Here is a 144,179-nt window from a genome sequence, read left to right as displayed (position 1 = left end):
CTTCCAATCTTATATTCTATTGTATTCTAAACTATTTTTTCTATATATTCTATTCTCCATTCACTATCCTGTCCCTGGCGCACTGAATAGGCCTGGTTTTCAAAAGCGCAAAGCGCTAAATTTGTTACAAAAACATGCAATAATATAAAATCATAGATAAAAAGTTGAATCATACACAATCAATAAAACCACAAGTAAAGCGTTAGCCTTCCCAATGGCCAAGGGCAGCATCTGGTATTCTGGCCTCATAATAAGCATTGAGGCGGGTGGTCAGAAAGTCAAATAACCGCAACACCACCAACAACTACAGCGAGGCTGCAATGAGGATATTGAAAGACAAAATCCTACATCGCACCAAAGCATAAATGTACCGCGGTTATTTGGCTTTCTGACCACCCGCCTCAGATGGTGCTGTGCCAGTGCTGGAGAACGTAATGCAGTAACTTGAAGTTACTTGGCTTAGTAACCGTAATATAATTACTTTTTGAAAATTGTAATCCCTTACATTAGTAGTTACTGGTAAAAGTAATAGGCCTACATTACAGTAACTAAGTTACTGTAACTAAGTTACTGCCCAACACTGTTAATGAATAGGTTTGATGGTCACAGATGTCTACAAGTTATTTTGTCCTACCTCAGCTCCTGACTTTTGCAGCTCCTCCACAATCTGGGAGGAAAGGAAGAGGAGAGCTCATTCACAGACTAGCAACAAGTGGAATACATCAAAAGCACAGGGACAAAGAAGACATGCCTGTGCCTCCTTGGTAATGTACCACAGTGCTTTAGGAACCAAACCCTTCAAATAACCTTACACTTAGGCCTACATTAATACTTAGGCCTACATTAGTTCACCCTTACACTTAGGCCTACATTACACTTAAGCCTATATTACATTTACGCCTACATTAGTTCACCCACCTCAAACAATGATTGATTACCTGAGGGGGCCATCATGTAGTTCTTCCTGCAGCCCTCCCTGCACTGCGGGCACCTGTACATTAGCTGCTCCTGCTGCTCCCAGCAACCTTCTATACAGCTTCTGCAGAAAGTGTGTCCACATGGGAGAGTGACCGGGTCCTTCAGAAGGTCCAGACAGATGGGACAAGGGAACAGATCTCCATGCTGCTGCTGCTGCTGCTGCTGTTCAGCGGCAGCCATTCTACTCACAACCGCTTTGACACAGGCGGAGAAGGGTTTGGGTTGGATGCGTCACTTGAGTGATGCTTGCCTTTTGCCTTCTGCCTTCTGCTGCATCTGCACACCTGTTTGCCATCAACCTATTAGTCCTGTAATCTGCCTTCACCTGCCTGCCATCAGCCAATCAGCTCCCAGACTCATCCCAGCCAGCCAGCTGTTCCCTGTTTCTCATTAGTCTCTCTTTCTCGCTCTCTCGCTCTGTCTCTCTCTCTCTCTCTCTCTCTCTCTCTCTCTCTCTCTCTCTCTCTCTCTCTCTCTCTCTCTCTCTCTCTGTGTAGGCTTTCAAAATGTTTATTCACTTGACAGTGATGCCGATTGCTGCCAAATTGAAGGGAATTCCAATGCAAAGTGTGTATGTGTGCGTGTGTGTGTGTGTGTGTGTGTGTGTGTGTGTGTGTGTGTGTGTGTGTGTGTGTGTGTGTGTGTGTGTGTGAGTGTGGGAATGAGAGTGGGTGGGTGGGTTTATGGGTGCTCAAGCACCTGCCCCTTTGCGCCTTGATGTCCAAGTCCCCTTATTGTCCGTAGCTCCACTGTGATATCACTGCCGTTCAGAGGCTGTAGCGGGCTCATTTTTAAAACTAGAATAACTCAGGCATCCATTGTTACCAAGCATGACAAGCTAAATAACGCTCCAAAGTGAAGCAACATGTTGGCGAGGGAAAAACGGGCGCATGGCCATTTTCAAAAGGGGTCCGTTGACCTCTCACCTCAAGATATCTGAATGAGAATGGGTTCTATGGGTAACCACAAGTCTCCCTTTACAGGCAAGCCCACTCTATGTTTGATATATACAATTTAAGCAGAGATGGGAAGTAATGAAGTACAAATACTTCGTTACTGTACTTAAGTAGATTTTTCGAGTATCTGTACTTTACTTGAGTATTTAATTTTCTGACGACTTTTTACTTTTACTCGTTACATTTTAACACAAGTATCTGTACTTTTACTTGTGTACATTTTCAAAACAGGTTCGTTACTTTTGTTTAAATGCACAAGAATGTAATTTAAAAACGAGTAGAAACGGGAGAACGGAGCAGAAGTAATAGACGAGTTTCCCAGCACTGCTGATAAAAGCTCATTCCAGCTCCGCCAATAGTATGACTTGGCACTCCTCCAGGGCGTGGACAAAGAAGAGAAACACGGATTTTCTCTGAGGGGAGACACACGCAGACATTAGGAGCCGTGCAGACAGCCAGCACTTATTAGCGCTCCTCTTTTTGCAATTAATTCTCTATAAGTACGCGCTTAGCGCGCATCTCTTTCAAGAAGCATTTCATCGCGTTTAAAAGCTGGTGGTGTTTTTTTTTAGCGCAGCGCTCTGGGCGCTGAAAGCTGAGGAAAGATTAACAGGAAAAGCGCCCTGCTCCTCTTCACTCCTCCCACCTCGAGTCTTCTCCCAGGAGAGGAGGATTTTCATCTCGCTGCTTCCAGAGTTGCCAATAATCTGGCTTTTCCAAGCGTTCTTTTTTAAATAACCGCATGGCCCCGTGCGCGAAGAGTATGCCAGAAGCTTTATGGTGTTGTTCTAACACATACATTCAGTTTGTGCACTGTCAACATTCAGCTAATATGGAATATGGTGGTGTTCTAACACCAGAGACAGTTCTGTCTTAATAATAAACCTTGAATTTGTGAATGTGATCAACCTGTGGACATTCAGTTCCTTATCCATTAGGTATCAGTATCATATCAGTCTCGAGTATTGTGATTCTGCACTTTGTAAGGGACACCTTGTATCCAGCAGTTAAACTTGTCTAACTATTTGCACATTCATATATCATGGAAATATTAATGAGGGAGGACTAGATATGATTTTAATGGGGGTTTTTTGTGTGGAAAAACCATAGCACACTATTTAAAGTAGAGTTTTAAGATGTGTAAAACATTTGTAGGGGATCTTTTATCCTCAAATTATATTCTATGATGTGAGGTTCAGTCATTCAGAAAGATACGGTAAAAATACTTTTACTTTTACTCGTTGGGTACATTTCAGAGCCTGTACTTTTTTACTTTTACTTGAGTAAAATAATTGAATCAGTACTTCTACTTTTACCGGAGTAGTTTTTTACACAAGTAACTGTACTTCTACTCAAGTACAGAATGTCAGTACTTTTCCCATCTCTGAATTTAAGTCATATCATAATAATCAATACGCTATAATTGCATACACATAATTATTGGTATGAGTTATTAGCTATAATTGCATATCACACATGGGCAGACTATCCACAGACAGCTTATCTGTTGTCTCAGGTCACTGTGTTCTGCCACACACACACGGCTCCACCCCTCCCCTCGCTCTCTCCTCTCTGCCTACTGTATAAAGACCTATGACAACTGTTAAATCTTTACTGCATCTGTAGCTCTCTGTACTCTATATCATGTATACTGTACGTTTCTTTGTAAGCATCATTGTTTGGCCTGAGACACTGTCTTGTTTATGTGGGAGGAGAATGATGATTATTGATATAAATTCCATTCTATAACAATGTTAATCCCAGTGTGTGTGTGTGCGTGTGCATGTGTGTGTGTGTGTGTGTGTGTGTGTGTGTGTGTGTGTGTGTGTGTGTGTGTGTGTGTGTGTAATGTGTGTGTGTGTGTGTGTGTGTGCGTGTGTGTGTGTGTGTGTGTGTGTGTGTGTGTGTGTGTGTGTGTGTGTGTGTGTGTGTGTGTGTGTGTGTGTGTGTGTGTGTGTGTGTGTGTGTGTGTGTGTGTGCAAAAACAATGTTTATTACAGATCTAAGACTAGAAAACCTTGACACCTGGTACCTCTTAGCCTTCACAAGTGCATCAATTTTAGGTGTCAAATTCTGAGCTTGAAAAAAATGGATAGAAGGATTTCTCAGTGCAATTGTCACACTTTGCAAAGTCATCCTGCGGGCCGGATTGGACCCTTTGGCGGGCCGGTTCTGGCCCCCGGGCCGTATGTTTGACACAAAGCAGACTTAACATTAACAGAAATCCATTCATTTAAATCAAGCACAGAAACTTGACTCCCAATCTGTTCTTTGGATTGGCCACATTGGCATGCAAGCACAGTGATGTGCTCTAATATCAAACGGCCACAAGAGGGCGCAATCCAACTACCGGTATTCAAGCATTTCCACAGTCCAGTGAAAAAGGTTTGAAATGCCTGTAATAAAAGTATAACATGAATAGGCTATTTGTCTATGCCACTTTCCTGTCAAATCAATGACAACGATTTAGTTTAATCTTTCAAGTGATTTTTTTTTACCTATAGATTAATATTAGACCATTGCATTTGTTTAAACTACCTTTTCTACTTTCACACAAGGACTGAATGTGAATGTTAACAATCGACTGAAATACAAAATAAATACATGAAATGCCTCATATCACTTTTCTTCGTAGTAATTTGAAGAGAGGACGAGACTGCAGGTTACTGTGGCCAGGGGTCAACACAGTACGACCATTTATTGCAGCAGATACGTACGTACCTGTAGCGCATGATATGACATCATCAGTAGTTATGACATCATCCTTAACGTGGCTCAGTGTTTTCCAGTTGACCCTTGCTCTGCTGCCCGCTGACCTAATCTCTGTCAGGGATTGGCTGTTTAGAGCGCAGCCCTCCTCCTCCTGGTCATACCACGCCCTCAGTCGCAAGGCCAACAGAGGCTAGTCTGGGCACCTTTCACCCCGCTTTTTGTCCTGGGGGCGTAAACCAAGGAACTGGAAGCAACACCGGAAATAAGTGCGCCAAAAAACGTCTTTGTTGCCGTTAGCTTGACGCGGCGAGGTTACGTTAGCTAGAGCCTGAAAATAACAACAACACAAGTTGTATAGTAGCGTTAGCACATTTCTGGTAACTGCCGAGGAAGGTTTCTGGAGAGCCAATGGAGTACTCGCCATGTGAAATTTTATGATTAATGTCCATGTCTTTCCCAGCACAGGCAGCAGAGATGCTTCAACTGTTGTACTCGATCCTCCATTATCGATAACAGCGGACAGACAACTAGCGTTATAACTATTCCATCAACTGGCCATTTGTTTGAGAAGTAAAGCTTCTGTATTGGCTTAAAATATGTGAGATTGTGAATCCGCAATGTTTCTACAGGAACTTCTTCAAAAACTTTGTTCGGTACGTCCATCTTCTGTTTTGTTGTTTGCCGTTTTATTTTCTGATTCGTTGTGTCTAATTGACAAGTTAACGAGCTATTTCCGCTGTTGCTTCCTGTCTAGGGCGGGCTCTAGGCCGGAAGCAGGCAGGGTGACAAAATCACTTGTGAACGGAGGCCAGGCTCTTTCTCGCCGAGAAGAGCCTGGTGACTCGAGGTTACCTTTCGCCCCGCTTTTTGTCATGGGGGCGTAAACCAAGGAACTGGAAACAACACCGGAAATAAATGCGCCAAAAAACGCCTTTGTTGCCGACAAGGTTCTGCGCAGCCTCGACTTGGAGCCTTGCCGCCGCCGAGCAGCGACAGCGAGACTGTGCATACTCGAACGTACCTCGGCGTGTTGGCTGCGGTACACGTCCAAAACACTAGGTGGCTTGTGGTACACTTATGTCCGTTACATATGACGTTATCGTGTCGTTTACCAAGAACTTGCAATCATGTCGGTGGGGGGACATTTTATTGTCCCTCTATTTCCAAACTCATTTCGGTGAGCCTGCAGAAGGCTTTGCTAGATGAGGGACGAGCACTGTTAAATGAGGAAATTGCATTTCCTCATTCCTCACAACAAGTACGTCCAATCACAGTTCTCGTGCTGGTCACGTCATGTCCGCGTTGACGCCGCAGAGTACATTTTCGAGGAGCTGCACGGCCCCTCCGCCGAGCTGCGCCGATAGGACGGCCAGCTGCGGCGACCGCCTCGGCGCAGTCAGCGCGGCATTGGCGTTAATATATTACAGTAATTTATTTTCAATGTCCGCTATCAAGAGCAATTTGGTTAATAAAATCGCTGGGCTGGGCGCAGTGTTTGTGGTGTGGGAAGTGTGTTAAAAGCTTGTATTATGTTTTCATTAGCGTTAATACACTAAGGAAGGTAGCCTATGTGACCATAATTCATTTCAATGTCCGCTATCAAGAGCAATTCAGTTGGTTCATGAAATCGCTGGGCTGCGTGCTGTGCAGTGTTTGTGGTGTGGGAGATTCGAGCTGTCAAAAGAAGACAAAAGACTTGCTCCTGGCCAATCCCGGCGCTTGACTGCTGCGTAGGCGGGCACAGGGCGTGGTTTTGGCTTAACCTATGTGGGTTTTGAAATAACGCCCCTGGAGGGTATCAGGGCCCACTCCACGCGAGGTGTCACAACGCCATGGGCGTTATTGCGCGGTGTGTCGGTGGAGGACATGTGTGCCATACTCACCACACCTTTGTCAGGTACTATAGCCTTGATGTGGCCGACACGCCCTTCATGCACACTGTCTTTTCAGCTGCCAGGTGGTAGTGCCTTTGGACCATAAGTTATGGTCACTCATTTTATGCTGTCCCGGGTTGCCATGGGCAAACGCCATGTGCCCCGTGTTGCCATCCGTAGGTCTCAGGGTCGCACGAGGTGCTTCCTTGCAGCAAGATTGGTTGTACGTAAGCATATCCGAGAAACTGAGATTCGAAACAAAGTAAAATGTTAGGGTTGTGCGACAACCCAGGTTTTACAAGTGAGAACGAGGATTCTCACAATTCCAGCCTTGCTGCCCTTGCTTTGCTCGGGGCAGGCTGGATGCGTTCGAGTGACGTCACTTGGCTGATTCGGCGCAGACGTTGTCTTGGACACGTGGGGGGATGTTGGTGGCTACGCCAATCACAGCCAACTTGTGCCAGGATGCCTTCAGGGGCGTCCCGGTTGGTTTTAAAGTAAGGTATTTTTCAAAGGAAGAAGGACAGGCATCCAGTAGCGCTGCTGTCGCAGCTATAAGCATACAGTATGTGAGAATCCTCACTCTCACTCGTAAAACCTGGGTTGTAGCACAACCCTAACGTTAGTGTAGGGGTCCTTGACGTGAGAAACTTTGAGCATTGAAAGTCCCTGCATGTTATTACCGGTAATAGACTGCGGTTGTGTTCATTCTTCAGAACCTGATATGGGGAAAAAAAAGACATTTTAAGACACTCACAGGTGCACTCACACAGAGAGGTGTTAGCCACAACCAAACTGCAGCATGCATCAGCAAACTATGAGACAAAAGACCCCTCGGCCAGGTACAAAGCCACCCCCCACCCCCTGACCACAACAGGAAATGTTTGCAACAAGTGCAGACTCGTATACTAGGAGGCAATCACCATACATCACCTGAATCTCAAATCTGCATTTACAGCTCAGTTCAGCTCAGTTAGAAAAACACTTGTCATTATTATCATCAAGTCTGTAATTTACTGTGAAGCGGGGCTCATTAAAGAAAGATACAGAAGGTATCTGACAATAATTTTTGGACTATAATGCTTAAGTCAGTAACAGCTGAATTACCTCATATATGCCTATTGTGTTTTTATTTTATTTTTTGCATGTATGGGAGAGAGAACAATTGCAAAGTTACAATTACAAGTTGCAAACACATTATTCTAGGCCTAAAAAACACATTATAGAGTGCAAAAATGCCTTTGATTGTCTGCAATGTCCCAAAATCTAGGCTAATGTCTGGCCACGGGAGCTGCATGGTATGCGTCAGTGGTTCAGGAGTGGAAAACAACATGTCTGAGTCTTGGTAAACCAGGGCCCGTATTCACAAAACATCTTAAGGCTAAAAGTAGCTCCTAACTTGCTGATTTAGGAGAAATGCTTAGAAATAATGGGCATGTCACTCCTAACTTTAGGACTCCTAAATCTGTGACAAGTTAGTAGTACTGTACTCAAGAGGACTCCCAAGTCACTAAGAGCAAAACACAAACAATCCTAAAATGGATGCTGCCGGCAATCCACCTCGGAAACGATTCACCATTTTAGAAAGATTTTACATATTTATGATACCGAGCTTTTAAAAAGGTATCATCTTAATCGTGGGGGTATTATCGTAGAGCTAGTCAAGGATGCAATCAATGACCTCACCAACCAACAGAAACAACCCAATAACACAGGAGATCAAGGTTGTGAATGGGTAAGGGGAAGGGGGCAAGAGCCAGGGTGTTAGGAGGGGGGGGGGGGGGCAGGAGCCAGGGGGTAGGAGGGAGGTGGGCAAGAGCCAGGGTGGTAGGAGGGAGGGGGGAGGTGCAGGAGCCAGGGGGTAGGAGGGACGTGGGCAAGAGCCAGGGTGGTAGGAGGGAGGGGGGGGGGGGGGCAGGAGCCAGGGGGTAGGAGGGAGGTGGGCAAGAGCCAGGGTGGTAGGAGGGGGGGGGGGGGCAGGAGCCAGGGGGTAGGAGGGAGGTGGGCAAGAGCCAGGGTGGTAGGAGGGAGGGGGGGGGGGGGCAGGAGCCAGGGGGTAGGAGGGAGGTGGGCAAGAGCCAGGGTGGTAGGAGGGGGGGGGGGGGGGGCAGGAGCCAGGGGGTAGGAGGGAGGTGGGCAAGAGCCAGGGTAGTAGGAGGGTGGGGGGCAGGAGCATTGCCATGATTGGCAACTGAATTGTTGGCCCTTGAGCCCGAGGACTCTTTCACAATAGATGGTTTCAAGTTAGCTTGTGTTTCAGTTTGAAAGGTTACCATGCGGGCAACACCCCAATCAGTAGGTACCACTAGCGGAGGGTACACCGGGGCAGAGGGTGCGCCCGCCTCGGGCCCACTCCATAAAAAAAAAAAAAAAAAGCCGGCCATGCCACCGGGCATCGGCCCGACGTGCCCGATTATGCAGTCCGCGCCTGTCTGTGTGTGAGAGAGAGAGAGAGACATCTGCGGTGGTGCTGAACCGAGGGCTGTGCCTCGGTGCTGAAACATCTGAAGAGGCCTGGCTGGCAACCTGTGTTTTTCTTTTTCTTCTTCAGAACAAGCTTGTTTGTAAAGTGGCTTCACTGTAGGCTTTCTTGGACATAATATTACTTGGCTCAATGAGTGACAAATTGTGTTTTCGGATATAGGGGCTATCAGCTATTTTACAGTTGTGACTTAAAATGACTTTATTTAATAAAGTCAGTGGTGTGAGTGTGAGAGGAATTCAATCAATAGACAATAACATTGGTGTGTTTAAAATGAGATATTCCACTAAATATGGCTAAAACACATTCAAACATGCAAAAAAAGGCAAATTTGGGATAGGGTCACTCCGCCCCTGGTAGGCATGTTTACATCATGGAGCATGATAATGTGCTTGAAATTGGTTTAAAAGCCCAAACCGATTAAAAATGCTCCATATAAACACCTCAATCAGCTTAAACAGGCCCAAATCGATTGAAATTCCAATCAGTTGCAGGGGGGTAGTTTTACCTTTTCATAAACCGATCAAAAGAAAACTTATCATGTAAACGGTGGAACGGTTTACTCTCTGGCTGTGTTCTTTCTGCACATGCTGCCCTCTGTCTGGATGTAAAGGGGCCTACTGGCTGTGTGCGGCAGGAGAGGAGAGGAGCTGCTGTCAGAAGAGCTATTTTCTAACCATGCATGCAGACAAAGTGGAGATTTTCAACACTCTCCAAAGCTCCAAACATTTTCTCGTCAGGATTCCGTGTCTCTCATTTCCGTGTGACAGTCCATATGTCTGGCATCATTCACGCTTTAGGCTCCTGGTATGATTACAGTATGAATTTATTCTTCCCTGCGAGAAAATGAACATGACGAAATGTGTGACAAGTGTCAATTGCTTGAGTTGCGACTCAATGCGAGAGTTGGCAGACCTGTCAAGTTGTATTCATCAATTTTGCGCAAGTCACACAGCTGTTCAATTATAGCGATGCATGATCTGGGTGCAGATCATATTAAGTCACATACCATGTAAACAGTAAACAGACCAGAAATCTTCAAAGCGATTGATTTCAATCAGATTGAGGAATAGGTGTGCATGTAATGCAGCTACTGATGAGGCACGGAAAGTCTTACAGGAACTGCGCACCGGACGGTTCCGGCCCACTTTCACCAGTGGACGTCACTGAAAGACATCATCATGACCTAATTTTGCTTGCTGGGTCATCATCCCTTTCTTAACCCTGGAGCATATGGTGCAAACTTTAGGTTCAAGCTCCACTTTAATAGCCACATTTGATTTAGAAGTATGCAGTGCAGTGGTCACATTAATAGTAGAAGACAGAGCAATACAGAAAAACAATCTCAAATTATAAAGTGCAGAGTAAAAAATCGCTTAAAGGTGAAGCCCATGCCTCTCTGGGGCCCCTGAGATGAGATCAGTGTCAGGCCCTGTGAGGTACTCAAGACCATCTTCAGCAGAAGGTCCTGGCCTCTGTTGCTGGGCAGAAAACTGTACTGTACTTTCAGAGGTTGTAGCGGGCTCAGTTTTAAAGGTGAAGTGAAGTTTCTGGCATAATGAAACTAGAAGACCGGTCCTAAGGCGATTGGTAGTAGCCATGTCATGCTAGCTTGTCAGGTTGGTAAATAACACTCCAAATTTAGTACTTTAGTACTTGGTCTGAGAAGTTTTGAAGCCCCTGATTTAAATTACTCGAGTAAGAGTAAAAGTATATGAAAAAATACTTTAAAAGTACAAATCCTCACAAAGAAATATGCAGGTACATACTTTTTGGGGGTTTTGCCCTTATGCTGAAAAAGGCAATATTCCAAGTAAACTGGTTACATGGCAGGAAAATGAATATTACACTAATATTCCCGTTTACATGCATCAGTGAATACTGCGAGAGAGATAGAGATAGAGAGAGAGAGAGAGAGAGAGAGAGAGAGAGTATGTCAGTAAATTTGAGTAAAACACAGACTTTGCTTATCCCGTGTGAATGTGCCGCACAATCATTTCTAAATCACATGAGGCCCCCAGATCAAACTTCCTGTGTGAAAACATCTTAATGAGACAAATTACATCTTAAGACTAAGAGCCTATTCCTGTCAACCTGACAGCCGATTGCTCTCCTCCTCCCATAAGGGCAACTTGTTTTTATTTGTTTCCTGTGGACTCATATTGTCAGAATCTTTGGGTCATTGAAAGGCGCTATAAATAATTATTATTAGTATTATTATTATGATTATGGTTATTATGATTATGATTATTATTATTACTATTATTAAACCGGCCAGAGGGGCGATTTGCTCTCTGCTGGCTTTCTGCCTGCAGTCTTCCACATTGAAAACACCGCAGAGCAGCACCGACTGCTACGCTTAACCCCTCCATACAGTTTACCTGAGTTTTCCCAGTGTTTCCTTGTGCCATGTAGGCTAGATTAATCCTGTTTCTTCTGTGTTGAAGATTCTTCTCCTCTCTGCTGCACCACTTGTCTGTCAGCCCGTCTGCCTGCTCGGCCTGGATCACAAACACCCCGTGGCTTCCAGCTTCCATCCATCTTATCATTCACATCCCCTTGACCACCATCGCTTTGCAAATAAACCTTTTCATCTCCACTCACCTCATGTCTGTGTCTGTGCGGTAAAAGTCTGTCGATGTTTAACAGATTATCTATAGACCAATTAGATATGCAAGTAGATATGGAACTTGATTCTTGCATAACCACTAAACATCTGTAGATTTTCATTTGGACTACCCAAGTAAAGTGAAAACTAGTTGATAGACTACAGGCAATTTATATCCATACTATTCATGAAAACATTGACTGTACAGATGAAGCAGAAGTACAAAGTTGTACAAATGTTTTATTTATGCATACACATAACTTATAAGGCACATTGGGCAAACTGCCAAAAAAGATGGACTGATGGATGAAAAAAAATGGTATGAGGGCAGCAAGACCTGCCTTCGGCTATTAACGCTCACACACCTGCTTAAACAGTGAGGGGACACATCCTAACGATTAGCCCAGTCCCAGGATATCACAATACTTTTTAGTTTTGGACGAACCAGGTAGTCCAGCAGAACTCCCACAATGGCTGAAAGCCAGGCCACAGCACAGTGCAACAATCAAGTAAACCGGCGGCGCGGTAGCGGGAAGGAAGGGGGCGGGGGATCATAGGCAGATTATGACATGACGGGCCCCTGGGATGGGATACATAAAGGGCCCCCCCTCACACCGCACATGCACACAATTAAGGCCAGAATAATAACTAAGGGCCCTATCTTCGGTAATTTGCGCTCGTTTAACGCTGCACGCAATGCAAATTTAGGGCAGGCACAAGCGCATGCCTGTTATAATTGTACTGGGCATAGGCGTGCCACATGATGGCGTTTCAGCTCTAAAATGTGGGGATAGATGGCATTATCCTATCGCAATTACTTTGCGCTTGATCGCACCATAATCTCCGCGATGCGTGGACGTGCCACGCCAGGACATCAAATTCTGCTGCTAAAATTGGATAACCAGTAGATTATTCGGTGAGGCAATCAACTATAATTCACTGAGAAACGTTTATCACATCGCAAGGAGGGGTTATGGTAAATGAATTGAGAAGACTTGTACATTGTAGCCTACTTGCAATAGGCTATTCACCTACTGCTATCCCATAACCCGGAGGGTCATTGGCACCACAGCCGATCTGTCACAAGCTCTCTCCATCTCTCTCTGTCCTCGGCACGAGTCGTTACGAGACTCCAATCTTTTCTTTTGATTCCGCCGTTTACCCGCTGCAAACACGTTTGTATTATCCCACCCAATTCAACAAAATAACCCAAATTGCATCAAAACACAGATGTTTTTAACAGGTATAGTGATGGTGTCATTATGAGAGAGGGATAATATATACAGTCAATAGGCCTACACCTATCCAAATTACGCATGGCGAGAATTACAGCATGCCTCACGCAAACTGTATTACAGGGACAGCAAGACGAGAATCTGGTTTAATTGATGTAACGCCCAGGCATTGCCAGGCCACACCTGTGAATAATTTTGGTGGTTAACACCGCCCAAATCCCGTTTGCGCCGTGCATAAATGATTTGGCACGCCTCTAATGTGCGTTTGCGCCCGTTGTTGTGACGAGTTGTGCTTCCCCGCGAGTAATTGCATCCGACCATATTTTGGGTCTGTTTTAACTTAAAAACAGGTAGGTCACGTCTACCCAAACAATTATATATTTTTTAAACAGTTATGTTTCTGTATAAATCATTACAATATGCTCCAGTAAGGTGGGGATGCATTTAGCTGCTGCCGGGCGAGGGTGCAAAACTCGGCATAACACCTGGACAGCAGACTGCAATCTTCCCTGCCTTAAGGCACGCGCAAACAAGCGCAAATAGGGGATATCGCCTGTACCAAGATAGGGCCCCCCGACTCTGGGCTAGGTTTATCCATATATCGGATTGGGCGAGTGCCCGGGGGCACCAGCCAATTTGCGTTGTTGGGGGGGGGGGCACCACACATTCAAATTAAATTCTTTATAAGCTTCGTCATATTTTCTTTATATATTAGGCCTACTCCATGGCCGAAATTAATCTTCAATACTAAACGAATTTACATAATGAGAAAGAATCGTGTTTGGTGTGTAGCTACCCCGCTAGCCGGGCGCTTCTCGCTCATACTGAGCATTAGCGCCCGGCGAACGTGAACGCATTTCCCATCAAACAATCTGCCGCTTTCACGTCTAGGTATAAAAGCCAACCCTTACCTGAGCCAAACACGTGAAGTGAAGACGCTATCCGATGACCAACATCCTCTTCTTTTAATAACATATACTGGCCTCTTCCAAATTGTTGCATAAAATCCACCTTTCCGTCTTAGAAAAACCGAAAATCATTCATCTGGAGCGACCCTTCTTCTTCTTCTATGATCTGGAGCAAGCCGGAACAACAACTCACTGTTTACTCACTGTTTACTCACTAATGCCCCCACACTTCCGAAATGGTATTGTCTTTCGTTGTTACTGCTTGGCACAAAATGCAGAAATGTAGGTGCAATACCATTTCGGAAGTGTGGGGGGTATTAGTGAGTATACAGTGAGTCGTTGTTCCGGGTTGCTCCAGATTTTTCAAAGACGGAAAAGTGGATTTTATGCAACAATTTGGAAGAGGCCAGTATACAGTTATTAAAAGAAGAGGATGTTGGTCATCGGATAGCGTCTTCACTTCACGGGTTTGGCTCAGGTAAGGGTTGGCTTTTATACCTAGACGCAGGCGCGGACTGCATAATCGGGCACGTCGGGCAAATGCCCGGTGGCCTGGCCTAGCCTGGCCTGCAAAAAAAATAATAATAATAAAATTGGTGCCCGCAGTCAGGCCACTCACTGAACAGCAGGCCAGGCGCCGCCTACTGGCTTACTAGTGGTTTTATTACTTCGTTCAGGGTTAAAGTGGGTGCATCTCATTGTAAAATTGGACTCGGCCCAAATTGGGCTTCAAACGGCCCAAATCTGGCTTCAAACGGCCCAAATTGGGCTTCAAACAGCCCAAATTGGGCTTCAAACGGCCCAAATCATGCTTCAAACGACCCAAATTGGGCTTCAAACGGCCCAAATCTGGCTTCAAACGGCCCAAATTGGGCTTCAAACGGCCCAAATTTTTCGCCGCCGCCCTTCGGACGCCGGCACGCACGTCGGCCCGTATCGGCCTGGCCTGCTTGGTATCTAATGCCCGGCCTGAATTATTTTCCCAGTCCGCCCCTGCCTAGACGTGAAAGCGGCAGATTGTTTGATGGGAAATGCGTTTACGTTCGCTAATGCTCAGTATGAGCGAGAAGCACCCGGCTAGCGGGGTAAAGGTGTGTAGGTGCCCCCCCACCCCCCTCCATCACATTTGAATGTATCTATCTAGTTCAAGCATTTTGTGTGATGAGAGAAAACATGTCCACCAGAGGAACTGCTAAGAAAAGCTAGGCTGAAAACTACTTCCCCAAGTGTGACATGTTCACCACAGTCAGGCTTTTCTTGGCCTGCCTGTTAACTGTGGATGAGAGATCTCTCACCCTGTCACTAACTGTAGACTAAGGGCTCTATCTTCCCGATTTGCATTAGCACCCGTTTTGCGCTGGAATAGCGTCGCGCAAACCCCGCGCAAAGCCCTAATTGTGGGCATTTCGGCCCGCTGCGACTCACGTCATCTCGGCGCACATCTCTGTATAGGCGTGTTTATGCCCAAAAGCATTGTGGAGGTGTGCTCATGCCCATAACACCACAGCGTCACCGTCACGTTAGCAGCTTCCTCCTCACTGAGAGTAGTTCAGTCTCTATCCGCTTCGGGACTGGAGTGAGAGAGAGAAAGACGGGGAGAGAAAATATAGCCTAGATGGGGAGAGGGAGAGAGTCAGAGAGAGAGAGAGAGAGAGAGGGGGAGGGGGGTGGAACGAGAGAGGGAAGAGATTTGGAGGATGAACCAATTCGGATTGTAACAAAAATGTATGCTTTTGTAATTAGTAGCCTTTTAATTAGCCGTTTTGCTCATATAGGCTATACACATTTAAAAATAGCCTATTCGTTTCTTTAATAGGGTAGGGATGTGTGAGATTTTATTTCAATAGCCTATACCAGAATTGTCCACTCGGGTTAACCTATTGTTGCATGGTGCAATTGTGCAGGGAGAGAGGTTACTGTATTATACTATCAATGGTTACTGTAGTTTATAAAACGGCTCTCTCAAATCAAGCAATCTGATTGGTTCACAGCCATTGTATAATTCCAGTAACCGAGTTCAATAACCCATGGCCATGGGTTATTGGTTGCCATGGCAACTCTCTTACTAAAAGGCAGCCCTGCGCTCGAGCTCCGTGTTGGGCTTTCCAGAAAGCTCTCAGCTTCTCAGCAAGCGCCAGGATTGGCCAATGTCAACTTCAGTCTCCAGAACGATCCAATCTAATCACCCGCACGTCTATCTTCTTGCTAGAGGTCCCGCCTTACAGTAGTGTCAAAACAAAAAGCTACTCGCTTGCAGCCAGACGCATGATGGCGCAACTCTCTTAGGCTTTGGTTACCTCAAAAACAAAATGGCGGAGACAGTTTTCAGATCCTTGTGAATCGATCTTCGCTTATAACTTTACTAATACTTCGCAGAAAATGATGTTTTGTACAAGAATAGACGCGGGCTAATGTCTTAACCCCTCTCTCGCGCGCCCTCACTCTTAACCCCGCATTTCTAAATAAGACGTAACGTTACTTGGTGTCGGCATACGGCTCTGGTGTCGGCCTTTGCAAAAAGCTCTCAGCAAGCGCCAGGATTGGCCAATGTCGACTTCAGTCTCTAGAACGATCCAATCAAATCACCCGCACGTCTATCTTCTTGCTAGAGGTCCCGCCTTACAGTAGTGTTTCAACTGACTCTATCAGAATAAAATGCCAGTCGGACTTATTATTATTATTATTATATTATTATACTTGGAAACCGTTTTATAAAAGCAATATAGCACTCGAGCAGCGTGTGTTGTGGAATATACCCCGCTGATAAGCTTATCAGCGGGATATATTCACCACAACACACTTGCTCTCGTGCTATATCTGCCGATCTGGGGAGAGCCGAGACTGGCTCCATGCTTCCTCCGAGACATGGGCAGTCAGCCAGCCGCTTCTTTTCACCTGACAGGGGAAGCTTCACTGGTAGGACATAGCACGTGGGAGGTTCACGCTATTCCAACCAGTTCCCCTCCCTCTGACCAGGCGCCCTTAACGACCAGAGGAGGAACCACATTAGCAACCAGGATATTGCATGTTTTTGTGAAGGAGGTTCCTATATGAAGGAAACCCCCGGGAGGCACGGGGAGAACATGCAAACTCCACACAGAAAGGCCCTTTTTGACGACCCCACCCGGGCGGTGGGCACTCGAGGACATGCGGACGGGCACGCATTCCTTCAGCGTTCACATCGTCCCAGGTGGGAATCGAACCCACGACCTTCGAGCTGTGAGGCGATAGTGCTTACCACTGCACCACCATACCTCCCTTGTGATTTTCTGACAGAAACTGATTTCGATCCGCGGGACCACGCACAGCACAGCACAGCGCTGCCTCGGCTAGCGGGGTAAGGTGTGTAGGTGCCTCCCCACCCCCCTCCATCACATTTGAATGTATCTATCTAGTTCAAGCATTTTGTGTGATGAGAGAAAACATGTCCACCAGAGGAACTGCTAAGAAAAGGTAGGCTGAAAACTACTTCCACAATTCTGACATGTTCACCACAGTCAGGCTTTTCTTTGCCTGCCTGTTAACTGTGGATGAGAGATCTCACCCTGTCACTAACTGTAGACTAAGGGTGAGAGATCGGTTTCACAACTTAAAAGAGTGAAGAACATCACAGTGAGTTTATGCTTGTTGAAAGGTTTTCACTTTGAAACTAATAACGGATAGCCTATGCATTGCAATATATTCAGTTGGCTGTGCTATCTGATGACGGTCTGAATTTTTTTTTACAGAGCAGTAAAAATTTGTTGGCTTAAACAACTGAGTTGGTTAGTTTTTACACGAATTTGCCGGCTGGCGGTGTTCGGACCATCGAGCCAATCACAGTGCTTAAAGACCCACCCAATGGGCAAGCCGGGCACAGTTTAGTCTGAGCCATGGAGCTGACCGATTGTGTTGTGAAATAATCAACCAGGATGGTTGGTGTCCGGCTGATGGTGGTGGGCTGGTCTGGACTAAACTCCAGGTTCAGCCCATTGTCTCAATGTGCTGCTGCTTTCACCTTCTGCAGGTCCCACTGTCACATCATCTCACCTGAAGTGACTTCTTGACATAAGTTTTTGAGCTTTGTCTTTGGTGGTATGGAGCCTTCCTTGTCTGTGGTGCTGAAGTTGCATTAGATCTCTGTGTAATGTTTGTTTTAAAGGTCCTATCCGTAAGTTTGGCTGGAAAATAAATGTTCACAATGTGTTTTCTATTACCAATGAGTGAATGTGCCGTTCCGTAACTTAAAAAACGAGCCCAGCCCCGTCTCTCTGCGTTCACCCATTGCAAAGATATTGCAGGATTTGTCACGCTGGTCATGGGCAAATTTGGCGGATCTGACGTTCTGCGCGTTCACGAGCATGCCTCTTGTTCTCATGGCTCCGGCGGAAATATCAACGAAGAAGACAGCTAACAGGAAGTGGCTAATGTTACGTTCGTCGCTAGCTGCCAGCAAAAGCAAACAACAACAACACAGACGCCAGAAAAAAGTCCACACAAAATAAATAAATATTTATCTAGTGAAGCCCGTCTGGCAATGTGACCGACATCGGGGGGAAACTAGAGTCGGGACTGTGTTTTCGGTTCATGGAGGGAGGGACCTTGCTGCTTGTAGCTGCTGTAATGTGGTTTTGACCAGATAACGTTAGCTGCTTGCTAATGGATTTGCCACCTCGTCAGAAACTCCACTAACATTATCGTCTTGTGTGAAGTAATGCAACAGTCGCAAATATGCCTAACGTTACTACCGTTATGCTTATGGTCATGGAACATTATTGTTTGACTGCAGTTAGCTTCGGTGGTGAGACTGCCTATTCTAATGTTAGCTTGATGCTATACGCGGCTAACTAATAGATTTAGCTATATTTATAGAAATTACCACCAGTCCCACTAATAACATTACCGTCTTGTGTTGATCATGAATGTAACAGTCGTAAATATGCCTAACATTACTGTCTGTTATGCTTATGGTACATTGTTTCACTGTTCAGTTTGGTCAACTATTAGACGTACCGGGGGAGAAGGCTCTGGCTGCAGTTACTGTAGCTGCAGTGGGACTGACTGCACATTAGTATAATGTTAGCTTGATGCTAATTGCGGCTAACTAATATTGATTTACATTTATAGAAATGACCACCGAGCTCCACTAATAACGTTACCGTCTTGTGTGGATAATGAATGTAACAGTCGTAAATATGCCTAACGTTACTTATGAAACATTGTTTGATTGTTCAGTTTGGTCAACTCCAGGCATTACTACAGGGGAAGCAGGGTAGTTCCTACCTCGTGAATATCCTATATATACGGCCACCGGTGTCAGTAATAGTTAGAACTTACGGATAGGACCTTTAAGTCATGCTCTAATGGGACCGAATTTCATTAATGAAGTTCCAGTCACGTCACCATATATGGCATCATATATCACCGCATCCTCAATAGCCAATCAGCCCATGTCATATGTCAAAACAACGGTGATGTAATCGGTGATGTCATACTTGCTGATGTCATCGGTGATGTCATACTTGATGATGCCATACATCTCCGTCTGCTGAGCCAATCACCGAACAGGACACGAGCAGTATAGCCATTGGTATCACGTCATCATCCTCTTCCAGATTGTTCACCTCAGTGGCTGGGCGTATCTCGGGCTGATCATCTTCTCTAGAGCTGTGTTTCGCCCGACCCACCTCCCCAGTCCACCAGCGTCTTGACTCCTGAAGAATTACCTACTTGGGGGGGATTCTCTATCCTAGTCTGAGCTGATGCCCTCCTCTCTCACCACAAGAGGAGCGACATGTTATCATGGAGTCATTACGCCAAAGTTAGTTGCCATGTCATTTGTGAATAAAACTTGCTTGTTTTACCCACTGGTCTCTCGTGATTGAAATAAGCTGTTGAAACTTTGTGGAACATTGGTATATATAATCTTGAACATTAGTTGATCATTAGAATGTTCGACAAATATTAATTAAATGGTTAACTAATTGTTGAATATTCGTATATAAGTTGTTGAACATTTGTAAAGCATAGGTTGAGTGCATAGGTCATGTTCAACTAATTTATTCTGAGCTGATCATTAGAATCGCTGATAATTAGAAGGTTCAACTAATATTAATTAGGTTACAAATTGTTGAATATTCGTGACATCTGTAAAGCATAGGTTGAGTGCATAGTTCAAGTTCAACTAATTTATTATGAAAATATGTAGATATGTTCATGAATTGTCAATACTCTATAGATCATCTGTTAAACATCTACAGATGAAGCTGAATTGATGACTTGTTGAATGTCAACTAATAAGCTGTTGTTGAAACATTACTAATACTCTGTAGACTATCTGTAGGCGGACTATCCAAGTAAAGTGTTACCAATTCGAGTGATACGGACTTTGCAGAAACACAGAAGTCCGGGGTGGGGGGCGGGGGCGGGGGGTGCCAATGGTCCCCAGGTAATACTAGTTGCGTGCGAATAGGCTTAAGAGTCACACACAAATGTCACATATTGAGCTTCATAAGCGTTGTGGTTAAGCTACCAGTATGTGTTTTTGCACACCTGCTCATTAGACTCGTTTTGCAGAGATAGGAGATGGTAACCACAAGTTATCCTCTCAGCGCATCAGCCTCGCGTTTGTCCGTGCGACCAAGGCATGCCTGTTTCTGGTGGGCGACAGCGGCTGTGATGTCACAGTGCACTTAGTTCAGTGTTTTTCCATTGCAACTTAAGATATTAAACACTAACAATAAATAGAAGTTAGTTCTGGAACATGTTACAACAGGTTACACAGTCCATGAGGTGAGGACTCAGGAGGCACTATCTGTAACTCTTTCACTCCATTTCTTATTATGCCCCCGCCGATGATAGCCAGGCCGGAGGCATTATGGATCCGGGTTGTCCGTCCGTCCGTACGTACGTACGTACGTACGTACGGACGATGTTTGTTAACGCGATATCTGAGGAACGCCTCGACGGAATTTCATCAAATTTGCCTCAAACATTGATTTAGACTCAAGGATGATCTGATTAGATTTTGGTGCTCAAAGGTCAAAGATCAAGGTCACTGTGACCTCTCGAACGCCATTTTCAAGCTTGTTAACGCGATATCTCAGGAATGCCTTGACGGAATTTAATCAAACTTGTCTAAAAACATCGACTTCGACTCAAGGATGAACTGATTAGATTTTGGTGGTCAAAGGTCAAAGGTCAAGGTCACTGTGACCTCTCGAACGCCATTTTCCAGCTTGTTAACGCGATATCTCATGAATGCCTTGACGGAATTTCATCAAATTTGCCTCAAACATCGACTTAGACTCAATGATGATCTGATTAGATTTTGGTGGTCAAAGGTCAAAGGCCAAGGTCACTGTGACCTCTCGAACGCCATTTTCCAGCTTGTTAACGCGATATCTCACGAATGCCTTGACGGAATTTCATCAAATTTGCCTCAAACATCGACTTGGACTCATGGATGAACTGATTAGATTTTGGTGGTCAAAGGTCAAAGGCCAAGGTCACTGTGACCTCTCCAATGCCATTCCCAAGTTCGTTAAAGCGATATCTCAAGAACGGCTTGACGGAATTTCTGCCAATTTCGCTCAAACGTCGACTTGGGCGCAAGGATGAAAGGATTACATTTTGGTTATCAAAGGTCAAGGTCACTGTGACCTCTCCAATGCTATTTTCAAGATTGTTAACGCCATTGTTAATCTCAGGAATGCCTTGACGGAATTTCATCAAATTTGCGTCAAACATTAACTTGGCCTCAAGGATGAACTGATTACATTTTGGTGGTCAAACTTCAAGGTCACTGTGACCTCACACACCCAATTTCCAAGCTCTGCAACGCAACATCACAGGAGCGCCTTGACAGAATTTCTTCCAATTTGCCTCAAATGGCGATTTGGACTCAAGAATGAAGTAATGGCATAAGTCCGCGTTGCGGTCGTTCTAGTTCAGTAATGTTATGTTCTTCAAAAGGTGGGTTATCATTCATCCATTGCATAGTTTTCTCTTGCGGTTTTCTAAGCAAAATGTTGTAGTCGGGTAAAGGGGGTACTTGGATTCAGAAATCAGGGAAAGGGGGTACTGAAGCCAAGATGAGACCCACTGTTCAGAGGTTCTCAAAGTGGGGACCAGGGACCCCCAGGGGTCCTTGAGGGGGTTCCAGGGCAAAAAGGGTAATTCATTTTCACAAGAATTCCAACGATAACTAACACAATCACACAATGCATGACTATTTTGGCACCCGATCTGATAATTGTCACCCCATTCAATCGTCGTTATCAGCGTCTCATCACCCCATTCATATCGGCCAGTAGGGCCCTACTGACCTGCTAGTATCAGGAGAGGTTTACGTTTTTGTATTTTAATGCATTTTGTTGTTTAATCCTAACCCTGACCCTAACCCTAAGTTGTTTTATTTGCCTAAACCTAAGGTTGTGTGATAACAGTCATTGAAACCTCCCAGCAGGTGTTATAAGCGATAGGAATGGGGCTGATGAGAACCTACTGAAATCTATGGGTGACAACCATCAGATAGGGTAGTTTCATACACTTTCTGTAATAAAACATTGAAAAGCTGAAATCTTATCAGTTGGGGGACCCTGGGACAAAATCTTATCAAATGGTGGTCCGTGGTCTAATTTGTGTCAGTTTAGGGGTCCTTGACGTGAAAACGTTTGAGAACCACTGTTCTATAGAAAACAAAACGTGACACACTGGACTAGTTCTTCACGTGGAAGAGACAGAGAGAGAGCGAGAGAGAGAGACAGAACAAGTGAAGAAAAAAAGAAGAGAAAGAGGAGAGAGTGAAATAGACAGAGCACTGCATGCGTGTGTCTGTGTGTGTGCGCGAGTGTGTGTGTGTGTGTGTGTGTGCGTGTGTGTGTGTGCGTGTGTGTGTGTGTGTGTGTGTGTGTGTGTGTGTGTGTGTGTGTGTGCATGCATGCGTGCGTGTAAGTGTGTCTGTGTGAGAGAGAGCGCTAGAGAGAGAGAGAGAGAGTGGTTTTCTCTTGTTTGTGAGAGAGAGACACTTTTAGAGACCACCTGTGAAATCTGAATCCCACCTCTCTTCCATCCTGGCTCGTCCTTCCTCCAGGGGGCATCTGCAGGGAAGCGGTCACAGACTGGCTTCTTTTATGAATGTCCTGCATATTTTTTGATTTTTAATCCTCAGTTTTCCCCGTTCATATTCTGCAATGGGATTTTGCATGTAGACTTAGCATGGGTCTTCCAGTGGTGAAACGTAGAAGCCACAAATCTGTAGGATATCATCCTTGTTTATTAAAAAAATAAAATAATGGAGAAGTACTACATTACCCACAATTCGAAAATGTAATATCGACGTCTTTGATTGGTGGAGCTCGCTGTACGGTCGTCTGTGGTTGGTGGAGCACACTGGGCCCTGCACTCATATCATTGCATTAGTGAAATATCTCAGTTTGCTCAGTAAAGGGCCAAAACCGCCACTGAGTGACTGAAAGTATGTTACGTAACGGTAGCCATTGAGATAATAGCTGGAATGGCGGCTGTGGCGCCATTCCAGACCGCTGGTGCCGCTCAGAAGTGCTGGCCGAAATGCTCTGTCGCTCAATCATCCGCTAAACTGATTGGCCGGAAATGCCGGAATGGATTATGGGAGGAGTAGTTTATTCACTCTTGTAGCCAGCACTCCCCCCATTTTTCAGTGTTTTTTCAACTCTGAATCAAATAGACCGGTTGGCTTTGTTCGAGGCTTAAAAACTCTTTAGATAAGGATTTTTCAAAACGTGAAAAATGAAAGGGCAAATACTATGTCACATGGCTGTTGAGCTCTATTGGTGTTATATCGAGGAAACCCCAGGAGCATGAGGAGAACATGCAAACTCTGCACAGAAAGGCCCCTTCAACCAGATAGCCCACCAGGGGCCGGCTGCACAAAGCACCTTAAGTTAAGATTTTGCTTAGAGTCCGAGTTACAATGTCCATAAAATAAAATCGGTTGCACAAAACACCCTTAAATCTTCTCCATAAGGTTAAAGACTTTAAGGAAAACGTAAGCACAAGATTTAAGGGTGTTTTGTGCAGCCGATTCTATTTTATGGACATCTTAACTCCGACTCTAAGGAAATTCTTAACCGAAGGTGCTTTGTGCAACCGGCCCCAGGCACTGAAGACATGGGGGAGAGCTACCCCCAGTGCCAACAGCAACCCAGGCAGGAATCAAAATCTCTCCTCTTTTCACCTCCTCTCCCATGTCGCACTCAACCATGTCTGAACCTGACACACATACACACACACACACACACACACACACACACACACACACACACACACACACACACACACCGCCTTTTTTGTTCTTTAGAGAGGGAAAGGAAACAGGAGGAGGAGGGAAAAGAGATCATTTTGAGAAATAGCAAAACTTCAGAGAAATCATTCAGGGCATGCTCTGGAGGCCAAGGGAAAATGGCAGACGAATCGGCCATTGCCAGCTTCAAATGCTTTAGTTACCACCCCCCTACAGACATGCCCCCTGTTCCTTCTTTCTGCAGCCTTCAAAAGGTTGTGTTGGGTTGTTCAAAACTGTAATAGGCTGCAGGCAGTCTGACTGAAAACCACTCTGACTTTACGCAATGGCTTCAGGTGCAGGTAAGATCTGTGTCATTTGATTTTATTAATTGATTTAGAGTCTATAATCATGTAGGCGCAACATATTTAGGCTATGTGTGTAGGCGGTAGCCAGCTATCATGCAGCTGATTGATCAACCTGCTATAGATATTTAAGTACGCCTCTATAGCCTATGTGCTGCGGTTTCGATGCACAACTTGCAACAACATTTCAAGAAACCTGCCTTGTGTCCAAGTGGATGTTTGAGCCAAATTTAAACAAATTCCGTCAAGGCGTTCCTTAGATATAGCGTTAACGAGGATGAAACGCGGTTGTGAGGTCCCAACGACCTTGAACTTTGAACTTAGACCAGCAAAATCTAATCAGTTCATCATTGAGTCCAAATGGATGTTTGAGCCAAATATGAAGAAATTCCCTGAAGGCGTTCCTGAGATATTTTGTTAACAAGCATGAAACGGGCAGTCGTGAGGTCACAGGGACCACCAAAATCTAGTCTGTTCATTGTGTCCAAGTAAGCCAAATTTGAAGACATTCCTTCAAGGCGTTCCTGGGATATTGCGTTAGTGAGCATCGGACGGACGTACAACCCGAAAACTTGAATGCGCTGGCGGAGGCATAAACACTGAATGTATTGTTCCTGGTTAGCTCTGAATAAGGTAGCCTACTAAATGTCAGACAATAACAAATTAATTACTTCCTTATTACCTGCATTTTAGTTACTTACTACATTTTGTGTTGTCTCAAACAACGTAGTGCATCATACTGAGTGGCTACTAATGCGTCATTATTTACTGATTAGATCACCAGCAACAGTCGATCGGACGAACGCTTCTCGAGATATGTGATAAACAGATAGTCTGGCCAGTATGAGCCAAAAATGTCTCTCTTCATTTACGAGATGTCTGAAGGATCAAAAGTCATCCTATGATGTACAATTGTTGATTGATAATCTGGTTGGATCTAATTTGTATCCCTCTTCTCCTTCTCTAGCATCAAAGCTTGTCAGCGTTCGTACAGAGTTTGTCGAAAAGATATCGCCCGAAAATCTCGAGGGTCTCCTGGATCGACTTTTAACGGATAACGTCTTGAATGAGATGGAGAAAGATGCAATCACGGAAAACCCTGCCAAAGCAAACAGGGCGCGCCGTCTCATCGACACAGTGAAGAAGAAGGGAGACAATGCCAGCTGGAAAATGATCGGTCACCTGAAGAAGGTAGACCCGACACTTCACAGCGAGCTGGGTCTGGGTGCTGGGATCGGAGTCAGCGTTAGTGACACCTCAGATTCCTGCGCTCCAAGGAAGCTCGCCTCCCACCCTGCGAAACACTGAGCCCATCTCTATGTCCTCAGTCCTACTATATATCAGCCTTAGATAGAGCTAAGAAAGCAGAAGAGCCTCCTTGTCACCAGCCCACCTCGTTAAAACAACATGGATCATCCTGTTCTTTGATTTCCGTGGCCGTACCCAACACATCAAATGAATCAACTAAATGTAGCTATTAGATTGCGAGAAGCCAAAGATAACAGCAAAAATATTTCTGATTCTCACCATTCCCTGCTCACTGATGATCAACAAAAGATAAACAATTCAGCAAGAACATTTTGAGCAACATTTGAGACAATGCTCTACCAAACCTGAACTGAATCCAGCAATTGAACTGCAACACAAGCTGGACCACATTTTCCGGGCAGACTTGTAATTCTAATTAGAATAAGCATTAGCTAAACCTGAAGTGTGCTCACACTGGAAAATAGCCAAGTACTAAAACACCATTCAGAATATTGACTCTCTACAGCAGTGGTTTTCAAATGGGGGTCCGGGGCCCAGGGGTCCGTGGCACTTTGCCAGGGATGAAAGGTTTTCAGGAAAATAAAAAAATACACTTTTTTTTTTGCCAAAGCTTCATAGTTCAATGAAAATAGTTTATGCTTTAAATCTAAAATGGTTCATGGATTACATTCTAACAAACCTATCAATTTAAACGTCAAGCACGTTACCGTGGAAACAATTAAGCTTAGCCCAAAATCACAAATCAGAATGAGGGGGTCCCCGGTATATTTTCTATCTTGTAAGGGGTCCTTGGCTGAAAAACATTTGAGAACCTCTGCTCTAGAGAGTTAGGACTCCAGGAACCACAACTCTTCAGCTCCATCTCTCTTTGATCTCAGTTAGTTCCACTTTGTTAATCTTCATGAGGCTTTATTTCCCCCGTTTGCTGTCTTGTTAGTTGTTTGACTAAAATGGCTTCACATATCATCCAATAGTCTAAGCTATCATTTAATTTGTTAAAGTAGCAGTTTGAATTTTTATGTTTTATACATTATGTTTTCATGCACTGCTATAGTACCCATTAAAATGCATTCATTAACAGTCATGTGAAGTTGAAGAGACAATGTTTGACATGATTCCATGTGTTATTATCAGGGTGCAACGGTAATGTTGCCAAGGTGTTTTTTAATATTGTTTTTTTTTATTTGTGATATTGAGCAGGCTACATTAAATGTTTGGGAAAAAAAAGTTAAAGAAACCAAAGTATAAAACCAAAGCCTCCAGGAGCCATGTGAGCTGTCTGTTTCTATTTCATAAAATCTCTTTCATAAAATTCACAACAATTTTGTCTGTGTTGTTTCTCTTCTCTGACTTATGGTGTATTTTAGGAAGGAAGTTGAATTGAGCCACCTACAATAGGTACAGTACCGCCACCTATTGGACTTCATGTTATTCTACACAGCCTGGTGTGTTTGTGAAGTTAGACCAAGAATAGATTTTACATTTTAAATTATTTGAATATTCTACAAATAACAATATTTCTCGGTCCTCTGGGAACCTATCACTATAATAGCCTACACAAATTGGATTGGATTGGATTACATATTACAAAATATTTTGTTTCACTATAAAAGGTTTTATAGTGATATTTCAAAGTTCAAAGTCAGACGGACAAACCCGTCTTTAGTGTCACACGACAACCCAACACACACATGCTGCCAGCCACACACACATACACATGCTGATGGTGGCCGGTGAAATATATAGTCTCTGCTTTTAACCCATCCAGGCTTGTCCTTCCTCCGGGGGGCAGGCCAGGAGCAGTGGGCAGCTTTCTTGTGTACAGCGCCCCAGGAACAACTTCAGATGTTGTCGTCACTGGCCAGGTGATGATCTTCTGCATGTTAGTAGGGGTCCATACCTACAGTATGTTGTATGGAGGGACCCAAGGGGAGCACGGGGAGAACATGCAAACTCCACACAGAAAGGCCCTTTTTGACAAGATAGCCCACCTGGGCCGTAGGCACTGAGGACATGGGGACACACCCTCAGCGCCCAGAGCGTCCCAGCTGGGAATCGAACCCAGGACCTTCTAGCTGTGAGGCAACAGCACTACCACTGCGCCACCGTGCTCCCGAAGTGATAGTGATATTTGTATAGTGTCCTGTTCAAATTTATTGTAGGATTACAGTCAGTCTGACATAGTGTTTCTAAAGTACAGTCACTGCATGTGTTGTATTGCTCAATGTGTTGTCATGCAGACATACAGCAGCTTAGTTTGTCTGTAGTGGATTCTCTGCACATTGCAGCAGAGTCTGTATGGCTGAAGAAAGACACCATCAATTCATAATCAACTCTAATAAACTGCATTTTAACAGCTTATTTGACTTAAACATGTTAAATGACTCGCTTCAACACCTCCTTAAGGAGTAATTATCATTAGGACAGTTCTTTCGACCCAGACTCCTGGCATGCTGCAGGCCTGCAAAGCGGTTTCTAATAACCATTTTGGCCAAATAGAGCGATGGTTATGATATTATTGTTCGGCCTGATTGTGAACACTTCATGAAGATTCAGTGGGAGTGGAGTTGAGTCTGGGCCGCCGGGGCGGGATGACAAATCAAAGGTAATGACACTTCTGTTTACACACAGAACACTGGGTGAAAAATTACCCATGAGCCTCTGGGGCCGTCTCAGGCGGTCGGTGTGTTGATGCTGTAACAAGCTGTTAGCCTGCAGCCTGCTGGTAGGAGGTGGCCATGACAGACTGAGAGCTGAATGAGGAACACTTTGCACTTTCACCTCATGATGAATGGCTGCCCCCTGTGGCTGAAAATGGAGGCCAGCTCTGTTGCCAGCTGTTCTCTGCCCGCCTGGTTATTTTCCAAGCTAGAAAAACCTGGGGCTTTACAAAATTTAAGTTTTGTTGTGAGAAACTCTGTCAGAATTCTAAACCAAGTCAGGAGTGTTTTGAGTCTTCCAGATGTTTCTGTCCACACATCAATTTGTCTTGGTCACCCTCTTTCACCTTCGTGGTCAGGAAAAACCTTTCATGTGTGGAGTGAGAAGGGACTGGTTTCCATCAAAGACCTATACATAGATGGTCATTTTGCATCCTTTGATCAACTAAAGAGGAGGTTTGAGTTGCCCGGCACGCACTGGTTCAAATACCTGCGAATCAGAAATCATGTTCGATCCAAGATTCATCATTTTGAGGCGCTCCCAAATAAACATGCCTCCTCACTCCAACCACCTAATTTCTAGACTTCTACAACTGTTTGATAACTGTACCATGGCCTCTACTGAGAGAATTAGAGAGGCGTGGCAGGGGGAACTTGGTGTTGATTTGTCTGATATTGTATGGGGTAGGAGTCTGTCTGTGATACAACTCTGCTCAGTTAATAGTAGGCACAAGCTGATCCAATTCAAAGTCGCTCATCGTCTTCACTATTCTAAGCATAAGTTGCATAAGATCTTCCGCGCTGTGTCACCACTGTGACAGGTGTCAGACGTCAGAGGGCACTCTGTCTCATGCCTTCTGGTTCTGCCCTTCACTGTCGGGATTTTGGGCAAAAGTATTTGACTGGTATAGGCCTACTCTAAGGCCTAGAAAATAACCTTTCAGCCGGAGACAGAACTTGCCATATTCGGCTGCTCTGAGACCTCTCTGGAGTTCCCTACGGCTAAGGCTGTGGAACAGTCTCTGACACTGGGGACAACTGTGGCCAAAAAACTCATTTTGATGGAATGGAAATCCCCCTCTTCACCCTCTTTCCAATTGTGGTTGACGGACATGATCTCTGTTATACGGATGGAGAGACTCAGGTCCGTAAGGACCAACTCAATTAAAACATTTCTAACTATTTGGGACCCATTTCTAGTCTACCTCAATGAGGCAGCAGGTGACTTGCCCGGCTAGTTCCTCATTGACCTCTTAGACAACATCTCCTAGAAGCACATAAGCATCCTATCCAGCTGGTAGCATGATATTATATTACGAAACTGTAGAATATTGAGTGTTGTTGCGGCAAAACTTGAAAATAAAATATTGAAAAAAGAACATAACACTCTTTTTAGCATTGTATTTGACATCAAAAAGGTGAAAAAGGAGACTTGATCCACCATTGATGGCAAACACAGGTTTATGAGTTGAGATGATTTTTTGGGTCTTTTTTCAAATTGCTGTAAAAAAAAAACTCTGCCAGTGGTAGCCTATTATGTTATGGCCTGGTGACGTATGAGTGTTCTATTGCTCTCTGACAATAGAATAGGGATTGCCTACGTACCGGTTCGAGACCCTGTGTTACCTAACTCCACATTGGTCGGGCGTCCACAGGCAAAATTGGCCGTTTCTGCGGGTGGGAAGCCAAATAAAGGGTATGTGTCCTGGTTGCTGCATTAGTGCCTCCTCTGGTCGGTTGGGGGTCCTGTTTGGGGGAGGGGAACTGGGGGGAATAGCGCGATCCTCCCACGGGATGGGAGTTGTGAGGAGGAAGTGTGGTGAGCCATGCTCATACGTGGTCGAGTCTGAAGGGGAAAAAAAGGAAACTTACAGACGCAACCGACGTCACATTCTACCAGTGTTGGAGCCACAGCCTCCAAAACCCGTCATACATGAAAATGGACCAGATGTGACACAACACTTGAACACACAACTGAACCACAGATGGACAAAACCAAATGACTGAAAAACCTGATAACATTGAACTAACCCCACCAGGACAATGTGGACAATGTAAAAAAAAAAAAAAAAGAAAGTGATGAAAAGACTCCCAGTAAAGTGTTACAGAAGTGTGTAGGTATACAGGACAAAAACCTACCGTAGTTCAGCCTAGCCTACTTCCATGTATCTCACTAGATCTGGTAGCCTCAACGCGAAACTCATCAGTCATTCTTCCTTGATGAGTCTCGCATTGAGGCTATAGATCTGGTAGAGTTTCTAAGCCGAATGCGAAGTAGGCCTACCTAAACTAAACTAGACAACACTCAGACTCAAAACTAATGTGAACCTGAGTGTATATATAAGAAGGTGTGAACTGTTTTATGCACCTATTAAACATGAGAAGTTGTGAATGTTTATTCATTGAGCTATATAGGCAGTGTTGCAGTGTGTAACTGTGTAATAATGCCCTTTGATTTCAAGTCACTTCACTTTTCAGTATAGGACGAATCAGGGTGACGTCACTTGCCACCCAGAAATGCGGAAACCCGCGGCAGTTATTAGTATGAGTTGTGCCAAGCAAACGTTAATATCTCAAAAACTATAGGCTACATCACATCGCTTATATTTTGACATTCTGAGTGAGAGCAGAAGTAGCTCAAGAGTTTGATGTATATTATATATACATGTCGTGTTAAAGTTGTGTGAACTGTCGCAGTTTTTAAAATGTCAGCAAAGTTAACTGGCTAGAGTCAGACACTAGGGGTGTCAAAATTAATCGCATAATCGATGCATCGCGATGCGGACGTGTGAATCGAATCGAATCGTTGACAGATGAATCGTTCAATCGTTTATGTTTAAATGTATATTTTTCTAAGTAAAAAAGGGAGTTGATATTTATCTGACTGCTTGTATTAATTGATGAAAAAGTAGCCATGTGCAGTAATAATACAGAAAATTGAGGATGTGATAGGCCTACGTGGAGCTGCAATACTTTGAGCTGTATCAAGTCGAATCGAATCATTGACAGATGAATCGTAATCGAATCGAATCGTGAGGCCAGTGAAGATTCACAGCCCTATCAGACACTCACTCCTAACGCCAGGGTTCCATTGCCGTTGCCACCCAGTGACGCGGTTTGTTTACCAAAATGCTGCTCGGCTGATCCCTCGTGTAGGCCTACGCTTCACCGGTGGAATTGTTATTTCATAGCATGTTGTTATGTTCAGACAGTAGAACCTAATGCTACTTTGAGGACCAAAGCTAAATAAGGGGGATGTAGACAGTTGCACTGTTATTTGAGTGTTGCCGTACCCGTCATAAGTCTCGTGAGAGTTGCAACGTGATCTTATGGGATATACATGTTCCCATGCTGTTATGAACATTATGTCCTGGCCTCCTGCCTGACGCCATTTGACAAGCACTTTCAGAAGTGAAATTGAATTTACAAACAGAAGACTCGTATGTGCGGGTGATATTATCACGACTATATCAAGTGGAACCGGGGCTCCGTTAACTCAGAGGAAGAAGAAGCTCCTCTCTTATGGACTCGGATGAATGGTTTAGCTGTGAAGCTATCGGAGCTTTGAAGGATAAAAGCTGAGAGCGGTGGTGAAGTAGCGCGTAACTTCGGCTGTTGATATTATCTGGGCTGTTAGAAAGAATGATAGAGTACGAGGAGGAAGCTACTCGTTCACAAGAGGAGGTCGACTTACAGCGAAAACTGCTGGACGCTGTGTGGTTACACAGAGAAGCCTTGCCTCCAGACCAGCAGCTCTTGGTCATTGGGGAGGGGGTTACCGCTGAGCGGCAGGAGTGGAGGCCCAGTCTGCACCAGGAGCCCCCACACATTACAGAGGAACAGGAGGAACTCTGGATCAGTCAGGAGGGAGAGCAGCTTCAGGAGGACCCAGAGCCCACACACATTAAAGAGGAACAGGAGGAACTCTGGACCAGTCAGGAGGGAGAGCAGCTTCAGGAGGACCCAGAGCCCCCACACTTTGAAGAACAGGAGGGACTCTGGATCAGTCAGGAGGGAGAGCAGCTTCAGGTGTTTAATGATGATGACAAGCTCTCCATATTCATCAGATGGAGGAGGTGAAGAAGCAGCAGAGGAGTTTGATCACATATCTGGAATGGCTAAACAGGAGGTAAAACAACACTGGATTTAGCATCTTCTCATCGTCTACCTGCCTAACTAACCACTTCAACATGCCTATACAGTAATATGCTGTTTGCAGGGTTCCCATGGGTCCTTGAAATCCTGGAAAGTTTGTGATTTTTCATTTATTTTCAATATTTTCTTTACCATTTTTTATGAAACGATACACGAGACAATACAAGACAGACAGGCTCAGACACAGAGGAGAAAAAAAAGCATACATACATCATTGACATTTAACATTGCAATGCGGTGCTACCAGCTGCTCAAGGCACTTATGTATGTAATGGGTAAAGTGCTTGGGATCTCACCCAAGGGGTCCACAAGACACCAGCCAGGCAAGCCAACCATCACCCCCAACCTCAGTCACCTGTCATTCTTAACCCAACCCGATCTCCAAAAAAATTGTAAAATAGCAACGTTTGTGGACAAACGTTGGTATTTTACAATGTCGGCTAAGAAATTGTAAAATGGGAACGTATGTGTCTACAGCGGTGGGCGTGGTTTGGGCGTGTTTTACGGAGATGTTCTGTTTCTAACCCCTCCCCCTACTCTAATCCTAACCCTAAAATCTCAGAACGTTACTATTTTACAATTTTCGAGCCGAAATTGTAAAATAGCAACGTTGGTCCATATCGTTGGTATTATACAATTTTCTGTGAGACTGTGTTGTCTTAACCTCGTCAAGTGGGCCAGAAACGGTTCCCAGATAGTTGAGAACCGCCCAAGCGAGTTGGTCCTCAGGGACCTGAGTCTCTCCATCTGTATAACAGAAATCATGTCCATCAGCCACGAAGGTTTGTGAATTTGAGAGGGAAAAATCAAGTCATAGAAGGTTTTGGAAAATAGACATGGATCAATGAAAGTGCTAGCCTGATATTCAGACTGAATTGTCAACTCGTACACTCATTTCCATCAACTCCGTGGAGTGGGTGGATTCAGGTCTGGACCCAGGCTATGAAAGCGCTTGAATTTATACATTTTGCGCAAGAATATAAATTGAAGTTGTTTTGATTTTTTTAACAGCACTGAGTAGTGTTCACACATTCAAGCCTCTCTCCTTTTGCCGGACCCACGAGGGCCACCCAGAGCCTCAGCGGCTTACTGACTCACTCACTGACTGACTGACTGACTGACTGACTGACTGACTCCCTCCCTGTACCAGAAGAGAAGAGGAAGCCTTAGACAACAACTGGATCCGCCTGCTGGAGTTTCTGGGGGACGGGCGTGTCTATGTGTGAGGCACCTACCCCTTCGACCCCCACTGTGCCTTTCTGGAGCTCTCCTTCACCCTGGAGACAGTGGATGACAGGGCAGTGAAGATCGGGACAGGGAAGGGCACGTGTCCCTTTGAGCCCAGTCAGCAAGCACTACACAGAATCCGCACCGAGCCATCCATCAACTGGCTGAGCGACAGAGTTTGTGAGCTTCATACAGCAGTCTGCATACAGCACCAACACAGGAGACAATGGCAAGATCTACTTCTTCACTGAGGTGGCCAAGGAGTACGACGATCTACATCAAAGTCCCCAGGGAGCAGGTGGCCCGTGTCTGTGGCAGGGATAAAGACCCTGCAATGGCAGTGGACCACCTTCCTCAAGGCCCAGTGGTCAACACTACAACAACCTGACCGACGTTGTATGGCAAGGGGTTGAAGCATAGGTATCTTGTCTTGGTTGTTGTTTTTTGTATTTTGTGTATAATGTGAGAGCGTCACAATTGCCCGAGTGCAGTGTACATTTATGATATCACTGGTGATGTTACAATAGTGATTTAAGACACTGATGATGTAATAGACCGTGCATGTATGACATCATCAGTGAAGTCATAAAGCTTTCCCTGCAGAGGCTATAAGTAGGAACGGGGGTCCACTAACATTACAGGTGCCTTACATGTGCCATACAGCCAAGACAAGGAGATAGATGCCTGCTAGTTACATAATCTGTAATACACTGTAATACACAATCTGTAATTGTGTTATTTCTACCATAAACTGCAAATCCCACCTTTTTATTTGTAAATTACTTCCCTGGAGAGGCATCTAACAACATACCAAAGGAACTTGGAGAATAAAGTCTTTAGAGACAGAAACACAACCTGCTAGAGATCTACAACAACGAATGGAGCAGCCTTCCTCTCTCCCCCATGTCAGAGATGAACCATATCCATTATGAGCTGGAGTACACAGTGTGGCTCACCCAGCAGATGCGTATCCCTGAGATGCTCGGAGTTGCCCCTCACGCCTCTGGTGGGGACCCTGATGCTGGACTGCAGGAAACCCTTCATAGAGTCATGATGCAAGTCCCAGAGAGAATTGTGGTGGCAGGAGAAAGTCGTGATCCCCGGCACACCAGACCCAGGGACCTGGACTTAATCCAGTCCACGCCACTAGAGGCCCTGTTGTCACTGAAGACTCCGCCCAGAGTCCTCACCCTCAACGAGCGGCCTCTGGACTTCCTGGAAGTGACACGGAGTGTGGCAGCGGCCCCGCCCACGGAGGAGTTGCAGACCCAAGGGCGATTGCGGCGGGAGCGCTCAGCTAGTGAGAACGCAACGATGCGACAGCTTCTCAAGTTGAACCGGAGACGGCAGCTCTCGAAAGAGGAGAAGACGCATGATGCGAGGCATGCTAGAAACGAGCGAGCGAAGTGCGAGATGTTTCTAGTCAAGTTAAACCGGAGACTGCAGCTCTTGGAAGATGAGAAGAAGGAGCGAGCAAAGCGCGAGATGATCCTGTACTCGGTCACTGTAGCTTTGGGTGTGGTGTATATATATATGGGGTGGTTCCGCCGTTAGAGCCTGACTGACAACCCTGGCTGACTGACAACCCTGAGCAAGTAAGTATCTGATGAAGGCTGACTGACTCAATCCCGAGTAGGCCTACAAAGAGCGACATCACTGAGGATTCAATGATGACATCACCCACTGATGACATCACAATTGTCCTTCTTACATCACTGATGATATCACTCAGGCGACAGCCGGCTGCCGGCCCAAATCTGGTTCTGTCTTAAGCTGACTGACTGACTCACAAGCCTGCAGACAAATGGTAAATGGCCTGCATTTATATAGCGTTCACACAGACATTCACACACCGATGGAGGCAAGCTACCACGCAGGGCACACCATCAGGAGCAATTTGGGGTTCAGTATCTTGCCGGACACTTCGACATGCAGACTGGAGGAGGCGGGCATCGAACCACCGACCTCTTTTATCCAAAGCGATTAGTGGACGGCCCGCTCTACCTCCTGAGCTATAGGCTGACATCATGAGGCAGCCAGATGACAGATGACATCATCAGTGATGTCATAAGTAACACACATTTCTAACAATCCTACCACTAAGTGGCGGTGTGTCTGTGTCTGGAGTTGCAATGCGGGGGCCCCCCGTTGCTCCAATCGCCTCCAAAATTTGCCGAAAGACTTCAGGGGTCTGGCATGATGGTATGGGATGAAAGGACTCGAGGAGCTAGCCACCTTATCTCCCATTAAGTCATCGGCACCACTGGCTATGTGTAAGGAGACTTCGATATGAACTTATACGATGTCATTGACTTTTTATTCTCTTTATATTGTTTTTATTTAAATTTTCATTTGTTTTTAACTGATGTGACATGAGTGTGAGAGAAACAAGTTTGTTTTGTTGAGATTAACTGATCAATATATGATGTTTGAATGATTTGTCTTGTTCTTTGTGGACCCCAGGAAGAATAGTTGTCACTGCGGTAATAATGACTAATGGGGATCCTAAATAAACAATTAAACAACTCACAGTATAAAAATGTGGGATAAATAAAGCATTGGTCGTGCCGTTTTGCAACTCCAAAATGAATTGAACTGAATGCTTACTAGGAGGGATCCCAAAACAGCTGCCTCAAAATGCCTTTGGATGGGAGCGAAATGAAGAGAAACTATTAAGAGAAATATAAGAAATATATGGCGTAATGCGAGAGAAAGACGACCGGAAGCTTGTATAAGTCGCTGCGACTGGAATGTATATGGAGAGGACCTACGAGAGACCTGAGACAATTACGACAGAAAACATTTTACAGTAATTAAATGATTGATATATCAGACTTTAGTAGGTTTGTTTGTCGTACCCATAGGTCATACCTGATATTTTACTTATTGCAAGTCACTCGGGATGAGAGCACATGCTAAACGAGTCAAATATAAATGTAAAATCAGAATCAGTTGTATTGGCCAAGTATGTAGAAATACAAGGAATTTCATTTTTTGTTGGAACACCTAAGAATCCACACTCATTCTGAACAAGGAAGAACCCATTAATTTTTGGAGCGCATCCGATTTGACTCAGAAAATGTCCATATCATAGCAGACTGGACTATTGGCCTTAGTGGAGTCTCCGAGTGCACTTCTAGTTACTTCTTTGAGATGTTCCTGAGTGAGAAGAACCCTCACTCAGATCCTAGCTGGTTGTCAGATGAGGTCAAACATTGCAGCGCTGTAATTCAAATGAGCTCTCTGATAGGGCTTTCACACCGGCAGGGCTCCATGCCGGTTCCGGTTCCAGAACCCTAATCTGAACTGGCCGGCGCGTTCAGACCGAACAAAATAATTGGTTCGGAACCTGAAAAGTTGGTTCTCAGCGGAACCAAAAAATAGTTGGTTTTCCTTGGGAACCGTGACATCATCAGTGGGCGTGTCTCATTCTAGGCTGTGAAAACAAGCAGGAAGGAGAAGAAGGCAGTGACAACATGGAGAAAAATAATTTGCAGTGGTCTCCTGAGGAAACCAAATGTTTAGTGGCGATTTGGGCATCTACCGAATCTCAAGAAAAGCTAGAAAGCAGTACAAGAAAGAGCAAGTCATATGCCGAACTTGCAGAAGAGAGGGCCAAGGCTGGGTTCACTCGAACGCCAGACCAAATAATTAATAAACTTAAAAAAATAAAAATAAATTGAAGGAGGACTACCGAATAATGTCCTCCCACTTTGGTTCCGCTTAAACTGGTGTGAACACGGGCTGGTTCGCCAGAAAGCACCAAGGTTCTGAGACTCCAGAACGGAGCCGGAGCCAGAACCAGAACCGTGTCTGTCTGAAAGCAGTATGTGTGCTGTGTAACAAGAAAGGCCTCGACGTCTTGTACTGCCTCCTCGCTCACCTTGCACTCTGCCCAGAACCAGCGACTTGATGGCGTTGAATTCTCCATCAGACGTTGAAGTCTTCTCTGGAATTCTGGTCGATCTGAAAGAGGTAGGTAGTAGGTTAGGTTATGGTAGGATAGGTTATGTCATTATCACCATAGTTATATGACCACCGTTGAAGCCCTCAAGGGCTCTCTAGCCTCAGCGAATGAAACGAATGAAAAAGGGATTGCCACACTGAACTTTGCATGCACCTCAGCCTTCAGCCAATAGGGTGACGTCTGCCCACATAAATACGTGGGCCATGCTCTGGAATCTCATACCGGTCAATTCAGCGACACAATAGAGAACACGATTTCAGACGGAAGCCCGTCTTTATTGTCACACGAACACACTACAACACATGCATGCGGCCACAACACACACTCATGCTGACGGTGGCCGGTGAAATATGTCCTCTGCATTTGACCCATCCAGGCTTGTCCTTTCCTCCAGGGGGCAGGCCAGGAGCAGTGGTCGCTTTTTCTTTCCAGCGCCCGGGGACCATCATTGGACCATCATTGGACCAACTTCAGATGTTGTCGTCACTGGTCGGATGACGATCTTCTGCATGTTTTTAGTGGGGGGTTATGTACGGAGGAACCCCCTGGGGGGTACGGTGAGAACATGCAAACTCCACACAGAAAGGCCCTTTCGACGAGATAGCCCACCTGGGCAGTAGGCACTGAAGATATGGGGGGTCACAACTCCAGCGCCCACAGCGTCCCAGGCGAGAATGGAACTCAGGACCTTCTAGCTGTGAGGCGACAGCGCTACCGACTGCGCCACCGTACCCCTAGGGCGGCGGGTGTGAGTCCAGACTGCTCCGATGGTGGTCATATAACTCTGGTTATAATGACAAAACCTACATTATATTTCCCCGCCATCTTCACCCTCTGGAAAGGGCTTTCTAGCCTTCAGAGGCGAAGCACCGACTGATATACCCCTGCTGCGATACCAGCATCCAACGACTGCCAGCGCGCAAACATATGACTGCTAGTGCAACAAGTGAACCATATCAGGAAATCACACACACCCTCACCTCTTGAGAGTGTGAGAACAAAATAACGTTACCCTCCCCTTGCCTACTGAGATGGGGTAGCGTCAACGCCGGCTGACCAGGGGGTCCGTCCAGCCCAGGTGACTAGGGCAGGGTCAAAAGGCCTCTTGAACATCTGACCAGAATGTAGCCAGGCACATTGACTGAAACAGGAAACCCTCACCGGTCCTGTGTCCCCCGTCCAGGGTGTGACCAAACTCATGCCAGACCCCTGAACAGTGTGGTTTGGCAAATCGTGGAGCTGATCAGAGTGACGGCATGCCTTAACTCGCAGACAGACACACTCCCAAATATATCACCGCCCGCCCAACACAGACCTCACACAACCCTTTCACACTGTGTGGGTGGAGCTAGCTCTTCCCCCACATCCATCACCTGCCAATCAAAGTGTGGGCGGAGCCTCTATGACATCAATATAGTAGTGACCTGGCCACCAGGCCGAGCCGTCTAGAACTGTATGACATCGTCAGTGATTTATGACTTCATCAGTGATGTCAAAGCAGCACGAGCTGTGATTGGTCTATGTAAAATATTGCTGTAGCACCCGCCATCTGTTACATACTCCAACTTGGTCACATCATCTGCAAATTCAAGTGAGACTTGTTACGCCAACGACATCCAGATCTACATCACCACCAAATCCATTCAGAACCCACCGCTCACCCACATCTGAACCTGCATTAGCTTCAATAAAAACCTGGATGACCCAAACCCCTCAAACTCAACAGTGTCAAGAATGAACGATTCTCATCGGAATAAAGTTCATCCTCAGCAAAACCGGACCCATCACAATCACCATCGACATCACAACTATCGCCCCCGTTCCCCTGGGCCACAACCTCGGTTTCACCCTCGACCCATCCTCTCATTCGATCACCATGTCAGCTCCATCAACAAGACTTCATACTTCCATCTCCACAACATAGCCAAAACCTCTCCCCACTGCCGCTGAATCCCTCATTCACGCCTTCATCTCTTCCCGCGTCGACTATTGTAACTCCCTCCTCACCGGAATCAGCACCCAATCCCTCCATAATCTCCAGATGGCCCAGAACTCAGCTGCCTATCTGCTAACAAACACCTGTCCTCCATTCTCCATTTGATGGCTCCCCATCAAATGCATCACCTTCAAATTACTCACCTTCAAAGATCTCCACAATCTGCCGCCCCTCTTCCTGACTGATCTCCTCTTACCTGATTCACCCACCCGTACTCCCTGATAATGTATCCCTTTGTGTTACATGAATCTACTTGTCGGTTAATTGTCTCATGTTTGCTTCTTGATGCTCTTATTGTCAGCGTCTTTGGGTTTTTGAAAAGTGCAATATAGAATTCTTGAATAATTATTATTATGGACAAACCCAATCTTTATTTGTCACAAAAACATTGTGGCGTGCATGTGTGGTAGCCAGTACACACACACACATGCTTTGCAGGTGCCATGAAATTTGTCCCCCATGGTTGACGCATCCTGCCTCGTGGTGCGCCTCGATGGTGTGGGTATTGTGCTGGGGTGGACTGGTGAGTTGGACGGTACTCCCTATCAGACGGATCAAACCCTCCATGTCCCATCGCAGGTGGGGGCCCACGGGACACTGGATGACAGCCCGACTTCGCTCGTGAGGGTTGACGTGCGCAATCTGGGGCCCTCGCCCGATGGAGCTCGGCCCTGGGTGAGCTGGTAGATGGTTGTGGGACTAGCTGCAGGCTGCTTACAGTCTCCACAAGCCGCATGATATTCGCTCTGACCTCCCGGAGCTCGGCACACAGGTCTTGCTGGGACCGCCATAGTCGCTCGTTCTGCTTTCTGATCTCTAGATGTTCATCCTGGAATCTCAGAGGTGGCTGCTTTCGCTCCTGGAGCCTATGGGTGTGGGTGTCCTCATGCTGTTTCCCTCTGTAAACACCGCAGGCTAGCTGGGGCTCGGGACTGTATGTCCTCCTACGGCTATGAGTTCCCTCATGGTGCAGGTCCAACTCATTTAGGGTATCATTCCGTTGGGACGGGTGGCTGTGGAGTGAAGCACATGGAGAGTTGTGGGGTGTAGTCTCGGCAGCTCCCTCCGTCTGAGACTCCCATACCACTTCTTCTTGCCCATACCTATAGTGCGCCATGCCGGTGGGTGATACGGCTCGGCGTGTCTGGCTGATATTCAAATGGCACAGAGGACGTGTCCCACGCTTTGGACGAAGCCCATATCCATTGTACTCCATGTCTGTCAGAGTACGCAACCTCCCACCACTTATATAGCCTCAGCCATGAAGGGTTATGACATCACTGATCACAATGTCTAACCCTAACCCATGTGTCACTGTGTCATCATTATGTCTATTCCATCATCAGTGCTTTATCAAAATAACTGATTAGGTCACAATGTATATGAACTCATTAGCTAATAATAGCATAGCTAGAACTGTATGACATCATCAGCGATTTATGACCTCTCACTGTCTGTGACATCATCAGTCATTTATGACATCATTGGTGATATATCACTATTAGTGGTGACCTGGCCACCAGCTGTCTAGAACGGTATTGGAATCTGCCGATCTGGGGAGAGCCGAGACTAGCACCATGCTTCCTCCAACACATACTGTATGCAGTTGCCAGCCACTTCTTTTCACCTGGGGGAGCTTCACCGGCAGGACGTAGCACGTGGGAGGATCACATTATTCCCACCAGTTCCCTTCCACCCCGATCAGGCACCCCGACCGACCAGAGGAGGCGCTAGTGCCCGCAGACACCGTGGGACCAGGGCCATAGCCAGGGATTTCGGGCCCCATGAAAGGACATCACATTGGGCCCACGGATGCTGGCGTCCGAAGGGCGGCGGCGGAAAATGTTGGCCATTTGAAGCCCAATTTAGAGTAATATCTCATTTTAAATCAGAGTTCCCCAAACTTTTGAGTAGCCAGTCAGATTGAAAAAGTAGCCGGATCATGTTCGCGGCGTTTGTTCCAATGGTGTGACAATCTGCAGGGCTTGACATTTGCTTTTTTGGCCACCTGCCAATATGGCTGCAAGAAGTTACCAGCCAATTAGAATTTCCACTAGCCAAAATGTTTTTCTTGAAATAAACCAGAATATGAGTGTTTTAATTTAAGCATAAGTATCAGTAAGTGGCCCGGGATTCTCAAAGCCTGTGTTGAGGGTCACATGAACAGAAATGCACTCTTGAAGCTAAATAAATCCAAAACCAACACGTTAATTATTTACATTTTTTACTTCAATGTAGAACACTAATTTCTTACACATGAGATTACTTTTAGCCTTTTAGTCATAAAGATTATTGAAAGATATTCCATATTCCAGACTGAAATGTTATAACAGAAGTAGAGTATTGGCCAGAATGACATGAACATTGGACACTTATTCAGTGGGTATCTTGTATGTTGTGTACAGGTGCACTGTAAAAAAAAAAAAAAAAATGGGGGAGGGGGCCCTGTCAGTCAAGGGCCCTTGGAATCGTCCACACTTTCCCCCGCCTGGCTACAGCCCTGGGTGGGACCAAGTCATTCATTTGCAAGTCACAAGTAAGTCTTTGCACGCAAGTCCCGAGTCAAGTCCCAAGTTAAGACAGCAAAGTCCCAAGTCATTCAAGTCCCAAGTCAAGACTCACAAGTCCCAAGTCAAGGCCAACTCCTAAACTGAGTTTCAAGTCCAATGCAATGCCATTTTAACAAGAGTAATTACATTTACACAAGTCATGAATGTCATTCAAATTGGACTCAAACACTAATGACAAGTCATTACAAATTTGTATTTGTTTTTAAAACAAGTTTGTTGACATTGCACTTCATTGCACTTTAATAGTTTCAAACTTCCAATCATTATGCGTTGTGTCTAAATGATAAAAGATCAATGTAAAAAGCATAATGGACAGTGTGGCAATCTGCCAGTGTGCCACAGCTAGGTTCAAGTACAGTACAGTAGCCTCCAGGCACCAGAGCTGGCTGTGTTAGCCGTCAGCCGTCAGAGAGGCAAACAGTGCTGCTTCCAGGAAAGCTGTCGTAGCTGTCGTAGGACTCCCCGATGGAAAAATGGCACCCTATCCACCTTATTTCTAGCTGCCATGATGCCTTACGTGAATATGGATCCTTCTTCCGGTGTAATCCCCCCAGCCCCCTCCCACCGTTACGTTGCTGACACGGACACAACATATAGCCCATCTATCGATGTTTCAAAGCTGCAGGCGAAGGGAGCAAATCACGTCCAGCTTGGCCGATAAATATCCAGAGTTGTTCAAAGAGCAGCAGGTTAGCGGATGTGATAGTTAACATTATCACATTCCCTCAAATAAGTCGTCAAACGAGTGTTATTTCTTTGTGACAAGCAACTTTTTTTCAGCGTCTGAGTTTGATGAGCAAATGCGCTGAGTACGAGCGCCGCAGCAGCAGACCCTCTGCCAACAAGTAACGTTAACCAGCTGCAACAATCAGTCATGTTCTAGACTGGACCTTGCACCCATAATCATTTTACAGCGGGGCATTCAAAAATAAGGTGGACATGTAGTACAAAGGTTGTCTTTGAAAGTAATGATGCTGATAAGGCATGGGATTCATTTAAAGGTATTTTCTTAGAGGTACTAAATATTGTTGCACCCATGAAAGAGGTCAGACTTAAACAGAGAAGTGCCAAATGGATGACAGCAGAAATAATAGACCTCATTAGACAGAGGGATGGCAACTTAGCAAAGTTCAAAAAGTCTAAACTTAATACTGACCACGAAAGATATCTTCAGTGTAGAAATCAGGCTCAATACAAAATACAGAAAGCTAAGTCTCAGTACTACACGGATGCAGTTGCAGAGAATGTGCATCAGCCCAAAAAACTGTGGAAAGTCCTCAAAGATATGGGCTCCACAGGAAAATGTAATACAAAATCTTGTAGTACTGGATTGAACAATGATGGCAAAATGTGTTTTGATAAGCATATCATTTCTAGGCAGTTTAATTCTTTTTTTACAACCATTGCTGCAAGCCTGGTCTCCAAACTACCAAATGGCTCAGGGAGGTTTGGTTTGCCTTTTGTGAACAGTTTTTACCAAGGTAAAAATGTTACTCCTAACACCTTTGAGTTGAAACCTGTCTCAGTGGAGAAAGTTAAGAAAATGTTGTCTTCATTGTGTCCTAGCAAAGCAACTGGGCTGGATCTGATCCCAGCTAGGTTCTTGAAAGATAGCGCAGGTGTTATTTGTGAGGTCATAGCTTACATTCTTAATTTATCATTAAAATCAGGAAAAGTTCCTGCTCAAATGAAAAAGGCAAGAGTCCTCCCCCTGTTTAAAAAGAATAGCAGGTCTGACGTAGGAAACTACAGACCCATATCGATTTTACCAACCATATCCAAGTTATTGGAGAGAGCTGTGTTTGATCAAATGGAAGAGTATATGATCCAGCACCACCTTCTGTATGATTTCCAGTCTGGCTTTAGAGCAGCCTATTCCACTGATACCTGCCTCATCCACCTCTGTGATTCCATCAGACAAGAAAGTGAAAATGGTAACTACACTGGCATGGTATTATTGGACCTACAGAAAGCGTTCGACACAGTAGATCACTCTATACTTTTATCCAAACTTCAGAGTATGGGATTTGGGTCTGCAGCTTTAAACTGGTTAAAATCTTATCTCACAGGGAGAACCCAGCTCTGTGATGTTGAGGGGACCCTGTCTGAACCCATGAGTGTCACCTGTGGTGTGCCGCAGGGTTCAATTTTAGGGCCTATTTTATTTCTCATTTATGTTAATGACATGCCAGCGGCAGTAAAATGTAAACTTATTTTGTATGCTGATGACTCTTCCCTACTAGTGTCTGGGAAAGATATCCATGATATTGAGATCACTCTTAGTAGGGAGTTAGAAAATGTAAGGGAGTGGCTCATTGACAACAAATTGTCACTGCACTTAGGCAAAACTGAGTCAATTCTGTTCGCCACTAAGCGTAGGCTGCAGAAGTCGAGCAAGATAAAGGTTACATGTGAAGGTACTGAAATCGTCTCACAGGCTTGTGTTACGTACCTTGGGATCACTCTGGATCAGTCTCTCTCAGGAGAGGCTACTGCTGAGAAAATATTATCAAAAAGTGCCAGTAAACTCAAGTTTCTGTATCGCAGAACAAGGCAGTTTGATATTACTATTAAAAAACTCCTTGTAACAGCACTGATACAGTGCCACTTTGATTTTGCCTGTTCAGCTTGGTACAGTGGTCTGAACATGAAATTACAGAAGAAGTTGCAGGTTATGCAAAATAATATAATTCGTTATTCACTGAATGTTCCTCCTAGGACACATGTAGGTCGAAACAAATTCAAAAAGGTGGGTATGTTGCCTGTTGAGTTTAGGATTGAACAGCTAAAGCTAAACCATATGTATAACATCATCAATGGTACTGCCCCCATGTATCTGGGCTCACAGATAACAATGGTCCATACCCAGCATGGTCACAACACCAGGGCTAGTGTGCGCTCATGCAAGGTACCACGAGTGAATAGTGTAGCAGCTCGAAGCTCCTTTTTTTATACTGGGTCCTTGCTGTGGAACAGCCTTCCCCTAGGTATCAAGCTGTCAGAGTCGAGAGGTGTCTTTAGAAGGCAGGTCCGGGATCATCTTTGGAGTAAAGTGGCTAGCTAGAGGACAGGTTTTGCCGCCAGCAAAACAGTGTTATTAATTCGTGATATTGTTGTTTTTGTTCTTGGATTTGGTTCTCTGAAATTGTTGCCGATTTTCATGTTTTTGTTTTGTTATTTGTTTTAATGATTTTAGGTGTCTGGTTACGGATAAGAAATGGTATATTGATTAGAAATTGTATATTGATATGACTGACTTTTTACATGTTATGTGTTGTGCGTTCTGTCCTACAACAGCAGGGACCATGTTGGAAATAAGTGTTCTCACTTTAACATGTTATCCTTTGGAATTTTCTTTTGTAAATTGTCTTCTCTATATCCATAAATAAAAATCAATCAATCAATCAATCAAATATAATTGCTCGAGTGACATCACTGGTGACATCATCACCGATGACATCGTGCTTGAGAGACTCATCAGTGATGTATGACAGACACTGATGATGCCATACTCATTGTGACATCATCAGTGATGATGTCATAGTCATTGTGACATCATCAGTGACATCATAAATCATTCCCTCCAGAGGCTATAAGTAGGACCCGGAGGTCAGGAGCAAACAAAAATCTACAGCTAAGATGGCAGAGAAGCAGCTGCAGGAATCAACAAAGGGAGAGATGGAGGGAGTGAACTGCCTTGCATATGACGAGGCCATTACAGCTCAACTGGACAGAATCCAGAAGGAGATCGCCACAAGTAACCCGATAGTGTCGGACAGACAAGACCTGACGGTGCTGCAGACGGAGTACGCTCAGGATGACACAATCTATCAGCTCAAGATCAAGGACCTACACAAAAAATATAAATACATTCGTAAGACGCGACCAGATGGGAACTGTTTCTACAGAGCCTTCAGCTTCTCACATCTCGGGTCCCTGCTAGATGACAGCAAAGAACTTCAGAGGTTCAAAGCAGTGGTAGCTCAAAGCAAACGGAACCTGGTTAATCAAGGCTTCACTGAGTTCACCATTGAAGACTTCCACAATACTTTGATGGAGCTGATCGAGCTGTGTGAGAAGCAGCCGAGCCTCCAGGAGCTGCTCAAATCCTTCAATGACCCGTACATGTCGGACTATGTGGTGGTGTACCTGCGCCTGCTCACCTCAGGCCACCTGCAGCGGGAGCACGACTTCTTCCAGAACTTCATAGAGGGAGACCGCACTGTCAAGGAGTTCTGTCAGTCAGAGGTAGAGCCGATGTATAAAGAGAGTGACCACATTCACATCATCGCCTTAGCCCAGGCCCTGGATGTGCCCATCCTCGTGGAGTACATGGACAGAGGAGAGGGGGGGACGGTCAATCACCACGTCTTCCCTGAAGGCAGCGAGCCATGCGTCTTCCTCCTCTACAGACACGACCATTACGACATCTTGTACAAATAGCAGCCTCCTCCTCCTCCGTCCTCGCCCAATGCCAGGTTTTTCCCCTACAAAATGGTTAAAAAAAATGTCTGATGAGACTATGCCTAACTCTTGTTCTGTCGTTTGTCGATTGTTTGTATTGTTGTGATGCGGCTGTGAGCATTTCCCCTCGGGGACAATAAAGTTGATCTCATCTCAGCTATGCCTTTTTATGTGCGATCGGGCTAAATTTTTCAGGAAGTGTAAAGAGCACCCCTGTGGGGGACCTAACAGAACCGGATTTTTTAATTAGGTAATTAAGGCAGTTTAATTGCCCTAACAACCTAATAATGATTGCCATAATTACCTAATGATGTGATGTCACTCGAGCAATGATGACATCATCACTGATGACATCACTCACTGATGACATCATCATTGAGTGCTCGAGTGACATCACTGCAATTCTATACATAAGTGATATCATCAGAGCTTTCAAACCCCTCCGTCGAGAAGCAATGAACCCTTCTGCTCTAGTAGGTGGCTCTGAAATTTTCTGTGACACTAAAATTATGTGCATATCGCTGATTTAGACAGCTTGAGAGCGAGAGTCGCAGGCAAGCCTATGTACGGATAAAGGACTGTAGGGTGGACGACGTCATACCCGGAAGAGTCCGAAAGGGGCTAGATTTGAAGGGCCCCCTGGAAATTCTGGCTTGGAGCCCCAACAAACGCTAGAATCGCCACTGATTTAGGGATATCATTCAGTTTCAGTTGTTCTAGTCTCATACTGTATCTAGTCTTGTGAGCGATTGAAGTTGATAGTTTACCAGACTTTTTTTAACGTGAGACAGCTGGCGCAGACATTTAGTTTAACCACCTCTTTGCACCAGAGCCCTGTTTTAGCTGAAATCTTCACTGTAGCCGTGAGCCGAGGCCCGAGCCTAACCCTTTGCACTTTCACCTCACAGCGACAATGAAGATTTCAGGGTGTGTGTGTGTGTGTGTGTGTGCGTGGAGGGCGTGGGGGGTGTTTATTTGTGTATGTGTATGTGTGTGTGTGTCTGTGTCTGTGTCTGTGTGTTTGTGTACACACACACACACACACACACTCACACACACACACACACACACACACACACACACACACACACACACACACACACACACACACACACACACACACACACACACACACACACACACACACACACACACACACACACACACACACACTTGTTTTGACAAAAGCATGATAAAGGATTGGAACACGTTTTAAAAGGACACATTTTACGGTAATACTGTATCACAGCAACAGCAGCAATAGCCTTTGTTCACCTGTAGAGGGCAGCCGATAGTCTCACAGGAAGACCATGGAACGGAACCATGAACGGAACAGCACATGACATGTGGCCGGAAGTAAATAAAGAGTGTTCCCCGGCTTCCCGCGCAGTTAAATTGTCGCAACAAAAGTCAACATAGCACCGTCCACCGACACGCACATTTAAACACTATGGACGAGCTTTATTTGGATAATATCGATGAATATGTCAACGATCACAACAAGATAGTAAGTGAAGTCTTGACTGTTGATGCTTCCTCTTGTTTGGCAGACAGCATTTCTGCCAGACATTATCCCTGGTGATAGCCAAGCTAACAACATTAGCCTTACTAGTGAGTGATATAATAATGTCTGTTTGCTAGAAAATGACTGAAGACATTTTACGAATCGTTAACGGTATGGTCTTTTGGTAACGCTCAAGTCCAATTGAACCTCAGCAGTTGATTCGCACTGCAAGCTAACGTTACCGCCAACAACTGTGCATTTTGGTGGACGACATCCCGAAAGTTAAATAATAAGTGATACGTGATGTTTTTGATGTGTGCCGAATTGAAGGGTGACTCCGCTACGGATTCGTTCAAGGTTCCAAGTCCTGCTCGAACAGACAGTACGTTTGCCAAATAGTGCCGGATTTTTTGAATGACGTTTGGCGTGAAGTTTTTCATACAGGGAATGGCACCCACCGGGCTAACAGTAGCGTTACTGGTTGGCTAACTACATGTTGTATCATCACAGGGGACCATACAGTCGTTAATGTCGCGACTGTATGGTCCCTTTAGCGGTCTTTAGATGTAATGTCTTTGTAGACTGAAATACTCAACCAACATGTCTTTCTTTCGCCAATGTCGTATTAATTTGGACAGCCAATGAACACGTTTTGTCTCAATTATGCAGGTGACCTATAAATGGCTGAGTCTCACTCTTGGGGTCCATGTCAACACAGCAAAACAGTGAGTGCACTGCTATTCCTATCTAGGCTAGCAACGTGGATGAGGAAAACACTGTGTGTGTGTGTGTGTGTGTGTGTGTGTGTGTGTGTGTGTGTGTGTGTGTGTGTGTGTGTGTGTGTGTGTGTGTGTGTGTGTGTGTGTGTGTGTGTGTGTGTGTGTGTGTGTGTGTGTGTGTGTGTGTGTGTACTGCAGTGACTATAGTAGCCTATGTATTGGCCCCTTACAGGGGTTGACAGTATGATGCAAATCAAATGACCTCACATACAGTGCAACATACATATAGTAATCAAGAGTTCAATGACGTTAGATTGCCCTGCACAGCTCAGATCTTCACATTGGTGCCGGTGGTGTCAGGAAGGAAGTCCATAGTAAAAAGGAAGAAGTTTCACCGCACACAATGTGGAACTTTTAAGTTGATTTATTCTCTAAAAAAGCAACGCGTTTCGCCACTCAGGCTTCATCAGGCTCATATCATTCAATCACATATCAGCACAATGTTTTTATAGGCTGCACCTGTAATCAGTGGAATGGGCAGCAGCTGACAGAGGGCTACCAGGAGCCAATGGTAATCAATTCCAATCTTCATACAAATTAGCAATGGTTACATCTCATTCATAATATCAAAAGGCTCAATCAATATCAATACAAGTATTAGGCCATGAACAACAATATATATATATAAAAATCATTAATTATACAAAAGGGCAACAATACATTTTACAAAAGGTAGGGCAACAATGTTACAAATATACATACTTCAGCATGCACTGGGATGCGTCATCAGTGATGTTAACTGGGGTCGTAAGGTGTTTCGGCTCTGTTCAACATCATACACCCTCGCCCAGTAGACCCAGCCGAGGCCGATTAAGACCCCGACCCGCATCCCAGAAGCAGCCGCACACGGATCAGCCCTCCTACTCTGTCTGCAACGTTGCCCGTGGAAGGGCCGATCACGCCCAATCCGCTGCAATAGAGCTAGTGCTAGACCGCAGCATTGCGAGACCCTTCGGTGCATGGAGGCTCTAAGGCGCTATGGGTTGTCTCCCGGCCGCTCTCCTCCTTCGTCTCACCAGGCCCTCCCGGGGCAAAGGCATCCAGTGGCAGAGTGGATGCCTCAAGAAGGCCTGTGCGTTGCACGTCATTCGGCTACGCCGAGCACCTCGCTCTAGCCTGAAGGACCCCAGGCCGCGCCGATATTTACACAGATTTTCGGGAAGCTAATCCGTAGTGTTTGTGGATTTCTCCCTCACGAGAGAGCCAGGCTGGGGTGCTAAACCCATCCCGTACCAGATGCCGTCTCTCCGACTGTCAACCGTCTCTCCAGCTTGTCACAAATAAATATACTCCATGATCCCTGCTTCTGATCCCTACATAAGGGGAGGGAGGGTGGTGAAAGGGGAAAAAAGTGTAGGAGGGGGTGTGGTCCTGCCTTTCCTCACTAGGTGGCATATCTGGAAGCAGAAAGAACATGTTAATAATAACAGGCACAAATAAATTACAAATCCATTACAATATACATTCTACAAAATCCACCAAGATCACAACACGACATTTAATTCGTTATCTTAAAAAATACCCAACTCTATCCCTGTGAAAATAGGGACGGGACAGAAGCTGGACTCGGGTGAGGGAATATCTTTTCCTTACACCTACTACTGTTGCCCATTCCACTGATTACAGGTGTGCAGCCTATAAAAACATTGTGCTGATATGTGACTGACTGATATGAGCCTGATGAAGCCTGAGCGGCGAAACGTGTTGCTTTTTTTAGAGAATAAATCAACTTAAAAGTTCCACATTGTGTGCGGTGAAACTTCTTCCTTCATACATATAGTAATATTTACATTCATATATCTTTTTCTGATTAACCATATTGGGGGAATACAGCGTAATGTCACTTGGCTAAAAGGATAATTAAGAGTTTTTCAGATAGCTGGCTAGGTAACTTTTTTTAAACTGCTAAAACATACTGATGAAAATGTGTGTCCTTGTTTCAGGATGCTCTACCATTACCTGGATCACAAGAGGAAAGAAAGCTCGGCTCAGCTGCATGCCACCTATCTGGTGTCGGGCAAGTGTGCTGAGAATGGCCACACGGTAGGAAGCAAGCCAATTAACAAGACATGTTTGGCACCGTCTTTGTCTTTATACACGCCCCAGGAAGAGGTACCTCATGTAGGCCGATTATAATTCCCAGAAAATGAGAAAATAATGTATTTTTTGATTAAAAAAAGCGTTTTTAGTTTTTCCATTAACACACAAGTTTAGGTTTTGATTGAACTATCGATTCCACACAAAATGTAGCGTTTTAGAATAAGTGTAAGTGTTAAATAAGTGTACATTGTTAAATAAAAGTGCTTGTTGTCCACTCCGCCCTTACCTGGCTGCCTAAGTGTGAAAAGCTTCTCCAACTTTGATGGCCGTTATCTCTGAATGTGGCTTTTAGGAGTGTGAACATTCAAATAAGCATATCTTGATTGATTGATTGATTGATTGATTGACTTTATTAATGGATATAGAGACAACAACAAGATCCAAGGGATAGCATGTAAAAGTGTAAACACGTATTTCCAACATGGTCCCCGATGTTCTAAAAACAGGACAGACAATAACACAAAACACATAGTCATCTAAAAATCTGTATCAAAAATCCCCATCACAAACATAAAATAGATTTAGACACCAATAAATATGGTACTTGAAAAGAACCTATCCTAAAATCATCCGTTATTAGTCACACTCAAAATTGCATTAGAAACTACATAAACACACTTACTCAAGAAAATAAGACAATCATCACAGTAAAACACATTATACTTACAGGACCTGCCAAAATTAGGCCTACTAACCTACCCAGTCACTTTGCTCCAGAGATGAGCAAGGACCCGACCTCTAAAAACCCCTTCATCTTTTTCAGATTACAATGTGTGACACGTCATTTGAAAGTTTATAATCTGCACTTTAATCATCTGTAAAAAACTGAAAAATGACCTCTGCCTACATGTGTGTCGAAATCCCAGCAGCTGTTGTAACATAACAAACAGCTTCTCAGAAGAGACACTCAAAATGAGTGCCTGAGATGTCAGCTATGCATGTCAGCTAGATCATAATTAAACAGAGTCAACAATGATCAACAACCAATCAATAAGCAGTCAATCAATCATTTTACTCTGACACTGTCACACTGTGTGTCTGTTTTGATTGCAGTTGTGACAGTGCTTTCTGTCATGCTTCCTTTTCAGGGTCATAAGGTTTCAGTGGTCAGAGAGGACCAGCTGGAAGGTAGGCTGATGCCATGTGGTTTCCCCATAACCCCGCCTAGTTTTTGGTGTTGTTTTGGTCTGGGGGCGGGGGCTGGGCCGGGCTGGCTCATGTGCCTTTTTGTACTTTTATAGTGCATTGCAAGTGAACAACATGAAAACACATGACATAATGACACAGGACAACATGGAAACACATGACATAATGACACAGGACAACATGGAAACACATGACATAATGACACAGGACAACATGAAAACACATGACATAATGACACAGGACAACATGGAAACACATGACATAATAACACAGGACAACATGGAAACACATGACATAATAACACAGGACAACATGGAAACACATGACATAATAACACAGGACAACATGGAAACACATGACATAATAACACAGGACAACATGAAAACACATGACATAATGACACAGGACAACATGGAAACACATGACATAATAACACAGGACAACATGAAAACTCATGACATAATAACACAGGACAACATGGAAACTCATGACATAATAACACAGGACAACATGGAAACACATGACATAATGACACAGGACAACATGAAAACACATGACATAATGACACAGGACAACATGAAAACACATGACATAATAACACAGGACAACATGAAAACACATGACATAATGACACAGGACAACATGAAAACACATGACATAATAACACAGGACAACATGAAAACACATGACATAATGACACAGGACAACATGAAAACACATGACATAATAACACAGGACAACATGGAAACACATGACATAATGACACAGGACAACATGAAAACACATGACATAATAACACAGGACAACATGGAAACACATGACATAATGACACAGGACAACATGGAAACACATGACATAATGACACAGGACAACATGGAAACACATGACATAATGACACAGGACAACATGAAAACACATGACATAATAACACAGGACAACATGAAAACACATGACATAATAACACAGGACAACATGGAAACACATGACATAATAACACAGGACAACATGGAAACACATGACATAATAACACAGGACAACATGAAAACACATGACATAATGACACAGGACAACATGGAAACACATGACATAATAACACAGGACAACATGAAAACTCATGACATAATAACACAGGACAACATGGAAACTCATGACATAATAACACAGGACAACATGGAAACACATGACATAATGACACAGGACAACATGAAAACACATGACATAATGACACAGGACAACATGAAAACACATGACATAATAACACAGGACAACATGAAAACACATGACATAATGACACAGGACAACATGAAAACACATGACATAATAACACAGGACAACATGAAAACACATGACATAATGACACAGGACAACATGAAAACACATGACATAATAACACAGGACAACATGGAAACACATGACATAATGACACAGGACAACATGAAAACACATGACATAATAACACAGGACAACATGGAAACACATGACATAATAACACAGGACAACATGAAAACACATGACATAATGACACAGGACAACATGAAAACACATGACATAATAACACAGGACAACATGAAAACACATGACATAATGACACAGGACAACATGAAAACACATGACATAATGACACAGGACAACATGGAAACACATGACATAATGACACAGGACAACATGGAAACACATGACATAATAACACAGGACAACATGAAAACACATGACATAATAACACAGGACAACATGAAAACACATGACATAATAACACAGGACAACATGGAAACACATGACATAATAACACAGGACAACATGAAAACACATGACATAATGACACAGGACAACATGGAAACACATGACATAATAACACAGGACAACATGGAAACACATGACATAATGACACAGGACAACATGGAAACACATGACATAATAACACAGGACAACATGGAAACACATGACATAATAACACAGGACAACATGGAAACACATGACATAATAACACAGGACAACATGGAAACACATGACATAATGACACAGGACAACATGAAAACACATGACATAATGACACAGGACAACATGGAAACACATGACATAATAACACAGGACAACATGAAAACACATGACATAATAACACAGGACAACATGAAAACACATGACATAATAACACAGGACAACATGAAAACACATGACATAATGACACAGGACAACATGAAAACACATGACATAATAACACAGGACAACATGAAAACACATGACATAATGACACAGGACAACATGAAAACACATGACATAATGACACAGGACAACATGAAAACACATGACATAATAACACAGGACAACATGAAAACACATGACATAATGACACAGGACAACATGAAAACACATGACATAATAACACAGGACAACATGAAAACACATGACATAATGACACAGGACAACATGAAAACACATGACATAATGACACAGGACAACATGGAAACACATGACATAATGACACAGGACAACATGGAAACACATGACATAATAACACAGGACAACATGAAAACACATGACATAATAACACAGGACAACATGAAAACACATGACATAATAACACAGGACAACATGGAAACACATGACATAATAACACAGGACAACATGAAAACACATGACATAATGACACAGGACAACATGGAAACACATGACATAATAACACAGGACAACATGGAAACACATGACATAATGACACAGGACAACATGGAAACACATGACATAATAACACAGGACAACATGGAAACACATGACATAATAACACAGGACAACATGGAAACACATGACATAATAACACAGGACAACATGGAAACACATGACATAATGACACAGGACAACATGGAAACACATGACATAATAACACAGGACAACATGGAAACACATGACATAATGACACAGGACAACATGGAAACACATGACATAATAACACAGGACAACATGGAAATACATGACATAATGACACAGGACAACATGAAAACACATGACATAATAACACAGGACAACATGAAAACACATGCCATAATAACACAGGACAACATGGAAACACATGACATAATAACACAGGACAACATGGAAACACATGACATAATAACACAGGACAACATGGAAACACATGACATAATAACACAGGACAACATGGAAACACATGACATAATGACACAGGACAACATGAAAACACATGACATAATAACACAGGACAACATGGAAACACATGACATAATAACACAGGACAACATGAAAACACATGACATAATGACACAGGACAACATGGAAACACATGACATAATAACACAGGACAACATGAAAACACATGACATAATAACACAGGACAACATGGAAACACATGACATAATAACACAGGACAACATGGAAACACATGACATAATAACACAGGACAACATGAAAACACATGACATAATAACACAGGACAACATGAAAACACATGACATAATGACACAGGACAACATGAAAACACATGACATAATAACACAGGACAACATGGAAACACATGACATAATAACACAGGACAACATGAAAACACATGACATAATAACACAGGACAACATGAAAACACATGACATAATAACACAGGACAACATGAAAACACATGACATAATAACACAGGACAACATGGAAACACATGACATAATAACACAGGACAACATGGAAACACATGACATAATGACACAGGACAACATGAAAACACATGACATAATGACACAGGACAACATGGAAACACATGACATAATAACACAGGACAACATGAAAACACATGACATAATAACACAGGACAACATGAAAACACATGACATAATGACACAGGACAACATGGAAACACATGACATAATGACACAGGACAACATGAAAACACATGACATAATAACACAGGACAACATGAAAACACATGACATAATAACACAGGACAACATGAAAACACATGACATAATGACACAGGACAACATGAAAACACATGACATAATAACACAGGACAACATGAAAACACATGACATAATAACACAGGACAACATGAAAACACATGACATAATAACACAGGACAACATGAAAACACATGACATAATAACACAGGACAACATGAAAACACATGACATAATAACACAGGACAACATGAAAACACATGACATAATAACACAGGACAACATGAAAACACATGACATAATAACACAGGACAACATGAAAACACATGACATAATGACACAGGACAACATGAAAACACATGACATAATAACACAGGACAACATGAAAACACATGACATAATAACACAGGACAACATGGAAACACATGACATAATAACACAGGACAACATGGAAACACATGACATAATAACACAGGACAACATGGAAACACATGACATAATAACACAGGACAACATGAAAACACATGACATAATGACACAGGACAACATGAAAACACATGACATAATGACACAGGACAACATGGAAACACATGACATAATAACACAGGACAACATGGAAACACATGACATAATAACACAGGACAACATGAAAACACATGACATAATAACACAGGACAACATGGAAACACATGACATAATGACACAGGACAACATGAAAACACATGACATAATAACACAGGACAACATGGAAACACATGACATAATAACACAGGACAACATGAAAACACATGACATAATGACACAGGACAACATGGAAACACATGACATAATAACACAGGACAACATGAAAACACATGACATAATAACACAGGACAACATGGAAACACATGACATAATAACACAGGACAACATGAAAACACATGACATAATGACACAGGACAACATGAAAACACATGACATAATAACACAGGACAACATGGAAACACATGACATAATAACACAGGACAACATGAAAACACATGACATAATAACACAGGACAACATGAAAACACATGACATAATAACACAGGACAACATGAAAACACATGACATAATAACACAGGACAACATGAAAACACATGACATAATAACACAGGACAACATGAAAACACATGACATAATGACACAGGACAACATGAAAACACATGACATAATAACACAGGACAACATGGAAACACATGACATAATAACACAGGACAACATGAAAACACATGACATAATAACACAGGACAACATGAAAACACATGACATAATAACACAGGACAACATGGAAACACATGACATAATAACACAGGACAACATGGAAACACATGACATAATGACACAGGACAACATGAAAACACATATAATGACACAGGACAACATGGAAACACATGACATAATAACACAGGACAACATGGAAACACATGACATAATAACACAGGACAACATGGAAACACATGACATAATGACACAGGACAACATGAAAACACATGACATAATGACACAGGACAACATGGAAACACATGACATAATAACACAGGACAACATGAAAACACATGACATAATGACACAGGACAACATGGAAACACATGACATAATAACACAGGACAACATGAAAACACATGACATAATAACACAGGACAACATGGAAACACATGACATAATAACACAGGACAACATGGAAACACATGACATAATGACACAGGACAACATGGAAACACATGACATAATAACACAGGACAACATGAAAACACATGACATAATAACACAGGACAACATGAAAACACATGACATAATAACACAGGACAACATGGAAACACATGACATAATAACACAGGACAACATGGAAACACATGACATAATAACACAGGACAACATGAAAACACATGACATAATAACACAGGACAACATGGAAACACATGACATAATAACACAGGACAACATGGAAACACATGACATAATAACACAGGACAACATGGAAACACATGACATAATGACACAGGACAACATGAAAACACATGACATAATAACACAGGACAACATGAAAACACATGACATAATAACACAGGACAACATGGAAACACATGACATAATGACACAGGACAACATGAAAACACATGACATAATAACACAGGACAACATGGAAACACATGACATAATAACACAGGACAACATGAAAACACATGACATAATGACACAGGACAACATGGAAACACATGACATAATAACACAGGACAACATGGAAACACATGACATAATAACACAGGACAACATGGAAACACATGACATAATGACACAGGACAACATGGAAACACATGACATAATGACACAGGACAACATGGAAACACATGACATAATGACACAGGACAACATGAAAACACATGACATAATAACACAGGACAACATGGAAACACATGACATAATAACACAGGACAACATGGAAACACATGACATAATAACACAGGACAACATGGAAACACATGACATAATAACACAGGACAACATGGAAACACATGACATAATAACACAGGACAACATGGAAACACATGACATAATAACACAGGACAACATGAAAACTCATGACATAATAACACAGGACAACATGGAAACACATGACATAATAACACAGGACAACATGAAAACACATGACATAATAACACAGGACAACATGGAAACACATGACATAACACAGGACAACATGAAAACACATGACATAATAACACAGGACAACATGGAAACACATGACATAATGACACAGGACAACATGGAAACACATGACATAATAACACAGGACAACATGAAAACACATGACATAATGACACAGGACAACATGGAAACACATGACATAATAACACAGGACAACATGGAAACACATGACATAATAACACAGGACAACATGAAAACACATGACATAATAACACAGGACAACATGGAAACACATGACATAATGACACAGGACAACATGAAAACACATGACATAATAACACAGGACAACATGAAAACACATGACATAATAACACAGGACAACATGAAAACACATGACATAATGACACAGGACAACATGAAAACTCATGACATAATAACACAGGACAACATGGAAACACATGACATAATAACACAGGACAACATGAAAACACATGACATAATAGCACAGGACAACATGGAAACACATGACATAATAACACAGGACAACATGAAAACACATGACATAATGACACAGGACAACATGAAAACTCATGACATAATAACACAGGACAACATGGAAACACATGACATAATAACACAGGACAACATGGAAACACATGACATAATAACACAGGACAACATGAAAACACATGACATAATGACACAGGACAACATGAAAACTCATGACATAATAACACAGGACAACATGGAAACACATGACATAATAACACAGGACAACATGGAAACACATGACATAATAACACAGGACAACATGAAAACACATGACATAATGACACAGGACAACATGAAAACTCATGACATAATAACACAGGACAACATGGAAACACATGACATAATAACACAGGACAACATGAAAACACATGACATAATAACACAGGACAACATGAAAACACATGACATAATAACACAGGACAACATGGAAACACATGACATAATAACACAGGACAACATGAAAACACATGACATAATAACACAGGACAACATGAAAACACATGACATAATAACACAGGACAACATGAAAACACATGACATAATAACACAGGACAACATGGAAACACATGACATAATAACACAGGACAACATGAAAACACATGACATAATAACACAGGACAACATGGAAACACATGACATAATAACACAGGACAACATGAAAACACATGACATAATAACACAGGACAACATGAAAACACATGACATAATAACACAGGACAACATGAAAACACATGACATAATAACACAGGACAACATGAAAACACATGACATAATAACACAGGACAACATGGAAACACATGACATAATAACACAGGACAACATGAAAACACATGACATAATAACACAGGACAACATGGAAACACATGACATAATAACACAGGACAACATGAAAACACATGACATAATAACACAGGACAACATGAAAACACATGACATAATAACACAGGACAAGAGGGAGAACCAGACTCAAACTGACCGATACACAACAATAACAATGGATGAGAGTAGCGGGGAGAGAAGAAGAAAGGGCAACAATTTAAAGAAGCAAAATGTGCCCACCTTTGATTGAAAGTGACATGTTCATGCAAAAGTAAAAGTAGTCGGAGCACATTGAGGGAAAGTGGAGTACACCAAAAAAAGTGAATTAAAACACTCACATCTCATAAAAAAGAGAAGGAAATCAGCACTTTGTAAAGTTTCCCAGTGGACATATTAACTATTCAGCATTTTCCTTTGCAGATGCCAAGTCCAAGATGAGCTTGATAGTCAGTGTCCATGTGTACAGCGTGCAGAAAGCTGTGCTGAGAGACAGCGGTCCGCTCTACAGCGTGGACTACGATGCCGTGAAAGACAATCTGAAGAACTGCAGCAGGTACGTCTGTCCTCTTGTCACTGTGCCAGTAGAACTAGAAGGGAAAAGGGATCTGGGCTTTTGACAGTCCACACGTGTGGAAGGTCTGGAACAATAAGAAAAATGTGAATAAACCCCCCCCCCCCCCAAGACAAATTAACTCCTCATCCACTTGGGGGCAGCCACTCCCCTCTCACCTGATGATGAACCATCTGTCGTCACACCTAAAGCCCGCCCCTAGCTGCCTCATAGGACACTGATTGGTGCTTTAGATTCAAATCAATCGATTGGAGCGCGGCAAGATGGATTTGTCGCGTTATTGTGATCGAGCGCAAATCCATTTTTTTCTTCTTTTTTTTTTTACTGTCATGATTCAGTAGTTCGCTGGTTGGCTTGGTTCCACCCTTAGAACTCGTTATAAGGATTTTTCTAAATGTCTACTATGGAGGAAAATGAATCGGGAACTCTCTCTTCCGGGGCAAGAGACGTCACGTAACTTGTTCCGCTCTATTAGCTTGCTTGTGTTTTGGTCGTGTTTGCAGGTACAGTGCCATACGCTGTGCCGGTGCAGAGCCCATGTCCTCTGTGGAGATGGAGCAGGCCAGGGAAGAGGTGCAGGCTCCAACGCCGGAGCCTCAACATGTCAAATCGGCCATGAACGGTCACGGCAGTCTGGCTTCTAAACCCTCCACCAAGCCGCCCAAAGGCATCATGGGGATGTTCGCGAATAAGACAACTCCCAAGAACCAGGACGCCGGCAAAGAGGGGAAGTCGCAGCCGAAAGAAGTTGCACCTGTGGTATGGCTTTTATGCTCCTAATTGTTGTTTCTAGGGAAATCAATGTACAGAATGGTATAATGATGTTTTGATTGTGTTTATATTGTAGGTTGAGCCCCCCAAAAGCAAACCAGCTGGAAAGACCAATCCAATGTTGAACTTCTTCGGGACTCAAGTGGCAAGTAAGTTATATTTGCACCAGCTTATTCTCGCTGTCAAAATGGTGAATGACTGGAACTAAATGTCAACCGTATCGAACACCTATAACATAAACGTGGAAAGTTAGCAACATGTCTAAAAGGGTATAGGAGTAGAGCTGACGCGGGATCGATCGAAACACAGACAACAACATGCACGCTCTTCTCTGCATTTGCGGACACTTATTATGAGCCAATATCTCCTCGACATTGCCTTGATGGAAAAAAAAACAATGCAGCTAAAACTAGTGTTTTTAATAACACTCACGACAGTGGAGAGGTGTGTGTGTGTGTGGCTTCAGCTATATGCAACCGTACCTTCGGTCTGTCAAATATTTTTGACAAATAACTTAATTTTGTGCATAAGTAAAAAAAATAAAATAAAAAAATAAGCTGTTGCTAAAATGGAATCATGACGTATGACTCAATGTACTGCTAAAGTGATACGTCATGGCAATTTGATTGTGACTGAAGATGAGCTAGCATGTTAAATAGCTAGCTAGCTGTTAGCTGCTAAAAACCTCTTTGGGGCGGCGCCAAAAATTCCTCTATGCAGGAAAACCTCTGCTTAAATCCAGATGAGTAAAGGGCCGATTATGCTCAACGTTAAATATGGATCTTCATACGGATGGAGCTTTCTTTCTGTCCGTACTCTGCGTTCATTTTGTGCATAATTCTGCACGCTTTCTGAAAGCTTCCGGGTACGGATGAAACGGAACAGTACCACTCACACATTTGACTCTTTACTGCCCAGTGCCCACTTGTGGATGTATTGCTTAACACGATACCAACGTGAAAGACGCATGAAACTATATAATGTGGGCAGTGACGTTTACACCGTTTGAAATGGACGCATTTATTTTCGGATGACAAACAATGATGCATCAATGAGCTCTAACTGTGTCTCGCCTCACAGAGAGACCCGACAAGACTGTGAAGGAGGAGGTCGTGGCTCCGTCCACAGCCGAGCAGACGGCTGAACCCACACAAGAGGCTGTGGCAGTGGAGCCGCCCAGGGAGGCTAAGAAAGACTCCAGGAGGTAGCTAGCTAGCTGTGTGTGTGTGTGTGTGTGTGTGTGTGTGTGTGTGTGTGTGTGTGTGTGTGTGTGTGTGCGTGTGCGTGTGTCTGTGCAAGTGACTTGAGACACCTAATCAATGCTGATACTGTATGTTAATGGAGTGATGATAATACAGAACATGCGTTGAATTCCTGAATTGAATTTGAGCTATTCAGTGTTCTAAGCAGACCGGATGGCATGCAGCAGATGATAGAACGCTCATCCATAAGAGACTTGAGACTTGACTTGGACTTGTGACCAAAGACCTGACTTGACTTGGACTGTAGCTCAAAGACATCTTGTGTGTGTGTGTGTGTGTGTGTGTGTGTGCGTGTGTGTGTGTGTGTGTGTGTGTGTGTGTGTGTGTGTGTGTGTGTGTGTGTGTGCGTGTGCGCGTGTGCGCAATGAATTGTCCTTTGATCCAACATTAATGAATTCTACACATGATTTAGCATTTAAAGCAAGTAGGTATTTAAATGAAAAATGTGTAGAGTCATTATTTTTTATCTAGTACGGTAATTTTTTTTAGCCTGAAAATAAATTTTGGACAGTGGATCCATTGAGATCCAGTGTCACCACTGGTGCCACTAATCAAGAATTGAATAATCTGATCTCAATGTGGCTCATTCCAAAATCAAAAATGAATCGCTTATGCAGAGATGCAGAACAGATTAAATATGGACCTGGATCTAGTGTTTCTTATTTGTAAAGGTCCTCGCAGCAGCCAACTTTGGTAGTTGACCGTTTTTAAACTCCTTTAGAGGTGTGTGCACTGAAAAGTATACGTGTTCTACTAAAAGTCAAATATGGCTTTCAACATAATGAAATCAAACGTCTTCCTCCTTGCAGCAAAACGAAGCGAATGGAAGCCTCTGACAGCGAGGAGGAGAAGATGGAGAAGAAGAAGAAGAAGAAAACGAAGCGAATGGAAGCCTCTGACAGCGAGGAGGAGAAGATGGAGAAGAAGAAGCGGCGCAGGATTAAGAGGCCTGTGCCAGACAGCAGTGATGATGATGAGGGTGAGTGGCTCTAGCTTTCTTTTCAATGGTGACACATATACTTATACCAACAGTTTGAGTTCAATGACCTAAAACCAGGCTTCTCTAAACAGGAAACAACACATGAAACATAGTTTCAATAGTTGTGTCAATATGGCGTCTGGGTAGTGTACAGTAGTGTCCTCTAGAGAGAGAGTGGCGTCAGCGGAGGACCAAAATGCGAGACTCATTAGCCAATGAACAGCCAGGAATGGGGTCTCGCGCTACTTTTGAATGCTAAAATAAAGCTGACAATTTGATTCAAAAAAAGAAAAAAACCACTTTCAAAGTACAACACAAACTGTCCATTTTGCTGCAACTCGACAGTGCTGCTTAATCCAGCGCCTTACTTCCTGGAACTCTTGAGAGTAAAAAACTGGTCCATTGGAGTGAATGGAGATGTCGCGACTCTTCTATAATTCATATGGCTCTGGTGTAGAGGTAAAAGGACTCGCCTACCACCGGGGGAGACCCAGGTTCGATTCCCGGCAGCGGTACTTTCCGGCTTGGTCAGACGTTCAAATGGCCGTGCCTGCGGGTGGGAAGCCAGTGTGGGGTAGGAGTCCTGGTATGAGTCCACTAGTGCCTCCTCTGGTCGGCCGGGGTGCCTCTCCATGGGGGAGGGGAATTGGGGGGGGGCAATAGTGTGATCCTCCTGCACGTGAAACACCTCGCTGTCCGGTTGAAAATAATGTAAGTCGCTCGCTGGCGACTGCACATGTGCTTTTCAACAACTCCCCCCAAATCAGCAGAGGGGGCGGCCCAACGACCGGGACAGCAGGAGGAATTGGTCAAGTACAATTGGGGAGGAAATGGGAGAAAAATCCAGAAGAAGGGGGGGGAATAATGTAAAAAATCTAGATTATAGATATATATATATAGATATAATAGTTGAGTTTAGGGAGGATTCCTCAGAAAATAACTTATTGAGTCCTAATACACACATGACTTAATACACATATACTTCACATTTCATGTAGTTTTACTGTGATCTCTCATAATGTTGTGGTTGGCATGAAGAATAGTCCTCAGCTACAGAGCGATGTGTCCTCCTAGCTGAGTCATATTCTCGTGAGAGAAAATATTTCAAACTGTTTGTTTCTTCACTTGTCCAGTCATTCCAGATTCTCCACAACAGCCACAAGTGAGAGAGCCGTCGCCCTGTCCTGAAAAACCCATCAAGGAGTCTGTGTCACATTCAAATGTAAGCACTCAAACTTCTGTTTAGACCTTTAAATAAGTCAGTATTTGGAAGGGATGTGTGCGATATGAGTTGCCCCAGGGTGTGTGTGTGTGTGTGTGTGTGTGTGTGTGTGTGTGTGTGTGTGTGTGTGTGTGTGTGTGTGTGTGTGTGTGTGTGTGTGTGTGTGTGTGTGTGTGTGTGTGTGTGTGTGTGTGTGTGTGTACCAATGGTATTTCTACAGATGTGACAGTTTATTCAGAACTGAAAAATCACACCCACGTGTTTAAGTAAGGCCATGTTCACATTACAGGCAAATCTGATTTGCTGATAAAGTCATTAATCATCATTATCTTGATTGGTTTCCCAAATCTGATTTGGGAGTGTGTCCGCACTGCCACAAATCTGATTCTCAAGTCGGATCTGTGAGTCAAGACCTAAACAGCCTATCTGCATGGGTTGCTATGGTAACGACGTGGGCGTCAGTAAATATGTACGTTGGTGACGTGGTTTTCCTGCGCAGAAGCATTAGATGACGAGTTGCGAGTGACGTTCAAATCAGATTTGGTGGATCTGTGCGTCCGCACTGAAGACACATCAGTCGAAGGCAGATTGGGAACTACCTCCATATGTGGTTTGGGACAAGTGACACAAATCAGACTTGGAGCGTCCAGACTCATAAAACCAATCTGGATAAAGTAATTATAGGTCATTAAAGTTCACAAATCAGATTTGGCCTCCTAGTCTGAACATGTCCTAAGTGATGCAGTTCATAGGGTACTCCTGATTGGTCCATCCTCTCAAGCTACAAACGAACACACATGTCACGCATAGAGTTCCTAAGTAGAGCTGTGCATCTTCACTGATCTCACGATTCGATACGATTCGATTATACAAGTCTACGATTCGATTCGATTATACGATGCATCTTAAATCGATGCATCACTTTTTCCGCAATACATGATTTATTTTTTCTCACTTTCTTTTTTCTCACTGTGTGGCTACTTTTAAAATAAAAGTGCATTTGGAATTGCATTGTATTATGATCCATAATTAAAATAAACAACTGCATGTACTTACATTCTATTTTATTTGATTATTTAACACGTTAACTGCCAGCGACGTATGCATACGTCAAAAAAAATCCAGCGCTTGACTGCCAGCGACGTATGGATACGTCAAAAAAATCGTTTTTTTTTTTTTGACGGTGGGGCGTTGATCAATCCCTTTTACGTCTCCTGTACAATTATTGGAGGTATTGAATGTGTATAATCTATTTTACCGACCCACTAAGTGTTGACAGTGCTCCCCCAGACGAGCGAAATCAAAGAAAAAGGGAGCAAGGAAATGGCGAGGCGATTTTACAGTATTACATTCTCATGAAAATGGTTGGGGGAAAACGCTCTCGTTTTCGCACTGATTGCTGGCGATGCGGGATTGCAAATTTACATAATACATTACAGGTGGAACACACTTTGAAACACGCAGCATAAATATGACCAGAATCGCAAAAGCTTCTCTCAACCAAAACTCCCAAGAAGCGAGCGAATCCATGCCGACTTCCTCAAACAGCAGCCTGCAGACAGGCACAGGAGAGCAGCAAAAGCACTGAGACTGTGACGGCCGCGGCAGCCAAGAAGAGGGAGGAGTTGAGGAGTTGAAGCAACTCTGCCTCTCGCTCTCTCCCTCTCTCTCTCTCTCTCTCTCTCGCTCTCTCTCTCTCCCTCCCTCCCTCTCTCTCTCTCTCTCTCTCTCTCTCCCTCTCCCCCTCTCACTAGGATTAAACCTAGTGCGTCTCCCTCCCGAGAGGGAGGGAGAGAGAGAGAGAGGGAGGGAGAGCGAGAGGGAGGGAGAGAGAGAGAGAGAGAGAGAGAGAGGGAGGGAGAGCGAGGGGAAGGGAGAGAGAGAGAGAGAGAGAGAGAGCGAGAGGGGGAGGGAGAGAGAGAGAGAGAGAGAGCCAAAAATGAATGGTTAAAGTGACAGCTCTATCGAATTTCACAAAAAGCCGTTTATCTCTGAATATTTTTTCTCATGCTAAAACCATGCTGTATTCAACTGATAATGCTTACATAACTACTAACTCTACAAACTAACTCTTTTAGACAGAGAAAGTACACATTCTATTAGTACTTTTGAGATATTGTATGTTCACAAACTCCAAGCAGAAAATAATCCTCGGCGCTTGTAAAATGAGCCACAATCCTCAAAAAAACGGCTTGGCAGAAGCTACCTACAGTAAGAAAAAAACGGCTGGCAGTCAATGTGTTAAAAAAAAAAAAAAAAAAAAAAAATCGATTTTTGATATTTGTTAATCGATTCAGAATCGTCCTATTAAGCATCGCGATGCATCTCTGAATCGATTATTTTCGGCAGCTCTATTCCTAAGTCACGCCCTCTTCCGGGTTACCCATGGGGCCTATGGAGTGAAATTGCCCATTTATTTCCCCATAGGGGTTTCATAAAATGCTTATAAAAAGATATTTACTTGGTCAAACCAAGTGATTCAGTTATATTCAGAATCAGGAGAGACCAGAGAACATTTCACTCAGACCAAAACAAAACTTTTTTTTTCTGTCCGAGTGAAATGTTCTCTGGTCTCCTGATTCTGAATATAGCCGAAAATCCTTGTTTGTCCAAGTAAACCTCCTTTTTATAAGGATTTTTACAAAACGCCTATGGGGAAATTAATGGAGAATTCACCTAATCGGGTCACATGGGCAATCTGGCGATGCTCTACCACACTGAAGTGATGCTCTACCACACTGAAGTGCTTGATATCTCTTAAGACTTCTTAAGTCAGGAAATATGTAGAACTGATGTAATTACTGTAAGGTGATTGTGTCGGGGATACATGGGAAATCGATTTCATTTATTCGACTTGCATGAAATGTTCTTTGTGTTGTATGTTGAATATGTGGTTCAGCATTTGTGTGTTTGTGTCTTTCTGCAGCAGCAGCATTCTGAAATCAAGATAAGGAAGAGGAGGCGGGTCATGAAATCTCATACCTTTCTGGATGATGAAGGATGCATGGGTATGGTACCAATCAGAAATTGAAAACGAATGAATGTTTTTAGTGAATTCCAATTGCTCGATTTATCTCAAATATAAGTAGCCTACTTTTACAAAAAAAACGAACTTGTAGCCATGATGAAGACCATATAATTTATACACAGAAGATAATAACCATATAGAGTGCCTCCGCCGGCGATAACCATTATGGTTTCGGGTTGTCCGTACGTCCGATGTTCGTTAACACAATATCTCAGGAACGCCTTGACGGAATTTCATCAAATTTGGCTCAAACGTCCATTTGGATTCAATGATGAACTGCTTAGATTTTGGTGGTCAAAGTTCAAGGGCACTGTGATCTCACGAACAGCATTTTCTAGCTCGTGATTTCTCAAGAACGCCTTGATGGAATTTCGCCACATTTGGCTCAAGTGTCCACTTGGACTCAAGGATGAACTGGTTAGATTTTGGTGGTCAAAGGTCAAGGACACTGTGACCTCACGATCGCCATTTTCAAGCTCGTTAACGCAATATCTCTAACACCTTGACTGGATTTCTTCACATTTCGCTCAAATGTCAAATTCCGGACAGACATGCATGTCTACTGCTCACTTGTTGGCGGAGGCATATATCCGCAGTGCGGTCGTTCTAGTTTGTATGGGCATTTTGGTTAGATGCCTGAAATAATAATAATGGTTAACAAACATTTATAAAACTGAGACCTTTGTGTTCAGCAGGATAACCTTCACAAATGAGGACCACTTTTATGATTTTTGAAGTGTTTTCGCATTTACACTTCACAAATCATAAAAGTGGTGTTATGAAGATTCTATTGCTGAACACAAAGGTCTCAGTTTCATAAACTTTTAAACGCAGATCTTATTTCAGGCATCTAACCAAAATCTCCATACAAAAAAACCCCATTGACTTGCAGATGATGGAAGCGCCGATGCTAATTTCTGGGTCAGCCTACAAAAATACATCATCCCTGCGGTACTCTATAGCATAAACAATGGCCACTAAATGATAGAGCCCGACCGATATGGGATTTTTGAAACCGATACGATACCGATTTTAGGGAATAAAAAATTACCGATACCGATAATATCGGCCGATATTTTTATTTTATTTTATTTTTGTTTTTATCATCAAATGTTTATCCCCCATTAGTGCTAATCCCCCATTAGTGCTAATTTTTTATTTATTTATCCTGGTTGCTGCTCCACCCTCTGCCGATCTGGGGAGAGCCGAAAACTGGCTCCATGCTTCCACATGGGCAGTTAGCCAGCCGCTTCTTTTCACCTGACAGGGGAAGCTTCACCGGTAGGACATAGCACGTGGGAGGATCACGATATTCCAACGAGTTCCCCTCCCTCCGAACAGGCGCCCTTAACGACCAGAGGAGGCACCACATCAGCAACCCTCAAATATCAAACACTTGACAAAGATATGATTGAGTTGACATGAATTGAAATATGTGATGTAGGCAGGATATTTTACAGCTTATTAATAAACTCAATGCAATGAAACAGTAAACTTAACTGGGAATTTAATACCGGTAATTATAAATAACTAGAAATACAAAAACACAATAGAATAGTTAAGAAAAAATATCAAATATACACAACATGCTGTCCATGCTGTCTATAACTTATATATATATATATTAAAAAAAAAAAAAAAAATCGGCCGATATATATATATATTTTTACCGATACCGATATATCAATAATCGCCAATATCGGCCGATAATATCGGCGGGCCGATAATATCGGTCGGGCTCTACTAAATGAACAGATTTGGTTTTCTCACTGGCCTCGGCAACGGGTCGTCATTGCGATGTTCAACGCTGCCTCCTCATCTCTAAACCCAGACCATCCGTTTTTCCACAGTGACAGAAAAAGGCTACGAGAGTGAGTCGTACTCCGAGGCGGAAGATGATGTGAAGGTCGCCAAACAAGCTCCGAAACATCCCATGCCAGCAGCACAAACGCACACGAGCAAGAAAGCGGACGAGAAGAAAAGTAAAAAGAAACCGGCGTCCAACGCAAATAAAGGAAGTAAACAAGCTTCCATTATGGGATTTTTCCAAAAGAAATGACGGAAGGCGCTGTGAGACGCTTTCATCGGCAGCGAGGAATAAACACGAGACTTGCTGTCATCTTCTGGGTAAAATGACTCAGCTGTCACACATCACATGGACAAATATATTTGCTTTCAACACATTCATGTGTAAGGTTAGGATGACATATTACATTTTACTTATCAACACAGTAACGACAAGAGCTGTGTGTGAATACTTGTCGTAGGAAAGAAGTACTGCATTGAGAAGTCACAGGTGGATGTTGAAAATGACATGGTGGAGGCTACAAGCATTTGTTGACACGAGTGAACCATCTCTGCTGTAACGGCATCTTGACAATCTCTGGTTAGCAGTTTCTAACAAGTTGCTGTCTGTTTACCTTTGGAGAACATGCTGGCCATTTTGTTCTCTTGTCATTTTAGATGAGTTCTGCTTGTTAAAGGTTTATTCTAGAGGTGGGAAGTGGGAAGTGAAGTTATCAAATAAAGTGCCAAAGTCACGCCCTCTTCTGGGTTTGACATGGGACCCAAGGGATTTCATTCCCCATTCATTTTCCCATAGACATTTAGAAAGTTTTACTTGGTCAAACCAAGCGAGTCAGCTAGAATGAGGAGAGACCGTAGAACATTTTACTCTGACAAAAAAAGAAACGAAAAAAGGTGACACCCCCCCCCCCCCCCCCCCCCCCCCCCACACAGACATTTTGGTCCGAGTGAAATGTTCTACGCCTGGTCTTCTGATTCTGAATATAGCTGACTCGCTTGGTTTGACCAAGTAAAATAAGAATTACAAGGAGTTTTCTAAACCTCTATGGAAAAATGAATGCGGAATGAAATCCCTTAGGTCCCCAGAAGAGGGTGTGACTTTGGCACTCTGTGGGCGCACTGTAAAACTGATTATTCCAATGCAGTGCAGCAGCCTAGCTGCCACTGGTGTGCCTCATCCAAGCCGTCTGGGGGTATCGTTGAAAAGCTGATTTGGAGAGCGATGGTCTGATAATGCGTGTGGCAGCTGGCCCTTACTGATGTGGGTCTCCTGAGCTGTATCTATATCAGCATGTCTTGTCAATGGACACCCAATCTTCTGTTTGAATTCATTAAAGTATTTTCTATAAGTTGTGTCTTCTCATGGTTAAACGATTAACATGCCGCAGCAGTAAGCCAGGCAACTTAACTGGGTTTCTTATTAACAGTATGAGCCTAAGTGGCTTATTGTAGTTGATTTATGACTTTTCCATGCGTCAAAACCAGGTTACCAGAGTAACTGAGTTACCAGAGTAAGTTGTTAGGGCCATGTGATTTCTGCAAGGCAGAAAAAGCATTTGGAATCATGGAATTTGGTAATAAAAATGAACTTGACTGTAATGGAATATTGCAGAATTTCAATTTCTGAAATGGATCAAAGTAGACCATACATTTTAACCTTTGACTTGAAGCAAAAACAAAAAATAAAAGACAGGCGAAAACATTTTTGTTATTTTTTTGTTTTTGCTTGAAGTGAAATGTTTTATGGTCAGTCATGGTTCAGTAGGTTGCTGGTGGTTGGCTTGGTTCCAGCCATAAAACAAGTTACAGTATACGGATTTTTCAAAATGTCTGGAGAAAATGAATCGGGAACTCTTGCGGGGCAAGAAACTTCACCTGACTGTTCAGTCGCTCAGCACGTTGGCTGCAGTACACCTCCGAAACACTAGGTGGCTTGTAACCTCGCGTCACCAGGCTCTTCTCGGCGAGAGGTGGCTTGTGGTGCACTGATTTATATGTACAGTCTATGGGTGCACTCTTGTCCATTACATATGACGTAATTGTGTTGTTTCCCAAGAACTTGTAATCATGGCGGACAAGTTGCAGTTGAAGGCTTTGCTAGAAGAGGAACAGGCGTTGTTAGATGAGGAAGAATAGTTAATTGTGTTAAATCATTTCCTAATCAAACTGTTTTTTATGCAAATAACCACTATAGATGACAATAACAAAGGAAAAGGATAACATTTAGAATTTTGGATTGTTTACACTGACTTCAAGACGTTTGAAATTATTTTTCGTGATGGTTCCGGGCCGGCGATGTCATTCTGCTACTGCTGTTATTACAGTGAAAGTAATGCAAAAGTAGTGTAATAAGTAACGAGTTACTATACGCAGACAGTAATATTGTAAAGTAACTCATTACTTTCAAATGAAAGGAACTAGTAATATGTAGTATATTACATTTTGAAAGTAACTTGCCCAACACTGATGATGTATGGCGCTCGTCAAAAATGTGACGAGTGAAAGCACCATACCTTTCCCCGTTGGCTTCAATTCCTATGGATTTATGACTGTACCGCAGGCAAGTGTGCTGGCAGAATGGCAAGTTATGACATAGCACCACCTTGGTTAATCCCTATCAGGATTAGACCCTTTTTACAGCAGCTGTTATGACTTTGCATCGATGGCTAGACCACAGCTATAGAATGAATATTTTCTATTCGTGGTTCATTATTCTCATCTAACTGTTATCCCATTGTTTACCGATGGCTGCCACGTCAAAATGGTGCTTCGAAAAGGGAAACAGGAGACTTGCTTCTTTTATAGACGAGGCTACATTAACAGAACCCGTACTGTTTTCAATCTCAATCATTTGTATACATGACAATGTGTATATAGGGCAGACAGAGAAAATCAAACACATACATTATGGTAAAACATTGATGTTTATGTGGTGGAAGAAGTACACAGTTGCTCTACCTAAGTAACTGTGGAAATACCCTTGAAAAAATAGTACTACAGTCAAATAAAAAAGTAAAAGTCATTCATTCAAAATGTGACAAGTTGAAGGTTAAACTGGAATGGAGTCCAGTTCTGCTGGCTGTGATTGTGAATGATTTGTCCATCTTTTTACATTTGGGTTGTTGAGCAGTCCTCTATTAACAATACAATATTGTTAATAGATTGTTAATTAGAATGTTAATATACTGTCCTGCCAAGTATGAATACACTATAGAACAGAGCTAACCCATATCAAACCTTCCTTTTCTAAGTACTGTAAGGTAGCCTATTAGTAATGATTTTCACTGCAGAGTTTGAAACACTAAACCTGCTTTACACATGCAGTGCGGACAGGGTCAAGTAGGGAGACTGCTGTTTTTTTTCTTCAATATTTTATTTTAAACTTTTTTGAATAACACACAAACAAGAGAAACAGTCTCAGACACAGAAAAAAAAACAAAAAAAAAACATAGGCTACATATATCATCAACATTCAGTATTATGTCGTACTACCAGTCGCATAGAGTTACCATATGCCTGTATGAGGTACCGTGCCTGGGATCCCACGCAAGGGGTCCATGAGAAACCAGCCGGGCGAGTCACCTGTTGCCCCCAACCTCAACAAGGTAGGCTAGAAATGGGCCCCAAATAGCCGAAAATGTCTTACGTGAGTTGGTCCTCAGGAACCTAAGTCTCTCTATCCATATAACAGAGGTCATAGGGAGACTGCTGTTGCAGGAATATATTCTGTCGTGGATTTGGATCAAAGAAATTACCCAGGGTTTGTCAAATAAACAGGCTGAGTCTTGATGAGTAGCTTTATTTGTGCATGAGAGAACAGAGATAGGAGTTGCAGGTGCTTTGCTCTCTGAATAGAGAAATGATATACTAGAGTGATTTTCAGTCCTGAGATACAGTAGGTAGTGTGCAATGGAGGGGTAAAAGTGTAACAATGTGAGTTTCACATGTCCTTGACTTTCTGATAAACACAAAGATACATTATTTGCATAAAGGATCCAGTAGTTTTCCCACTAAAGAAAGAATGATATATTTAACACATATAATGATTAGAGCTTAATTTCTTCCACAACTGCTCTTCAACTAAAGTGCCCAGGTTCAAGCGCCCATATCAGCAAGCATCCACCCTGCTGTCCTTGAGCAACCACATGGTCCATGGATGCTGTTCTGCAGCCAGAGGTGGAAAGTACTCAATACACGTACTTGAGTAGCTTTCTTGAGGATTTGTACTTTTAAAGTATTTTTTTTATAATGCTATACTTTTACTTGAGTAATTTAAATAATAGGCATTCTACTCAACTACTTTACACTGAGTAAATGAGTAAATGCAGATTTTTGTTTCATATGAAAACAGCATTGGGACTGCTCGCTAACAGGTCCACAATCACTCCCACATTTAGAGTGCCCAAATTGGTGGCTTGTTAGTGCAGTGGCCAATTAAATTAAATTACGTTCAAGACTGGCCCAATGAATTTGACACGTGTAGACGATCCACTAAATTATAGTGATCCCCATCTGAAACTGAGAAGTAATGTGACATTAGTTCTCAGTTTCATTTGACCCCGCTGATAGCCATAGCTAAATGAATGTAGCCTATCTGATTGTGATATTGCTGCTGTAGCAGCTCTACCTCATCTGGCAAAGGAGAGAATCTCCAAACTGAGCATCCCTGGCTGCATCTGAAGCTACAAGCTGTTCAGTATGAAAGACAAGACAGACAAAGACAGGGACAGCTTAGGATGTGCAAAATGTAGGGTAATCATTAGGGTAAATAATTAAAACATAGTAAATTGTACTTTTAAATAGGCTACTTTTTTTTACTCTTACTTGAGTAAGAGTACTTAAGTAATGATAATTCACTGACATAATAACATGATGACCTCACTTCAACACCATTTGCTCATTCTAAAACAGACATATCTATGTGTGAAGAAGCATAAAAAGTAAGAGCATGGGAAAAATCGATACAGCAATATATCGCAATATATCGCAATATTTTGTGTGGCAATATATAAAAGTATTGCAATATTTTATTATATAAATTGTCAAGTGCATGCAACATTTATGACAGGTCTGTCTGCTTGACAATCCAATTTTGCTGCAAAAAAAAGATTTAAGTGAGATGAACAGACTGGAAACTTTATCGTATTAGATCAAACAGATATTGACAAAGTTTTTTCCCCCTTTGGGGACATAATTTGCAGTTGAAAAAAAGGAATAAATCACAATATTATTAAAATCGCAATAATATTGTATCATGACTTAAGTATCATGATAATATTGTATCGTGGGGACTCTAGTGATTTCCCACCCCTAGTAAAAAGAATAATAGCAGCTTATATCAGTGAATAACTCCATTATCATTCTACCAGTCCCATTGCGGGTGAACAGTGGACATTGTGGTCTTTGGGGACTTGTTGCTCAGTGACAACTAGATTCCCCAGTCAGCTCACACAGCAGCCAGCACCACACCCATTCCCTCCCTCAGTGACAACACAGGCGGGCCAGTAGAACTGGTATTTGGATGAGCTAAGTCCGCCTGCCACCATGAAAAAGGATATCCCTGGCTGTTTCGGGGAGTGGCTGCAGAATCTGTTCAGCCACTTGTGTCGTGCCATGGCATTGGCTCCATTGTGGCGTCTGTGAGTGAGGTCAGACATGATGCATTCTCTCATAGGAAGAGGTTTCACAGCTGTGCTGCTGCTCCCACACAGCACATGGCATGGGAAGAAGTGACTCATAGGATACAGTATAGGCGAATATCCTATTTTGGTTGGTACAAGAGTTTTAAATAACAATGAAAAATAGTGACAACAAGCACATTCTCCACACGTTCTCCATAAATGGGCCTATTCTGTTTTGTCCCATTTCATTCTAGTCTATTCTTTTTTTTATTCTGTTCTATTCAAGAGATGATTGATGGTTTTTGAAAGCTAGCTAATAATGTGCACTTTCAGCAAGGCATATAACTGCATGACTACCAGGAATATGCTTTGTATTATTTAACCATGGTGTGTGTGTGTGTGTGTGTGTGTGTGTGTGTGTGTGTGTGTTCAGAATAAGCAAAACTACTGTGCCATGGTATGTGCATTTTGACATTCCCAATCACTTTTGAGAGGCGTATGTTTTTGTTTATATACTGATTGTAATGATTTTCACCATAGACACACAATGGGTGGGAGAGTGCTGAGGTGACGTCATTGTGATCCACATCCCACAGGAGGGGTGAGGTGGCCAGCCGCTGATCCACCGGTATCATGGCTTCCTAACCGGAGGGGAAGTGATTTAGAGGAAAACAGGGATTTTGGTTGACTACCCGACAGATTATTGTCCTTTCCGGACCCTGAGTGTTGGGACAGAGGGGCTCGGCCTCCCTTTTGACCCTCCGGCCGCCCCTAAAGCTCCTGGATCTGCTCCGATTTTAGTGTGAATTTCCACCCGTAAACCGTGGAAGATGGCCGACGTACCGGCGGAGTGCACCATCAAAGTGATGTGCCGTTTCAGGCCCCTGAACAACTCCGAGGTGGTCAGAGGGGACAGATACATTCCCAAGTTCCAAGGGGAGGAAAATGTCATCATCGCGGTAAGCTATGTTGTGTTGAAGGGGGCTAGCTGCCTACCTGACAGTGCCCTCTGTCACACAGTCACCAGTACGCCATTTGTGATTGTCTTGTAGCTACAGTGTTAGCATCTTAGCTTGTTAGCTAACATTAGCTAGGGCTGACCTGTCCACCGTTGCGTTGTTCTGTTGGCCTTCTTCGCTGCAGCCAAACTGGCCACAGTCCAATAGATGTTAGATCTAATATATACCCTGTGTCTCAATGATGCGCAGTCGACAGCAGCATTGAAATTGTTATTTGGAAATCCAGGCGAATGGCTGCTGGTATGAATGTCAGTGTTGGCGGTTGCCCTGTCATGGCTAGCGAGCTGTCATTCAACAATGCCACAGACCCAGCGACAGACAGGCACACAGAGCCTGCCTGCCTGCCTGGACAAAACAACACGCTTTTACTGCGCTATTCATATTACATCAAATACAACGTTGCAGCTATAACATTAATAACTATAAAGATATTGATTATATGATCAGTTTACGTCAGCATAAAAACACAAGCCAGCTTTGATATGATAGTGGCTAACGCAAACTGTTGGCTAGTTAAGCTAGCTAGGCCAGCTGGTAGTTGACAGATTAGCTGGCCTTGGCTAGCTGGCTAGTACTGCAAGCTACCGTAGCTAGCTGACCAGCTGGCCATGGAACCAACCCTACTGCGGCCAAGTCAAAATCAGTCAAGTTGTAAATATGACGATGAAAAAGGGAAAGGGTGGTAGCTTTTGATGGGAAACATGACGTTAGACACATTTAATTTCAGTGGCATCACCAAACACTGCCATTGCATGCAAGCATAATGTTAGGTCTTCTGCCTTTGATTGAATAGCCTCAAAAGATTGGAGGTGACACACTTGACTTTACAATCATATAAAGGCCAACAGGTACAATTAGATGGTGGAAACCTGAGTGAGTGCTTCATGTATTATTATTATGATTATTATTATCAGACTGGGCAGTCTGAGATCAGTTTCCTGATGTAGATGGCAGTGCCCTTTCTACTGATCCTATCTGTTCGCGGTGTTGTCTTTGGTCTAATTAGTCTTCCTTTGTGATACAGACCCCTCAGAGTCTGATAAAGATAATGGCACGGGCACCATTCCACCGTGACAAAAGCAGGAAATGCCTTTACTAATGTGGTGCAGTGTTACCTCGACTTTCCCGATTGAACAAAGTCAACACACACACACAGTAGTGCCCTTAGTTTAGGTTGGAACTAGTGTTTAGTGCACTTGATGCTTTGTCATTGCAGGCCCATGAGTTTTCAGTGGGCAGTGTTTACTGCATTTCAGGCTCATGCCATTTCATTCCTCACCATATCGGTGTGTCAGGGGGTTGCACAGAATACAAAGAAGGAGAAAAGGCTGGGTCTTCCCTTTTCATCTGTCTTATGACTATAGTAATTATGAGTCATAGCAGCTGTGTAAATGCCAAGCTAAAATGTCAAGTTTGTACATGTTAAAAAGACCAAAAGGCAATTGTATGGTTAAACATTATGTTTCCTCAGCAACAAATCATCCTCCTCTGCATGGACTTTGGTGTCTGTAGAATAGGCGGGCGCACCTCCGGAAATGCAGTGAAATAATGACAACTCACTTTACAAGGCAGTAGACATTCATTTTATGGAGTTGCCAATTGCGATTGGGTTGATATGAATTGTGTCTCCCCCCCCACTAAACCCCCCCATTTAGTTGCTGCATTTAGGACACAATAGGACTATTCATACTGTGCCATGCAAAACAGACTAGACTCTTATGGCTTATGGTGACTTCATGAATACCTTTGGTGACACTGACTTTGGAGCTGAGCTGGAACTATCTGCGAGCGCACTGTCTGCTGCACCCGTCAGGCATGATGATGATGCTGCTGCCCAGCCCGATTCAGAGTGCCAGTCATAGTGCCAAAATGCCAGTGCACATTGTGAAAAGGCACAAGGCAAAGTGTTAGGGGCTGTGGCCTACAGCCTCTCTGGTGCATCTGTTGTGAGAAACACAACACGAACTGTACCCGTACGCAGCAGCGTAGGCCTCGAGGGTAATCCTCCTGCGTTCCCTCCTGGTAACCAGCTGTTGTACCAATCAGGGCAGGCGATAGGCCCGGGCGCTGGGCGATCTCTCCGGGTGGGGAGGGTGATTATGATGTTTTATTTTGCAGATGCTCTCTTATCCCGCGTGACTGACTCACTTAGCTCATATTTGTATCCGTTTTGAAACAATCTAGGGCGTGGAGCTGTATGAGGGCTAAAGCTGCTTAGCTTATCATGGAGCCTGATGCCGAGCAGCGTCACTGGTGCAGGCCTTGATAAAAGCTGCTCTGAGGTGACGGTCCTCAGTTTCGGGTTCATATGTGATGCGTTGCATTATGGGAATGGAGTGACAGCTCCACCCGGGGGGTAGGGAGGAAAAACACATGTCAAAACTCAACATAAATGAATAGTTTCTTCCCCAGTGTGGACTGCCACAGAAATGACCCACACTGGGTCATAACACATCCGAATGGGTCTGATGTCACGCTGGCGTGTTTGCATAGCGACGGGATTTTACGAGATTTTTTTTGCTGTTTTGGGGTTTCATCAGATTTGGCTTGGCTTTGATTCTGTGTAAAGATTATTGTGAAATTCGAACACTAAGCTCATAGGGGGGCATGACAAGCAGCAGCACTAGCTTACTTTGTCATATTTTGCTGCCCTTTTTCTCAAAAACGTAGTTTTGGAAACCGTCACGTCATAAAGGGGTTTGCATCTCTTGGGAGTACAAAGATCATTTTGATATCACCAGAACACTTAGATCGCCCTCTTTCCAACAGTGTATTCAACTCAAAATGGTTTGAGGGTTCGGTGTGAGTGACTCAAGATGATGGAGCAGGTCACATATGTTCTCTTCATGGAGGGACGCTGATTCGCTATACCAGAGATGCGTGCTCCCCCCCCCCCCTCTCTCCCAGAGCATATTCCTGCAGTACGCCCTCTCAGCTGTGGCTCCCTTGAATGTGTGTGTGAGGTGGTGTGGCTGTTCTAGCTAGCTAGCTTTGCCAGCGTCGTGTGTGTGTGTGTGTGTGTGTGTGTGTGTGTGTGTGTGTGTGTGTGTGTGTGTGTGTGTGTGTGTGTGTGTGGTGGTGGTGTGGCTGTTCTAGCTAGCTAGCTTTGCCAGCGTCGTGTGTGCGTGCGTGCGTGCGTGCGTGTGTGAGGTGGTGGTGTGGCTGTTCTAGCTAGCTAGCTTTGCCAGCGTCGTGTGTGTGTGTGTGTGTGTGTGTGTGTGTGTGTGTGTGTGTGTGTGTGTGTGTGTGTGTGTGTGTGTGTGTGTGTGTGTGTGTGTGTGTGTGTGTGTGAGGTGGTGGTGTGGCTGTTCTAGCTAGCTAGCTTTGCCAGCGTCGTGTGTGTGTGTGTGTGTGTGTGTGTGTGTGTGAGGTGGTGGTGTGGCTGTTCTAGCTAGCTAGCTTTGCCAGCGTCGTGTGTGCACTGTGCAGTGGCTGAATAATTCATGGCATGCATCCATTACTGCCCCATCACTTGTACAGGAAAAAAGATCCTGTCAGCCTCCCCAGGCCAGGCTGTCACATCGCTCATTTGCATAAAGTAGCCTGGGCCCAATATGACTGTGCTACTTTTACATAGGGGTAGCAGTGGAGACGGATGAAAGCGACGGAAATGATAAGAGAGACTAACTAGGTGACTAACTAGGTGAACTGGCCTAGTAGTTATAGACTCCAATCTACACCAGTGTCGTTTCCTGCAAGGTAACTGACAAACCAGAGTCCCATCAGTTATGGGCTAGTGAGCTATCTTGCCTAGCAACACACATTCAGTTACATCGCATGCATCTCACAATAAGAATCACGCGGATGCTGCGGAATAACCTTGGAGTTGGACTTTGCATTACTGTCTCGGTTGAATTGCTCTGTCTGGGCAATTTCATAACAAAGCCATTGAGAACCAGGACAGTAACGGAGCACTTATGTCGATAGTAACAATGCTCATTACATTTGCAATGTCTCATCCCATCAGATCAGATCAGTGTAGGTAACGAGGCCACTGTAGCATCAGTGACAAGGACGGCTTTGAACCTGGGCTGTGCTATTGTCTGTCTGCTGCGGAGGTCTGGCAGGCCTGATAGTAGCTCACCACCGTTCAGGGTTAACTGCTGTGTTGTGGCCAGCTGGAGGGATTGACCAGCGTCTGTCTTATGATGCTGCTGGTCCAGGCTGTACAGATGACAGAACCCTCTGTGTTATGATGCTGCTGGTCCAGGCTGTACAGATGACAGAACCCTCTGTGTTATGATGCTGCTGGTCCAGGCTGTACAGATTACAGAACCCTCTGTGTTATGATGCTGCTGGTCCAGGCTGTACAGATGACAGAACCCTCTGTTTTATGATGCTGCTGGTCCAGGCTGTACAGATGACAGAACCCTCTGTTTTATGATGCTGCTGGTCCAGGCTGTACAGATGACAGAACCCTCTGTTTTATGATGCTGCTGGTCCAGGCTGTACAGATTACAGAACCCTCTGTTTTATGATGCTGCTGGTCCAGGCTGTACAGATGACAGAACCCTCTGTTTTATGATGCTGCTGGTCCAGGCTGTACAGATTACAGAACCCTCTGTTTTATGATGCTGCTGGTCCAGGCTGTACAGATTACAGAACCCTCTGTGTTATGATGCTGCTGGTCCAGGCTGTACAGATTACAGAACCCTCTGTGTTATGATGCTGCTGGTCCAGGCTGTACAGATGACAGAACCCTCTGTGTTATGATGCTGCTGGTCATCCCCCAGAGTTGCTTGATTGCGGCTGTACTTTAGGAACAGGTCGTAACGTGAAAAAGAATAGGATGATTTCCTTCAACTGAGTATGTCAGCGCTAATGACTATTTTTGCTTTTGGGGCTTCCTCCATTATGTATTTCTTTATTTGTTGGGGTGGATTGTGATGTGTTTTGAGCTGCAAAGTAAAGGAAAAAAGGCTAGCCATACTTAGCATGTTGTGGCTTTGTTAGGATAACAGACCGTAAGGAGGAGGATAACGCAACATCTGCACCATAGTTGTTGGTAAAGTATTTTATATATATATATAAAAAAAAAAGATTGATTGTTTGTTAAAATGTGTAGTAATAATTTCATCATATCTAGCCTAATTTCCACTGAAGTTCTTTTACCCATTTTTAGAACAGAACTATTGGCAAACAGGATCCAAAAATCCCAAATGGCTCCATGTAGAATCTGCCCCAAAATGATGACAAGACTTCAGAAGAAAATGCATTTAATTGTGTGGCCCCAAACCAGGAAGGAAGCCGACAAGCCGTCATCAGTCTTCTCCATGGTGACAGCAGAGGGTTGTGTGTCAACAGTCTCCCTGGGGAGCGGCCTTCACCAGTTTGTTAGGTGTTGTCATCCATCCTACCACAGTACCACTATGTCACCAACCTAAGGCATGCATGTTTTCCAACCTGGGACACCCCAGGTGGGTGGAGCGGTCTCGTTCATAAATTCTTAATACGCACACAAATAGAGCCCCCATTGAGACTCTCCGATGACAGCGTGCCGTCTCAGTTGAGCTACCAAACTGCTTGTAGCATCAGTTTTTAATTGCTCTGTGGTTGCCTCCGTACCTCCATCCTCCAAATCCATCCATTGATTGCGATCTCATTTGAATTGTGCCGCTTGATGTTTGAGGAGCCTGTGGGAGCTCAGACTCAGCTCTCCTCGTTTGAAGTAGGCAAGCTCCTAAACAAGTGGTGAAGCCCCAGAGCCTGCTGGAATATTTACCTTCATTATACATGCTGTGCAGAGCCTGTGGGCGAGAGGATGATGAAGATGAGATGAAAGAACACGTGGATACCTGCTCTCAGAGGTTAATTAGATAATGTGAAGCAGAGGTTAAGTTAGGTTGAGAGTCAAATAGTGACAGATAGCTTTTCAGTGAGACACAGTAGCCGTGTTCAGAATGGTTCACTCATTCACTCATTCACTATTCCCCATATAGTGTTTATGATAATAGTGAACTATATGGGGAACAATGAAATGAGTTTCGGACACTACACAGATTTATTTCTGAAGATCATCGCGTCTCAAGATGCGCCGGGTATTCATGTGACGTTAGCAATCCGCGCCCACAATCACATAAGCAAACCGAGCTCTCCAGCAGTATTGATGTTGCATATTTTGACTGCTAAATCCAAAATAAATGTTTGAAATTCTAATTACCTGCATACATGGTTTTGTCAACTAAGGTGCACTGCTGTCTCCTAATGGCAAGCCGTGCTGGTCAAGTAGCTCACGAGCTTGTTGGCTCACAAGCTTGTTAGCTCGCGAGCTAGCGACTTTCTTCTTCTCCTTCGGTAAAGACAACCGCATTGCATTGTGGTATACCGGCGAAAATGTAGGGTACATTCGCTGTTCACTAGAAATCGCTGTGCATTGTGGGTATTTTATAGTGGGCTATAGTGAATCAAATTCCCGATCGGTTCCGAACACGGCTAGTGTCTTGTTTCAGGCAATTAGGCATCATTGGGGAGGGAAGTATTTACCGTTTGCTTATTTTATTTTTATTTTTTTCTACCAAGGATGCGTTTAGTGTTTGAGTGTTCATTGCTGTGGTGTTTCCACACTGCGTTTCCCCAGAGATTACCTGTCAATCAAACAGTGTGGGCGAGACTGTGACGTCTTTTCCATTGGATTTTCTCTTGATGGAGTTTGATTGTCTGAAGGTGGCGCTCTCTTCTTTGTCTGTTCAGTCATGGTGGCTATCACTGCTCATGCTAACCACCCAATTCTTCATCTTGTCAGAAACTGTTTATTAGAGCGAGACGGCCACAGCTTTCAGGCCTTGTTGGTGAGGCCGATGGCAGTTGGGAAGAAGCTGTTCTTGTGGCGAGAGGTTTTGGTCTTGACAGACCTCAGTCTCTTGCCGAGGGAGAGCATTTGAAAGAGTTTGTGTCCGGGGTGGGAGGGGTCGGCCTTGATTTTACCAGACCACTTTTACCAGCCCTATCAGGGTCATCTTGTTGGTGGATTGAGTATCTTTGTCTAGTATGTATTCCTAGTCTGACTCACGGGAAGCAGGCTGTGGGTATAAGCTCTGCCATTCTCTGACCATTTCAGTCAGAGCGAAGGGAAATCCCTTACCCCTCCTTGCGTTTTGCTCTCAAATGCCTCCCCTGCTGTCAAACAATAATGCTAGCTATCTAGCTAGAAACCTACACACTCTGGGAGCGTGTAGGTTCTCCTTCTGGGAGAGTCGTCTGGCTGCACAGAAACAGGCAACTGGGATAAGCCCTCCCTTGCTCTATAGCTGCTCCCCATTGGAGCAACTGTTTCAGTGGCTGCCGGATGTCCGCTCCCGGCTTATTACAAGCTCTGTCATTGGCTCCGACCATGTCGATCAGAGCGGCTTCCGCTCCCTCCTCCCTGTGTGTCGCTGTAAATAGTGCCCTGCCGTCTCTGTGAAAACAACAACGCTAACTAGCTAGCAAGCTAACAGCAGAAACCTACACGCTAGCTCGTTGCTACACGCTGAAAACGGCAAGTTGGATTGTTGGAAACTATTTTCCAAGGGCACTGCCGCTAAGCGCCGCCCATCGCAATCCCACTATGGAGACCTGCGCCGCCAGACTCCTCTCACGGTAGGGGGGGGGGGGGAGGCTGGCCAGCGAGACTAGAGTGAGAGTAATAGGAGCCAGACTCTCTCCTGCGCTGGTACAGTGCGAAACAGAGATAGCCTGGCAAGTGAGACTAATGTATTCCAAACAAACTGCTGTTACCGCTGCCGGAAACGTCAAACGCAACACTTCCTGTGTGCCAGAGGGTTTTTCCCAGGAGAGCACTGCCAAACATGGGGTGTCAGCAAATGTAGCAAATGCATACGTTTACATGAACTTGGGTGTAGGTTGAATCATCGTATCAATCGGCGATAGAGAGTAGCCAAACGGTAATAGGCGAATGTATCTGAATGGTGGGTTTCATGATGGTAATGTAGCTAATACTCTGTCCTCTTCTTCTCTCCTTTCCAGTCCAAACCGTACATGTTTGACAGAGTGTTTCAGTCAAATACAACACAGGAACAAGTGTACAATGCCTGCGCCCAGAAGATTGTCAAAGGTGAGTTTCTATCAGTATGCTCAGTACCACACTTGTTATGTAATAGGTGTTTATAAAGCGGATATAAATGGCAGCATTAGCCAACCAAACACGACAATTCTTTGAGTCATTGCTTCAATACATGCTGTGTGGTGTCTTACAGATGTTCTGGAGGGATACAATGGGACGATTTTTGCATATGGGCAGACATCGTCTGGTAAAACACACACCATGGAGGTAAGGACTTTGTCACAGCTATCGACAACACCACACAGCACATTTGTAGCATAGATACTTGTCAAACTATTTTAAAACTGAGATGAATCATTGCCCCTGTACCTGTAGAATCACATTCCAAAATCGTACAGTATTCATAGCTTTCAAGGGGCGTTACGTGCTGCCGGGAACGCCCACCTGACGGTCAAAAAAAAAACTTGTTCATTCCGCTGCCAGCCGAGTCGACTAGTTTCTCACGCTGTGTTTGTTCAGCCGTTTGTACACACGTCTTTGCGGCCGACATTTCATCAAAGGTAAGCTCAAGTAACGTTACAATAATGATTAAAATACCCCGTTAACGTTACTTGAGCTTACCTTTGATGAAATGTTGGCCGCAAAAACGTGTGTACTTTGATGGTAGAAAAAAAGCCATTTGCCCTCCCCAGCGACTGAACCACGTCTAATCGCACAAATCCACAACCTCCTCCTTTCTGAGTTTTCTTTCTCCGATGGGATTCTGTAAAAGCACAAGCCAGGCGTGTCTCCTCGTCGGTTAGTGCAACCGATAGCACAACAGGTATCCGGCATTTTGGCTGAACAAACACAGCGTGAGAAACTAGTCGACTCGGCTGGCAGCGGAATGAACAAGTTTTTTTTTTGACCGTCAGGTGGGCGTTCCCGGCAGCACGTAACGCCCCTTGAAAGCTATGTAGGTACTGGTATACTGGGGAAAAACAATTACCTGGGATTATTATTCAATATCTCTAAAAAATAGAGTATCAATATCAAGTATCAGTATTCTTAAACATAATTTGTTTTATTTTTAAGCTTGTAGTCACTTTATAAGAATAGTCCCCCCCCCCCCCACCCCCAATTGAGGATATCTCAATTTTGAAAGAAACTCGTAAGCATTTCTGTACTGATGCCACTTATTGTGTGTATCCAGGGGAACCTCCATGACACAGATGGGATGGGCATCATCCCCAGGATAGTGCAGGACATCTTCAACTACATCTACTCCATGGACGAGAACCTGGAGTTCCATATTAAGGTGCGTAGAGAGGACAGCCTGTGGGACTGTCCCACCACCAGCTCGGCCACAGGATGATGAGGTGTTGCATTTTGGAACTATAAGCAGCTGCTTAATCTGTAAACACACACGCACGCACGCACGCACACACACACACACACCCACACACGTCACACACACACACACACACACACAACGTGAATCTCAGTATAAGTTGCTGTTGCCAGTCTCCTTCACAGACAAAAGAACATATCGTCTCATAGAAAAATATATCAAATATGCGTTGTGTTGAAAGTGACGGAAAAACAAAACTAAAAATAAACTAAAATATCCGACTTGTGTTGAATATGTGGAAACTTGGATTTGAGTTGCCCATGTGAACATAGCCAAAATTAGAAGCAATGCTCAACACAACTTGCAATGCTCAACATGTCCGACTTGTATGTTCCTTCTGTCTGTGTTGTGTTGATTACACTAATGTGTCAATTGTATCTTTTGTTCTATATATTTGATCATTGTCTAATATTGCTTTTTGACCACTGTGTTTCATGACTGTGCAAATAAAGCTCAAATAAAAATTCCTTTATAGCCCACACTTGACTACCTCATACGCCCGTGTCTGTGGATTCTCTAGTCTAGACTGTTCTCAGCTGGATTGCCAGATAATGAGATTCTTCTTCCGTTTACAGGTTTCATATTTTGAAATTTACTTGGACAAGATCCGGGACCTTTTGGATGGTAAGTGGCTGGGCCGGTGGGGAGACGCTGATGGTAGCAGACGTGGATCGTTGGCTGGTTGAAAGAATGATCTGCTAAAAGCTTGTGAAACGCAGAAGAAATAAGTGATGTGCTGTTAGGGGCAAGATGGAGGGCGGCGCTGGCAGTAAAAAGCACTGCATTGTAATTAATAGTCTGTTTGCAAATCTGTTTGTTTATGCACGTCATGCATTGTTTCCATTATGCATGCTGTCCCCACCATGACTGCTTTATGTTGGTCTTCATTTCCTGTGTATCCGTGTTAGGGGTCGGCGATATGGCCCTAAAACAATATCACGATATTTCAGGGTATTTCCGTGATGACGGTGTTCTTGACGACATGACACAATTGTATTAATAATTTCAAGAACCTAATTCAAATATTCAAATATGCCTTCAAATGTTACTGTTGTACACGCTCTGTTGTAACCAAACCACTTCCACGCTACTGAAGTCACTCCCCTTTTTGGAATGAATGACAAAGAATTGGACTGATATATCGATAGCGATACGATGGCACACCCCTCCCTAATCGGTGTAGTATGAAGTACAAGGTCCCATAGTACGCAGCCACTGCTTCAGTAGTGTTGGAAGCAGAATGCCTCGACCAGCTTCCCTAACATTTCCTTCTGTCCGCTTCTCCAGTGTCGAAAACCAACCTGTCAGTGCACGAAGACAAAAACAGAGTCCCCTACGTGAAGGTGAGAGAGAGAGAGAGAGAGAGCTCCCATCCCGTTCTGCTTCAGCGATCTGCTGGTGGTTTTCTGAATGGGTCAAGACACTGTGCTATGATCTGGTTTCATTACAGGGCTGCACTGAGAGGTTTGTCTGCAGCCCAGAGGAGGTCATGGACACCATCGACGAGGGCAAATCAAACAGACATGTAGCAGTTACAAGTAAGAGGCCCTCCTTTTCCCTTCCAATGATCTGTGTGAGGAATCAGTTAGACTCTAGTTTGTGTGTGTGTGTGTGTGTGTGTGTGTGTGTGTGTGTGTGTGTGTGTGTGTGTGTGTGTGTGTGTGTGTGTGTGAGCATCAACATGAAACTACAAATATGGACGTCATCATGACCGCTCCACAAAAGTGAAGCCAAAACATTTCCATCGCCCCCCGGTGGCTGGCTGCAGTTTAGGTCTTAAATCCCACCCCCTCCATGTTAGCGGACGGGACATGAGCCAAACTAAACAAAATACCCTACAATCAAACATGAAAAAAAGAAACGGTTTCTGTCTTTTTAAGTAGTTCTTCATATCACGCTGATATGTTCAGGTGCTAATTTTTCGGATAAGTTAGTTTTTAGTTAGTTATTTGACAATATAAAAAGTCATGATTGACAGCTGTGACAACCACTCTCAAACCCGCGGCACGGCCGAGGGGGCTCAGCCCGACTCTACTGTGCAGACTCCCGTTTGTAAATGATGTGACACAGTGGTGTAGTCTACCTTTTTTCAGAGGGTATACTGTGACTCTGGGTATACTGGGTATACAGGGGTGCGTGGTTTCGGCCGGAAGTGGGCGGAGATTCGACCAATTTCTTGTTGTTGTTCCTCCCCAAATTTACAGAATAGCTTGAGCCATCAGCTTCATCTTGCTTCTTCGGTCGCTATTCTGTCTCCTGAAGATTTGTTTGCCGACGGGGAGAAAGCCCCACCTGATAGCCACCCGTCAATCTCTCTCTCTCTCTCTCTCTCTCTCTCTGCTCAACGCTGTAACACCATTTTATTTTGAAATTCAGTTGACTTTGCCATTTCCCACGGATATTGTCGCGTTTTTCTTTCCTGGCTTGACAGAAAAAGTCTGCCTTCACGCGCCTTGTCGGCTTGAAAATAGAACTCATGTAAAAATCGGCGCAGCTCAGGCGAGGCGTGGGTACACAGAAGGTTCACGTTGAGGCGCCCTGTGTACACAGCCTCATTGACTAAAAAGGACGCCTTTAAAAGCGTGGGTAAAGGCAAGGCTTGGGTGCTGTGTGTGGACGTAGGGTAACACACAGAGCGCACAGGGTGAATTTTATGAATGGAAATTGAAAACGATACGTATCATAGCGCATTTCCCAGTGCGCCAACGCAAATCTGAGTAATTTCGCAGTGTGTAGATTGCGTCTACCTGCGTTGCACGTAGACTACACCACTGATGTCACACAACCAAGATGGCAGCGCGCTGAAACAAGATATTTAGGCTTCACTTTTGCATACCGCGTTCGCTGTTCCTGTCCGCCACGAAAGTCAACGTGCGCGCGACCCGAGCAATCGGAGTTCAGAGGCCGCTTGATAAACCTGGCTGTTATTTGTCCCTCAGACATGAACGAGCACAGCTCCAGGAGTCACAGCATCTTCCTGATCAACGTCAAGCAGGAGAACACCCAGACCGAGCAGAAGCTCAGTGGAAAGCTCTACCTGGTGGATCTGGCTGGCAGTGAAAAGGTACGGACACGTGTGTGGGGAATCTAAGGAAACTCCAACCTCGCTTACTCTTACCCTGTACTCACACTCTTACACAATTGACTCTGTTGATCTACTTTCCCTACTTGTTCAGTTAGTGATTTCCTACATTTCCGCGCGGTCGCTCCTCATGCGAACAGACAGGCAGAAAAGGGCTGAGTTCAGCCCCGGCGACACGTAGCAAAACGTTTATTCAAACTGAAACGGCGGTGCGTTGAACACCCTGTTGTGTTATGCAAGCGTTGCACCTATCTGTTAGAGCCACTGAAGCACTCGACAAGTAAACATCAGGCGCTCTATGCGTGGAAACCATGAAAACATTTGCATAATCCTAACTTTTAATGTTTCACTTTTAATGTGATCATTTCATCTAAAATAGATTGAAAATATGATTTTATTTAATAGAGCGAGAAGTAAAAACAGCTTACCTTGTTCTTCAATGATTTGGCCTTAAGAAAAAGAGTCTTGAGAAAGGGGGGTTGTCTTATGATCAGGGTTGTCTTCTGGACCAATACGGGTACTTGCAACACTCCGTCTATAGGTGTGAACTTGTTGTTTCAGTCAAAGGTGCGGCTATGGCTGTATAAATATAGCTATACATTGGGGGGCGTGTCTGTGGTCGTGGCCCTTATTCAAAACACAACTTGTCTTGTGTCGAAACTCCATTGTAGCTACGCTGGAAATATTGTCTGCGGGAATTTGACAAATACCCCCATCAAACCCCAAATGTTCCTAAAATGGAAGACATTTTTTCCTGTAATAAGCAAAGGCTGGTAAATTAGCCCTTGTAGAATGTAGATCATTCATTAATGTATATTATAGAGTACAACCAAATTCGACATTTTAAGACAAGTGTCTAATGCCTCAAATTTAAAAACTAAAACTAAATTTTTTTTTGGTAGCAGTTCCTTTTGGCAGTGGAGCACAAGTGCAACAGTAGTTTACCAGGCATAGGGTTAAAAAACCTTATCCAATTAAAAAAAAAATCTTTACATTTCCTTATTTTTACCGCATGTTTCCATTTTAAAAAGCAAAGGTCTTGGATAGTAATAATGTGAATACTTATGTCATCAACTGTCCTTTTTCTTTCTTTTTTTATTGCAAGTGGTCATGGCTGTGAGTGACCTGAGGGCAGAAAAATAGATTTTCCTTCAGCAGAGACACTCTGCATTACATCCTGTGAGGACTGGCTTTCCCACAAACATGATTACTTTCCATTAGCTTGCAATTCTACTGTTGTCTCTGGATGCTGTCGTGAGCATCTCACTGGCTGCTTATTGATGCTGTCTCTCAGTCTAACGCTGCCCTACTGCCTCTCAGCCATTTGCCTGATCTGATCCATGAGCCTTTTCTATAGGCCACTATTTATCAACCTGTCTGTGTAGTCATCGCAACACATTGATACTTTTTGTTATGCCATGTTATAAGAAAACACAATGGCACTTGGTAGTTGCTTTTATCCAAAGTGCCCGACTGTACTATGAGTTTGTACAGTTTGGGCATGGCTGGTCTCAATGGAGGCAGTATTGGTGGCGTGCTCTACCGGTTTAGCTCCATGTTGAGGTTGTTTGTTTGTGGTTCGCAGGTCAGTAAAACAGGAGCAGAGGGCGCTGTGCTGGACGAAGCCAAGAACATCAACAAGTCTCTGTCCTCGCTGGGGAACGTCATCTCTGCTCTGGCTGAAGGAACGGTCAGTAACTCTGCTGGAACACAAGCCTGAGGATGACCGTAATAAATAACGTTTTGAATGCATGAACAACCAAAACCGAGCGGGAAAAAGAGAGATACCTGAAAAAGATTGTTGTGTAGGTCCATACATGAACGTTACATATGAAGGTGAATAGTCTGATATGGTAGAGTCGTTTCCAAATGTAGGTTACTCTGTCTGTGACACAGTAGTCAATAGTCACACTCCCTCTGGTGACGTGAGAATGATTGTATATGTAATATATGTAAATGTGGGTTACTCTGACTGTGACACAGTAAACTGTTTTGGGTCTACTCCAAAACACTCTTGCCCTCAAGAATAGTACTAGTTAGTGTGCAAATCAAATATGTTTAGAAGAAGACAGTGATGTTTAGCTGACTAGATAATGGTAACATACAAATAACATCTTTACTGATTGGATCCTTGTTATTATTTTGAAACATGTTAACCTCAGGTTGATTGGGGATCCCCCACCCCCGCACCCCCGCACCCGAATGTATTGTTAACATTCTGGAATTGAACTCTTCAGACATGACTGTAAATGCGGCAGTTAGCAGAGAAGTCATCTGAAGTCTGTGCTGTTTACCAACCACAAGGCCGCCTAGAGCAAGTGGAGAATGTGAAAAACCAATATTTGTTTCGGTTATTTGTCTTTACTGTGAAAGCGCCATTGATCAACCTTTTGCAATGCAGATCCTTTGTGCCGCAAGAGTCTCATAAAACTCTCCTCCGAGCAGTGTTTTGCCGTAGCCGTTGCACGGCAATTTCACCCTTTTCACGTCGATGAACGGCGGGCTTGTTTTAGTGGCCTTCGCTCGGTAAGCGACCTGCGGCGAGCAGCTGCTGATGTATCTTGATGGGCTGAAACAGGCCAACTATTGTGCGGGGAGCGACGTGAGCCTACTGCGTCTAAAAGCACTGTGGCAGGCGGTTGCAGCGTAGCCACAGGCATTAATAATTAGTTATATTGTCATATCAAGTTATCATGTTAATCGTCGTCTCGATGACTTCGCCGATGGGAACAGTAACTCGAAAGTATCACATCCTGTCGTCTCGGGGGGGGGTAGGTGAAACCCCAGACTGTCTTCTCCGCTTTCAAAATGTTGACGAGTGCGTTTGTTTAACAAGAGTTATCCCAGCTTCCAGAACACGATACTTTCCTTGATGTTCTTCAGTAGATCTTGTGGGCTTTTGAACCAATAATCTGCAACCGGCCTGTGCATGCACAAACAGAAGTACTTGAGACGTCGACAATCCGGGTTGTGATACAGTAGTAACATCAGATCCTGTGTGTCGGGGAAAAGGCCGTACCCTCGAGCAAGCCACTGTACTCCCATTCTTAGTGTGTGTGTGTGTGTGTGTGTGTGTGTGTGTGTGTGTGTGTCCGTCCAGGCCTACATCCCATACCGAGACAGCAAGATGACCCGTATCCTGCAGGACTCGCTGGGTGGGAACTGTCGAACCACCATCGTCATCTGCTGCTCGCCCTCCTCCTACAACGAATGCGAAACCAAGTCCACCCTCATGTTCGGACAGAGGTGGGTAGGCCTACCTGGAACAAAAAAACCATCCCGCGTCGCGATAGACGAAATGACGAGTTCATTAGCAAAAAACGATGAAATGCCATTCTTAAAATGAATAAACGACACCCGTTTGATCCTCCCTGGAGTGCAGAAAAAGATATTTGATTTGATTTGTGTGAAAATCGTCAGTTGAATAGGTTTGAATTATGATTTATGATAAAAATATGCGAACAAGCACAAACCTTTTAGACCACGGCACTTAACACGTTCAGTGCCAGCGACGCCATATGGCGTCATTAGAAATTTACCGTACAGTGCCAGCGACGCCAAATGGCGTCATAACTCCAAATTGTTTTTTTGACGGGGGGGTGTCGATCTAAGCTTCTTACGTCGCCTCTAACAATATTGTAGCTATTGGAGGTCGATAACCTATTTTACAAACCCATTAGGTGGCGACAGCACTCTCCTGATCAGAGAAAAAGGAGCCAAACACACAGAAATAGTCACTGGGAAAAAGGAGAAAATCGCATCGCATCCGTCCGTATGCATCGACGTGCAGAAGCACAACGAGCACAACGCCAGCTGTGCCCAGAGCAGCAGCATCCGCTGTCACAACTGAGCACCTTCATGTACGCTGCAACAGCACATTCACATAATCAGCATTATTATTCCGAACTGGAAGCATGCCAGCCCGTGACAAACACACGCGGAACCAAAAAGCTGAATATCGCGCACCATTCACTGTGTGTGCGCAGCAAACTCAGCAGAGACTGAGAGCCACCAGACACATAAGACACACCCAGGAGGCGTGTGCAGTTGAGGGGGGGGGGGGGGGGGGAGCACGGAGAGCAGCAGAGCAGCATACACTTCACCCAGACAGACCCAGACATCAGAAAATTAGCTTCAGAGTCAGAGATGTGCTTGAAATGTTTAATTTCACAAAAGGCTCGTTATCTCAGCTCGTAGAAAAAAAGGTATGTTTTTCGTTCAATCAGGCTATCTTCTCCGGCTCATAACTAAAGAACGGAAAATGGGATCAATAAACTTTTTTTTGCAGGTGATAGAAGAGAGTCTCATCGTTATTTGTGCGTGTTCAGTGTTTACATAGTAATTATTAAAAAAATTATATGACTGTTTTAAAATGCATTGCGGCCTATGTGGCACAGCAAGCAACCTTTTGCCCAAGGGCCGTGGCACTGAAAGTGTTAATAATCATCAGTAATATCGATATAATGACTTGAGTGGCCGTGGGTAAAGGTAAATAATAGAACAGCCAGAACAGTCTGGTAAGTTCAGAAAATGACATCACTTTACTGTAATGCAGCCTTTAAAACCAGGAAAAGACAACACTTATGCCATGTCACAATATCCAAAATGAATATCTAGTCTCATATCATGATATGGATATAACATTGTTATATTGCCCAGCCCTACTCATGATGTAAATTATCATATTCTCAACTGGTGTTCACAGCAAGCTTGGCTGCTTCCACCTTTTGACGGAATAATAATCCAAATAACTTGTAAACAGCTTTCTGCCCTCCATCTTGCAGTCCCAGACCCTACACACTCAAGATTGGGACTTGAGCCTCGCTTAACAAAACCCTGGCTTGTATTTGATCTCCAGAGCAAAGACCATCAAGAACACAGTGTGTGTGAACGTGGAGCTGACAGCAGAGCAGTGGAAGAAGAAGTATGAACGAGAGAAGGAGAAGAACAAGACCCTGAGGAACACCGTCACCTGGCTGGAGAACGAGCTCAACCGCTGGAGGAACGGTGAGGCGCACTGTGTCTGTGGATGGCTTCTGAGGAGAGAGTGGAGGAAGACGACATGCTCTAGTCGAACTTTTCTTTGGGATGTTGGTGCTGAGTTTTCACCTTGTGAGGCAGCTGGATCCGTGCGAGGTCATGAGATCACATGACAAATCCATCTTGTCACGCTCCAATCTGTTGGTTTGAATCTCAACCACCAGTGGTTCACACCAATCAGCATCCTATGAGGCAGCTACAGGCTTTAGGTGTGACACCAGCAACAAGCGAGCCTGTGATAGACAGATGGTTCATCCAATCACCTGCCAGGTATATTTTGAAAGTGCCCGCCCTTTGAAACAGTTTCCCGAGCGACTCGTTCCCAGATGGTTATGTGAATACAAAGCATCTGGCAGCGGCAGGTTGGGGAACTTTTGTTTTGATGCAGGTTGTAGGCTCAAAACAATTTTTTACATGTTTTTGTATCATAATAAAAAAACACATCAATAAACCCTCTTTTTATATATATATTTTTTTTATTGTTTCATTTCAGACATTAGTTTACTCCCATCAACAATTTGGTGTACACAGTACACCCAGGTAAAAAGCTAAACAAAACTGCAGCAAACAAACGTGACAGAATCCACAACAAATGGTTTTCAAATGAGTTGCATGCACAAATGTACCGGTAATGCAATGCGAGCTGAAAAGAAACAGTTTTCTCCCACCCCAAGTTTTGGTGTTAAATGATAAATAAACCCTCTTTTATGTGGCTAAATTATCTTATTAGTTATATTTCTATATTTTTCAAACAGTACTGGATTGTCTCAGTCTCCTCTTTCTGCTCACACACTGCTAAATGGTTACGAATGAAAACACTGCTTTTTGGATCTGCGGTCTTAAAGTCGAGCTGAACCCAAAAATTACTTTTCTTTTCTTTTAGTTCAAATACCTGGGTATGCAGTGCACCTATTTAATAATGTATGCAAACAAAATCACAAAAGTCTAATTTCTTTTGTTTTTCACACTTTTTCACATCAAAAGTTCATTTTTCAAGATTTCATTGATAACAGTAATGTACAGTTTGCTGACGTCACCTAGTACTATCAAATTTCTACCCCATTTCAACCAATCATATCATGACATGCAGCTGTCAATCAAATCTTCATTTCAGGTTAATTTTCTCTTCCAAAAGAAAGAGAAAATGGCGCCTAGTGCCTGTCATCTGGCTATCCCATAAACGAACTACTAACTTGGCCAATTGTTAGAAACATGAACAAAAACAAAAACTATAATCTCTAAGAATGCAAAGAAATGTAACTGGCTCGTTAAAACACGCATTCCAGGAATATTATTTACATTTGTAACGATAATGGCGCGCGCCTCCGAGCCTGACAGCCTCCCTGGTTGTCAGGGGTCGTCTCTCGGAGTTTCCAGGCTCGCTCCGCACGAAGCAGCCTGGCTGCCTGGTACTCCGCGGATCCCACTCGCGTAGCACGACAACACGCTGAATCCCACCCGATTTGGGGGTGGAACACGCCAGGATTGGCCAATGCCAAAGCCAGTCCTCAGAATTGTCAAATCAAATAATCAACACCGTATGGTCCGCCTCTCAATTTGTTTTCAGTCTGAAACGGACTCGGATGCACGTGACGAACGGGTTCACCTCGACTTTAAGCTGATCTAGCTATCTACAAACTTGCTTGCTTGTTTGCTTGCACACTGTAAACTCTGGTTACACACACACATACTTTTCCATGTTCCCATACTCACCCTGTGTGATCTGCCTCTCTTCCCCCAGGCGAGAGCGTGCCGGTGGAAGAGCAGTTCGACAAGGAGAAGGCCAAGGAGGAGGTGCTCGCTCTGGACAACGTGCTGAACGACAAGCCGGCCTCCACGCCCAACATGCCCGGTGTCCGCCTCACCGACGTGGAGAAGGACAAGTGTGAGGCGGAGCTCTCCAAGCTCTACAAGCAGATGGATGATAAGGTGAGGAAGGAAGTGTTGAGCCACTTTCAGACGCGGATTCTGGACTATATTCGTTGAATCAGGTCCGGACATTCCCGAGTTACCCTTTCATACAAGAGGCATTGTTGTTTCCACACATGAGTAAATCTTCCGTGTGGTTTGGCGGAGTAGAGTCTGCAGGGGGCGCAGTGTAGGATACAGTGTCACCAACTCCATAAGACATGTCTATGTGATATAAGTAAGTAAGAGCGCTCGTACAGCGAGAAACACAGTCTGGCAAGCGAGACTACAGTTTCATAAATATATATCTCTCCCATGATTCCTCAACTAGTCGACTACCTTTTGGCAGTAGTCGATGACTACTCAAATTCAGTGGTTGTGAATGCCCTACTCTGCTCAGTAAAGAAAAGCCTGGTAGGTCTGGATTTGTATGTGACTTTCAGCGAGGCAGGTGCTTGCTCCATTGTCAAAACAAACAAGAAACAACACCTACTATTTGTGGTATTTCACCTAGGCCTGCACGATATGAGGAAAATCTGCGATGTGCGATAACATTGTTCAATATAGCGATGACGATACGACTTGCGATAAATATACAAATATTAAAGTATGCATATTAGCTATACAGTTCCTATGTCTTTCTGCTTTAATGATGTTAACATAGACCCCAAACATAGCCTATGCCCACTGAATAAAGAAATGAAATACACACTGACTCTAGCTGAAACTACACACAGCGTGTTTGGGCTTTGGCAGAGGGGCGCAGCGCACTGTTGCAAGGGAAAGGTGTACGCTGGATTTACAACACAAGACAAAATGATCAGATGCTGAGTGGGAATGCATGACGCATGTAAATAAAACCACTTTTTTTATTCATTGCGTTTCAGGCAGTCTTTGCGATGTGTTTATTGCGCATGTTCATATTGCGTTGACGATGAAAATCCGATTAATTGTGCAGCCCTAATTTCACCTTGTACCTGGGTCCAATGAGACCCGCTGGAGCTCAGTGCGGATGCTAATGTTGCTGTGTGTCTCTCCCGCACCCAGGACGACGAGATCAACCAGCAGAGCCAGCTGGCTGAGAAGCTGAAGCAGCAGATGCTGGACCAGGAGGAGGTGAGTACTGGAGTCCCAGCATGACCCCAGGGACCCTCTGTATATGTTTGGAGCTGTCATAGTTGTGGTGAAAGATTTGACATTTTATTTCAAGTGGCTTTCCCACATGAGCCAATTTCTTTCTGGAAATGGCACCAAATGGCCATCCACCAAAGAGGTTATGTTTTTGGTCCCGTCCGTCCATCTGTTTGTCCGTCTGTTGTTAGCAATATTACGGCAAAACTACTGGGCCAATTGTCATGACACCTGGTGGAGGAAAAGGGTGTAGCATGGGCCAAGGAAGAACCCATTACATTTTGGAGGCGGGTCAATGGCTGGGGGCGGCGCTAGGGAAAAGGGGCCGTAGCTAAGGATAGGAAGGTCGTAGAGATTTGAGGTTCCATGGGTGGCTAGGGGGAGTACCTGGGGGGGATGTAGGTCTGTGCTCTCTGAGGGCACTTCTAGTTTTTATTTTTATATAATAATGTTGTACATAACATTTTGGAGAAGCAAGCCTGTTCAAATCCACCCTGAGGCATTTGACTCACGTCCTCTTCGTCTGTCTTTCCCCAGTCTTAAAACTGAAATAATGCTCTTCAAATACATAATGACATGAATATAATGCATCAGATCTTGTTGCTGTTTTGGAATGGGACCGCTGGACATATTGGGAACCACTCAGCCGCCTCTGTAGGAAATGAGGTTAGGTGGGGCCACAGAGCGTTTGGCAGTCGAAGCTCTCTTCACACGTAGATATAAATAGACACATAAACATCAAATAAACACAGAAGAGACACAAAATAGACACACGCAGACATAAAATAGACACACAGACATAAAATAGATACATGCAGACATAAAATAGACACACACAGACATAAAATAGACACACAGACATAAAATAGACACACACAGACATAAAATAGACACACACAGACATAAAATAGACACACACAGACATAAAATAGATACACGCAGACATAAAATAGACACACGCAGACATAAAATAGACACACGCAGACATAAAATAGACACACGCAGACATAAAATAGATACACGCAGACATAAAATAGACACACGCAGACATAAAATAGATACACGCAGACATAAAATAGATACACGCAGACATAAAATGGATACACGCAGACATAAAATAGATACATGCAGACATAAAATAGATACACGCAGACATAAAATAGATACACGCAGACATAAAATAGATACACGCAGACATAAAATAGATACACGCAGACATAAAATAGACATACACAGATATAAAATAGACACACGCAGACATAAAATAGACAGACACAGACATAACGTAGACAGACACAGACATAAATGGTCGTCTGTGTTTCCACACGGCCCGCCTGGGGCCTGATGGTGCCGATCGGCCTGGATCTGTTGGAGATTTGGTGGATGAACGGTCTGCTGTGAGTCAGACGCCACCAAAGGACAAGGGCTAATCTCGACTGATGAGCCTTGTCAGCCTTGTATGTGTTGCTTGTGTTGTTTCTACATTTACATTTTGGGTGTTTAGATGCAGTTATGCAAACTGACATAGTCCAGTGAGTGCAATAGTGAAACGTGCTATGATTCCTTTATCGCCACACAATGAGTTACTGACAGCAAGGAATGTAAGGGGCACAGCTAGGAAAACAGGATCATGGCTAAAATGCTAATTCTGATTATTCCTGGATATTGTGATCACGATTATCAATCACATTTATTAGTCTGGAGGATTTGGCTAACCAGATTTACTGGACCTTTTTAGATTTTCTGTCTACGTATAAAATTCTGGTAATATCTTATTTTTAAATCTGGGCGGCTTGTTAAAGATTGACCAAACTTGTTAAGCCCCCCCCCCCCCCCCCCCCCACACATGATCTGCAGTAAAACAGGGGAGAGTGGTGCCGCCCAACGATGCGGCAGCACTACCCTTGACGTTGCCACCGTGCGCTGAGGTCAAAGTTCAAATTATTTCAACTTTGACCTACTGACTGACCTTTCTCTGCTCTACCTCGCGGTGACAGAAGAGAAGATCGCTTATCATGTGAAGGCAGCTTTATGTACTCCATAATAATTCCAGTGGATCTTAAGTTGCACCCATAAACCATGTTACACACAATACTACTGAATTCCTACACTTTGCTGTACTTGAGTCCTTCCTTCGAAGGCGTGCTTGAGGGCTCATCATCTTCAGAACTACTACATTTTTCGGCCATTTTCAAAAGGGCCTTTGCAATGGCCTTCGATGTTGATATTGTAGGTCTCAATTGTTTAATCATTGCAGTGCTATGGCTCACCTGGCTGGTATCTTATGGACAATTTGCGTGGGATCCCATTAACTTTTTTTTTTTATAAGTACCTTATACGGCTGATAGCGCCATGTTGCAATGTTAATGTTTTTTTTTCTTTCCTTTCTTTTCCTGTGTCTGAGCCGGTTTGTCTTGTTTGTATATTGTTCTCTAAAAATAAAAAAAAAAAAAAAATCATTGCAGTGCTAATGCATATTAAATACAATAGCCTTCTGCTCTTCCCCCAGCTTCTAGCCTCGTCGCGTCGCGACCACGACAACCTCCAGGGGGAGCTGAACCGCCTGCAGGCGGAGAACGAGGCGTCCAAGGAGGAGGTGAAGGAGGTGCTGCAGGCTCTGGAGGAGCTGGCCGTCAACTACGACCAGAAGAGCCAGGAGGTGGAGGACAAGACCAAGGAGTTCGAGGCCATCAGCGACGAGCTCAGCCAGAAATCGGTGAGCCAGAGACGAACGCTAGCATTGTCCGCAGATACTCTGAGGCTGCATTCAGACCACAGCACATGTTAAAACAGCAAGATGAGGGGCGTCTGGCTAGTGTAGAGGGAAAAGTACCACCGCGGAGACCCGGGTTCAATTCCTGGCAGCGATACTTCGGCTTGGTCAGACATTCCTACAGACACGATTGGCTGTGTCTGCGGGTGGGATGCCGGTGGGGTTATTATGAGTCCTGGTCGCTGGTCCATTGAGGGTCCCTGTTTGAGGGTGGAGGAGGGTGGAGGGGGGAATAGCCTGATCCTCCCATGAGCTACGTCCTGCTACGTGAAAAGAAGCGGCTGGCGATGGTACATGTACCGGAGGAAGCATGGTGCTAGCCTACAACTCTCCCCAGTTTGCCAGAGGGGGTGGACCAAAGACTGGGACAGCAGGGGGGATTAACCAAGTACAATTTGGGAGAAAATGGATGAAAAATATGGAGAGAAAAAAAAAAATGCGATGCAAGCCTGATGTGTGCAGATGTGCTATCATTTAGGGCTGACATTAGATTTACGTGAACGAGCGAGGCTAACGTTAGCTTAGCTTGCAGACACTTTTCAGTGTTTACAGTGCTTGGATATGCTCGCTAATCATTGAAATCATAAATACTCCCCCACTGCCAGGCTTACTAAATGATTCGCCGGGTACGTCTCTTCACATTGAGGTTGTGAGGCAAAACCGCGAGGAGGAGCATTTCCTACAGCTTTGTTTTGCAGTCACATGACGTGCCGCGTTCCCAACAACACTCGCTCTGCGCAAAAGTAGTTTGACCTGTGGCACGCTCACAAAAACACCAGACAGTGACACCTTCTGGCAGAGGAGAGAGTGAGCATGCCGCTCCATTTGAAACCGAGACAAATGAGCATGTTTAACGGAGTGCAAAGTGCATCATCTGAATGCACTCATTAACTTTGGCTTGTCCAGTGTTGACCTTTGTTATGACGACTGCTGACTGCCAAGTCCAGCGTAGCTTTTCTTCTGCCAGTTGTAACTTCTCTGTGCTACAACCCCTCCTAAAACTAGTTCCACCTGTATGTCGTCAAGTCACATGATTTGCCTGTGGTGAAATGGGTTAAACAATGAACCATAAGTCTGTAGTTCCTAAAACAGGCCTGGAAAAATCTAGAAATTTCAACTGGAATATTATGAGAGTCATGTACTAATTGGGTCGTTGCAGGAGCAAAATGGTATCAGCATACACCATAGAGAAATAGGATATAAATAAGAATATGAACATACACAATTGGCAATTTCAACACTTCAACATGTGAAGTAGAATGTATAAATGAAAAAATAAGGGGAAAAACGGAACTGAATTACAGCATGAGGAGTGCGTGCAAAATAACAGTATAACTAAGAGACAGAGATATAATGAATCCAGTATGTATGAATATGTACAAAATGAAAATATACCAAAAACATGAAATGAATGGCGTATGAAGCAAGTGGGAAAGATTCTAAAATAGTAAATGTTACAATACATTACACACAAACGGCTTTAGGGACCCCGCGTCGCCATCTGTTGGATATATTTGGAATGCAGTTTACTGATATATTGGCTGGTATATTTGTTGTTAATATGCTCCTCTTCCCTGCAGTCTGTCCTGTCGTCCCTGGACTCTGAGCTGCAGAAGCTGAAGGAGATGACCAACCACCAGAAGAAGAGGGTGACTGAGATGATGTCATCGCTGCTCAAAGACCTGGCCGAGATCGGCATCGCCGTGGGCAGCAACGACATCAAGGTATGGTTACTGTGCCAACAGCACACTGAGGGACTTAGTGTTTCCCGTGCACCCGCAGAAAATTCCGTGTAGAAAAAGACTTTGATGGAAAATGCACAAACATGTCAGAAAAGTATGGAAAAGTTTGTTCAGTTCCAGTGACTAAGCATTTTCTATAGTCCTCACCCCACATCATTTCAGACATTATGATATTTGAAAGTTGTAAATAAGAATGATCTTCAGATGTAGCGTTATTGCTGCGCCACTTAGCATACATCATATTGAATACTTAAAGAAATTGAGCTGTAAATGAAGTGACTTAATCCTAGCCTGGGTAAACCCATCCCCCACGTGACCTGCTCTCAGACCTGTTCTCGCTAGTGACTGGGAACTGAGAGAGCAGGTCACGTGGTGGCTGGGTTTACCTAGGCTAACTTAATCCCTCCCCCTATCTCCTCACTCCTTCAACATCCCCCCTTTCACTTCTACCTCTTCCTCTGTCTCTCTCACACTCCTTCCATCCCTCCATCTTATCCCTCTCTCCCTGCCTGTCTCTCTCCCTGCCTCTCTACCTGCCTGTCTCTCTCCCTGCCTGTGTCTCTCTCTCTGCCTGTCTCTCTCCCTCTCTGCCTGTGTCTCTCTCCCTGCCTGTCTCTCTCCCTGCCTGTGTCTCTCTCCCTGCCTGTCTGTCTCTCCCTCCCTGTGTGTGTCTCTCTCCCTGCCTGTCTCTCTCTCCCCCTGCTTGTCTCGCTCTGCGTACAGCAGCATGACAGTGGCAGCGGGCTGATAGATGAGGACTTCACGGTGGCTCGTCTCTACATCAGTAAGATGAAGTCTGAGGTGAAGACCATGGTGAAGCGCTGCAAGCAGCTGGAGAGCAGCCAGTCTGAGAGCAACAAGAAGATGGACGAGAACGACAAGGAGCTGGCCGCATGCCAGCTGCGCATCTCCCAGGTACATGGAAACCACCTCACTGACTGACTCAGTCACTCACTGACTGACTCACTAGGGTTGTCGCGGTACATGTATTCGTCCCCTGAGTTCACGGTACGGGCGTCACGGTTCGGTACGCGAAGCGACACGACGAATACGTCAAATCCAGAAGGTGGTAGTAAAGCACCTAAACGCTGTTTGAACGCCATTGAATTGAATTTAATTTAATTAAACGCCACAGAAGAAGACACACCAAAACAACACAGGGGTCATAGAAATCCGCGTTCACTGAATGAAACGTTTTGTGGAGAGGAAACATTACCGGGGGTCGCTCCAGAACCGACAGAACAAATCACAACAATATTGAAGCGTCCAGCTGCTCTCCCCTTACGTCGTCAAAAAAGTGCAGAGCAGTATCCTAATGACTTTTATGACTCAGGCGATAAGCTGTTTTGCAAATTCTGTCAACATCAAGCCAACGAGGTAAGCTTGCTAATGTAACGTTACGTAGCCGCGACAAAGTCCTTTATAGTTGCGCGTTGCGGCTAAACGTTACATAACACTGACAAAGCTGTTAACTTGTAAACCAGCAACTTACATCGCGTGGGATGACAAGCAAGATGCGGTGAGGAAGAGGGGATGACTCCTTGTCACGTTCCAATAATCCATTAGATGACCGAACGTGATCATTATGGTAAACAAAACTCGCATCCAATAACGTTAGTGTACTTACTGGGAAAGTGAAACCAACCCCGCTGTCTGTCAGACAGTGGGGGAGGGGTTGGGGGGAGTATTAGGCTACTCCACACATGCGCTCCGTTTACAAACCTGTGTGCCTAGATCTTATTAAATAGTGGACATTTATTAATTTCCACTTAATCAACACTATTTCTGATGGTAAAATGAGGGTAAAAAGCAAAACACAGAATCCAGAAAAATTCAAAGGAAAAAAACATAATTTGGGATTTGTTGCTTTCTTTCTCCGTTGTACCGTATTCGTACCGAACCGTGACCCCAAAACCGAGGTACGTACCGAACCGTGACTTTTGTGTACCGTGACACCCCTATGACTCACTGATACAAAGATACAAAGATACAAAGATACAAAGTGGCGGTATTTGACGACCTGGGATGAGAGGTTGTTACGTTGCTGTGCTTTTGTTTAAGTGACTCACTTCTCCCTCTCTCTCTGCTGTGTGCTGTCAGTGTGTTTGTTTGACGGACACACATACACACAGAGCAGAGCCACAGCCAACTGCATTCAAATAGAAACAGGAAATGCGGCACCGATCCCGGCTCCGCAGGGTGGTGCGGAGGTGTGGGGGTGTTTATTTGTGCTTTAGAACGTAACCGCAGTGAAACAATCATTTAATTCCTCTGATGACGCGGCTTTTTAGTCGCCAGCGCCTCTTTAGTCGCCAGCGCCTCTTTAGTCACCAGCGCCTCTTTAGTCACCAGCGCCTCTTTAGTCACCAGCGCCTCTTCCTTGCTTGTGGAGCCCAGGGGGGGGGGGGGGAGGGGAGGCAACTTTCAATGCTCTGTGTTTACAAGCAGCAACCAACAAATCCTGCATGCATACTATGCCTTCAACTCTTTAACTCTAGAAAATCCATGACAATTTCAGTTGGACAATTTTTTATTCTTGGACATTTTTGGCAGGAAATCGTGACATACTTGTATTGGCTTTCAAACACTCATATCGGTCCAACCCAAGCCAGAAGCCACCATGACTGTCCATAACGTTAAGGTCAGCATTGAGCATAACAGTGTGTATCTCCTGTGTGCAGCACGAGGCTAAGATCAAGTCCCTGACAGAGTACCTGCAGAACGTGGAGCAGAAGAAGAGGCAGCTGGAGGAGAACGTGGACTCTCTGAACGAGGAGCTGGTCAAGATCAGTGCCCAGGGTGAGTAACAGAGACCTTTGTTTCAGGGTTCCCTTCACGGGTCTGGGAAGTCTGGAAAAAATATTAAACATGAATTTGATCATTTGCAGGTCTTGAATAGTTTGGGAATTTGGCGGTTTCTGCAAAAAGAAAATGTTGTGGTTCAGGTCCGATACACACATAATTCTAGCTTTTATGTCGTTGTAGAGCCACTTTAAGTCCACAGTTTGTGTTTATGTGAAGAATAATGTTCAGATAGAGCGATGCTCTTATTACCCAGCTACTGTCAGCATGCATTATCAAATACCTAATGTACCAAAATCACATCCAGTCAAGAACATAGGGTCTGCCTGGAAAAATATGGGGGGGGGGGGTTTGAAAGCGTGTAGGAACCCTGCCAATCACCTCATGTTGCTGTGAAGAACAATCTTCAGCTATACAGTGATATGACCTAGTTAGCAGGGGCAAGATGTCTATCTGTGTAAATCATATTGAACACCAGACAACATCTTCAAAGCAAATCAAGGTTTGGAAAAGGTATCAAATGTTTTCATTGAAAATGTGTAGGAACCCTGCTGTTTACACCTGGTATTAAAATGTGATCTGTATCCGGATAAGGACAAAATGTATGCTAATGCAAGGTGTAATCGCGTCGTAATCAGATCTGCCTGAACACATCTGGAGGTAGTCTGGCTCACATTGTGTTCAGATCTTAGCTAGATGTAAACACAATCCGGACAGCGAGCCCACATCCCCAAAGATAGGAGATGTGCTTTGTGATGTGTCACTCCAGATGAATGTACTTGAATGTACATGAATGTAATGGGAAGAAACCAAGACAGTTCACTCACGAGCTACTTACACCATCAGTGGTCAAATAAATCAATAAAATAAGCAGACCTCTCTTCCACAAGTGATGATTTTTTAATCTCCTATCCATACATGTACATAAGGATTATTTAACATTTGCTATTGATTTTTCAGGTCTGCTTTGGGCAGCATTAAACATCTCCTCTTAGCCTATCCATTTTCACCAGAGTTACACCTCTTCTCTTCTCTTTCACCTCTGTGAGATTTGATCTCAATGACGATAAGGAGAACGCATTAAAAAAAATACCAGCTGTAAATGCAAAGGCAAGATGGGATGGTTTATTATCCGGATAATGTGTCCGGATACAGATCGCATTTTAATACCAGGTGTGAATGGGGTCAGAGAGGCAGCCTGGAGACCAGTGCTAACTCTGAGTTCACTCTTGAGGTTGCAGTTCGACAAATTTCCTCCAGGTTAAACAGCCGCCCCAGGCACACGCAGTCACTCAACCTGTTTGGAGATTGCAAAACAAGCTGTAATTTTCACATTCTTTAGGCGTAATCGTCAGCGTTGCTCTGCTTGTTATTCGACCTACTTTGAACTAGGGCATTCACAACTACTGTATTTTAGTAGTCATCGCCTACTTCTAAAAAGTAGTGGACTAGTCGCAGGAGATATGTATATAAAAAAAAAAATCACCCCCCAAAAAAGATAAATTCTAGTCAGAAATGGCTTAAAAACACCCAGGAAAGGGTTAACTAATGTAGGCGGGACCGACCTGGGGGTGTGTGAAATAGCAGAGTTCTCAGTTGGCTCTGCGAGGCTGTTTACAAATGAGCCGCTAAACCCCAGCAACTTGTCTGAGCTGGAGATACCAACTGTTTGACTGCAGTAACACATTCTGTTTATGTTTTTTTTCTTTCGATCATTTTATTTTCATTTCATGCACATTTAGCACACAGGTATATTGCAGCAGTACAACAGATACTAAATACAGTACAAACAGACGAAACAACACAAACAATAATACAATACAGAAAGAAACATCACAGACATAGAACATCATCTTCCCAAAGTTGCAACCCCCCCCCTTCATATCATATCTCGTCGGTTGGAGAACATGAGTGAGCGTTTCCCAGTGGGAGAAGTTGTAATGCATTATCTGTTTTTATACCATGGTCTGGGTGAATACTCGATTCTGATTGGCTGCAGGGTGTCCATTAAAAAGTGATAATGTACAGTTGGTAAAGTCATTCAGCCAAATGGTCTGTTCACCATTCATATCAATGCGGCATAGTTTCAACAGTGGTATCAAGAGAGCTGTTTGAGCTCTATAAGGGTTAATATGACACTTTTGGAAGTTGAGAAAAAAATTTAGTCGGTCAAAGTACGGTAACTATTTAAATCACCCCTGTGTGCTCAGTTTATCAAAAATAACTCTTATTTACAATTTTGATTTTCGTTTCGGACATTCCCTCTCCTCAGAGAAGCCGGCTCTGTTCTGGTCAGCTGACAGAAGCCAGGCTCTCAGCTGTCAACTGTCAAACCCTCTGTTTACAACTTGCAGCAACCAGCAGCCAGGCGCTCTGGGAGAGCGCGCGCTGCCTCTTATCACTGATACAAATCAAGTCAAAGAGGAAAAAGACGAGATCAACAAAAAGAAAACAACGAAATGGGGAGTTAACAGCAACACACTGAGAGACGTCCTTGTACAAAACATACCATGGACTCCAACATACTGAAAGCAGATAGTTTTCACTCTGCCTTGCACCATTTACGTCTTATAAGACCCGCAGACGTTAACGCAATTCCCTGGAATGCGAGTTTAAACGACCCAGTTACATGGCGTTGCATTCTTAGACATTGCCGTTTTATTTTGTATGTTGTTACATAGGCTACGATTGGCGAAATTATTAGTTAGCTTGATTCTAGAATTGTGCCAGGTGTAGAAACTAAGCAGCCATTTTATCTAATGATAGCCTAATCTCGAGGGGACTATTTTGTCTCGCCGGTTCTCAACTCATATTCAAGGTTATGAAAACTAGATTTTGATTGCAAAATGCATGAGAATATAAATGAATGGTCTTGTTTTGTTTCTTTGGCAAGTGACCATGGTATAAGCGGGTTAATGCACTTCGAGGTGTCCATTATCACTTTTTAAGGGACTTCGCGGAGGCAACAATCCTCGGCTTCGCCTCGGACGGTTCACGCCTCCACGTCGTCCCTTAAAAAGGGATAATGGACACCTCGTCGTGCATTAACCCTTACATATATTTAACATGGCATAATGTAGAAAATGATTGACCAAACAAATCTATGTTCAATTTATGTATATGCATCTCCGCCAGGTGAATGCCAGAGGAGATCATGTTTTCGTTAGGAGTGAGTGTGTGAGTCTGTCTGTGTGTGTTCCTCCTGTAGCTCAGAATCTATAAGAGCTACAGCTACCAAACTTGGTACTGTAGGCAAAGAACTTTTATGGAAAGAAATGACAGCTCCATATTGCCCCATTGCAACATCAGCGCCCAGCAGCCTCCGCCATTTTTTATTTTTGGAAGCGTGACAGCGCCAAAAGAACCTCGCACAGGCTCGCAGTGGTCAGCTGCGGCAGCGCTGGCCCCTATAATCAGCCTCTCTAAACAGTAACTCAATGGGAGAACACTCTAAACTTTGGGGATTCACATCTTTTCTGGGCGTACTGCAAATCTTGATTGAAGTGGTGTAGTGCAGGGATGTAAAACAACAACCATATTGTGGAAACTAAGCAAAATTTTTCGTTTTCTTTGTTTAGTTTTTTCAAGATAAATACCTAATGAAAAGGACCCGAGGTTCAACTCCCGTTGAGTTACTGTTTAGAGAGGCTGATTATAGGGGCCAGCGCTACCGCAGCTGACCACTGCGAGGCGCATTCTGTTTCCAAAAATGGCCGGAGTGTCGTCTCTTTCCTTCCACGCTCTTTGCTGTAGGTGGGTTCATAGAGTCCTGCCACAGATGAACGATTAGTCCACTATGATGCGTAGTGTCGACTTTGAACAGAGTTGTCCGTTTAGCGCCATCTAATGACTGGGAGCCATCTGTTCATTTGTTACAGAGAAAGTCCATGCTATGGAGAAGGAGAGTGAGATCCAGACTGCCAATGAAGTCAAGGTACGTTCCTCAGTCAGTCCCTTCTTACACAGCACTACCTGTAACCACAAAGACACTATTATACACTCAATTTTGCAAGATTTTCATTTCAAAATGTATCAAATAGTCATTCAGTCTGAGGGGATCTAACATTTACATCAGGTCACTGTCATTAGAAATGATGCCCTGAAGTTGCCGACACACAATACATTCTAAAAGCAGCATTAAACACAGTATGAAGAATCCCCGCTGCTAAATCTTTAATAGCTCATAAAAGCTGACTTCATCAGTAATACAAGCAGCAAGATGGACTGTGCAGAGATCCTTGTTCCTTTTGCACATCTAAAATTTAAACATGATCTCCTTCACTTATTATGATTATGATTATTATTATTATTATGCATTTTTGTAAAGGATTTTGTCAACTCTTTTATAATAATCTAAGCTATTTGAAGATCCTAATGGTATAGTAGTACTGTACTTCTTACAGTTTGTGGGTGATGTGCTTTCAGTTGTATGTGTGACCTGTTTATTCTCATGTCTGTGTGTGTGTGTGCGTGCGTTCTTGTGTGTGTGTGTGTGTGCGTGCGTTCTTGTGTGTGTGTTCAGGAAGCGGTGGAGAAGCAGATCCACTCTCACCGTGAGGCCCATCAGAAGCAGCTCAGCAGCCTGAGGGACGAGCTGGACAACAAGGAGAAACTCATCACTGAGCTGCAGGAGTAAGACCTCACCTCACCACCTCTCTGTCTCACACCTGACCACCAGGACTGGATGGAGAAATGTTATAGATAGAGAGATGGACACAGAGACGGACGGACGGATAGATACTTTATTAATCCTGAAGGAAATCCTGGTGCACAATAGCTTCCAACTTATACATTACAAATAACAAGATACAGATAAAACATCTCATTACTTTATTAAGGCGAGGGTTCGGCTCACAGTTGCTTTGTTAAGAGACGAAAAAACAATCGAAAGAAAATGCCTGTGCAATCTGTGTGAGATAGCTATGCATATACAAAACTGAGTTGATCGAAGACTGTACTGTCTTGCGTCAGGTTACACGATACAAACATATGTATACATACATACATACATACATTAAATACATATGCATACATATACACACATATGCAGACATTTAAAATAACTGGGAAAATGACATTTCAATGGTGTCTTGGTAGCATAATTAGTATTTCTGGGATGTAAATTATTTTTTTGTATAGGTGAATGTTAAGAAATGGCTAATTGGCTAACCAGGGGAAGAAGTCATTTTCACTTTGTGACTTGAATGACAACAAAAGAGCACACACATTACTGGACTCACACAGACACTGTTGTGATGATGCTGTGTCATTTCCAGTCTGAACCAGAAGATCATGCTGGAGCAGGAGAGGCTGAGAGCCGAGCACGAGAAACTCAAATCCACCGACCAGGAGAAGAGCCGCAAGCTACATGAGCTCACGTACGTCTCACACCAGACACACACACACACACACACACACACACACACACACACACACACACACACCATAGTCATTAAAACGCCAGCGTTTTATTCATTTATTCATTTTGTTTATTCCTAAAACCACAGAGAAACGATTAGTGGACTACGATGCACGGTGTTGACTAGTGGTTTTGATAGTGGCCTACCTGACTAGTCTGTGAAAAACCCTACTCCCATACCTCCTAGAGCTGGGCTACCTGACCCGAGACGGGTCCCGATGGACCAAACTGGCCTCAGACAAAACATTTAAAGTCATGTTCGGGCCGGGTCGGTCCGGCCTCGATCACATTGTTCAGTCACTGTAGTGTGTTGTGTTGTTATCGGCTTCACATCATGCTGTCCCTGTGCTGGAATTGTTATTTACTGTGTTACTGACAACACCTGAATGCAACATGGGCGTATTTACTACGTTACTGACAGCACTTGAACGCAACATGGGCATGCACTGTTTGTTTTGAGTTGTTGTTGTTGTTGTTGTTGTTGTCCAGGGTGATGCAGGACAGGAGGGAGCAGGCCAGACAGGACCTGAAGGGGCTGGAGGAGACAGTGGTGAGTTGCTCTACACACTGGAGGAGACAGTGGTGAGTTGCTCTACACACTGGAGAGTAGAGGCACTGATATACAGGCAGGCAACTTTTTGGGCAACAGCGTAAAGAACAGAAGATTGAGATGACATGTTGTTGCTGTAACCTGGGTTCATATTTATGGGAAATCTGATCGACATGAGTAATTCTCCAGGGAGTGTTGTCTCTTTACAAATAAGGGCCAAATAGGTTCCTCTGTGTTTAAACTGTTGGATGTCTGAATCCATTCCGACCTTCTTTCCATCCCAGGCCAAGGAGCTGCAGACTCTGCACAACCTGAGGAAGCTGTTTGTCCAGGACTTGGCCACCAGGGTCAAAAAGGTAACGCATGTTATCAGAGCTCAGCTACTGACAGTCTAGGGAAAAACAAGGCACGGAGTCTAATAATGGCGTGGCTTCCCTGTAATCTTTAGCTATTCTAGGTTCTAGGTGTTCTAGGTGTGCAGTTTGTGATGGGCACAAAAGGGGCTGATGTCATGACATCACTCACTGATGACTTCATCACCGATGACATCGCACTTGCCCGAGTGACATCACTGATGATATCATGACTGATGACATCACTCACTGATGACATCATCACCGATGACACATTACAGAACGTAGAATACACACCCCACACATTATGAGATCACAGAACGTAGAATAATACTCCCTCCACATTATCGGTGATATAATGACGTCACTATAGTAGTGACCCCTAATGCACTTAAAACTGATTCCGAAATGTTTGTATGAAAAGGTCACTGAATATTTTTTATTGAATTTATTGATTTTTTATTATTTTATTCTATCACTTTCTGATGTCGTTTTCTGATATTGCTAATCTTTATGAAATGAGCAAGAATGACTGATCATTCTCTACAAGAAAAAAGTAGGAACCCCTAGTGGCCAGGCCGTGAGAATGATCTTCACTAACACAGTGGGGGATTTATTTGACACAGAAAAGACTGTCACAGTTCATACAGAGATTGATCGTTACATAGATTAGATCACGGTTTTTCCATAAATGACACAGCAGAGCAGAGTCAGTGACACTGGAAGAAGAACTTAGTGAGGTTTCTAAACGGCACTCGGGCAGCAGTTGAATGCTAACCAGGAAGAATGAATTGGGAACGCTCACAAGATACAGTATATCATGGGAGATTGGATCCAAATCCACTGGTTAGTCTTGTTTGTCGTTGGGTCTGAGAGCGTGTGTTGTGTTTGTCTCCTGTGCAGAGTGCTGAGATGGACTCGGACGACACGGGCGGCAGCGCTGCCCAGAAACAGAAGATCTCCTTTCTTGAGAACAATCTGGAGCAGCTCACCAAGGTTCACAAACAGGTAGGAGCTCAACAAACACCCAGTGGAAATTGGGTTATTTGAGCAATTCCCACATCAAGTATAATGATCCTTGTGTGGAAAACACAGTGTGCCAGCAGCAGATGGTAAATCAGAGTTCGCACGGGACCACCTCCTCAATGTCAAGTCAGTTTGATTTAATACAGCACCAACTCATAACACGTTTACAAATAGGGCAAAGAAAAGAACAAGCTCTTTATTTTAGACCCAACAATTGTGAGCGAGAGCGAGCACATGATGATTTCACTGCACTTACTGGCAGGTCATGTGGCCATTAAAACAATTCCCAAAAAGAGCAAGCACAGGAAAGGAACCTTCAGCAGACACTGGCTGGTTTGTGAATTTGCAAAGGAAAGAAAGAAAAAATCAAGGCCTTGAAAGTTTTTTGAAGATGGACATTGAAAGTGCTTGAATTGATATATGTTGCTTTTTCATATTGTTTTTACTAAACGTGTAACAGTTGAGAAGTGTTCACACATTCAAGCCTCTCTCTCTTTATCTGTTGTCTGTGAGCTTCTGTAAAGCCTGCTAGTTCTCATTATAAACATGATCAGTGTTGTAACTGTAATTAACCATGATCCATGTCTCAAACTACGCCATGTTGGGTCCTTGAAATTGAATTTGAATGATGTCGATTCAAGTTTGTTTGAACTTTATTTTTTGGGGAAAAGTGACAGCCCTAGAACCAAAGGAAAATAGAATATAAGCAAGAATATAATTTCACAAATGAGGTTTATATATATTTTATATATATAAAGGGGGTAGGACTAAAAAAGTTTTTTAAATTTCTTCCTACTCCTTGTTGAGGACTTACATTGTTACTGACATTTTGATATAGGCTTTACGTTTGCTGATTTTGTTAGTTTGCTTTAGTTTTCTTGCTTATATTCTGTTATTTTCTATATTTTATTATTAATAAACTGATTAAAACCCAAAGTAAAATGATGTTATAAAACAGAAGTGTGTGTGTGTGTGTCTGTGTGTGTGTGTGTGTGTGTTGTCTGTGTGCAGCTGGTGCGTGATAATGCAGATCTGCGCTGCGAGCTTCCTAAGCTGGAGAAGCGGCTGCGGGCCACAGCAGAGCGGGTCAAGGCCCTGGAGTCTGCTCTGAAGGAGGCCAAGGAGAACGCCGCACGCGACCGCAAGCGCTACCAGCAGGAGGTGGACCGCATCAAGGAGGCCGTGCGCGCCAAGAACATGGCCAGGAGGGGGCACTCCGCTCAGATCGGTTAGTCCGACAGCTGTTTCTGTGCAGGGCAGGGAAGCAAGGCTTTTTGGATAAAGGCCACACTGGCTGGTCAATTCCAAAATTCACTCACTCAATCACACAGAAGGATTCAGAGACGCACACCTACTGTATGTACCCGTAAGGACTAGGGGTGTCGCGGTACGTGTATTCGTCCCGTGAATTCACGGTATGGGCGTCACGTTTCGGTGCGTGAAGCGACACGACGAATACGTCAAATCCAGAAGGTGGTGATAAAGCACCTAAACGCTGTTTGAATGCCATAAACGCCACAGGAGAAGACACACCAAAACAACACAAGGGCCATAGAATGGAACGTTTTGTGGAGAGGAAACATAACCGGGGGTCGCTTCAGTGTGTTTACAAGCCGTAGCTTCCATGCTACTTCACTAAACCACAACAATATTGAAGCGTCCAGCTGCTCCCCCTTTACCGTCGTCAAAAAAGCGAGTGCAGAGCAGTATCCTAATGACTTTTATGACTCAGGTGATAAGCTGTTTTGTAAATTCTGTCAACATCAAGCCAATGAGGTAAGCTTGCTAATGTAACGTAGCCGCGATGCACAACTATAAAGGAGTCCTTTATAGTTGCGGCTACACGTTACATACTGACAAAGCTGTTAACTTGTAAACAAGCAACTTACATCGCGTGAGATGACAAGCAAGATGCGGTGAGGAAGAGGGGATGACTCCTTGTCATGTTCCAATAATCCATTATGATGACCGAACGTAATCATTATGGTAAACAAAACTCGCATCCACTAACCTTAGCCTACTTGGGAAAGTGAAAGCCACCCCGCTGTCTGTCAGACAGTGGGGGAGGGGTGGGTGTGTGTAAGGCTACTCCACATGCACTCTGTTTACAAACTTGTGTACAATAAAGATTTAAAGTGGGGGGAAATGCCTTTGCCCTGTCAAACAGCTTGAATACAGACATCTGAGAGGGAGGCGCAACCCACACTTTGAAAATCGCTGCTCTAGAGTAAAACCTTTTTGTGTGGATTGCCTAGATATTATTAAATTGTGGACATTTATTCATTCCCACTTAATAGACACTATTTCTGATGGTACAATGAGGGTAAAAAATCAAAACACAGAATTCAAAAAAATTCAAAGGGAAAAAAAACAGAATTTGGGATTTGTTGCTTTCTTTCTCCGTTGTACCGTATTGGTACCGAACCATGACCCCAAAACCGAGGTACGTACCGAACCGTGACTTTTGTGTACCGTGACACCCCTAGTAAGGACCCATACAGTGAGTAGACCGGTGATGAGGTAGTAGCAGTAGCAGCACATAGGCCCAATCCCAATTCTTTTCTTAACCCTCAATCTTAACCCTCAAGCTCAACCCTCAATCTTAGTAGCCCTCAAAACTAAGTGTTAAGGGCTATCTTGCGACTTTAAAATGGGACAGCCCTTAAAGAGCATGGAGCAGGGTAATTCCTTTGCTAAATGTATACTTAACCTTGTCCCTATGTATATTTGAAAAGTTAATGCATCATTAAAAAAAAAAAAAAAAAAGTTTGAAAAAAAATATGGAGAAAAACACCTTCCTTTTTCAGAAGGAAATAATAGACTTTTAATCTGACAAGAAAAAGCCTGCTACGTCACAGTGGGGAGTGGCTCCCGCGTGCGTGTCTCCCTCTCCCCTCCCACTGTGCTTGTCTGCGCTGTGACACGCTCTATCTCTCTCTCTCTCTCTCTCTCTCTCTCTCTCGGTGTGTGTGTGTGTGTGTGTGTGTGTGTGTGTGTGTGTGTGTGTGTCTACGCTGTGTGATACGCTCTCTTCACTCGAGGGAGGGGGAGGCTGCGGCTCCTTCCTCCCCGCACAGCACCGCTGCTCTGCTCTGCTCTGCTCTACTCTGCTCTGCTCTGCTCTGCTCTGCTCCGGGCTGTCTGCAGCCTGGGGTCCGCTCTGCTGTGAAAAGAGAAAGAAGGAGGAGGAGAAACCGCCACCTCCACAGCCAGCCACCTCACACACCCCAACTGTGCCCGGCTCGCATGCCTCTCGGTCGGCTGGCCGGACAATATGCACCCCGCTGCAGCAGCAGCTTCGGGAGGTTTTCTCACTGTGTTCGGGACTTCGGCTCTCGGCCAGATGGCTGGACACATACGTCACTTTTGCGCGCGCGCGTGTGTGTGTGTGTGTGTGTGTGTGTGCGTGCGTGCGTGTGTGTGTATCGAATTACAGTCCGCACCTCGGCCCGCCTCCGCTCGCTTGTGTGTGTGTCGAATTACAGTCCGCACCTCGGCCCGCCTCCGCTGCTTTCAAGCTCCTTCACAACTCTCTCTCCGCGGTCCGTTGTGGGCTGTTCCTGCTCTCTTTCACTGTCAAAATTAGCCTGAGGACCATCACATGCATGTGCATAAACATTTGCTACCTCCTCTTCCTCCTGAAAACCGGCGTTAGCATCCATAGTGTGTGACTGACAGCCCTGACCTAAGTGATGACAGACAGAGGGACAGACGGGCATGCCTGGCGACTCCCTACTCTGACGTCAGAGTTTTGGGGTCCAAGATGTCAAAATAAAAGTTCAAAAAATAAAACGACCCCAGAAGTCACTGTAGTGTATATGTAAGTGTCTTAATGTGAAAATCAAGTTCCTCCATAATTCACCTACACATTGACTGATTGGGGTCTCTAACCTGCCCCATGCTCTTTAAAGGCAGATACGTCTTCAGACTGTGGGGGGCAGCAATATGCCAAAGCTCCGTCCAATCTGTCAATTCAAAAGGAGAGGAAAAAAGCACCCCTACAAATATTTCCTTGATAATATAGATGTAGAAATTACGATAACCATTGTATTATCTTAGTTTAAATGTCATTTTATGGATTTCCGTTTTGGAGCCTAACACATTTGTTGTTGCTAACGATCGATAGTCAGTAGCCGTGCTGGTCAAGCCATATTTTTATTATTATATTATAACATTGTTAACGTTGTTACGAAATGCCATAATTCTCGGTGGTAATGTCGTTGTTGAGTTGTTTTGATCAAGATACAGCCTACGTGTAATGCAACGCACCACAAAACAAGTGGGGGCTAGAATGACCGTCATTCACGGTCATTCTAGCCCCCACTCGTTAGCAACAACAATGTTGTTAGGATTCCAAAACGGAAATCCATAAAATGACATTAAACTAAGCTAATACAATGGTTATCGTAATTTTTACATTTCTATTAACAAGGAAATACTTAACTTTGTAGGGCTACTTTTTTCCTCCTTTCGCCGCCATCTTCCATCTGAATGGATCTAGCTGATGACATGCAAGGGATTCTGGGATCGCACTCACCGCCAAGTGTGGTCGTGGAAAATCTCAAAACTGAGGGGCGTAGAGCCCTCAAACTCGACCCTTAACTTAACAAAGTGAGAATCGGGACAGCACTAGCACTTCGCGGGAGTGCGCATTTTTGAGACTGAGGGTTAAGATTGAGGGTTAAGATAGGAATTGGGATTGGGCCATAGACAACCATCATCTGAAACTCAACTCTCCTCTCCTCTCCCTTCCTCCCCCAGCCAAGCCCATCCGGCCCGGGCAGCAGCCGGTGGCGTCCCCCACTCACCCCAACGTCAACCGCAGTGGAGGAGGCTTCTACCAGAACAGCCAGACGGTGTCCATCAGGGGAGGAGGAGGCTCCAAGGACAAGATGTGAGTGGCACAATGCTCCCTCGCTTTCCAGGGAACCAATCACACCATTCATCTTATCAAATTGTGGTCTGTGGTCAAATGTGTGTCAGTTTACGTGTCCTTGATGTGAATAACCTACATCAAGTTACTGTATATATACTGTATATACTAGGGTTGTGCGATGTCAGTAAATTATCCATCGTGATTATTCCACAGTGAACCATCGTGATCCACGATGGCATCGTCATTGGCGGGGGTGAGGGGAATAATTAATAATTTATTAAGTCGCTGCGGTGCGGTAATGCCATTCATTGCAATGCGTTCATTAACAACTGGACAGCTGAGCTCTTCACGGAGACCAGCGGGCTTCGATAGGCTACTATTAGCCTCTGTGCTAACAGCACAGAGCCAGGCGACTGAATGAAGCAGTGGCTCTCACTACCAGCAATTTGAACGGCGCAAATAACAAAACGTTAACGTTACAGGTCCTCACCAACAACGTGTGTGTGTTGAATTTAACTAGCTGGCAGTAAACTGACTGAATTACTGGCTAATATAACGTTAGATTCGCGTGGGCTTTTGAACCTAATGAGAGCAATTTGACGAGAGGAGAGTTGAGAGAGAAACACAGCTGCTGCTGTAGCCTCAACGCAAGACTCATCAGTCATTCAGACTGAGTCTCGCGTTGAAGCTGCTGCTGTGAGCGACTTCAACTTTCACTTTGGAAACAGGCGAGTTAAATTCACAGTTGAAGACTTGTACTCACTTTGGGTTGAAAACAGGAAAGAACGTGAAGTTTCTTCTTTGTCTTAAAAGTGTTCGCAACAAAATAACTGACTTCTCATGCACGGGGGATGCCCCGGCGACATTAAACAAGCGCTCCCAGTGCAGAGAAGCACTAGAGAGGGGGAGGGGAGGCTTCTCTGAGTCTGAACTGGGCGCGCTCGTTTAATGCCGCCGGCGCGTCTGCCACGCGTCACGGTGAGTGGACTTGGTATTTTTATTATTAAAACGGCAGAATTTTTATAATTAATCCCGATGATCCGATGTAGAAGGCTCAGAGGTCGATGGGGAGTCGGCCAATCACGATGGTCGATGCCATCGTCCATCGTGCCAACCCTAGTATATACTGTGCATTTCCTTGCTGATAGAACAATTCAGGTCATGTAGTTGAAACCGTGTGGTGAATCTTTCTCAGTGTCATAACCAAACCTGAGTTTAATATTTGCAAGTCAATCTTTTGTCAGCAATACTATGATTGTCTTAAATGGGTGGGAGGAACTGCATGTCATTGACAGAAAAACCTGCTTGTCCGAGTTTCAGATCATGAGTCATGATCATGAGATCATCGCTGCTTCTATGTGAAAACCTGATTTTCATGTTTTCACTTCAGTTGAGGGACTCCATGCTGCTCTATGGGTTGAGACAATTCTTTAACTTGAAGATTCTCTACGGTCCCATGATACATTTGTGGAGATGACGAGTTCTTACTGAAGAAAGCGACTGTTTTGGCAACGCTCCAAGTCGAGGCTGACGCTGTAGTATGTTTCCAGCTTTACAGCCCAAACACACCAGACAGACGCCTATCCTGCGCTGAAGCAACGCCGCGTGGAGGCCGTTTCATTTCAGCGTCCTTCTTAACAGGCGAGAGCGATCACACCAGCCGCAGCGCGTTGCCTCACCTCCTGACATTCTGACCTGATATTTTCTCAGGTGTAGAAGAGTTTCACCTCTGACGGAGCTCATTTTGTTTTTTTAAATAGAAGCCTTTATATTGTTAAACTTAGTGAGAAATGGTCGACATGCATAACACACGTTTTCCTTCTCTATTAAAGTTATGCTGCAAAAATATGAAGGCTAGCTCCTATTTCACGTTCACACACTGTTTTGGCTTGACCCAGAGTGATCAAACTGGCTAAGCGCATGATGGATGGTGGTACTGTAGAACTATCTGCAGAAGGAAGTATGACATGCATTAACACCCACCCCATCCTCTCTCTTTCTCTCTCTGCAGCTGAAACGCAGTGGGACAGAAGGACGAAACCACAGAAGAAGCCGATATCACCCCCAAAAAACAACCCGTCATTCCATTACAGCGAACAGCTCCTCGGCGCTGCCTAGGGGCCGGCGAGGGAGTTTCCCCAATTATAAATATCTATATATAAATATTCCTGGCCTGTACAGCTCCACCCCCTCACCTCCCATCCCTCTCTCCACCCTCCAACCCACCCATCTTGTCTCCTCTTATCTCTCTCTCTGGATATATATATATATAAAAAAAAACAATGAAATTAAATTTACAAAAAAACGCAAGATGATATTGTTATCCACCGAACCAAACGCAGTCTTGAGCGCAGCCTCGGCAAAGCGAAACTGCACGTGACTCCGAATGTGTAGCTTTCGGTTTCGTTGTTTTGCACAGTTTGTCGTCATCCGTCGTCGTGCGAGTAGTTCTTATGCACTGTGCCAAGCTGAATGTAACGGTAGCAAAGATCTGAAAAGACAAAAAAATATAATGAAAATATCCTACCAATGAGAATAGCTCGACCCTAGGCTAACCTCTGTACATTTCATCATCATTATTATCATCGGTTGTTAACCACACTTTTCTCTGGATAGGTTTTACATGCTTCTTTAAGGAAAAAAAAAAGTACGGTTTTGAATCGACTAGATGGCATCGAGCACTACTGTTCCGTCTGCTCTTGTTGTACAGATGTAAAATTGGCACTACTGCACATGCTTCCTGAAGAGGTGTATGGTATTTTGGGGAAAACTGTAACAAAAAACAAACAAAAAACAAACAAAAAAAGGAGGATGGAAAAAATGCCAAGATGTGCAACAGTGTAGATGTATTTAACTAAATACCTGTGGAGGCCAATTGTTTTTATCGTTAAGTTAAAAAACCTATACTCATTAATTGGTGACTTCACAAGAAGGATGTATTGTAAGGAAAGTAAGAAGGAAGAGAATGATCCGGTCAAACAAATAAACTTCCACCTTTTAGCACAACATGCTGTTTTTACCTCTGGGTGGTTTCATGACGTCGTCGTTACTGGATGTTATCTCTCTCTCTCTCTGCACATGGGCGCGTTTAGACAGATAGCACACATGGCACTTGTCCTGTCCTAGCTAGGTCGCTGTCACTCACTCATCCCCCCCCCCCGATCTGCGTCCCCCTTCGCTCGGGATATTGGGTTTTCTGGTGGGAACAATGTCTTTGTTTCTTTTTTCTTTTTGTAAACTTGACCCCGTTGAGGACCTGGCTTCTTCCCTGCCATGTCGAGTTGATCACGTTGATTTTTCTCATCAAGGGTGCCTCGCTTTTGAAAGTTTTTTTTTTACCCCAAGACTGCCCTCCCACCCATCATTTGTTTATGATATATTTAGGACTTGTAAGTTGTACGTTGCCCCGTTGGTTGTAAAAAAAAAACAAAAAAAACAAATGTGATTTTGATGGATTTCTGTACTGTCTTTTACATTGTTGCATAGGTGTAGATGTAGATGTAGATTGTTCAGCATACGTGAAAAGGGGGTCGGAAAGGGGTTTAAACGATCAGCCAGACCCTCGCCGCTGATCAGCCAATCAGAAGAGCAGGGTCTAGGGGGAAAGATAATGCTGAACAGTCTTCATCATCATCGTCTCCAGGAAGGGTTTATTTAACTGAAGCTAGTAGTCCGGGGCGTAGGGTTTTGTTTTACAGTAGTCTTTGTTAGTTTTTTTAGAGTGTTTTCCATGCTTTTTAGTCCCTCCACCCCCACTTCCCACATTCTCTCATCACCACACCTGCCCCCCCCCCCTTGTGAACACCAATGCATTTACAAAGAGCTTGTTGTGACTGTAACCCCAGCATGAGAATACTAACATCTTGTGCGAGTGCAATATAAATATAGCGTATTATCAGTCGACTGGTGTGACCAGGGTGAGTCTTTCTTTTCGTTTGTTTCTTTTAGCGGTCAGATGTTGAACTAGCGCCGTCGTCTTGGAGCAGGAAGGCTGTGATTTCTAAAGCACTTCAGAACACTTCTCCACATAGAAAACACTCCCAGCCCAGTCAGCCGAACTGTTTGTAACTGTTTACAGTCAATAATGGAATTAGCGTTTTGCTTTTTAGAGCAGCAGGGGCAGAGCGTCTCCCCCATAACTATGACAGGACAAAGTTTTGGTGTCTATCAAAGATGGTTGATTCCCTCTGTGATATTTTAGATGAGTTGAGCCTTTGCAGCATGGTCCTCAATAATGTATATCGTTACCCTTGACCCTCCCACCAATACTGTCTCTGTAATGGGTTGGGGGGGGGAATATAGTGACAACACAAAGATTTATTTCTGGTGTTTACCAAAATTGAAGTTGTTTGCGTTTATTCTCAAGAAACAAAATAAAAAAAGTGGACATTTTTTATTACTATGTAATAGTCACTCAATTTGTTAAGGACAGTTTTGAGGATCGTCAGCGGGCAAAGGTACTGGATCATTCCTGGAGAACTGGGGCACAAAGCAGGGCTCTGATTGGAGGGAGACGGGAAGTTTAATGAGATCACCGTTTTGGATTGACTGCATGATGTAAATGTATGTGTGATTAAATAATTATGAGAAAACACTTCCAGGCCTCTGTCTTTGTTTGTTTTGCTTGATAAGATTTCTTAAGTGGTGTGGGGGAAAGTGAAATGATCATTTTAAAATTGGTTGATAGATTTTTTTTTAAATCATGAAATTGTTGATCTTATTTAATCGTGTAACCACACCCAAATTAAGAAACAAGACAAGAAAATGCATAAAAAAAAAGCAATGAATGAATGCAAACGCAGTACATTTTTGACAAACACAATTTTGAAAAAGAGCGCTTTCCTCGGCGCAGTGTAGATGTATTTCCAGTGTCGACCACGGGGTGGCGCTGACTCCCCGTTTGCGTCCGATACACCTGCATGGAGCAGAGAGTAGGGAGAGTCAGAGCTCTCACTGTTGGTATTTCCGCTTATATCGGTACGGTTTATTTGGACCAACCAACTTAATGATGATTACCTTTTGTTTTGTGAGCTAGGTTTTCAGGTGTGTGGTCCAGATTGTTTGCTGGTAACAGCGATGCATATGTATGTACGCAGTCTGCCTGGCGTAAACCACCTGAGTAGTACTGTGTGTGGGTGAGGTGTTTTTGCAGACCGGAAGGTGGCTCATCCCTCACGTGTTGAGTGATTCATCTTCTCAACTACAGACGATCTTCGCTTGTAGGTAGTTGCCAAAGTTGGGAGGCGTGAATCACCGGGAGGGAGGGAGCAAGGCAGTGGATCAGCGGCCAGGGAGCACAGGGGCAGGCGGATACAACTACCTGACACACGGTGCACGGAGCACAGGGAAGTTTTTATGGGAATTTAACTCTCGCCCAAGACAAGAGAAGTGTATTCATTCTCCCCGAGGAGTGTGTCACAGCAGAAGAGAAGGTAAGGTGTGACTGTCTTCCCAAACTACGGCTTTGGCATTCAGGAATGTTTTAGAAGCTAATTAGCTAGCTAACGTTAGCGACAGATTATGTCAGCCACCTAGCGGCCAAGCTTGATCACACTGCAGTGCATACACACGTTAGACACAATTTAAAGCTCCACCCTTACTTAGAAAGTACAACAAACCCAGAATAGAACAAAACAGACCAGAAAACAAACTGTGACAAAACTACAAGTCCCTATGGGAATATTATAGTGATAGAGATAGAAATTACCATTAGTTACCATAGTCTCACTATGGACTCACTAGTACCTCACTGTAAGCATTACGATGATGATGATGATGATGATTATTATTATTATCAATTCACTATCGGAAGTAAAAGCTACTCTGGTACTACCGTACAGGTTTCAAAGCATGCTGAAGTTTGTGTAAAGTTTGACATCTGAGAAGGGTAAGGAAATGAAATAAATTAGGTCTGAAGGTGACCATGATGTTTACCCAAAGCTTTATGGTATGTGTGTAAATCATAGTAGCCTACATGGTATCACCGATGTGTGTTCATATTGCTGGTTGTGCTTTTTCATGATCACTGTCTGGAGCTAGTTTATAGACCAGCTGATTTACCACGATATCAGTGGCCAGAAAAGCTTACTCTTTCATATCAAGTCTGTGTTGGTATTAAAGGAGGTTGTGATGTTGAATTGGATTTGACAAGCATGATCAAATGCTGACTCATTCAGATTCAGAAACCCTGCCACTGCACCTGTTTTTGCTCTGACAGCAGGTATAGCCTACCTATCTCCAAAGATGTCCTCTTACTGCGTACGTACGTACTCCCATCTCTATTCCCCGTGGTTGCATGAAAGCGGGCAGTGAACTACAGCCTGTGGTGCTTGGTTGATATATGACAGACTGTGCTTGTGGCCTGTAGCAGGGGACCTACGGGAGTCAAGTGGGGAAAGTAGTGATGATGAGAGGTGCCTAACTAGGACAGACTGTGCTGAATCAAGCCTGAGACTATATTTGGTGCGGCTACAATCCAGAGGTCACAATGCACCACTTGAGTGGCTCTGCTTTTTCCCTAATTGTTACACATGGAACATGGGGGTCCTCTGTTAATATTGTGCTTTCCAGTATCCACACAAATTAATATAGTTGATTTCAGAGTACGCTTAGTAAGATCTAGAGCAGTGGATCTCTGCAGCTTATCCCCTTTCCCTGATTTCTGAATCCAAGTATCCCCTTTACCCGACAATATTTTGCTTAGAAAACTAGCTGCAAGAGAAAACTATAACACATGATGCAATGAATGAATGATAACCCACCTTTTGAACTATATAACATTACAAAATAAATGGATGGAAAGAGTTGCAATCAGTGCCTTCTGAACAGATTTATTGGAACGTTTCATTTATTTTCATGTTTCATTCTTGCATTTTTCCATTTCCCCCCTTCTCTCAAGTACCCGCTGACTGTAGTACCTTCACGTATCCCATTCGGGCAACCACTGATCTATGGCATATTCTCTCTCTCTCTCTCTCTCTCTCTCTCTCTCTGTCTGTCTCTCCCCTCTCTCTCTCTGTCTCTCTATCATCCTCCCCTCTCTCTTTAAATAACTCCAAGAGAGAGAGAGAGAGTCATCATCAAAGTTCACACAAAGTTCACTCTCTAAACGAAAACTGGCAAAAATATTGGCAGCTCGGCTGTGGAAAGAAACCGCTTTGAATTCAGCTAGAGAGTCACATGAGACCTGACACAGAAGGCCTGCGTTTCAGTTGAAAGCCATCACACATCTCTCTGAGTTCATGTTGAAATCTCCCTCCAAGGTATTTTTGCCTGGTTTTTGTTTTTTTCGCTGAGGTGTGAGAAAACAGGAGGGTGTGTGACGTGTTTGTTAGCGACCTGCTGACGACAGCAGATCCTCCACCACAGATCGGCTCAAATAGTCCCAAACACAGCAGCTCTACTCCTTCACACACTCCACACTGGAGCTGCCTGGCTTTGTATTCGTGAGCCTCCTGTCACTGAGTAACTGAGGTAAACGGGAATATGAATGGAATATTTGAAAGAAACTCATGTAAATAATTATTATAATTAATATAATAATAATAATTATTAATAATAATAATCAGATTATCAATCAGATCAGATCAAAAGTCAGATTATTGCGGTCCAAGTAAAGGTAGTTACTGAGCGCACACACCTCAAACCAGTGGTTCCCAAACTGGTGGGAGCGTAGAGGTACTAAATGCATGCAGCATTTATGACAGGTTTTTATGACAGTGTTGGTCAGTTTGTCGGCTTGACAATCCCATTTTGCTGCAATAAAAGTGATTGAAGTGAGATGAACAGACTGGAAACTTTATCTTATTAGATATTAGATAAAACAGATGTTGACGACGTTTTGAGCTGTGGCCAGCAGCTCTATAAGGCTACGTTCACACAGCCATCCTTAGTGCTTGAATCTAATCTTTCCCCCCCTAAGTGACTCAGGTCAGTCTTTTTCATGACTGTGTGAACAGTACAAGTCACATTGAAAATGACTTTTTTAAAGACGACCTGGGCTACTTTCAAATGTGGAAAAACATCAGATTCGATGTTTTGGAATGTGACTCCCGTGCGAACAGACATCTCTGGCCCATATCTGACTTAATGCTTCAATGTGACGTTTACGTCATTCCAGAGCGACATTCGTCACTATTCTGCGCTGGCGGGAGGAGGGAGGACCAAGCAGGTAGATTGTGATTACAAACATGGAGGACAGCTGCGAGGGAGCTAATCAGTGGAGGGACAGTGAGGTTTTAGACCTTATAAGTATTAGCAAGAAGTAGCAGCTATTGCTCCACAGAAAGCCATTATTAACATTTTTGCTCTCTTTCTCCTCTTCCTCGCTTTCATCTGCTCCCGTATTCGCTGGCTTCCACTGCACAATAACTTAAATTAAACCGTAAACAACAACAACATCATCATCAGCTACCGCCATGTTTACTGCTGTCTTCTTCCGGCTTTACGTAGAACAGCAGTGTGCTGCGTGTGACGTTATTGTTGTTGTTCTGTTCATGCGGGTCACTTCAGGTCCCTGACCTGTTCACACTGGGGTCTGATATGGGCCACTTTTAAAAAGTCTGTGTGAACAGCCACACAAAAAATCAGATGTGAGCAACAAATCAGATTCAAGCACTAAGGTTTGCTGTGTGAACGTAGCCTAAGTCACTCCTCATTTCAAAGAGGTGGGTCAACTGTTGACTTGATTGATGCCCTGGAGTTTTATAAGGCTTCCAAGTCACTCGTCATAAATGGACAGTGTCAACATACATGGCGACAAGACAGTAAACGACACCCACCCTTGTTCTTGGTTAAATTATCTTGTCAAAATTGTATTGCAATAACTTGGTTTCTTTTGCATTTCAAAGTTAGTGCTTGCTTAATGCTGATGTTGCGTCTTCGTCGGCTCTACGAATGTCATGTGACGTCACACGGAATGAATAGTGACATCATCGGTGATGTCATAAACTCCTACTTACTCATTGTGACATCATCAGTGAGGTCATAAATCCTTTTGTGCTGGTGGTATAAAGGACCAGTAGACAGTGGCCATAAAACACCAAAGAAAAAGGGATTGGTACAAGCCAAGGAACACAGCCATGGGTAAGTTGCCCTCTCCACGACCTCTCAATCCGTCATGTGAGCCGAAAAAGAACAAGAAAAATCGCTCCATGCTGCCAACATCAGAAAGAGTTGGGAAGAAGTTAAAGAGACTGCAGGAGAAGATGGCTGAAGCATGCCACAGCTACACCCTGGCAGGGCCTATGGACATCAGCCAGCCACAGCGAGGTGCGGCCAGAGCGTGGCCGAACACCCAGTCGCAGGTCTATGCTATCGCTCAAATGATGGCTGCACCCTGCGGTCAGTCAGGCTCCAACACCTCACTTCTACCCAGCAACTTCTACCTCACCATCCCAGCTGCAGAAGAAGCAGCAATGATCTCCAAACTTTTTGGTGAGACCTTCCAGTTTCCAAACTACCAAGCCCTCCTCCCTCTTGCCGCCGGACAGCCAAGCTTCATGGACTTCCTAAACCCGCCACTTTCGGACACAGCCATGGGTGAGCTTCTCTCCCCAGGACCTCTCAGTCATGTGGAAAGTGATTTTGATGGCCGGGACACCACAGTGCCAGTGCTCCACACCTCACTTCTTCTACCCAACAGTCTGGAGTGTACAGGAGAAGCAGCAAGGTTCTCCAAAATGTATCTAGACCTCCCTCTTCGCGCCGGAAACGAAGACTTGATGGACCTCCTGAACACGGCATTTCCACACAGTGTCATGGACACCCACATGAAGGGTGTTTCCTCACTTTCAGACATTGTCATGGAGGCCAGCATGGAGGAGCTTTTCAGTTATATGGACAGTGGTTCTGATAGCCAGGACACCACCACAGTACTGCCAGCACTTCAAGAGGCTCCAGGGGGGTCATTGAGGGTGGGAAAGGAACCTGAGAGCCAAGGCCAGACAGTGGAGGCTTCCCTGGAAAGTCCCTCTGTCACAACCACCCAGCCATGGGCCGGTCCTGCAGGCACGGGAGATGTCCGAGGTGCGGAATGCAGCGGTGCCTCAGATCCTGGAGTCCCGTCCTCTGCTATCCAAGGTACTGCCCAGGTTTCCCCAGCCACCTGCCGTTTCTCTAGAAGATGTGCCGGCTTGCTGCCAGAAACAATAGGCCGGGAAACAATACGACATTTTTGAAATGTAATAAAGGGACATTTTTGAAATGTAATAAAGATTTATTTAAAAAAGTAAACACGGAGGTGTTGGGCTGTGAACAAACCTGTTGCTCCAGCAATTGTGATGTAATCAATGATGTCACGCGAGCAATTATGTCATCAGTGATGTCACTCGAGCAAGTGTGATGTCATTAGTGATGTCACTCGAGCAATTGCGATGTCTGATATCATCACTGATTGTGATGTCATCAGCTGTGATGTCATCACTGATATCATCAGTGCAGCTAGAAATGAGTGTGTGACGCTAATCCTCATAATTAATAGAGAATAGAAATCCAAACCAAAGCAGAATTATTAAATGTAATGAATGGACTGAAGGCCACAACAAGAAATGTCCTCTTTTCCTCGAGTTTTAGAGAATGAATTATGACACCAAAGGCCGGGACAATTAGTACATTTCAGAGAAATGAAGGGTGAAATGTCCCTATTGCTCAAAGAGGCCCACTAAATGGAGCCATTAGACAGGCTAGAGAGCTACACTGCTACACTTGTGTGGCATCAACACTAGTCACTAGAGCAGGGCTATTCAACTCAATTGTTCAGGGGGCCACATTGTCAGGGGCCGGGGGGCCGGGCCGTTCCCCGAGCTATTAATCCCATTATATGTACACTTCACACAACGCGCCACCACAATTTTCAAAACTTTTATTTCACTACATTGCAAAAGTAGCTTAATTTTTTTGTTTAACACATTCACTGCCAGCCGTTTTTTTTTTACTGTAGGTAGGTTCTGCCAGAGGGTTTTTTTGAGGATTCTGGCTCATCTTTCAAGACCCGAGGATTCTTTTCTGCTAAGATTTTGTGAACACACAATATCTCAAAAGAACTAATAGAATGTGTGCTTTCTCTGTCTAAAAGAGTTAGTTTGTAGAGTTAGTAGTTATGTAAGCATTAGCAGTTGAATACAGCATGGTTTCAGCGTCAGAAAAATTATTCTGAGATAAACGGCTTTTTGTGAAATTCGATAGAACAGTCACTTTAACCATTCATTTTTGGCATCAGTAAGACGTCAGACATCTAAACAATAGTTTTGAACAGTAATTTCCTCCATAACAGCAGGAAACACCCCTCTACTTCAAACTCCTCCCTCCGTGTGTGTTCTTCTTGGCTGCAGCGGGCATGTCACAAGCTCGTTGCTGCTGCTGCTGTAACCTCGCGTCACCATGCTCACTGCTTCTGCTGCTGCTGCCTGTCTGCTGGCGGCCGCTGTGCAAGTCTGGATCGGCTCGCTCGTTTCTTGTGGTTTGTGTTGAGAGCTTTGATGAAGCTTTTGCGATTCTGGTCTTATTTATGCTGCGTGTTTCAAAGTGTGTTCCACCCGTAATCTATTATGCAAATTTGCAATCCCGCACCGCCAGCAATCAGCGCGAAAACGAAAGCGTTTTCGCCCAGCCATTTTCACGAGAATGGCTTCCTCACACTGCTTTTTGCTTGCCTTCCTCTAGTCTGGGAGAGCACTGTCGCCACTTAGTGGGTCGGTGGAATGGGTTGTACATGTTCGGTGGCTTCAATATTGATATAAGAGATGTAAAAGGGTTAGATGCACATCCCACGGTCAAAAAAAATAAATTCATTTTTTTGACGTAAAAACACGTCATTGGCAGTCAACCGTTGGATTCTGTTTGACGTAAAAACACGTCATTGGCAGTGAACGTGTTAAAAGTGCATTATTTCTGTGCAACAAAAGCTGTGTTAAAGCCCCAAAAGTAAACACACTGAGGATGACATCATGGATGACATCACTGATGATGATATAATCACTGATGACATCATCACTGATGACATTACTGATGACATCACATTATTAGCTAATTAGTAATTAATCCGGCTCTGTCAGGTCACTCGCACGGGTGCTCTTTACACCCCCTGAAAGTTTCAGCCAGAAAGCTGTGGGGGGGATTGAAATGCAGGGTGGCAGGGGCAGAGTAGGGTGGGCTGCCCGTGCCATCCTGCATTTCAGAAATTCGCATAATTATGTGGTCACAGCTATTTCAAATTTGCGCTTGGTTTTTTCCTTTGGAGACATTTGCAGTTGTAAAAAGGTAATACATTTGAATATATCGCACATGTTTTAAGATCACAATATCTTTGTATCGTGAGTTAAGTATTGTGATATCATATCGTTGGGCCTTCTGTGATTCCCACCCCTAGTTGCTATTATGTGTCTCCATAGTGAGGGGTCTTAATACACACACCAGCTCTGGAGTCACTCTGGACACATAGACAGAGTGTGTAGTGAGGGGTCTTAACACACAACACCAGCTCTGGAGTCACTCTGGACACATAGACAGAGTGTGTAGTGAGGGGTCTTAACACACAACACCAGCTCTGGAGTCACTCTGGACACACAGACAGAGTGTGTAGTGAGGGGTCTTAACACACAACACCAGCTCTGGAGTCACTCTGGACAGACACATAGACAGAGTGTGTAGTGAGGGGTCTTAACACACAACACCAGCTCTGGAGTCTGGACACACAGACAGAGTGTGTAGTGAGGGGTCTTAACACACAACACCAGCTCTGGAGTCTGGACACACAGACAGAGTGTGTAGTGAGGGGTCTTAACACACAACACCAGCTCTGGAGTCTGGACACACAGACAGAGTGTGTAGTGAGGGGTCTTAACACACAACACCAGCTCTGGAGTCTGGACACACAGACAGAGTGTGTAGTGAGGGGTCTTAACACACAACACCAGCTCTGGAGTCTGGACACAGTGTTAAATAGAGCTTTCAGTTCACAAGAGGACACAGATCTTATCTCTCACACCTCAGTCTGAAGGTGTGTGTGTGTGTGTGTGTGTGTGTGTGTGTGTGTGTGTGTGTGTGTGTGTGTGTGTGTGTGTGTGTGTGTGTGTGTGTGTGTGTGTGTGTGTGTGTGTGTGTGTGTGTGTGTGTGTGTGTGTGTGTGTGTGTGTGTGTTCCGGCTGAAATGCTGCAGTGCGGCTCCAATAATAATCCTGATAATAATGATGATAATTTTTTATTTGTCTTACGCATTTTTGTTATCTTGGTTTTTAACCATGTCTGTCCCTTTTTTATTATTATTTTTACTTTATTTATCTTTACGTCATATGGTTTCATCGTTAATCTCCTCTTGTTTTCTATTCGACTGTATGTATGTACTTAGGCCTAACTTGGAAAGCATGTCGTAAGAGCTGTTTCAAACTGGATTAGGAGTAGTTGACAGGTCCTGAAGCCATGACAGACCCCATCAGTCAGTCTGACGCTTCACTATTCACCAAATATAGCGCCCCCTGCTGTTTACAGTCACGCTTCATTTATTTACACAGTGAGGAAATAGATCAACCCGATAAAACAACTCTTTATCGGCTTCTAAAAACCTCACCTCAAAACAAACAACAAAAGGTGCCTTAACTGGATAACAAAAACTAAATGACGAAGAAGCACAGCGGTTTCGTTTTGTGCGAGCAAAGCATAATGTGGGTGCTGTTGAGGTTTATGAATTATTTTAAGACCTTTGGTTGGCACATCTTTTAGGACAGAATCATATAATAGGCCTGTATGTTTCTAATATGGCCATTTCAGGTTTCAATCTTGTTTTGTAATCATCAAAATCACAATATGGCCCAAGTGCAATATCCAAAGCAATGAATTAAAATGTGTCACAAGTCACAATATAACGTTAAATGAAGCATTGTGAGAGAGAGAAAATATATACAGTATATATTTTTTTCCCCAGTGAAAATGAAATAGAAAAATTACCATTCCCACTAAAATCGTATCGCAATATCTCAATATAATCTGAATATGTGTTGTTGTTTTTCATATCGTGCAGCCCTAGTTGTAATGAAAATTGAAGTATTAAATGGTTTCAAGCTGTCAGCTGTCAGGGTGACTCCAGACTAAGGTGAGACTAAGGCATCATGTCTTGGTGTGGCTGATGGCTGATTGTATTTGGTCAGACTCCCCTCAGCACCTGTTGCTGCCTGCACTGCACTGCATGGTGATCCAGGTGAGATGACCCCTCCAGTCACTGTGTAGTAGTCCTGCTGGAGTTAGCCTCATCACTGACTACGTTTACATGCACACAATATTCCGCTTTTTGCCCATATTCGGAAAATGACAATATTCCGACTAAATGAATAATCCACTAATATTCCTGTGTACTTGCAGCCGTAGCTCGCCCTCCCACGTGGGGAGGGGGGGGGGGGGGGATGCAGGTAGAATCAGCAGAGTTTTGTTCTGTTCAGAACAAACAGAGGAGCCCTGACTGTATTCTTACCAGCATCATCTGGTCCATTTCAGGAGCTTGCTGCTGAAAAGTTTGGCGATACCCAAGTTTTTCATATTAAACGTAGGCTACGTTGTTAGGCCAGAGTCAGTTATAAGAGTTGCGTCATCTTCCTTGTTTCTCATCTCCTCCCCATCAGAAATGTGGGCTTTCCTTTTCGCATGTGAGAGATGATGGATTATATGATTATATTGCATCTTCTAGCGCTTCTAGCACACATCAGCTGACCGCAAACAGGCAAGATGTGTTGCAAACTGCGGTAAAAACCCTGATTGAGCCGCATATTCCGAATGCGCTGTATACATGATCAAAGAATCCTCCTAAAACCCGAATAATACTGGAATAACCCACATGTCTTAATCGGAAAATGCTAAATTCGGAAAAAGGGCAAATTCAGAAAATGCAACTGGAATAATGCTGTTTACATGACCCTTATCAAATTCAGAATATTGTAATTTTCCGAATAATAGTGGAATACTGTGTGCATGTAAACGTACTCAATCACAGACCTTGATTAAGCTGATGCACTATTACAGTGGTTCTCAAAGTGGGGTACGGGGTCCTTGAGATGTTTCCGGGGCGTCCCCAGCAACAAGGGGGATCATTAATTTTGACTATAATTCCATCCATAAATAACACAATGACAGAATGTATGACTATTTTGGTCATGGGTTTCATACACTTTCTTATCAAAGTCTTATCAAATGGGGGTCTAATGGTCTGATTTGTGTCAGTTTAGGGGTCCTTGATGACGTGACAAACTTTGACAACTACTACCAGGGGTGGCCAACCCGAGGCTCTCGAGCCGCATGCGCCACTTGAATTCACATCAACGTGTGTGACTGTGTGTGTATGTTTTTATGATGATACATGATGTGGCTTTGTGCAGTACCACGGTAATGCTGTTGGCTGTTAGTCTCTGACTACTTGGCCACCCCTGTACTATTGGACCTAAATGGAGATGGCATGGCAATGCTGGCTAATAGCCGCCTAGCCCAGATTGATGGTTCAGCTGGCCCTTTATGTTGGCAACACTTATAAAGGTGATTGTGTGACTCTTCTAAGCATGTGGTTTTAAAATGAGGCTATATCACAGAGTGCTGCTTAGTCCCTGCTCTGTGTCGACAACCTATTTTTAAAACGTTCCCTCTTTAGAAGTGGCTTAGTTTGTGTTCCCCTGCTGCAGCTCAGTGGGTAGAGCATGGCACTAACGCTTAGCTCAGCCAGGCTAGAATGCATTGATGGAATACAAGCATCCCCAAACGGCATACAAGACAGTATGTCGTGTCATTAATGAGGGATTTTTGTAGACTATAATAAACTAGGTACATTATAAGTCTCTGTTGCATTTCGAAGCACGCTTGGCTTGCTGCAAACATGCACTCCAAATACATCCATGAGGTTTTTCTCTGACTCTTGATTGGCCACATCCCCTCTTAGCAATGAAAGTGATTTGTTGTGGGATGAGTGGAGCCTGATCTGATCTGCAGCAGTGCCACTGGACTGAAGGAGACCCTCAACTCTCTGACCTCTCTGATCAAATCAGGACATGAGCTGTGTGTGTGTGTGTGTGTGTGTGTGTGTGTGTGTGTGTGTGTGGTAAATGGACTGTATTTATAGAGCACATTTTATAGTCTATCGACGAGGGGTTCAGTGTCTTGCTCAAGCTAGCCTCGAACCGGGAACCTTCCGATTCCCAGGCGACAGCTCTACCTCCTGAGCTAATTCCAGCCCCTAATGCCGTCAAAAGTATCCATAGTATAGATACAAAAAAAATTGAAACGGATACAATACTTATTTGCCACAGGTATCGATAGTATCGTCTAGACGTCTAAGTATCGATGTATCGATAAGTATCAATACTACAATTTTGAAATGGTTATACAATAGGCTACTCATTTGCAACAGTATCAATGCCAGCAGTGCTTTCTTTGAATGGAAAATCAAACATACTACTGATTCTTCCCTCCCTATGATTGGCGGGTATGTTGCTTCAACAAGCTAAGTGTTCTGATAGGCTGATGACTAGAAAAGGTTCTCAAACTTTTTCATGTCAAGGACCCCCAATAGATAGCTAATAGGTCAGTGATCCCCTGACCCCCCGTTTGGTATGACTTTGTCTAATGGACCCCCATCTAAGAAGGTATTTGTTGTCCGTTATCTGTATGATTTAGCCCAGAGTTCCTATGTAGATGGGGGAGATAACAGGAGAGAGTGAAAGCTGTGGCCAGTATATGCACTACATTCTCTCCTTGGGCTAACCTCTAGTTCAGTGGTTCCCAAGTGGGGTCGCTTTTTTTTTCTCTATTTTTTTTTACACCGCACACAATTTAATATTACCAAAGATGATTAGGGTCACTTGCATTTTTTTTGTTTTGTTTTTGTTTTGAGTTTTGAGTTTAAAGTGATAATCTCTTAAGATTTCAGTTTTGTTCTCTTGGGTGACACCTATGGCAGTGGGTGGTAATTGCAGGTGAGATCCAAACAGTGTAATGTCACATAATGTCACTATATACTGCAAAGGCTTCATCCAAATGGACATAGCCTCAATCAACATTGTGAGTGACTTTTTTTTTTAGATGAAAATCTTTTAGATTATAACTTTAAATCAGGATTCTGAGAATAAAGTCAGAATTCGAAGTTACTGTCAGAATTTTGAGAAAAAGTCTGAATTTTTAGATTAAAAGTCAGAATTCTGCGGGGGAAAAGAAGCATAATGTGACATCACTGACGATGTCACTGATGATATTATCGATGGTCTACCGGAATTGGAAATGTCTCGGGTCCCTAGATTTTTGTGACGTCAAAAGGGTTTGGGAACCCCTGCTCTAGTCATTGACAGCATAGTGAAATCGCACAATTACTCATATTGCTGGGGACTCCCCTGGCTGAGCCTGGCGTTGGAGTATGCCTGTCCCAACACCAGGCTCACGTTGAACCATATCTCTCGCTTTAGTCGAAACTTGGCACAATCAGGTTGTATCCTAATGGCCCGTGGGGAAGCACAGAGGCAGCCTCAGGCAATGTATGACAGCAACTCCCATCACGCACTGGTACACTCCTGCCCACTGGTAACACATCTGTACAGTAAAAAAAGAAGAAGAAAAAAGACTTTGTCCTGACTTCTAATTTACTTATTCTCATTTTCACCAGTTATTTTAAAAGTGAAATCACTCTAAAGGTGCGTTCACACCGACCTATTAAAGTTTTTCACTGGCGTCGAGTTTACATACAAAGTCAATGCAAACGAGCGATTGAGCGTATATTCGCCTGGGAGAAAAATCGCTGGGCGTCCGAGCGGCAGAGACAGAGCGATAGGGAGAAAATACGCTCGTCGCCCGAGATGAAATATCCCAACTCGAGCGAAAATACGCTGGCATCAGTCGCTCGCCGCTCAACGCTGATTGGCTGCCGTGAGACTGAGTCAAGGATCCCACTGGCTTGGAACAAACCGCTGGTTTATTGTGTGGCAACAAACCACATTGACAGGCTGACAGCTGACATGAAGTGAAGTCTGTCCTACCGGTATGCAGCTCGCATTAGGAGCAGGCTGATAGGCTTTAGCTTGTAAACAATGACGGTGGCTCGTAGTAGACAAACAGCATGACATTGCGTAACGTTATATCCCCCACATGTCCGTCATTTCGTGTGCCTGTTGATGAGCGATTTAAACAGAGCGACAGAGCGATTCCAAAGGGTTGAATCAAGCGACAGAGCGAAAAATAAATATCTCGGTGTGAACGCACCTTAAGCTAGGGTTTGGTTTCATGACATGCTGCGGTTTCACCGTCAGTTGGGAAATGTAGACTACGAATTTATATTGTTTACTTTAAACTCACTTCAAAGCGCAGGTTGCTCAAGGTGTACTGGAGCTCATGTGTAAGATCGTGTGTTACAATGTTTGTGCGTTTCGTGTGTGTGTGTGTGTGTGTGTGTGTGTGTGTGTGTGTGTGTGTGTGTGTGTGTGTGTGTGATCTCAGCAGGAAAATATGCGTGTGATTTGAGTAATCTCTTGACTCAGAAGCAACATGCCGCAGGTGCCGTTAAGCTAGTTGTTGGCGTTCTTGTCTTTTAACAGGAGAAAGGGAGAGGGAGAAAGCTTTTTGTCATGCTAATATAAAGCTAAAGTGAACTCGGGGACAGAGAGAGCTGATATACATTACAGTAGATGGGAAAGACCATGTGTGTCGCATTACTGTCTCTCCTCCCTCTCTCGACTCTTCTGTACGGCTCAGCTACCTCTGAGCTTCAGAGTGTCTGTGCAGCTCTTCAGTCTTCACTCTGTATCTTCATCCATTTGTTCTCGTTCAGGAATATTGGACTAGAACAGGGGTGTCAGACTCATATTAGGTAGAGGGCCGGATTTGTTCAACTGAGACCTCATGGGGGCCGGATTTTTTTTTTACTAAAATCAATTCGACTCATTTACCCATTTACTTCACAAAAGAAATACTGCTCTTTCCATTTCTCTTGAAACTGCCTGCATTCCGTGTCAACCTTTCTCTTTTTCGACAGCATCTTGTTCAGGGGCGGACTAGGATCATAATTCAGGCCGGGCATTAGATACCAAGCAGGCCAGGCCGATACGGGCTGACGCGCGTGCCGGCGTCTGAAAAATTGGGGCCGTTTAAAGCTCAATTTGGGCCGTTTGAAGCCCAATTTGGGCCGTTTGAAGCCCAATTTTGGCCAAGTCCAATTTTACAATGAGATGCACCCACTTTAACCCTGAATAAAGTAATAAAACCACTAGTAAACCAGTAGGCGGCGCCTGGCCTGCTGTTCAGTGAGTGGCCTGACTGCGGGCACAATTTTTTTTTTTTTTTTTTTTTTGCAGGCCAGGCCAGGCCAGGCCAGGCCACCGGGCATTTGCCCGACGTGCCCGATTATGCAGTCCGCGCCTGATCTTGTTGATTCTTTTGTTTTTTGGTAGGTAGCTGAATGCGCGATTCAATTCCAGCGTGGCATCATGCCGGCTTTGTTTACACCTGATGACCTACTGACATACTTCCTTGTAGTGCAGGTTAATTAACTTATGAATGAACTCTTAGCTTTCTTATTAGCCACACGTAGTTCATGATGATGGGGTGCGAATTTAATAATAATAATAATAAAAAAAATTTTTTTTTTTTTTTTTTTATATATTCCAAAACATCTCGCTGGCCGGATGAAACCTGCCCGCGGGCCGGATCCGGCCCGCGGACAGTATCTCTGACATCCCTGGACTAGAAGGTTGTTTGTGTCGGAGTATCAGAGAGTTAGAGTGTGTCACAAGACAGACAGAATAAGAAGAGGTAGATACTGTCTGTCTGTGTCTGTACATGCCTTTTCTGTGCCTCTGATCAACTCCTTACTGACTGAAGTTTGAGTTTTGGCGTTCATCTTTTTGTCCGTTCAGCCACAGTGGCTATCGCTGTTCATGCTAACTACTACCCCGCTCTTCTTCTGTTGATTCCAAACAAACAGCTGTTGCTGCTGCCGCAAAGCGCGTCACTTCCTGTGCGGCAGACACTTTCCCCCTGGAAAGAACCTGATGCCGTTTTTTCTCGTGTATGTGTGTGTGTGTGATTTGCCAACTTTGTATCCCCAAAGGAGTTAATAGTGGACACAAAATGGACTGATATAGCCTGGGAACTGCCCTGTACTACAATGGGCTGCTGTCCTTCTTTGTAATTGTGAGAAATGTTTTTTAAATGCCAGCAATAGGAAAGTGATCGACAAGAAAAATGTAATGATGCTTTTTTCGTCCGTGGTGTGACATCAGGGCAAAGACACACTGCCAGGGGGAAACTTTTCACAGGAAGCAACTATTTGACACTGGGTGTTTCAAACTGTAGACCTAACCGCTTTCATAAAGTGGCTATAGCTTGAATCATAGTGTTATATCAAATGGTGATGAGAGTAGCAACATGTGAAATTATTTGTACGTTTTTTATGGATTCTCACTTTAAACCCCTGTTTGTTTCTTACCAGCCTCGTCCTTTGAAGCCATGCTGATAAATGTGCTGCGGTGAGTTGCCTGCTGGACAGTCGGAGGCGTCATGGCGGACCTGCCCATCGCCCCGGGCCAGGTGTACATCGAGGTGGAGTACGACTACGAGTACAAGGCCAAGGACCGCCTCATCACCATCCAGCAGGGGGACTGCTACATGCTGGTCAAGAAGACCAACGAGGACTGGTGGCAGGTGAGGAAGGAGGAGGCCACCAAGCCCTTCTACGTCCCGGCGCAGTACGTCCGAGAGGTCCGCAAGGCCCTCATGCCCCCGCCCACCCTCATGCCCCCGCCCACCCTCATGCCCCCGCCCACCCTCATGCCCCCGCCCAAACCGCCCCAGCACGCTGCCGCCGCCGGAGGCAACGCGGCCCTGCTGCCAGGGGGGGGCGCCATCTGGGTGAAACCAAGCACTCTGGAGCTGGAGCGCCCCGGCGAAAACCTCCACAGACACGAATCCAGTAAGCGCCGCTCGCCCTCCTCACCCTCCGCCCCCACCGGCCGCTTCAGCCCTCCCAGCCAGAGGCGGGACAGCAACCACCACCCCCCGCACCAGGCCCCCGCCAGCCCCACCGAGCAGGAGCGAGCGCTGGCCGACATCCTGGTCCACGGGCAGCGGTGTAACACGCTGCCGCGCAGCCGCGCCCGCTCCCCGGACCTGGACAGGGCGCCCCTGTACGTGGATAACGCCCAGCAGTGCGACTCGGCCGGGGAGAGCTCGGAGAGACGCACCAACGACTCGGAGTCTGGAGACGAGCTGAGCAGCAGCTCCACTGAGCACCTCCAGGTACACACAGACACATTGCATCATTACAAACAGGGTTCGGTGGGGGGCTGGTCTGTTTCTGAGAGCCTGCTTCACTACTGGGCCCATTCCACCATCAGTTCCAATGGGTGCTGCAGTTAAATTAAGGGCTTGTGTTGGGTTATATTCGTATCATGAATCATGATCAGTGTCCGGAATCAACTTCTTGGCACACATGCGGTGGGTTGGTGAATGACAAAACTATGAGTTATTTTTACTGGACAAAAAAAGAAGAAAAAAAGAAAAGAAAAAAAATCGACATCCCGTTTTCAATCTTGTTTTGTGTTTAGAACCAGGTACTGTGTGAAACATTTAATCGAGACAAGAGGAGATTTAGAGTTTGAATTTAAAACTGGGTGAATAATGAGTTTCAATAAACGTTAGGTGAGTTAACCATTCAGGTCGAAACGGGGGGGAAAGTTTGCAGAAGTGTAGCGTAGGGCTGTCACTTTTTCCCAAAATAAAGTTCGAACAAACTTTAATTGCCCACAAATCGTTCGAATATATTCGAAGTTTTTTGGTTAATTAAAAAAAAAAAAAAAAAAAAAAAATCAAGGCCAGGCCACCGGGCATCAGCCCGACGTGTTAGCTTGGGCGCTCACAGTCACAACACTGCCTCACAAACTTGGCTGCATCCAACTCGAGACAACTTTTCAGACCCTGGAGACAATCTTTCTCAGAAGAGACTAACGCGACAAATCTGGAGACTTTTTCTGACATGGGATTAACATTACCAGCAAGCAGCAGTTGGTTCATTTTGGTTCATTAAAAAAATAATAGTAGTACGGTAATAATAATAATAATAATAATAATAATAATAATAATAATAATAATAATAATAAATAAATAAAAATCGAACAGGTCAATTATACATTCGAACATGCCCTCCTCCCCCACATTCGAAGTTGAATTCGAATTTCGAATGAAAAGTGACAGCCCTAGTGTAGCGTACCATCAGGCAGATGATTTTCTTTTATTCATTTGACATGTTTGTATTTTGTTGGCTAATGTTGTTGCTCAGCCACTTCCTTTCCTCTAACAGCCGAACCAGGTTTCTATGTAGGTGCTCACTGTTCACCCTGGCTTCATACACCTCTTTTATGTTTGTAAACAGTGATTACGTATTTTGTGGGCGGAGCTGAACTGGTTGCAGAAAGTGACAGCTAGCGGTTCAGCTGTCATAGAAATATGGAAGATCCGGAGATGCCTTCTCCACATATTTTAAAGCTTTGCCAGCAATAGACAGGTGATCTTACACAAATAAGCTCACTCTTTCAATGGGGTGAGGTTTCCTGACCCGTACTCACTGTCAGGATGGGTCTAGGATCCAACTACATCACCAAAGTTGCAGTGCCGGACATCAGTCATATTCCTAGTGGGAAAGTCCAGCGTCTCTACAGCACAATACGTCTTTTTCCCATATTCTGGGGATCTCTCCAGTTTTGGCTTGTTTCCTTAGAGTTTCTGTTACCGTGATGTGTGCGCAACTGCAGCGACGTAACCCTGTCACGTGCACTCTAAATTGGCCTATTCAGCTTATGTAGCCCCGCCCACTTGACCCAGTTGTGTTATGACTTCCTGTTCAAAACACCGTCTGTTTTACCTGCTCACTAGTACTGTACTGTCACAGGAAGTGTAAACACAATAGGAAGTAACTGGCTGACCCCTGTGTTGGAACATAAGGTGAATAGCACAAGCAAAGTTACATCATATCATTTGTATTGGTAGTTTGGCAGAGCTTGACACCAGATTTGTAACCCTAGGATTTGTGCAGAAAATGTCTGCAAATATTTAAATAAATATATTTATTTAAATGTATTCAACACTTTCGTCTGTTGAGATATTTGGCTGCTCCTGATCTGACCTTTTGGCCTACGGAAGAACTTTTGTGTTGCCTTTGAGAGAGGCAGGTGGAGCAATCCTTCACCCCGGGCCTAAAGCAGCCAAACCAAGCTTCAGGCAGCCAGAGAGCCTGAGTGAGGCTAGGCTAGCTGCTGATGAAACGTTAGCTTGAGGTTGTTGTCGAGATCATTAGCCTTAGTGAGGCTAGGCTAGCTGCTGATGAATTGTTGGCTTGTTTGTTGCTGAGATCATTAGCTCAGTCTGCTTCAGCCAGAGAGCCTGAGTGAGGCTAGGCTAGCTGCTGATGAAACGTTAGCTTGTTTGTCGCTGAGATCATTAGCCTGAGTGAGGCTAGGCTAGCTGCTGATGAAACGTTAGCTTGTTTGTTGCTGAGATCATTAGCCTGAGTGAGGCTAGGCTAGCTGCTGAGGAAACGTTAGCTTGTTTGTCAGTGAGATCATTAGCCTTAGTGAGGCTAGGCTAGCTGCTGATGAAACGTTAGCTTGTTTGTCACTGAGATCATTAGCCTTAGTGAGGCTAGGCTAGCTGCTGATGAAACATTAGCTTGTTTGTCGCTGAGATCATTAGCCTTAGTGAGGCTAGCTGCTGATGAAACGTTAGCTTGTTTGTCGCTGAGATCATTAGCCTTAGTGAGGCTAGCTGCTGATGAAACGTTAGCTTGTTTGTCGCTGAGATCATTAGCCTTAGTGAGGCTAGCTGCTGATGAAACGTTAGCTTGTTTGTCGCTGAGATCATTAGCCTTAGTGAGGCTAGCTGCTGATGAAACGTTAGCTTGTTTGTCACTGAGATCATTAGCCTTAGTGAGGCTAGCTGCTGATGAAACGTTAGCTTGTTTGTCACTGAGATCATTAGCCTTAGTGAGGCTAGCTGCTGATGAAACGTTAGCTTGTTTGTCACTGAGATCATTAGCCTTAGTGAGGCTAGCTGCTGATGAAACGTTAGCTTGTTTGTCGCTGAGATCATTAGCCTTAGTGAGGCTAGCTGCTGATGAAACGTTAGCTTGTTTGTCACTGAGATCATTAGCCTTAGTGAGGCTAGCTGCTGATGAAACGTTAGCTTGTTTGTCACTGAGATCATTAGCCTTAGTGAGGCTAGCTGCTGATGAAACGTTAGCTTGTTTGTCACTGAGATCATTAGCCTGAGTGAGGCTAGGCTAGCTGCTGATGAAACGTTAGCTTGTTTGTCACTGAGATCATTAGCCTGAGTGAGGCTAGGCTAGCTGCTGATGAAACGTTAGCTTGTTTGTCGCTGAGATCATTAGCTCAGTCTGCTTCTGAACAAAGGCCAGTGAGAGAATAGAAAGTAGGTCAGCGTGGTGCTGACACCAGAGCTAGACCCCTCAGTGTGTGTGTGTGTGTGTGTGTGGGAAAGACGGGAGGGGAGTTTACTTATGGATTAGGCTCGTGTTTCACTACGGGAGACTTTTGACCTCAATACCAATTAGTTTGCAGGGTGTACTGGTGCTTCTTATTTATTTTATTTTTGTTTACCTTTATTGATACAGGGGGAGTCTCACTGAGCGCAATGCTCTCTCTTTCAGCAGCGCCCTGTTCACATTCACACACGCATTCACACCTGGAAGCTGACCAGTACAACCACAGTCTGTTCTGTTGGCCACCGAGCAGCTCCACTGGAACGGTTGGGGTCAAGGGCCTTGCTCAAGGGCACCTCAGTGGTGGTAATGAGGGACATCGAGCAGCGTCACAGATCAACAGTCAGTCCACCCTTGGCTTGGAAAGCTTTGTAGCAACCTTTGCACAGGGTTTTTGATGTCAGTTGGGTTGATCTTTGTTGGCTCTGTGAGTGAAATAGTTCAGTCTGTCACTCTAATGGCAGCAGTTTGAAACAGGTTGACTTGGATTGCATTTGAGACGTGGTGGACTGTCTGTTTTCAGCTGTGCCCCGTCCAGCCCTCTGCAGCACGTGAAGCTCAAATGGATTTTCATGTTCCAGAATGGTGAAATTATTGAATGTTTATGAAACTTGGAATTGTTTTCTGCAACAGTATAATTTGAAGTACTATTGAGATGTAGTTTTTGTGTGTGACTTTGGTAGTATATGGCTGCTCCATCCATTCATTCATTCATACATTACGAGAGTTGGAACAGATTTACCCCCACATCCACTGTCTCTAACAAATCTAGCAGGTTTAGAAGAAATGTCCACCTCCCAGCCAGGCCTTTTCAAAGCACCCAAAACACAGTTTCTTTATTTGCTCTTGCTGTTTGTTGTAAGGTAATCTGGCTGGGCCAGTCGTAGAGTGATTTCAAAACAATGCATCACATAGTGAGAGGTAATGGCTGACTCGTGTTTGTGCACGTTTATCTGTAGTCACATTTTAAAGTCCATATTATGAAAGCAAACCAGTCCACAATGGACTTCCTTCCTTCCTGGGCCCTTTCAAATGCCATTGAAGTGGCCATGACAAAGGTCAAAGTAGTCCAGCCTGTTCTGGTTGTGGAGAAAGCCAACCCAACTTTGTCAATAACTAAACGCTGTGGGTGGTTCTCATTAAGTAATGTGTTACAAATAAATATAAAATATCCGCCTTTATTATTTTAAAAGGCACTTTCCATGTCTCCCATTCATGAGTGAAGTAGTTTTATGGGAAATGAACAAGGGCTCAAAGCGCACTGTGTGTAGAGAGCTCTACATCGGTGCAGTACGAGTGTCATCAAGACGTCTGCGTTCACTCATGTCTTGTTAACACCGTGATGTGCTCTTAGAGCTGATCTTTGTTTGCTTAAGGCTGGGCAATATATATATCAATATATATATCAATATATATATATCAATATATATATCAATATATATATATCAATATTGAGATGGGTTGTCTTGTTTTGGTTTTAAAGGCTGCTTTAAAGTGACTTTAACACATTCACTGCCAGACGTTTTTTTTTTACTGTAGTTAGCTTCTGCCAGAGGGGTTTTTTGAGGATTCTGGCTCATCTTTCAAGACCCGAGGATTCTTTTCTGCTAAGATTTTGTGAACACACAATATCTCAAAAGAACTAATAGAATGTGTGCTTTCTCTGTCTAAAAGAGTTAGTTTGTAGAGTTAGTAGTTATGTAAGCATTAGCAGTTGAATACAGCATGGTTTCAGCGTCAGAAAAATGATTCAGAGATAAACGGCTTTTTGTGAAATTCGATAGAACAGTCACTTTAACCATTCATTTTTGGCTCTCTCTCTCTCTCTCTCCCTCCCCCTCTCGCTCTCTCTCTCTCTCTCCCTCCCTCTCGCTCTCCCTCCCTCTCTCTCTCTCTCTCTCTCTCTCCCTCCCTCTCGCTCTCCCTCCCTCTCTCTCTCTCTCTCCCGGAGACGCACTAGGTTTAATCCTAGTGAGAGGGGGAGAGGGAGAGAGAGAGAGAGAGAGAGAGAGAGGGAGGGAGGGAGGGAGAGAGAGAGAGCGAGAGAGAGAGTGAGAGAGAGAGAGAGGGAGAGAGCGAGAGGGAGAGTTGCTTCCAACTCCTCCCTCCGTGGGCGTTCTTCTTGGCTGCAGCGGCCGTCACAAGCTTGTCACCAGTCTCACTGCTTTGCTGCTGTCCTGTGCCTGTCTGCACGGCCGCTGTTTGAGGAAGTCTGGATGGACTCGCTCGCTTCTTGGAGTTTTGGTTGAGAGAAGCTTTTGCGATTCTGGTCATATTTATGCTGCGTGTTTCAAAGTGTGTTCCACCTGTAATCTATTATGCAAATTTGCAATCCCGCATCGCCAGCAATCAGCGCGAAAACGAAAGCGTTTTCCCCCATCCATTTTCATGAGAATGGCTGCTGGATGGACAGTGGACACTATTACATTTTTGCTGTGAAGTGCTTGCCTTCCTCTAGTCAGGAGGGCACTGTCGCCACTTAGTGGCTCGGTGGAATGGGTTGTAAACGTTCGGTGGCTCCAATAATTATATAAGAGATGTAAAAGGGTTAGATGCACATCCCACGGTCAAAAAAAAAAAAAACATTTTTTTGACGTATTAATACGTCAATGGCAGTGAACCGCTGGATTTTTTTTGACGTATTAATACGTCAGTGGCAGTGAACGTGTTAAAGTCATTTTCGGAACTTACCAGACTGTTCTAGCTGTTCTATTATTTGCCTTTGCCCACTTAGTCATTGTGTCTACTGTCTACTGTCTACATTACGGATGATTATTTATCAAAAATCTCATGTACATATTTTGTGTGAGCACCAATAGTGTTTGTATTTTATTTTGATCACAGTCTTGTTTTCATGATAAAAGTGCTTGTGACATCTCACATGACATGTGAGATGTCACATGACATGTGACATCTCACATGACATGTGACATCTCACATGACTGACATCTCACATGACATGTGACATCTAGGGGTGGGACAAAATATCGATACTCACGGTATCGCGATATTTCCACTTGCGATACGTTATCGATACACTGGCACCAAGTATCGATATGTTTATTTAAATTTTTTTTTTTTTTTTTTTTTTTTTTTTTTAAATAAACAGGCTAAAATATTATGCTGTGTGTGGTAGTTCAAACATAGTTTCGAGTTGACGTTTATTTATGTTTGTAGTTGA

The 144,179-nt window shown here is 44.1% G+C and overlaps 4 protein-coding genes and 2 pseudogenes across 9 annotated transcripts in view; all 6 read left to right on the top strand.

Moving 5' to 3' along the window:
• Nucleotides 1-24,231: 24,231 nt before the first annotated feature.
• LOC310791857 (caspase recruitment domain-containing protein 18-like) lies at nt 24,232-26,941 on the top strand. Its single transcript, XM_083653527.1, has 2 exons — nt 24,232-24,358; nt 25,329-26,941. The coding sequence occupies exons 1-2, from the start codon at nt 24,343-24,345 to the stop codon at nt 25,667-25,669; spliced, it is 357 nt and encodes a 118-aa protein (XP_083509653.1). The 5' UTR covers nt 24,232-24,342; the 3' UTR covers nt 25,670-26,941.
• A 7,643-nt stretch (nt 26,942-34,584) lies between these two features.
• On the top strand, nt 34,585-35,226 carry LOC310792386 (mitochondrial fission factor pseudogene; annotated as a pseudogene). The gene has a single exon. The product of its transcript is annotated as a mitochondrial fission factor pseudogene (transcript).
• A 10,603-nt stretch (nt 35,227-45,829) lies between these two features.
• LOC310791918 (ubiquitin thioesterase OTUB1 pseudogene) lies at nt 45,830-46,648 on the top strand (annotated as a pseudogene). The gene has a single exon. The product of its transcript is annotated as a ubiquitin thioesterase OTUB1 pseudogene (transcript).
• Nucleotides 46,649-48,064: 1,416 nt separating this feature from the next.
• pold3 (polymerase (DNA-directed), delta 3, accessory subunit) lies at nt 48,065-71,000 on the top strand. 2 transcript variants are annotated; one of them, XM_083653595.1, is made up of 12 exons: nt 48,065-48,176; nt 48,843-48,898; nt 50,896-50,995; nt 52,141-52,180; nt 60,547-60,679; nt 61,201-61,456; nt 61,545-61,617; nt 62,549-62,672; nt 63,540-63,709; nt 64,843-64,931; nt 67,858-67,939; nt 69,810-71,000. In XM_083653595.1, exons 1-12 carry the CDS (start codon nt 48,120-48,122, stop codon nt 70,016-70,018), a joined length of 1,389 nt encoding a protein of 462 aa, XP_083509721.1. In that variant the 5' UTR covers nt 48,065-48,119; the 3' UTR covers nt 70,019-71,000. The 2 variants fall into 2 exon arrangements, with proteins under 2 accessions (XP_083509721.1, XP_083509720.1); XM_083653594.1 differs by having other exon boundaries at nt 67,855-67,939.
• A 5,024-nt stretch (nt 71,001-76,024) lies between these two features.
• LOC310792057 (kinesin-1 heavy chain) lies at nt 76,025-119,233 on the top strand. Of its 2 annotated transcripts, none has more exons than XM_083653755.1 (26): nt 76,025-76,345; nt 84,371-84,458; nt 84,601-84,674; nt 85,600-85,704; nt 86,373-86,421; nt 87,085-87,140; nt 87,248-87,335; nt 88,737-88,861; nt 90,465-90,569; nt 91,980-92,125; nt 93,738-93,886; nt 95,661-95,848; nt 96,875-96,943; nt 99,468-99,674; nt 101,312-101,455; nt 102,200-102,388; nt 104,155-104,272; nt 108,154-108,209; nt 108,798-108,907; nt 109,552-109,653; nt 110,184-110,244; nt 110,529-110,600; nt 111,501-111,605; nt 112,635-112,851; nt 116,385-116,517; nt 118,511-119,233. In XM_083653755.1, exons 1-26 carry the CDS (start codon nt 76,217-76,219, stop codon nt 118,512-118,514), a joined length of 2,889 nt encoding a protein of 962 aa, XP_083509881.1. In that variant the 5' UTR covers nt 76,025-76,216; the 3' UTR covers nt 118,515-119,233. The 2 variants fall into 2 exon arrangements, with proteins under 2 accessions (XP_083509881.1, XP_083509880.1); XM_083653754.1 differs by having other exon boundaries at nt 102,197-102,388.
• A 2,561-nt stretch (nt 119,234-121,794) lies between these two features.
• Nucleotides 121,795-144,179, top strand: part of LOC310791956 (rho GTPase-activating protein 12-like) — a 101,279-nt gene continuing 78,894 nt past the window's right edge. For both annotated transcript variants that reach the window (XM_083653640.1, XM_083653639.1), the window contains exons 1-2: nt 121,795-121,931; nt 136,940-137,745. In XM_083653640.1, the coding sequence (XP_083509766.1) occupies nt 137,008-137,745 (738 nt within the window). In that variant the 5' untranslated portion in view covers nt 121,795-121,931; nt 136,940-137,007. The remainder of the gene's footprint in view (nt 121,932-136,939; nt 137,746-144,179) is intronic.

This window comes from Poromitra crassiceps (genome assembly GCF_964638095.1).
Source record: "Poromitra crassiceps genome assembly, chromosome: 17".
Lineage (NCBI taxonomy): Eukaryota > Metazoa > Chordata > Actinopteri > Beryciformes > Melamphaidae > Poromitra > Poromitra crassiceps.
The sequence above is the reverse complement of the archived record's forward strand: the minus strand, read 5'-3'. Positions and strand labels throughout refer to the sequence as shown.

Bases quoted from the DNA above. Each gene is read 5' to 3' on its own strand.
- LOC310792057 (XM_083653754.1), top strand. From the start codon at position 76,217: ATGGCCGACGTACCGGCGGAGTGCACCATCAAAGTGATGTGCCGTTTC. The intron at 84,675-85,599 runs GTAAGGACTTTG...GTGTGTATCCAG, and splicing joins GTAAAACACACACCATGGAG to GGGAACCTCCATGACACAGA. The intron at 111,606-112,634 runs GTAGGAGCTCAA...GTCTGTGTGCAG, and splicing joins TCACCAAGGTTCACAAACAG to CTGGTGCGTGATAATGCAGA.
- pold3 (XM_083653594.1), top strand. From the start codon at position 48,120: ATGGACGAGCTTTATTTGGATAATATCGATGAATATGTCAACGATCAC. The intron at 48,899-50,895 runs GTGAGTGCACTG...TCCTTGTTTCAG, and splicing joins CATGTCAACACAGCAAAACA to GATGCTCTACCATTACCTGG. The intron at 61,618-62,548 runs GTAAGTTATATT...CTCGCCTCACAG, and splicing joins CTTCGGGACTCAAGTGGCAA to AGAGACCCGACAAGACTGTG.